The sequence below is a fragment of the Xyrauchen texanus genome, chromosome 15 (genome assembly GCF_025860055.1).
Source record: "Xyrauchen texanus isolate HMW12.3.18 chromosome 15, RBS_HiC_50CHRs, whole genome shotgun sequence".
NCBI lineage: Eukaryota > Metazoa > Chordata > Actinopteri > Cypriniformes > Catostomidae > Xyrauchen > Xyrauchen texanus.
Window position 1 is genome coordinate 14,368,623 of NC_068290.1, and position 139,169 is coordinate 14,507,791.

Here is a 139,169-nt window from a genome sequence, read left to right on the forward strand (position 1 = left end):
TTATTTTTGCGTGCTTTCCTGGTGAAATAAACACTAGAGGCGCTACAAAAACAAAGACTTTCTAAACATTTTCACTAAAGTGCATGACTTAAACTGACATTTTAAATGTTTTTTTTAACATAATCAACAACATTTACATGCTTATTCGTGTGTGTTAAGTTGTGTGGAAAGTCAATAGATGGAGCATCACACTTGTAATGCAAAGGACCGGGGTACAAGTTGCCATGTGAGAACACAGAATTGCCACAAAATTACGTGGTTGCTTCAATAATTCCATTTCACTTTTGCTATTGACACTCGTGAGGTTTAGGTTTAGGGCAAAGAGGTAGGTTTTGTTTATTTAAAACATGATAGAGCATTAAATACAAAAATGTTATCTGTTTGGGAGAACATTTAACTCTTTTAGCACCGCACAGAACTGCACCCCAAAGTCACATAATTTTCATGAGATCAGGCTGAATTAAGCAGAATCACTTGAGCTTTTACAACAGTTCTATAATTAAGAAGGTATTATCGAGTAACTTAAATTTTAGATGCAATATGGCAGTTGTTTTGTCTATATTTGTTCTGCTTATGAAAATATTTTCAAACAAAGCCAAAGCATGATCAAACATTACATGTCACGAAGCAATACATGAACTGACAGTCTGTCTGGAATGCCACAAACAAGCAAATTAATACAAACAGTGAAGCGTCCTAATGCTTCAAAATAAATATCAGCTCTATATACACAAGCGTAACGAATAGGAAGGAAGTTCAGGAGCTGGATATAGGTGCAGCAAAAGAGTTTAATGAACAGAAATAAATAAGTACAAAAATACGGGTAAACACAGGAACAAATAAAACGTCCACGATGGGGAAACATAAACAGGAGAAAACATCCACGAAGGGCAAAACACATTCAGGTACAACAACTGACAAAGAACAAGCAACCAACAGGGCATATATACAAAAAGACTAATGAGTAAATGAAACACAGGTGAGGACAATAGAAGACAGCTGGCAGTGATGAGGGCAGGGAATTATGGGAAGTGTAGTCCGTGGGGAACAGATGACAGAGGCAAAACACAGGGCAGACAACATTGAATCGTTACAATAAGTGTGACCAAACAGGACGGTTCAACATTACACAAATACCTGCAGCTGACTGAAAAATGTTGGGATTGCTTAGGTGAACATCTGATCTTCTTTGTGTTTAAAATTGTATTATACACATCATGGAATCAAGAACTACACTAATCTTTGTTTTTACCTTGTGTACAGCACTTCATGAAGATATAAAGGTGTTGTAAGGATTTTTAGATATTTTTAAAGGAAAGCCGTACAAAAAAATATTATCAAGAATATGAGTTTGGCCCTAATAAGGTCTTACTAGAAAAAAATATATTATGATCTAATATGAATTTTCAAAAATTCTGCAGGAAGGTAGCTCTCCAGGAGCAGTGTTGGTCACCCCTGCTCTAGAAGAATCTAGTCAACAGTTATATATTACAACAGTTATATTTTACAGTTATAACAGTTATATCTTTAGGCAGCTATTTTCAATAGCTGCCTAAAGATATGTGTATATCTCCAGTGTTGTGTATAATCCAATTACAAAGTAATTAGTAACTGTAATCTAATTACTCTTTGGTCAAAAAGAAGTGTAATGTATTATTTTTTTTATTCTTGTAATCAGATTACAGTTGCTGGCTTTTAATTAATGTAATTACTTTTAAGTAAATTATAGGGTTATGTTTATTTCGAATATATTATTTATCTAGAAAACATGAATTATGGCCCCAAACGAGTCATTGTGAAGGAGGTGCTGAGTGTATGACTTTTGTGTAACAGTGAACAAGGTAGAAATATAGACATCATTTTGAATTTGTTAAGTGGAAAATGTTATAGGAAGTAACTTAAAATTAAAGTAATCAGTCATGTGATTACCTTTCAATAAATTACTTAGTAAAGTAGTCTGATTACAATTTATGATAAATTATTAGTAATCTGTAGTGGATTACTTTTTTTAGTAATTTAAATGTTTATCTCCAAGAACTCAGTCAGGGACTCAATTTGTACTAATCAAGCCACTTAGTCAACAAAAGTGAAGCACATTGAGATGAGACATCTGGGACTGCATTCATGATTACACAAGATTGCACAATTTGCATGAAGCAGGATTGATAGAGAGATGTAATAAATCAAAACCATAAAAGCATAATATGTGCCATAATAAAAGCCATGTGTTTTTTTATATCATGATCCTCATTTGTCTGAAGCTCAGCCAGTTTCTCTGCTGGATTTTTTTGGCCTTGACAGATTATGGCAACTTTTCTCCCACTCCTGTATTTGCGGGTTGGGGATAGCCTCTAATGCTCCAAACTGACCCAAATGACCTGCGAGCAACTCATAAGGTCAGCATCAAGTGCTGCTCGTGCAACAGCCAACTGGATTCAGAGTGCCACTATTTCTGCCATCTGGACATCATCTGGGTGAACACACCAAGATGAGTGTTCACCCATGCATGTGTGAACCTATAAAAAACATGTGTAAGGAAACCACAACACAGAAGACTCTGTACCTGTGCTGAAGACTCTTTACACTTAGATGCTCAGAAAAGAGGCAGAACTTGTTTTGGACTCTTTAAGTCAAGGCAAGGCAAGTTTATTTATATAGCACATTTCATACACAATGGCAATTCAAAGTGATTTACATAGAAGAGATTAAAATAAGAATTTAAAAAAATAAGAATATTATTCTTAACAAATAGACTATTTTGGGAAAGATATGCCCACATATGTATTGTAGCATCTGGACCAATCAGACACACATTTATTCATTATTTAATGAATAAGCAAACAGATTTCTCAAGACTTTAGCAAGTAGAGGCCCACGCAGGCTCCAGTTATGTCTGATCCCCCACTGATCGTTATCAGCAAAGGAATGCAGAAAGCGTGATTCGCTCCTTTCCCCCATAGGAAATGGACACAAAGCCCAGAACAACAGACCTTTCTTCATTAAATTATAGACAAACTGTCTATAATTTCACATGTATATCCCCAGGACATTGTGTATAGGATCATTACTGTCTTGTAAAGTGTTTTTGAAATATATACTGTTTTATGCATGACTTATGACAGGACTACCAGCTAATGTAAAATTATTTAGTATCATGTTTCCTACCAAATGAATCCTTGTGTGACATCCTGCACAATTGTATAAATATATATATAATTCTGACAACATGCATTGTATGCTTGCTATATTAATCAGAGCATAAAGGGGATTAAACTAACCCCAATCATGCAAATGAGTCAGCTTCCAAACAAAGGAACATTTCCCTCTTGAAAATTGCACCTTTCTCATTGGTCAAGCCAGACTAAAGAGGAGGGACCTCCAGCAGAAGTTAAAAGACACATCCCGCCTCTTACTCTCTCTCTCTTCAGGCCTCAACACCTCAAGCCATGTGCAACTACCTTGACCACAGAGTCAATGAACGCCACCGTTCATCATAATTTCTTCATTCAACGTGGAAGTAATTGGTTGCAACTTCAACACCATCGACCCAAGAAACCATCAAGCCTTTCTCCTGCAACTGCATCCGGGCACTCTCTCAACTACCAATGCAATTGCAAGTATCGTACCAGTAACTATCTGAACATAAATTAGTATAAGATGAAAACCCCTTTGTAACAAAGGTGCTTTTAAATTAAAAGCTCGATGGTTCTCTCAGATGGTCAAAATGACTCTTTTCATAACTGCGTTTCCCCTATTCTGTTCCGGATTAATTTTATTTTCACTTTTCCCTTTCCCCTGTATGAGTGTTTTGTGTGTATGTTTTTGTTTAAATTAGTTATGTGTTCGTATTTTAGTTAAATAAACTTTTGTGATTCTGATTGAGTTGATTCTGGTCTGCTTGTAAATCAATGTAAATTTAACGATTCGATCTCAGCTACAGGCTAAGAAAGAGTTATTTTTGTGTGGCCACAAATCCTTCCTGAGAATTGATAGACAATCAATACTGAGTGTTCGCTGGACGAACAGATACATTGATTGTAATATTAATTCAGCTACCTCAAGTTGATTCTATTAACCGATCCAAATGTTCATAATTAATCATAACGAGTTATGACTGATTATTCATGTTTCCTTTTTAAAGATATTTTTGACTGTGTATATTTGAATAATAATCTCATCCCTGTTTCTAAAAGATTCATCTTCAAATCTATACCCATATGTGTAATATTATTGTCAATAAGCCATGAGAATAATATTACTCCATTAAGAGAATTAATCATAATTCTGTTATTAAAGCTAATTCCCAACAGTAGAAATTGTGAGCTGATACGAGACGTTGTATTACGATTTTAATGGTGGAGAATTTATTCAGAAAAATAATCTATTTATTTGTCATTTATCTAAATTATAATGGTTGTCAAACGTGACTGATTCCATTATACATTTCCTGACATAGTAATGTGGAAATAAGACTGTTTAATTTCATTCCTAGCGCATACTGTTTCCCTTACAAACAATGGTAATGTACACGACACTTTAACCCATACAGTGTACATTTATCACACCAAATTCACTACATATATTGGTGTGAGAATCTGGGCAATTTAACTGATTACTGTTTTTTTGTGCATTGTGAAACGTGTTGACGTTCATATGCATCAATGAAACTGTTTTCATTAGTGTTGACCCAGATCACAAATCACTGGTGTTGGTTGCTATCGCGATGAAAGTTCATGGGAAGTCCTAAAGAGACTCTTCTGGGGGAATCTACCATAAATGCGCAACATGCCGAAGCCATATTGTAAACACAGTACAGCTAAGCGAATAGCATAACACAACCCGCCAAACTAACCAATTAATGAACTTTCATTGAAACCCCTAAATACGCTACAGTATCTTGTGATTATCATGGAAACATCATGGTAAGAGTACTATGTGTGAAAAAAACAGCCCACTTATCAGTATCATTAAACTATTAATTAAACTTGGGGAAACACAAAAGTCATCATTCTTTTCTTATTTCTTCTTCTTTTAACCTACAAGAAATGTTTTGCTTCACATTCTCCTTTTGTGTTCCATGGGAGAAACAACATGATGACATGACTATCCTTTATTTAAGTTAGAGTGCTTTTACATCACTTGAGTTTAGAAAGATTCACTATTGAGTAATTGTATACATTTATTGCTTTTTATCAAAAAATACTCTTGGGACTGGATAGAATCCTGATGCTGAAAGCTGAAACAGTACAAAGTTCCATTGTGTTCTCTTTCTGAGAAACCGTTTCTGTTAAATAAGTTAAATAATGACTGGCTACTCTCTGGATGTCTTTTCCACAGTTAGACATGGTTTATGGATTGGGCATTTGTTTGGCTTGCCGCCGAAGGTCTACAGGTCGCTGTTGCCAACCCTGCAGATCAAACATGCAACATCTTCTGCCACTACAGGTGAGCCTCATAAATCACTTTTGCAAGCATGGAGCAAGAGTGTGTAATTACAATTCATCTACTACTATAAAATGCTATTTTTAGTACATTAAGTAGCACTGTTCATGCAATGGGTGGGCTTGATTAGGGTGTGCTCCTTGGGAGTTATCATGAGGGTGTAATGTGATACCAGTCAAACACAGACAGAGAAGTCAGACCAGTGAAATTACTAAGAGAATGTTTCATGATTCAGAGTTTTTAGCTATTTTGGTTAAGGCCAATATAGATCCAAAGTGAACCCCATTTGATCCAGGAAGAAAAAAAGTTTGTCATGACAGGTTGCTTGGTCACTCAACCAGTCATATTGGTTATATTTTAACTGATACTGTATGTATTTATAAACAGTGTTGGGAGGGTTATTTTTTAAATGTATTCCACTACAGATTACAGAATACATGCTGTAAAATGTAATTTGTAACATATTCCGTTAGATATCTCAAGGTCAGTAACGTATTCTAAAAACTTTGGATTACTTCTTCAGCACTGGTAGATTTTTTCACTTGTTTTGACTATAAAAACTCTGCCAGTACAGTAAGACAAAATACATGTTAAAAATACATTCTCTGAAAAAACTAAATATCTTGTGCAATGTTGTATCTAAAACAAGATCAATCCAATTAATCTTGTTTTAAGGATTTTTAGATAATTTTACAGGTATACAAAAATTATTATCTAATATCAAAGGTCTTACTAGAAAAAAAAGAAATAATAATCTAACATGAATTTTCTTGTTAAAAAAAATATGATCGTGCCTGGTAACGTGCATGTAAAATGGCTAGAAATAGCATCATCATTGGTAGCGATAGAGAGCCACCCTGGTGATTTATGTTGCTACCGCTAACATATTGTCTGACCAAAATTGAACGTGATGATTCACTATGTCAGAATGGAAAGCTTTCACAGCTAAGATTTAGCTGTGGAAACTCCATTTCCAAGCAGTTGATGTGCTTTTTCAGCCTCCAGTATGTGTTGAGCAGCCATACGAGGTACGTGCGCTTTTCAAGCAATGTAAGGATGCAATAAAAACTGACTCATTCCCGGTGAGAATAGTGGGGAAATGCAAGTCTATGCCTGAAGATGGCAGCCCCTCCAATCTGGGCGAGCGCCGAGTAGGGAATACGCCAGGTCTCAGTAAGCTCCATGTGAACCTCAGGGAAGAACGATACTGCTTTCCGAACCACAGTCTTTTGACAGCTGAATGTGTGCAGGAATCATTAATTCAGACAAGTATTTTCCGGCTTGACAGGAGGTGGCCACTCAAGGCCTAGCTCCTCGACTGCCCGTAACTAGAATCAGTGGCAAGTGCACGCTCCTCACCCTCACTGCAGGGAGAGGCTGCAACATCTTCAGGGAATCCCATCCACTGATGTGTGTCTGTCATGGCCAAGAGAGGGCTGATCCATATGCATAGTCAAAACGAGACATGCATTTGAACTTCGGTTTTTGTAATTAATGAACGTGAACTAAGGCTGTCAAAGTTAAGGTCAACCCATTTTTGTTAGTTGAATCGCATTTGCTGTTTTTTTTCTCGCATCATGTGTGTTGCATTTTTAAGACTGAGTAAAATTAAAAATGGTTTAAATTTTTAAAAATGCAAATCGAGACCCCTGCATTCAATTCCATTTTGTTTTGATCCGTCATTCTGTTGGACGCAAGAATGCATATTGTGTGAACAGCCACAGTTACAGCAGGTTTTGGGAATTATGAGGTGTGATGACGTTAGGCCATTCAACTTGTAATTAGACCAGCACTGTCCATTAAGTAACATTAGCATTGATTAAATATTTATCTTTCAGTGTTTACTTGATTCTGGCCCTGCTCTTGAATAATGCACAACTCCTCCTGTCTGTCAATATTTATCCTTGTTACCATATTTGCTGAATTACTTCAGTGCTTTACGATCTTTAATTATCATGTCATGCTCTAGTTTCCCTATTCTTACCATGCGCCAATAAAAATAATGTGTTTTCTTTATGAAGTAATAATAATAATACAAAGGCAGCTAATTTAAAATACAGATAGGCTAGATACAGTAAATAGCAGCAAAAGCATCTTCTTTGCACTAAGTGTAAATAGTGTTAGATATTATTTGCACTCCCAATTAAATTCTAACGTAAAGTATAGGGGCATCTTTGCAGCGTGTTTATTGTGTTTATCTTAATCGCAACTTAACCTTACAAAAAATAACCATGGTTTTACTGCAGTAACAATATATTGCCATGGTATTTTGTAGAAAAGTAACCACAAAATTAAACATGGTTACAATAATATCACTGTAGTAACACCATGTTTAAATGCATGAAAACTACAGCTTCTATACAAAAAAACATGGTTACTACCATATATTATTAGAAAATCATGGTTAATTTTACCTGGATCATACCATCCTCTGAACTCGCTGACCTTCACCGTGACCAAATCCCTGCGAGACAATCAACATTTATGTTTTTTATTTATTATTATAAGTAGTATTTAAAGGAATTATAAAGAGTAGAGACAGTAAACATGATGGGGAAAATTGGGAAATCCAACCCGGGACTTCTGCTTCAATAAACATTATTTTGAACATTATAATTTTTTGATATCTCTAAAGAATAGTTGTAAAGCTGGCAAGACCTCTCCTCTTTTGTAAAAAAAAAATTATAATAAATAAAAAATAAAAAATTATATATATATATATGTATATTCTTTGTATTGAAGATTTAAGATGTATAACTGACTGTATTTGATGGATAAGTGCCGACATGTAAAATTTGTGGTATAAGGCTGTTAAAGTACATTATGTTAATGTTTTCCCTTGTGTTGTTTTTTTTTTACACGGCAAAATAAATAAATCTGCTTCAAAACAACAAATATTCACTGTCTTAACACACACTTCGCCATTAAGACGACATTTGGGGGCGCAATTTGTCTTCAATATCTGTTTCTATCAGACTATATGTGTGTAAATAGCGCCGCTGTGTGGCAGCTGCTATTTATCCCTAGTGCAAATAGTTACTCCGCAAAATAAATAATAATAGTAACAATTATAATAATTAGTATTATTAAAATGACACTAACAGTGGTTAGTGTACAATTTGGTATGTACCCAAAATGTTACATTATAGTCTGGCATTTTATGTTGTTTCATTCAATGCTATATGAATGTTTTTATTTTTCCAAATGTGGGAGGGCATATCTGCAGCACAACATGCTTTTGTTTTGGGAATTCTATTTATTACTTAATCAGAAATCCCACAATATCACTTGACTAATTAATGCAACATTAACCATGAAATGTAATTTTTATTTATTTTTTTATTACATTTCTGTACAAACCTTTTAGGCACTTGTGAAAAATGTTGCATAGTGAGGATGTCTTAAAAAAAAAGTAATAAAGTTTTCATTTATCACTTAATTTCATACAAAGTCCATTAAACATAAAAAAGCTAAATCAATATTCAGTGTGATCACCGTTGCTTTTAAAACAGCACCAATACTCCTAGGTACACCTGGACACAGTTTTTCTTGGTTGATGTTGATAGGATGTTCCAAGCTTCTTGGAGAATCCACCACAGTTCTTCTATCTATTTAAGCTGTCTCAATTGCTTCTGTCTCTTTATGTAATCCCAGATTGACATGTTCAGTGTGGGGCTTTGTGGGGGCCATGACATCTGTTGCAGGGCTCCCTGTTCTTCTATTCTAATCTTTGCAGTAATTTGGAAAGTAAAAAATTTATTTGCAAAAGTAATATTTGTGCGTCTATATTTCCTATTGACACACTAAAGCTTAAGATATATATCTAGATACAAAATTATTTTGTGAAACATCTTGTGTGTCTAAGATTTGCACAGTACTGTACATAGCTCATTTTTTGTAAAGATCCATTCGGAAAGATTCATTTTAGACATTAAATAGTTTTTTTTTTTATATGCCACATTGTGTTTATATATTTTTGTTTGAATGCACTCCTTTATCCCTGCACAAATATAGGGATTCTAATGTTGAAGGGCCTCCCCTTTCTCCATTCAGAGATGGATAAAAAAATAATTTGATGATTAATTTAATGATATAACATCCATATTTTCAAAATCAAATGTCAGTCAAGTCTTGCATGAATGTTAGACATTCCAATGGGGAAACATCTTACATGATATTACTGATGTAACAAACAGCCAAATTCAACTAATTTCTCTTTCTTTGTGTGTTCATTGATGCTAGGCTAACGCTCCTACAGCAAGTTAGCTATAATCATATTAAGACGATCCATTTTGATCTATATGGTAATATAGATTTGGTAAATCCATATAAAATACAACAAATAAGTTAATGATCAATTTGAATGAAGATATCCCCATCCACATTCTTACTAGTTCCTTTTGTTGTTGGAGATATCTCCAAATTTCAGATACTAGTATTTATTCTGTTTTTGATATCAACTGTTCACTTCTGACTGAATTATGTGTATTCCGATTGTTACTAGTGCTTTATTAAACAAATATTTATTACTAGTATCTAATGATTAAGCACTAGTATCTAATGTAATAGTTACTAGTAACATAAAAATAGATACTAGTAAGTTTTAAGGTATAAATGTCAAAACAGCTAGCATATGCTTTTCGTACATCTTAATTTTGGACTGGACTGCTCTGCATTTTTTGATAAACACTTGTAAAACAAGCACACACTGAGAAAAACTGCAAGGTGACAACAGTTACAGATGCAGATGCACCCTCTACTTCCCATTGATCTGCGCCTAGGTAAGGATACGTTCATTTAATTTTTGCTGGGATAGGGCTGTCCCGTTTTCCACAATCTGTTCACCCTGGCCAGAACTCATACGGCCATTTATACACACACAGGGTTGGGAGAGTTACTTTTGAAATGTATTCCACTACAGATTACAGAATACATGCTGTGAAATGTAATTTGTAACATATTCCATTAGATTACTCAAGCTCAGTAACGTATTCTAAATACTTTGGATTACTTCTTCAGCACTGGTAGATTTTTTCACTTGTTTTGACTGTAAAAACTCTGCCAGTACAGTGAGACAAAATACACTTTAAAAATACATTCTCTGAAAAAACCTAAATATTTTAGGCAGTGTTGTATCTAAAACAAGATAAATCAAATTGATCTTGTTTGAAAGATTTTTAGATATTTTTACAGGAAAACAATAAAAAAATTATTATCAAGAATATGATGTTTGCCCTAATATCAAAGGTCTTACTAGAAAAAAAGAAATTAAGATCCAATGTGAATTTTTTTTCTCTCTCTCCTTTTCTCCCCAATTTGGAATTCCCAATACACTAAGTCCTCGTGGTGATGTAGTGACTTGCTTTAATCCAGGTGGCAGAAGACAAATCTCAGTTGCCTCCACATCTGATACAGTCAATCCGCGCATCTTATCACGTGGCTTGTTGAGCGCGGTACCGCAGAGACATATCGCTTGTGGAGGCTTCATGCTATTCTCCATGGCATCCATGTGCAACACACCACACACCCCACCAAGAGCAAGAACCACAGTATGGTGACCACGAGGAGGTTACCCCATGTGACTCTACCTTCTCTAGCAACCAGGTCAATTTGGTTGCTTAGGAGACCTGGCTGGAGTCACTCAGCACGCCCTGGATTCAAACTTGTGACTCCAGGGGTGGTATAGCATCTTTACTGGTTGAGCTACACTGGCCCCTCAACGTGAATTTTCTTGATAACATATATGATCGTGTCTGGTAACATGTGCATGTAAAATGGCTAGAAATAGTATTTAACTTAGCATAAAGCTGACAATTTACACAAGGTTTATTTCTATTTCTTCTGCTCCAAACTTAATTCAGTCTTACTTCTCTGTTTGTTTTCCATCTGAAAGGAATAAATATTAAATGAAACAAATGACAATAAAATGCAAAGTAATCTCTTCAGTAATCAAAATACTTTTTGAATGTAACTGATCTAATTACCAATTATTTAAATTGTAACTGTAGTGGAATACAGTTACTTATATTTAGTATTTTAAATATGTAATCCTATTAAATGTATTCCATTACTCCCCAAACCTGTGTGTGTTTGTGTGTGTATATATACACTCACCTAAAGGATTATTAGGAACACCATACTAATACGGTGTTTGACCCACTTTCGCCTTCAGAACTGCCTTAATTCTATGTGGCATTGATTCAACAAGGTGCTGAAAGCATTCTTTAGAAATGTTGGCCCATATTGATAGGATAGCATCTTGCAGTTGATGGAGATTTGTGGGATGCACATCCAGGGCACCAAGCTCCCGTTCCACCACATCCCAAAGATGCTCTATTGGGTTGAGATCTGGTGACTGTGGGGGCCATTTTAGTACAGTGAACTCTTTGTCATGTTCAAGAAACCAATTTGAAATGATTCGAGCTTTGTGACATGGTGCATTATCCTGCTGGAAGTAGCCATCAGAGGATGGGTACATGGTGGCCAAAAAGGGATGGACATGGTCAGAAACAATGCTCAGGTAGGCCGTGGCATTTAAACGATGCCCAATTGGCACTAAGGGGCCTAAAGTGTGCCAAGAATACATCCCCCACACCATTACACCACCACCAGCCTACACAGTGGTAACAAGGCATGATGGATCCATGTTCTCATTCTGTTTACGCCAAATTCTGACTCTACCATCCGAATGTCTCAACAGAAATCAAGACTCATCAGACCAGGCAACATTTTTCCAGTCTTCAACTGTCCAATTTTGGTGAGCTCTTGCAAATTGTAGCCTCTTTTTCCTATTTGTAGTGGAGATGAGTGGTACCCAGTGGGGTCTTCTGCTGTTGTAGCCCATCCGCCTCAAGGTTGTGCGTGTTGTGGCTTCACAAATGCTTTGCTGCATACCTTGGTTGTAACGAGTGGTTATTTCAGGCAAAGTTGCTCTTCTATCAGCTTGAATCAGTCGGCCCATTCTCCTCTGACATCTAGCATCAACAAGGCATTTTCGCCCACAGGACTGCCGCATACTGGATGTTTTTCCCTTTTCACACCATTCTTTGTAAACCCTAGAAATGGTTGTGCGTGAAAATCCCAGTAATTGAGCAGATTGTGAAATACTCAGACCGGCCCGTCTGGCACCAACAACCATGCCACGCTCAAAATTGCTTAAATCACCTTTCTTTCCCATTCTGACATTCAGTTTGTAGTTCAGGAGATTGTCTTGACCAGGACCACACCCCTAAATGCATTGAAGCAACTGCCATGTGATTGGTTGATTAGATAATTGCATTTATGAGAAATTGAACAGGTGTTCCTAATAATCCTTTAGGTGAGTGTATATTGGGAAGAACATGCAGTGTAAAAAGGGCACCACATATGGCATAATGTGAAAACATCACATCAAGGTGTGCTATTTTTATGTTCAATGCAAAGGTTTGAAGGCTAAACATCTTGAGGAGTTTTAAAAGCCAATTGATTGCCTCTCTATTATATTTGCATAGACTCACTAAATGATATACTATCAGGAATAAAGTGGATCCTACAAAGTAACAAGTCCACAATGTTGTAATTATTTTGGCAAGGCATTTAGTTTATTACACAATTTGTGACTGAACAGACAAAAATGAGAATTCTCACCCCAAGGCATCTTTAGTGTTGTTAAAATGCAATAAACAAACTATGTCACACTTTTTCAAAAATGCATATTTTTTTGGTTTCATGATGCATACAAAATAGTACATATTAAACTAATTAAGTATTTATTGTCTAATTTGAATATTAAAATTTTTGGGGCAACTTGTAATTAAAAAAAGAACATTGTAATAATATTCACAGTAATAACTGGGCACAATTTCATTGAAATACAATATATTTTGTAGCCTACTCTATTGACCTGTAGTGTCTGCCCTTAAAGCTTTTGATAAATGTACCCATATTTTAATTTGCCCATTAAAAGATTTTTGCTTTGAGTAAGCTAATTTCGATCTCTTTATAGCTAAAATTCCATAACTACTGCAAGCATCGCGAAAACAAACTTAAAGAAAAGATAATAATGCCTGTATTATAAACAAGAAAATGCTCTATTACAACTTCCTGCTATTTCAAGCATTATTTTTAATCGCTTACTGTTTACGATATAATACTAAATGTGAGTAAATGCATCTCGCTCTAGAGCGAGTTGCAGACTGGTTCGTTTAGGCCTACCCTGTAACGCCTCATAGTTAATGAAGTCAGTTACGTTGAGGCAGATAATGGAAGAGAATGGTTGTTCTTGATACTGGAAACTACAAGTACCATGCTGTTTGCTCTACAACTTCCGGTATCTTTGGAAAAATGTTTCGGGGGGAGAGGGGTTGGAAAAAGAGTAGCGGAAAACTATCCGTGTTGTTGTCTGCGTGAAGTGAAACTAGTTGGGGGAAGAGGAGGGCCAGTGCCTTACACGTAATAGGGGAAGGTAAGAAATGTTACTTATTAAGCTGATGATGCACGCGCACGTGAATCAGCTACTACGCAACGCAGAGGAAATAAACAACCTCTGGACTGTTGAAGCAACGCAAATCTCAGCTTTCTGCTGTGATTTCAAAATAATGTTCACTAGTGCTGCTGCGCATACAACAATTAGTTTTTCATATTATATATTCTCCCTGAATGCAGCCAATGTGTGTTTTATTATTCAGTCTGCTAAAAACACACTCTGCGTGAATACTTAGATGTGATCAAAGTTTTAATTTGTATCGGCGCTGACACTCCCCAACACCTCCGCAAGTTTGCTTTCCGTTTTTCTTTTATTTGCATGCATTCATTGTGCCATTACAACTCTGAACGGTGCATTTCCTCTCTAGTCTGTCATATGAATTACCAAAGAGAGCGAGAGCGTTTGTCTTGTTTAACAAATCTGAAAATGTGTGCAGGGAGAATGATCAGCTGACTTGCAGAAACGCACGAGATTAGCGGTTTTACAAATACATTGCTCACATTGGAATACTGATATTTGTTTATGCAATATTTGGTTTCCATGATGTTATGGGGAGGTTTAGTTTTGATTATTTTTTTTTTTTAAAAACCTATAAAGAATATTGTTTGATTTGAACCAAAAACTACCTTAGGCTAGTTTGCCATCCTCGATCCTTTTGACAATGCGCGAGTCAAGTGATGAGCTGCAAAACGCGCGCTGTTGAAACCCGCGTCTACTCGCACTGCCTTCTCATCTATCTAGTATTTCACATCTACCACCTGTGAAATCTAACGTAGCCGTTCTTATCACATGCAACGACGTATCTCTTCGCCACAAAGTAGGTTGAGGAAGATCTCATAATGATGATTCATTTCCGTAGAGCATGTGCGATTATTTTTCTTTATTGTGCACGGGTTGTTTTTCTCGATCAGCTAGTCTCGTACACGCCGTGAGAAGATCGCAGGTCCATCATAAACCATCACTCACTGATCGGGTGGATTTCTAGTTGCTTGAGCGCAGTCGTGAAGGTTTTAGATGGATTGATCGTTTCAAGGTAAGATGAAGACATCAATTTACTAATTTAATACTATTCACAAATATTGTCCTTTATTGAGACCGACTTATTTTACTCCCAACTATATCTTTCCTGTAAAACCCCTATCTCAAGGACACATAGAAGTGTTGGATAAGGGGTTTTGTTGTCATCTTCTAATTGACCATATTATATATTGTAGTTATTTCTTCTTTAATAGTAATTTATCCTATGCCGTTTGCATGTGTCAATTTGAAAGCTGTCTGTTTAGCCTCTTTGGTGTCAAAACTAAAGGCTCTCACGTAGCTTCTCGTTGTAAATCTAAATGGTTTCTTCTGAAAGCTGTGAAAATGTAAAAGAAAGAAAGAAAAAGATGTGCTGATAGGTTGGGGGATTGGCAGACTGGACTATTAAATATTTAGCACTGTTTTTTTTTTATTTCTTAAGATTTGTGTTAGTTCAAGTACAATGGCAATATATCACACAATTTAATATGTTGTAAATAACATAAACATAAAATTGCTAAAACATTTTTTATATAAATTCTTATTTAGCACTATATTTACTTAATTTCAATAATAAATAATCAATAAAGAATCTAAAAATATATATATAGTATTTTAAATGGTAGATGGCAATCAAATTTGAGTTATTTATTTGCACATCAAGAAATTGTTAATATATTAGGAAAAAGGACGTAACAGTACATGGATGGCATGGCATGGCATGTCAACGTTAACAGTGGTATTTTCTAAAAAACAAATACAGAATCAAACAATTGTACAAAAAGTGCATAGTGAATGCACTTGTAGTATATGTGAATCACTTTTAGTTTGAAGTTGCACTCACATGCTAGCAGCAAACTTCTGACAGTTTAAATAGCCTGGATTGCCAACTTGGTCTGCTCGATGTCGGTTTAAATTTGGTATCTTTGGAGTGCAGGGTTTTGGAAAGAGAGATTATGGCTAATCCAACAGCTCAGTGCAAGCGAATCATACATACGGACATGTCCGAGCCTGAACCATTATTTCCGTCACCAAAGCGGTTGAAGTCCACTGTCTGGGATTACTTTGGGTATGATAAAGACCCACGAGGCATCATCAATGTTGATGGTTACCCAGTCTGTAAAGATTGTCACAAAAAATTGATCGGCTCTTGAACACTTTTAAACCTTAAGCACCATCTCTGTGAGAACCATCCCACGGAAATTGTGGAGACGAATGTAAGTAGAAATACAGTATACAGAATAGTAAATTATAGCCCATTTTTCATGTAAAAAATACATTGAATCTGGTGTTTTTTTTTTAATCATTTGTAATGATTAGGTAGGCTAAAGTTATGTTTATGCTTTGTCACATTCACAAATGCAGCAAACAGATTTAAGCACTCGTTCAACATTATTATGTGCCAGTGCAAACGGTTTGTTAATTTGCAGCACAACTGTAGGCCAACAATGTGTTTGATAATTCAAATAATATGTTTTATTTGTAAAAAAAAATAGTACTAAATGGGTTTTACAGAGTGCATGTCTTTTGGTGTGCAAGAAATTGACATGGAAACTGTGGCAGAAAATGGACAGTATTGGACAAAATGCAGATAAATAAACTGCAAATTAATAATATATTTAAGTAGGTATTGTTTAGATTTAAACCAAATCACAAATGCAACAAATTACTGAATGCATACAAATGCATATCTGAAGTGTTAAAGGTGCATTCAGTCATTCTAATCTAATACACATTTTGTCAAATTTTTGCAAATATCTCCTCACAATCTGCTTGCTGTCTGTTCTGTGGGTGGGCTGAAAAAAAATCTAGTATTTGTATTTGGCGCTGGATCTGTAAATGGGACAAAAACAAAGTGGATCAGACTGATCCACACAACACTACACCAGCCAATCAGCTAGAGGGAAATTCATTAGAAGAGTGACGGCAAATCTTACTGATGCAAACTTTCTAAACTCCAAGGAGAACAAATGTCTGAGAAACAGACCAAGAGTAAAAGGGCATACGAATATAAACTAAAAAAGAAGGATTACGATAAATCGAGGGCTAGGAGCTGTGTGTGCATGAATTTGGAGGGCGGAGCTTCCAAAGGAAAACAAAAGGGAGGGGTGTGTTTGTTTTGGCAATTTAGCTCAAATATCAACAGTGTTCCTCAGAAATCGCTGAGTGCACCTTTAACATGGGAAATAATCATTACAAATTATTACAATTCAATTTCATAAGTCATAAAATAACAAAATTATTTTTAGTTTGAATCATCTGACTTCTGTGCATTTTGCAAACATTTTTGGTTTTATTGTTTTACCAGATTGTGATTTGTTTTAAACCGTGCTGGATTAAGAGAGCGTCCTAATGTTCAAGATCAGGATTATAGTTGAAGAAATCCAAAATAAAGTTCAATAATTGGTTATAACTGAAATATTTCTGTTTATCAGACTTATTTCATAACCAAATATTAAACTGCTAATAATATTATCTATGCACCTCAATACTATGATACTGTAATACTGTGGTCATTTTTGTGGCTGTTAATGCACTGTGAAAATGTCATACAGTTACACCCCTAATTGGGGGTTCCTGGGTTTGCTGAGGGTCTGGGTATAGGGTCCCTGGGTCTAAAAAGTTTGAAAACACTTGTCTAAGAACTTGAATGTGAACATGACTTAGCCAAGGTTGTCTGTGCTGTTATTGTGCCAGATGATGGAGAAGGTGGAATGTGGGGTGGGCTGAAGATTGGTTCGGACTGGCATTTTGGGCTCTTTGGTAAGTGGGCCACAGGTCCCAAGGTGAGCGGAGCTTTTCTGGGGCAGGCGTGGCAATGACGTACAGGCGGTCCAGAATAGGAGCGAACAGCACTGTCAAGTCATTCTGAAGGGGGCCAGGAATATGATCTGGTGATAGGAAATAGAGGAGACTACAGGTTTTACTTTATGGTTCCCACAACATAGTGGCTCTGATCTGGTTGAGGTCTCCGCCAGAGAGGTAGGCCAACATCTAGAACAATTTTTGTGCTTGCGGTAATATTGTGTAGGGTAAATTGGGTTTTGGAATGGAACTTCAATGTAGATGTTATCTTCCTCTACAATTGGCAGTAGTTGAAGATATTGAATATCTGGTGCATGTACGTAATGTTTTTTCTCCAAGCTACTGGCTGCTGTCTCTGTCCAAACATAAACGAGCAAACGAGTCTCAACGTGGAGAGGTGGGATTCTATTTAAAGATCACACAAGCAAACCAGCTGCTCCCATTTCCAGTCAATGTAATTGAATCACCATATCTAGTGGAATAACTTGGATTTGAAAGTTCTGTTTATAGAAAAGGACCTTTTGTCTTCCTTTTTTTATTTTCTCTTTCTGTGTCGATTGTGTTTGGAGTATGAAGCTGTGTGGTACTCCAGGCTGCTTGATGTAGGACACCCACTTTTATGTGTGTTAAGTTATTCTTAGGCAATGAAGTTGTAGGCCTAGTTTTATACATAAGAGGGTGGTAGTAGCAAGGTCTGGGGATGTTTTTGAGCATACCATCTGTTTTAGGTATAATTTCAATCATTGTATCATCATTGTTTCAAACATTTAGTGACATCAAAGATTTGGACCAAATGGAGAGCTAGTTTCAGGCTCAAGAGTATTTAAATTCACAGTGTTAGAGTGTGGAATGGCCTTGGCATTCATGTATTGGGAAGTTCTGAAAGAGGATGGAGAATCAGAGACACACAATAGTTGTAATAATAGAGTGCACATTTGTTACATTTCTCTTCCAGAAATGTCCCCTTGCCAGGGGACAAAATTTTGCAATCTTGTTAACATTTTTACCATCAATGTGTGAAAAGAAGTGATCAAAAGGAAAAGACCATATACGGTCATGCTGCTCAATGATAGTGCTTCAATAGCTTCCTATGCACTTCCAACTGATTTGCCTTTTTCTATTTTTGATTTATAATTTCTTAAAATGTGTTATTCTGTTTATTACTTCTTTTGAATAATTGGATAAAAAGCCCATTTTTATTTTCCATATTTTATTGATGACACATTATTCCATATCCTGCCCAATTTTCTCCTCCAAACAAGGTGCAAAAAAGGCTATAAAACAAATCTAAATGTATAAATGTAGACTTTGTGATATATTATGTGCAAAACATATAAATTATACCGTATAAAATCAAAAAATAATACCACAGTTTGAAAGCAGCCGGACAGTTTTGATCAGTTCATGATAAATGATAATAGTGTTTTTGAGGCTGCAGCCACAGACCTGGATGAGCTCACAGATAATGTTACATCATATATCAGTTTCTGTGAGGATATGTGCATTCCTACTAGAACTTATTTAAAGTTCAACAACGACAAACCGTGGTTTACAGCAGAGCTCAGGCAGCTTCGTCTGGCCAAAGAGGATGCTTACAGGGGTGGGGATAAAGTCTTGTGCAATCAGGCCAAGAACACACTTAATAAGGAAACGCTAAAAGAGTGTAAATGCTTTAGAGTGGCTAAAAGAAGATACTCTGAGAACCTGGAAAACAAGTTTTCAGCTAACGACCCTGCAACAGTGTGGAGTGGCATGAAACAACTCACAAATTACAGGACTCCTACCCCCAACCCTGTGTTGGACCAACAACTGGCGGACGACCTGAATGTGTTCTACTGCAGATTTGAAAGGCCCAATCTCACACCTCACACCCACTCTGACCTTCACTTCCAACAAACACCAACACTTCCTGCAACCCCCCTCCTGCTACTCAATCTGCACTTAAGATCTATGTAGATGATGTGAGCCGGGTCTTTCGGAAACAAAAGACGAGGAAAGCTTCAGGCCCAGATGGTGTCTCACCAGTGTGTCTTCAATCCTGTGCTAACCAGCTGGCCCCCATCTTCACACAATAGATAGATCACTGGAGCAGTGTGAAGTCCCATGCTGCTTCAAATGCTAAATCATTATTCCTGTACCAGAGAAGCCAAAAATCACAGGAATTAATGACTAAAGACCTGTCGCCCTGATGTCTGTGGTCATGAAATAATTTTAGAGACTGGTGTTGGCCCACCTGAAGAACATCACTGGACCCTTTCAAGATCCCCTTCAATTTGCTTATCGAGCAAACAGGTTTGTAGATGATGCAGTCAACATGGGATTGCATCATATCCTGCAAAATCTGGACCGACCAGGGACATATGCAAGGATCCTTTTTGTGGACTTCAGTTCGGCTTTCAACACCATCATCCCAGCTATACTCCAAAGTAAATTACAGCAACTCTCTGTTTTCATGTCTATCTGTCAGTGGATTACCAGCTTTCTGATGGACAGGCAGCAGCGTATGACACGGGAAACTCACTTCCAGCACCTGTGAAATCAGCACTGGTGCCCTCAGGGATTTGTGCTCTCCCCACTTCTCTTCTACCTGTATACCAATGACTGCATCACCACGGCCCCCTCTGTCAAGCTCCTGAAGCTTGTAGACCACTGTCATCGGCCTCATCTGAGATGACGATGAGTCTGTATACAGAAGGGAGGTTGAACAGCTGGCTGTTCAAACAACCTTGAGCTGAACATACTCAAAAAGGTGGAGATGATTGTGGACTTTAGGAGGAACACCCTCAGCACTGTGGCCGCAGTTGAGTCATTCAGGTTCCTGGGCACAACCATCTCACACGACCTGAAGTGGGTGACACACATTGACTCCATTGTGAAAAGGACCAGCAGAGGTTGTACTTCCTTCAGATTCAGTTCTACTCAGCAGTCATTGAGTCTGTCCTCTGCACTTAATAACTCTCTGGTTTGGTTCAGCTACGGAATCAGACATTAGAAGACTACAAAGGACAGTTCGGACTGCTGAGAGGATTGGCTGGAAAAATCACTTTAGACAACACTCACCCTGCATATTACCTTTTTGAACTGTTGCCTTCTGGCTGATGCTTCAGAGCTTTGAGCACCAGAACCGTCAGGCACAGGAACAGTTTTTTCCCTCAGGCTAGCCATCTCACCAACAGTTAAAACTGCCCCATTGAGCAATAACTATGTGCAATACATAGTTCAGTGTTTTTTATATTTATCCAACACATCCAACCTCTTCTGCCATTTCATTCCTCTGGGAGGAAAAAAAAATTGCACTGTACATAACAGATTTGTATTTTGCACTGTACATAACCGGTGTGCTTGTGTTTGTAGTGGGAAAATGTCTGTGCTCTAGCTTTCAGATTTGATGTTCTCTCAATGTTAATTTCAAAGCAGCCCCAAATATTCGCAGCATGATTGCCAAAAGCCCCTACAAACTGATCTGGCATGCTGCTTTGCAAGCAATGTCTCTTTGGCCAGTGCACCAAATGGCTGAGGTGTGTAAACATTGCACCTATGGTGTCTCTGTCTTTTGATCTATGCAGAAGTGGTGTACAATGTGCAATGTTCTGGATTGGCAGGTTCAGCCTTGGGTGCATCAGAGTTAAGAGGAGCATCTGAAAAGGCAAATGTTTTCAGCCTGTCTGTGGTAGGCAGGGAAGAAGCTGCATCAGCACACCCATCACAACAGCAAAACATGGAAGCCAAGTGTAGTATTTGACCTTCACATCATCATCTTTCAAGAAAAGCTAATATTTTCTTTTGGGAGCGCTCTTCCTTCAGTATTCTATTCTCCTCCAAAGAACTATGTTAGCTGTGTAGTAACAATCGCTGTGTTTGCATTACTAGCGGTATCCACATAACAGTTAAATGTGTTTTGAATTATAACTTTCTTGTGTGAAAATGCCTTGAACACACAAACATGAGTCGGGAAATGTTGCTGAAGTTGATGTTTTTTCGTCTTACAGCTGGTACCCATGCCTTGCAATGCCTCTTTGTAAACTTGGCGACCTGAGTTCCATTGTTTGCTTCCAAGCTGGAAAACTGAAAAATCGCACTCCATTTGTGATATGCTTTACATGCCAGTCATGAGAACGGTTATGGCAGTTGATAATACATCAAGCATTCACAAATTCATTATTCATTATTTCATTATTAAAATGAAAAGGTCATATAGCAATTCATGCTCAATGAAGTGTTTATATTAATAGCTTCCAATGCATTTTCAACTGAATCGACCTTTTCAATGTTTTGAAATTTCAGATTTTTTGTTTTGTTTTGTTTTATATCATTAATGAGGCAGCACTAAGACAGCTTGGTTCAATGTAAAATCTAATTAGTTGACCTTAGATTTTAAGGCAATCAGTTTGCATGCTTTTTCTAATGAAACATTATTTGGATCAAGTAAAGTTAAATTAATTATTTAAGTAGTGTTAACTACAGACGTGACTGTATTTTAAGTCTAGGCCTTCAGTGCGATGCATACCATTTAAGGAAACACAGTTTCAGAATGAATAAGACACCATGTGCAATCATACATTACGTGACAGTCAACTAATAATACCAATTGACATTTTGAAAACATGCCCATGCACCAAAGCCAGAACCAAGAAGGTCTAATATGAAGAAAATTCTCTATTAATATTTACGATTTAAATTTTGCTTGCAATAAATTTTTTACTCGGGGTACACGGTTACTTTTCAAACTTGATCCGACACTGAATGCTCAAGCATCCTAATTTACACATAGTAATCTCCTGATGTTGCAAAAAACTCTTACCAATTTGCTTGCAGTGAAAATCTGTCTTCCTTTCCTGTTTAATTAATCAATCGCACTATCATGCAGAACGTCTCAGGTTTTTAAATACATTAGGATCTCTTTCTCAATGGCGATAGCGGCAGTGATGACAGCCGACTCGTCAGCAAGAGTTCTCAAGAGTTTTCAAGAGTTCTCCGCTCTTTGCTTTCGAATTACGTACATCACTTAAAGCGTGATTTTGTCACTGAAGGCTAGCTAGAAGGCCTGGACTGGGATATATCCTAAAGACCACACCCACCAAGAACATATAAATCAATCTGATTGGCTGATGAATCTGATAATCTGACTTTAGATGTCCATTCATTTGCAGTGTTGAGGGATTCTGCAGAAATTCTGAAGGCCTGACGGGGTGGAGCTCAGACTCACGCACTGCTCCGACAAAGGAGAATGGCTTCGGGCATGCGATTTGTGAAACAGTTGTCACACTGCTTGTTAAGCATCAAGGAATAAATTCTGATTGGATAAACCTTTTGTTTTTTGCTATTCGTTTGTAGATGTCTTAGGAGTGGAAAGTGATTGAAAATACATGGGCAAAAAGGTCAATGAGAATGAAAGGATGAAAAAATATTTATTTATTAGGCATGTTAAGCCAGCAGAGAAGGCTTTGCTGGCCCTGAGAAATCGCCACTGGTTAAACAGTTACTAGTAAACTAAAGTCATCTGTGATAAAAGTATTGCTGTTTTTTATTTAATTATTTAAATTGAGTTATAGCACGTCTTATACAGTATAAGGGAAATTACGACTGGACTCTAAATTAGCCATATGGAACATTGGCTACTCTGTTGTTCTTAGTGCATATTAATCTGCAATTTTGTACAGTACAATTGAGTAGAGAAGAATTACTTAAATTTAACAGGCTCAAAGTTCACCAGAGGTGACACTAATCACCCTATATGATGACTTCACACAAATCACAACTATCAACCAGCTACAACAAAACAACAACTATAGTCATAAGAATTAAAATCATATACATTTATTTAATAACAAATATTGTATTTCTCAAACTTATGTTTCCTTGTCTTGAACAAACATACATAGCTTATACTTAATAATTTTCAGTTAGTAGATCTAGAAGCCAAAGTTTAAAGAACGTATATGAGGTATGATTCCAAAATGTGACATTTCAAGTAGTTTCATTTGGACCACTTGATTGTTTTCATTAATTGCAACTTTAGGGTTTAGAGAGGAATGGTAACTTACAAAAAACAAAGCTTAAGTTCAAGTCAAGTGGTTTTTATTGTCATTCAACCATATAAAGTTAGTACAGTACACAGTGAAACGAGACAACGTTCCTCCAGGACCATGGTGCTACATAAAACAACATAGGACAAACACAGAACTACATGAGACTACACAAATAACATAAAACAACATAACAAGTGCACGTGCAAACGTGTGCAAAAAGTACGGGACAGTACAATAAATTACTAAAAACTGACAGGACAATGGGCACAGTGAGAGACAGTGCAGCACCGACCACTACACAGTAGTGCAAAAAGATGACAGTTTCTTAAAATGCCAAATGTAAACATAACATACTATGAGATGGTGTTCTATGCACATAGCAGTTATTGAGGTAGCAGCCAGGTATAAAGTGACAATAAATAAAGTGCAACTCAGGACACATGTGTGTCAATCCAGTCTCTGAGTATTGAGGAGTTTGGGGGAAGAAGCTGTTACACAGTCTGGCTGTGAGGGCCCGAATGCTTCAGTACCTTTTGCCAGATGGCAGGAGGGTGAAGAGTTTGTGTGAGGGATGTGTGGGGTCATCCACAATGCTGGTTGCTTTGCGGATGCAGTGTTTTTGTAAATGTCTTTGATGGAGGGAAGAAAGACCCTGATGATCTTCTTAGCTGTCATCACTATCCTCTGCAGGGCTTTGCGGTCCGAAACAGTGCAAGTTCCAAACCAGGCAGTGATGCAGCTGCTCAGGATGCTCTTATAGTCCCTTTATAGAATGTAGTGAGGATGGGGGGTGGGAGATGTGCTTTCCTCAGCCTTCGAAGAAAGTAGAGATGCTGCTGGGCTTTCTTGGTAATAGAGCTGGTGTTGAGGGACCAGGCGAGGTTCTCCGCCAGGTGAACACCAAGGAATTTTGTGCTCTTGACGATCTCCACAGAGGAGCCATCAATGTTCAGCATAAAGCAGTCACTCTGTGCTCTCCTGAAGTCAACAACCATCTCTTTTGTTTTGTCCACATTCAGAGACGGGTTGTTGGCTCTACACCAGTCCGTTAGCTGCTGCACCTCCTCTCTGTATGCTGACTCGTTGTTCTTGCTGATGAGACCCACCACTGTGGTGTCATCGGCGAACTTAAAGATGTGGTTTGAGCGGTGCATTGCTGCACAATCGTGAGTCAGCAGAGTGAACAGCAATGGACTGAGCACACAGCCCTGGGGGTCCCAGTGCTCAGTGTGGTGGTGGTGGAGATGCTGAGAGGTCTCCCAGTCAGGAAGTCCAGGATCCAGTTGCAGAGGGAGGTGTCCAGGTGCTGAGGAATTATTGTGTTGAATACTGAAGTCTATGAACAGCATTCAAACGTATGAGTCCTTTTTATATAGGTGGGTGAGGGCCAGATGGAGGGTGGTGGCGATGGTGTCGTCTGTTGAACGGTTTGGACGATACGTGAACTTCAGTTGGTCTAGTGAGGGGGCAGCTGGGTCTTAATGTGCCTCATGACGAGCCTCTCGAAGCACTTCATGATGATGGGCGTGAGTGCGACAGGACGGTAGTCGTTGAGGCAGGACACTGAAGACTTCTTTGGCATGGGAATGATGGTGGTGGCCTTGAAGCACGTTGGAACGATGGTGCTGCTCAGAGAGATGTTGAAGATGTCGGTAAGAACATCTGCCAGCTGGTCTGCACATCCTCTGAGCACTCCAGCAGCCTTCTGTGGGTTGACTCTACGTAGAGTTTTCCTCACATCAGCCGTGGTAAGACCGAGCACCTGGTCGTTGGGAGGAGGGGTGGTCTTCCTCGCCACCACGTCGTTCTGTGCTTCAAACCTAGAAGGGAGGCGTCTTTGTCACAGGCAACTGATGTTGTCCTGTAGTTGGTGATGGCCTGGATGCCCAGCCACATGCGTCGTGTGTCGCCGCTGTCCATATTTTAACAGTGTCTGGCGATTATAGACATGAACACCGCTTGCTCCAATGTCCATATGCCGTAAAAGTCTGGTTAAGTGACAAAAATAGCACCATTTTGGATCCGGAGTGGCCGCTGCGTGCTACCGTTCCGCCATCTTGGATCAGCACTATCAGTTACTATATATACATCAGTATATAGTTGAGTCAACTATACATTTTTTATTCGATATTACCATTAGTATTTATAGTCTTCCATGCTATTTTATCTGTCTTTCTGCATTCTGTCATTTACAGTATGTAGTATATCAGTCCCCTGAAGGTGTCCTTTTTAAAACAGCATTTTAAATGATACATGACAGAGTCTGAGGTGTTAAGCACTCAAAGACAAAATAGGCCAGTTACATCCTTTTTTTCATACTTCATATCCTGAGGGAGGCTGTGATGTGTGTGTGTGTGTGTGTGTGTGTGTGTGTGTGTGTGTGTGTGTGTGGGTCGGGGTCCATATTAGCATGTGTTAGAGGTGGCAGAGTTGTGAGGCAACACTCTCTTTGCATCTGCAACATGCTTACCCTGTGTTCCCTTGATAATATTATAGTTACGTAGATGTTCAGTTTATGTCTCGTAAACCACACTACATGTATGAATGTAGCATAAAGCGACACATGTATACATTTGCTCTTACCTTTTAAGGAAGTACCATGCACATTGTTTCAGTTACAGTGTGACTCACCACTGTTGATGCTTTTGGTCCAGGGATGTGTGAGTGGATTTATCTGAGACAGATATCTGATCCCTTTTAGGACACTTGATTCCAATTAATTCTCTCAGCTCTTTTTTCCATCCAACATGTTTCTCAGCCATCCCTATCAGTTTAAATTGGATTTATCAACACTAATAGCATTTTTGCTACTGAAGATTAAATCAGAGATGGGATTAATACATCTGTCTTAAAGACTTACATTTGCATTTTGCAAGACAATGGATCGTTAAACTAGGATAGGCCTAATACATGGTCTTTAGGAAACTAAAAAGTGCATTCAAATCATTGCTTCATCTCATGAAATTGCTTAATTTCACTTTGGCAGCAAAGTTGTTCTAAATATTTTGTGTATATTCGATATATCACCCAACCCTACTGTACAGTAATGTTCTGTATACTGCTGATTATTATATTAAAATGTACCACTTTTTGAAATAGAACACAATATGCAATAAAGTGTTCCATACATTGATATTATCGTCACATAACCTCATTAAGCAGCATTCATATAGCATCGGAATAAAAAAACCTGTAATTTTGCATTTTATCAAGTTTTGTGTAAAATGACTTTTGCAAGTCTGATGAAATAATGAGCATCAAGAAAGCAACCAAAATTGCATTTGATGTTCACGTTGACGTTCCCAGTTCCGTTAATATTTCACTCTCGAAATGGAAGGTTGTGGGCATTGAGTTATGTGATATAGCCTAGTGTCTCATCTGATGTGCTCTTGTTGTAGACAACACATTTTGGCAAATGTTGTAGATATTGTGAGTATTCCATACAGAAAATATGCATACTACAAAAATATTACATGTAGGCTATTTTGAACAGACCAAATGTCTAGCCTCCAAGACTGCGTGCTACCAGGTCAAAAAAATATTTGAGTGAGGGGCCCTCATTCATAAAACATTTGCAGAACAATTTCTGTGTAAATTGTTAGGAAAGCTATTCTTGCATAAATTGTCACATTTATGTAAATTTAGCTATTTTTGTAAGAATTATTATATTGCAGTCCCTATTTAACAGAAATGTGTTCTTGTGTTTCATGAATTGAGGGTGTGTATACTGCTCTTGTGGTATAGAAGTAGTTTGATCAGAACGTCTTTTTCAAGATCTCCCCTTTGAGACTTATCTATACCATTGCTGTTGCAGTGTGGGCACCACAGTTACAACAGGCAAACCACTTTGCCCAAACAAGAATCTAAGCCTTAATTGACCAACCAACAACTAACTCTCCAAGAATTCCCGTACAATCAAAAATCAAGCTATTTTCAGATTCTTATTCTGATGTGCTCCTAGTCGGCACACATTGAACAAATGAAAACCCCAAGAACAACTGATCACGATTATGATGATACATTTTTATATTGTTAAAATTCTGTGTGATTCTTCTCACACATGAATGAGTAAGAAAACTGTAGCATATTGGACAGTATTCTGGCTGCCTGGTCACTGCATCACCATAATGGTATACCCAGTTGTTCTCAATGAGATTTGCATAAGGGGCAGCATTGGCTTTTTAGAGAAAGAGTACACAGATAAGTACCATTACACCTTTCTAAGGGTTTAATGGAATATATTGACTATATTTATTTTGTTCTTCCAAGAACAGCCTGAAAAGAGAACATTAGTGAGTCTAGCTTTATTTTCAAAGTACCAGCAGGGGTAAATTAATATAGTTTTGCTCTTTTATATCTACATTGTACATATAAACTGCCATGTTTGTTTTCAAATTCAAGCTTTTTACCATAAACCACTTACCAAACATGTCATTACTTTTTGAAGACTTACATAAGACATAAGAGTACCGTTTTCATATTACACAGATTTTGTAGTTTGAGTCATGTTTTGGGAAGATCATTTGGTTCTTGAGGAACTCCCAAACACAAATGACCACAGTTTAGGAGTATTTTGGTTTCTGAAACCCCAAAAATGTGAGGATGCAGGGATCATGGCTGAAATTATTATAACCTCAGACTGCTTAACTGGCCTGGCTTATGCTCACTGCATTCCTGCATGCTTAATGGCTGCGTTTTCTATAGACCTCAGCTGACTGGCATGTTTCCTGTAGAAGCTGGGCTTACAATGAGTAAAAACCTACAAATACCCATTTAAGGCTGTATTTTAATGTGACACAAGTTACCTTTTTTTATTAAAAAAAGCATGTTTTGTTGAATTGATGGTTAGGGCTGTTGATTAGGATAATTGTTGCAATAATCAGCCAAAAACAGTCAATTAATCGTTCTAATAATCATTCGATAAGTAGTCTATTATAAAACTAATCATTAGTTGTAGCCCATATTTTTAAGAGACTTTGCTCTGTGAATGGAACTTTTGTCACTGACGTTATTTTTACATAACTATGTTGCTGTATCAAGTGCAATTTTTGCACACAATATATAGCAAGCACTACATAGACTTCATTATCTTATTGTTAAAGGAAATCTTTTGGCAAAATGTAAAATCCAGTTAATTGAATATATAATCAACAGATTAATCGATTATCAAAGCAGATGTTTGTTGTAGCACTACCTAAATTATTAATACAAAAATAATCAACAGCTCCAACCACATATGCAGTTACACACATTATCTTCCTTTTCTGCTTAGAGAATTAAAAATAAGGAACTGTCTAATGCAATATAAACAATCATGATATAACACACAAAACATACTTCATGTTCCTCTGCATGATCTTCCTTTTTCCTGAAAAAGAACACAGTTAATGCACACTCACTGTGTGTTCCTAAATTTGTCTGTTGCTGTGAATGTAAAAATTACACTTATGCCATTCATGTGGTTGTGTTTATTGTGTTTAAATCAGCTTTTTTTTTTTTTTTTAAGGAATGGCAAAGATTACCATACACTTGAACGTAAATAACCATAATAAATAACGTAATAAGGAGAATACTTCTTTAAGAGGGTACTTGAGGGTGCTTCTGTGAGGCTGTGATCACTGCCAGAATGGATTTGAAATGTTTAGCCTCAGCTGACCTCTGATCAAGTGAGTTATAGATGAGCTTTCTGTGTTACAGGCAACCAATGGAGATGAGCGAATGTATCCTGTCTGCTGGTCCAAACTCTTTGACATAGACAAACAGAGGCACCACTGAGGACCACCCTCTTACAAGGCCAATGACCTTCAATATTGTATGTTTCCTTCATTCTGAACACAGCGGATGCTATTTTGAAGCACCCATTGGTGATTCAGCAGGGTGTGCATATACAGTGCATCTGGAAAGTATTCACAGCGCTTCACTTTTTCCACATTTTGTTATGTTACAGCCTTATTCCAAAATTGATTAAATTCATTATTTTCCTAAAAATTCTACAAACAATACCCCCATAATGACAACATGAAAGAAGTTTGTTTGAAATCTTTGCAAATTTATTAAAAATAAAAAAACGATACTTTCCGGATGCACTGTAATAATTTTTTATTTTGCTACTTTGGAATGAATGGAATTTTAGTTGGCAATAAACATTCATTCACCATCAAATATCTGTATAAATGATTGAATGTCCTGTTATCTGTCTTAAATAGTTGATCAATTATTTGTTCTCATAATGAATGGGCTTTTTAAGTAATTTCCTTTTTTGTTTTGTTTTAATTACAGGATCCATTTACTGTTGTGTCTCATATTCTGTAATGGAAAATCGAGGTGAGTATTTATCGCCACTTTTTGTCTTGACAATGATGCAACTGAACAACTGAGAATAAATTGTGGTTGTTGCTCATGGATGTTTATTAAGGTCGGGTGATCTTAATTTAAAATGACACACGACTTGATCTGTTTACATTGTACAGTGTCAACAAAACCAAATACTACATTACTACAATAGACATTAGTCAGTGACCAGGATAGATTAAATTGAATGTAAATTTGTTTTTGTATTCACTGGAAATGTATTGAAGGAAGTACTTTCCATGTTTTGTTGGTGAATATTCAGTACCAATGGTACTCAACAGTTTAAACTCTGTTCTTTACGGCCATTGAGATTTTCTTCAAATTAAATTCTGAATACAGCATCCACCCTAAGTAAGGTCCTTTAGTAGAAGTGGAGTCATTTTGCTGTCTTTGTTGAAACCAATCATTGGTTATTTTGAAGCAGTTTAATTAGGAGTGACTGTTTGCCTATAGGCTATTTGTTAACTCTTTAATGGTTAAAATTGGATTCTTGGGGAAGTAATTGTGTTCAGGTTCCTGCTGGTTAACAAATTAGTTAATACACCTGCTTTAAAAAAGCTCTCTGTTGCCCCTTAAGGAAGCTCATGATGTTAGTTACTTGTGTGGATCCTACCCTAGTGGAGCTTGTATTCCAGGTCATAGCAGTGACAGGTAGGGCCTAGACAGAACCAATGTGCTCTCTCTTTCTCTCTCACTGTTCTCTGTCTTTAGAATGGTGCCCAGTGGAGGTGCTGTTACTGGACTGAGAGAATCAGGGCTACAGCTCTTTTCCTCTGAGTCATTGTGTTCCAACGTACATGCACATGTATGGTTACAGTTGTACTGAGCTAAGAATGGTTGCAAAGGTATCAGATATTGGAATTACTGTAGTGCTGGAAGTAATGGTTCCTAATTGTGATGTTTCTAACATATATGTGTAACATTTATGTATGTTACAGGGTTGTCACAATTCCAAAATTTCAGTGGTCATTGCCAGTACTAGTGGTCTTCCGATATATCGTTGAGGCAAAATAAATCGGCCTTTATTCTGAATTCTTTACATTTTACATTTATTTACATTTATGCATTTGGCAGACGCTTTTATCCAAAGCAACTTACAGTGCAGTTATTACAGGGACAATCCCCCTGGAGCAACCTGGAGTTAGTTTCCTTGCTCAAGGATTGAACTAGCAACCTTCTTATTACCAGTTATGTGCTTTAGCCCACTATGCCACCACCACTCACACCACTTATTAATTACCAGCATTGGCCAATACATTTTCCTCTTTGGCCAATTTGTTTCTTGAGGGCACTGAGAATATCCTGCTTGCATTTGAAACAACTGAGACAGGTAAATGACCAGTTACAGTTTGTTTTGTTGTTACGTGCCATCGTGTTACTACAATAATAGACCAGTGTGCAACATAATGTAATTTAAAAGGTCCGCATATCAGAGATGTGGCAGATGCGTTTGAGCTTATAATGTTAAAGTGCTCACCTGTTTTATTCTCTTATTTCTCCTCAACAGTTCCCTGTAACCTTTAACTGTTTTGTCTAATGATAAAAAGGCAAATATCAATAAAACTAATATCATATATTTTCTGCAAATATGTGCATATCTCGTTTAAACAGATGTAATAAACCAGTGTTTCCCAACCTTGTATCTGCCACGGCACACTTTTTACGATGAAAAAATTCTACGGAACACCACTATCCCACATAGGCTAACCATCGTCAATATTTTTCCTTTTCAAGAACTTGTCCATGTTTTCTGTCCGTCTTAATAGCATGTTTACTTGTAATGTTTGAAATTCAGCTATGCAAAAAAAGAAAAAAAGAAATAAATAAAAAAGTCACATACAGTGCTTGCGTTAGACATTCTCATCGTCCGTCATTTTGACAGACAGGGTTGTAAAAATTCTGTCTTAACCTATTATTACCTGTCATTTTAAGGATAAAAAGACATTTAATATCTTATATAGGGGTGCCCTGGGCTTACAGCTGAGCAATATATTCATTCTATAAAATGACATGAAATGACAAAAGCTGTGTGTGTATTCATCTGTAATCAATTTGTCAGTTAAAGAGCTGATTTCATAGATAAGTGCAAGGAGCTGGTTCATTGCTGATCAGAAAGAAAGTTTGTTCCATGACAGGTGAGCATCATATAAAGTGGATATATGCACCAATGAAATCTAAAATTCTGGGGATTTGGATATGGTCTCTCTGTTATATAAGCCTAAAATGGAATGAAAGTGGTCTCTGGCTTTTGGAAATGGGATTATGTGGACTGTTTCAGTCAAATTACATAGCTAAACACTTCCACTTTCCTTTTCTCTGCTAATGTACTTTGTTGGATAAAATTGCATTTCTGGAATTCCTGTGGATGAAGATTTGCTATTACGCTCTGCTCCCTGAAGAGGGTCTGGGTTTTTATCAGTTTATTGTTGTGCATATGCCAGTGGATTTAATCTTAAAGTTAATGAGAGGGGACATAAATGTTATGTTTGGACTGTAAATGTATACTTGCATATTTTATCTAGAGCACAAATCTCAAAACTAGTTTAGTCAAACTAAATTAGTTACGTAATGTGTTCTTTTTAATGTCAGAGAGGCTTCACAAATGAAATCATAGAAGAAATTTGCACCTTGATGTTTTGACTCTTGATGATCAGTCAGGTTTCAGTTGAGTTCCTCTTCCCCTTGAATTGTCCATAGCCACAAAGTCAAATGTCTGCCCAGTTGATACCATCTCTTCCTAGGCAGAACTTCTCTTTAATTTTTCCTTTTTTATTTGCCTTTCATTAGAACACAAGCACGCACAAACTTTGATCTTTGACCCTTGTTTTAAGGAATGATAGGCATCCATCTGCGTCAGCACTGATCTGTTTGAAAACTCATTTATGAACTGGAGGGAGAGAAAGTGAGATGGAGGGGAGGGTCCTGTGTGGGAGAGAGAGAGGGGGTGGAGAGTTGCAGAAGGTTGGAGGACGCTTGAGATCCACTCAAGGAAGAAACAGAGAAGTGAAGAACATTGGGTTGATTGATGCTGGGTGTCAAGAAAGGGGGCCTTTTAAGCTGAAAGCAAGACCAGAAAAGGCTTAAATTGAGGAAGCTGAGCACCTGGACAGAGCTGCATACTTTGAGGCCCTTAGAGGGCTGGAGCATGGGACAGACCTTTCCTCTAAACACTTCACCACAAAACGCCTGCGCACATTTGGGTGAGTGAACGCACAAGCTTAGCAAGCATTACCTCGGCTTGACTTCAACACAGCAGGAACTGGTTATGACTCAGTGGGTTTTAACTGTGAGTGGAAGGAAACCAGACATTGAGGTGGGTGTCTGGAATAAATATCTATGCTACATCTGCATTCTACATCTTTGTTTGTCCTTATATTTAGGAATACTACAGGTAGAGGATGATAATTCTAAAGTATCCTCTTGTCCCTGAGGTAGTGGAGGTGGTTCCACTCTAATCATGAAAAAATAAAGAGCCATTCCATATATCTAGTTGTTCATGCAGTGGATGGTGAAAGATACTGTAGATATGTATTGCTTAGAAAAAATGTGTCCATCGGTCTTCAGTACTAAAACTATTAATGCTTGGGTATCTGGGTTTCTTGGCCTACAGTTTGAGCAGTATGTAAGCGATCTTTATCAAGTCTCCATCAAGGTGTGATGAAATAAACCAGGCTATACTTTTCATCCATTATGTACCATTAACCAACAGGACAAAAGCAGGAGCATGAATAGGGTGGTCTCCCAACCTAAGGACATATCCTCCTCACACAAAGATTTTAAGATATTGGAGTGTTTTAGTTTTGACATGACGCCATGCGAGGAGCGGACGTGTAGGCGACGAGCTCTGTGTACTTTGCTAGTTTTTAGTTCTTTTTGTTTTATAATCCGGTGAGATTTGATACACCCTCCTACATATGTGACCGATCACGGAAAGTAGGGACACAAGTCGGTTTTGGGGCATTTTGAGTTATTCACAGATTCTGAAAGTGTAGTCTCCAAGCTTTCCAACGATTTGTAACACATGGAAATCTGACAATATTTGGAGAAGTTGTGGCCATTTGAAGGTAGGCACTCAAAAAAGCTAAAAGGGGAGAAAACGGCCTCAAAAGATTGTGCAGTTCTCACCTCTCTCTGCTGCTGGGAGTGACAATAGGGCTCATTTACATCTCATTTAGATAAGCCATACCCCTGTAAAGCTCCCCCTGTAAACATGGACTAAACATGAGATAACGTGTACGTGTTCTTAGAATGAACAAAAAGCGACAAACTTTGATGTTTATGGAAACTCACCCCATAAGAAACAGAAAAGTATTCTTGCAGATCTCGTTGCCTCCAATGAAATAAGTCGTTCGGGCACACTTTCTCTTTGTCGGGGTCTTCTTTGTGGATGTAACCATCTCCGAAGTTTGCACTGTGCGTCTGTTTGCCTCTAAATGTCCAATAATTCGCATGACGCCAGTCCGATACATTCTTCCTCGTCTTCATCTTCGCTCAGTTGTAGATTAGGGATATTATTCAGTCTTATCATGCCACTTTCATCGTCGCTCAGATCGTCTTCAGAATCAGTGAACGCTTGTTCATAAGCATCCGGCTTGTCGAAGAAGTACTTCAAAACATTTTCGTTGTAACGGCCACGGTTCAGCTCGTCTCGCGACATTCTTTGCGGCGTCCATCTTCATTGAATTTTGATATCAGATAGAGCCGGCTAGAGCGCTGCATAATAAGTAGCCACGCTGTTAGGGGCGGGGGCAAAAGCCGGCGGCTATTCAGTACGGAAATACACACAGACAATGACACGCCCCTACTGCATGCTAGAATCTCCGAAAAACAAGCCGATTTCAACCTCAAAATGTACGCTTTTAAATATACCAATACTGTTATCTCAAACATGGAGAGGCTTCTTCATGATCTCAACTAACAGATTCTGCAAAAAAGCGGAAATCACCAATTTTGGAAAAAAACACTTGTTTCTCATTTTGCTCACAAGTTGTGCTGCCGACTTGTGTCACTGGTTTCCGTGACGGGTCACATATTTGCTCTTTGAAGTTGCTGTACTTGCACTTGGCTGTCTGAGGAATCTGGGTGCCATTTTTGTTTGTTTTTGTGTTGGTTTCACCTAGCGCCTGGAGTTTGTTTTGTGGAGTGACGCTCCTTCAAGAAACTTTGCATTGACAGTAGATCGCTTTTACACTGAGGTTCCCGGCCAGCGATAAGTATGACCGCAAATTATCTAAATGCCTTCAACAGCGATGTCTTTTATAGAGTTGATGGACTGCGGAAATCATGGTGTGTTTCTTATGTGGCCTCTGAGTCAACTTGACTCGTTAAATATACACTTGACCATCCGAGGAACTGGGACGCCTGTTTTGTTTCTTTTTGTGCTGGTTCTACCTAGTGGCTGGAGTTTGTTTTGTGAGGAACACACCTTCGGAACAGCTGTGGATGAATCTGCTTGTTCTTTGTGCTTATGCCTTCTATTGGCTGGAGTTTGTTTTACAAAGTATTTGCCTCAACTAAAATTTGTATAGAAGCACCGGGCTTGAGCAATCCGACAGCAAAGCTGGTGCGGATACTCAAGTTGACATGCATGGACTCATTGAGTTTAGAGGGATCGATGGCGGTTAGCACTGTCGTGCACGTGGTTAATGCGCACGTTTTTCTTTTTTTTTTCACGTTTTGTTCGAGGGGAAATTTAGGGTTTTATTGTTGCACCAAATGTGGTCTTTATCATTTCGTTTTTGACACTCAGTTTATTTTTTCTATTATATCAAAATGTCAAATGTTAATATGAGTGGATTGTCTCTCACCACATTGAATGTGAATGGGTTGGGGCACCCCATAAAAAAGAAGGAAGGATATTTATTTTCTTAAACATAAGAAATATGATATAGTGTTTCTACAAGAAATGCATCTTTCCCCACAGGAAGCTGAAGAATTTGGGAAGATATGGGGTGGACATGTTTTCTTCATAGCTGGCTCAAGTAAGAGCAGGGGAGTCATTATATAAATAAATAAACATTCAAATTTTTCAAACAGATTGATAAATTAGGAAGAGTCATTAATTGTTTTAGCGGAAATTCAGGGGCAAAGGTTGAATTTGGCTAATATTTATGCACCTAATGCTGATGATCAGGGCTTTTTTATAGATCTTGAAGGGATGTTGCAAACCGTTGGCACCTCTCATGATATAATATTGGGAGGAGACTTTAATCTATTGATGAACTCAGTCCTTGATCATAGTGAAGCAAAAGTGTGTAAGCCCCCTAGAGCAACATTGATGTGTAAAAAATCTTGGTCTTGCAGATATTTGGAGACATTTGAACCCATCTGGTAGGGACTATAATTTTTTTTCATCAGTCCATAAGATTTATTCTAGAATAGATTTTTTTTTTATATATATATATATATATATAAGTCCCTCATTGCATCTGTTGTGGATTGCTCAATTGGAAACATCTTAGTCTTGGATCACACCCTGGTGAGTTTAGAGATATTGCCACATACGTAGAAAAAAAAATTATATAGTTGCCGCTTTAATGTATCCCTTTTGCAAAATCCTGATTTCCAACAAATGTTAAAGACTGAAAACAGTGTTTATATGAAGACCAACTGGTCCTCAGTATCTTTTGTGGGCATGGCTTGGGAGGCACTTAAGGTGGTTCTTAGGGGTCGGATCATACAGTATGCCTCATTCACCAAAAAATCCAAAGCACGAGAACTCGTGGATTTGGAAGGGAATATTGTGCAGAGGCAGAGTTGAAGCGCCAAATGCCATCTGATGGCCTCAGAGTATTGACCTGTTTGAAATACAGATATAATACTATTTTGTCGCAGAAAGTGGAGTTTTGGTTATTCAGGGTAAGACAGTCATACTTTGAGTTGGGGGAAAAAGCGGGAAAACTTCTGGCCTAGATATATAAAACAGAGAGAGTCTTTTTCTACCATTCCCTCAGTGAAATCTGCTTGTGGTGAAATTTAGAATTTGGCAATTGAAATTACTAATGCCTATAAAGAGTTCTATCTTGATCTTTATAGTTCAAGTCTTCGTCTACTGATGAAGATATTAGAAACTTTGTGGAACCATTAGAACTCCCTAAATTGACGACTGAGCAAAATAATTCTCTTGACTCTGAGATTGGAGGAGCTTGATGAGGTAATTAGGGCCCTGCCTAGTGGCAAGGCTCTGGGGCCAGTTGGCTGTCACGATTCCCTTGTTGTCTGCCCCGTGTTTCACTAGTCTTTGTCATAAAACTACACTTCCCATAATTCCCTGCCCTCATCATTGCAGTCATTCATTGTTCTCACCTGTGTCTCGTTTAATCATCACTATCCCTGTATACTTCAGCCCCATTGTTTGTTCAGTCTCTGTCGGTCGTTGTTTGTGCATGTCTTTATTGTCTGAGTGTTCATATCCTGCCCGTACTCTCCGTTTATGGTTTTTCATGTTTATGTTCTGTTTTCCCCTCGTGGTTGTTTTGTTTGTTCCTGGTTTTGTTTTATTTTAGTTATCCTGTTCACCCTTTTGCTCATCTCATTAAAAGAACTGCACATAGATCCTCACTCCTCGTCTGCCTCCTCCTGACGAACGTAACAGAACGACCGACCACAAATGGATCTAGCGGTTCTACAAGCAAGCTGCCGTCTGCTCAGCCTGATGCAGGGAAACCGTCCGGTGGAAGACCACATCCGGAATTTTCTGGCGATTGCGAGTGCCACCGACTTCCCTGACTCCTCCCTGGTGGTGTTTTTCCAGGCTAACCTGAACAGTGCACTCAAGGAGCGGTTGCCACCAGCGATTTTGTGGAGGAGACCCTTCTGGCATGCGGCTCGCCGTTCACTGTGGGTGATGTTGAGGAGGATCCTGCCTCTCCTCCCACAGTGGTGACCATCCAGTCGTACATGGCTCGTCCTGTTTCGCCTGCCCCACCTGCCAGCAACCCAACCCCCATGCCTGCCTTGATCAACGAGCCAGCGCTGCCAACTTCGTCCGCCCGGAGGAGGAGGAGAAGAAAGTCTTCCACTCCCCAGCTCCCGCCTGCCACGGTCTGCGAGCCAGAGCCCACGCCTGCCACGGTCTGCGAGCCAGAGCCCACGCCTGCCACGGTCTGCGAGCCAGAGCCCACGCCTGTCACGGTCTGCGAGCCAGAGCCCACGCCTGCCACGGTCTGCGAGCCAGAGCCCACGCCTGCCACGGTCTGCGAGCCAGCGCCCATGCCTGCCACGGTCAGTGAGCCAGCACCCACGCCTGCCACGGTCAGCGAGCCAGCGCCTACACCTGCCACGGTCAGCGAGCCAGCGCCTGCAGCCCCGGGCGTCCCAGAGCCAGCGCCTGCAGCCTCGGCCGTCCCTGAGCCAGCGCCTGTAGCCTCGGCCGTCCCTGAGCCAGCGCCTGTAGCCTCGGCCGTCCCTGAGCCAGCGCCTGTAGCCTCGACCGTCCCTGAGCCAGCGCCTGTAGCCATGACCGTCCAAGAGCCAGCGCATCCCGAGCCTCCCAGGGCTCCACCTCTCGAGCCTCCCAGGGCTCCGCCTTTCGAGCCTCTCGAGCCTCCCAGGGCTCCGCCTCTCGAGCCTCCCAGGGCTCCGCCACCCGAGCCTCCCAGGGCTGTGCCTCTCGAACCTCCCAGGGCTCCGCTTCCTGAGCCTTCCAGGGCTCCGTCTCTCCAGCCTTCCAGGGCTCCGCCTCTCGAGCCACCCGAGCCTCCCAGGGCTCCGCCTCCCGATCCTCCTACGACTCCGCCTTCAGAGCCTTCCAGGGCTCCGCCTCCCGAGCCTCCTACAGCTCTGCCCCAGAGACTCCAGAGCCTCCTAGGGCTCCGCCTCTAGAGCATCCTACGGCGCCACCTCCCTCGGCTCCACCTCCAGAGCCCTCCAGGCCTCTGCCTCTGGAACCTCCTACGGTGCCACCTCCCTCGGCTCCACCTCCAGAGCCTTCCAGGCCATCGCCTCTAGAGCCGCCTATGGCGCCACCTCCCTCGGCTCCGCCTCCAGAGCCTTCCAGGTCTCCGCCTCTAGAGCCTCCTATGGCACCACCTCCCTCGGCTCCGCCTTCAGAGCCTTCCTCAGCTCAGCCTCCTGAGCCTCCCTCAGCTCCACCTCCTGAGCCTCCCACGGCTCCGCCCCCTGAACCTCCAGAGCTTTCCATGGTTCCGCCTCCCTTGGCTCCGCCCCTGAGACTCCCTCAGCTCCGCCCCCTGAGCCTCCCATGCCTTCCTCGGCTCCGCCCCTGAGCCTTCCTCGGTTCCGCCTTCCTTGGCTCCGCCTCCTGAGCCTCCCTCAGCTCCACCTCCTGAGCCTCCCACGGCTCCGCCCCCTGAACCTCCAGTGCTTTCCATGGCTCCGCCTCCCGGGCCTTCCTCGGCTCCGCCTCCCGAGCCTTCCTCGGCTCCACCTCCTGAGCCTTCCTCGGCTCCGCCTCCCGAGCCTTCCTCGGCTACGCCTCCTGAGCCTCCCACAGCTCCGTCTCCTGAGCCTTCCTCGGCTCCGCCTCCTGAGCCTCCCTCAGCTCCGCCTCCTTAGCCTTCCTCGGCTCAGCCCTCGCAGTTCCCCATGGCTGTCCTGTGGCCACCTCCCGGGCCTCTTGAACCTGTCATTGCCCTGTGGCCAGCTCCCAGGCCACCTGACCCAGTCCCCATCTTGTGCTCCCCGTGGACTGCCCGTCTGCTCCCTGTACCCCCTTGGACTCCCTGTTTGCCCCGTGTGCCCCCTTGGACTGCCTTCTTGCCCTCTGTGCCCCCTTGGACTTTCTGTCTGCCCCCTGTGGCCCCTTGGACTTCCTGTTTGCCCTCTGTGCCCCCTTGGACTTCCTGTTTGCCCCGTGTGCCCCCTTGGACTGCCTTCTTGCCCTCTGTGCCCCCTTGGACTTTCTGTCTGCCCCCTGTGGCCCCTTGGACTGCCTTCTTGCCCTCTGTGCCCCCCCAGACTGCCTGTCTGCCCCTTGTGCCCCCTTGGACTGTCTGTTTGCCCCTTGTGCCCTCTTTGGTCTGCCTGCCTCCCCTCACTCCTTGCACGATTTTAGTTTTTTGGCTATTTTGTATTTTTTTTAAGAGCGTCTGGAAGCCGCTCCTTTGAGGGGGGGGTTATTTCATGATTCCCTTGTTGTCTGCCCCGTGTTTTACTAGTCTTTGTCATAAAACTACACTTCTCATAATTCCCTGCCCTCATCATTGCAGTCATTCATTGTTCTCACCTGTGTCTCGTTTAATCATCACTATCCCTGTGTACTTAAGCCCCATTGTTTGTTCAGTCTCTGTCGGTCGTTGTTTGTGCATGTCTTTATTGTATGAGTGTTCATATCCTGCCCGTACTCTCCGTTTATGGTTTTTCATGTTTATGTTGTGTTTTCCCCTCGTGGTTGTTTTGTTTGTTCCTGGTTTTGTTTTATTTTAGTTCACCCTTTTGCTCATCTCATTAAAGGAACTGCACATAGATCCTCACTCCTCGTCTGCCTCCTTCTGACGAACGTAACATTGGCATTGCCGTGGAATTTTTTAGATCTTAAGCTACAGAACTGGCTCCACTTTTGTTAGAAGTTTATACGGAATCATTAAAGAATGGAAAGCTTCCTCCAATAGGGGTTTAATTTATATAACTGATTCTGTATTTAATGTTGTGTTTATTGTTTTTTTTGTGGATGGAATCAATACAAATGTTTATAATAAAAAAATGTTATTGGAGTATTTCTTTATTAGTTATTACATGGTGAAATATAGTGTTACTGTTTGGTTTCATTGTCCTTGAAATAACTACACCATCAAAACATCATTTATTAATGAAGAAACTGCTCAAGTCTGAATCACCATGCTGTAAGCACTGTTTACCCCAAATACAGTTGACGTTCAATTACTGCACAATCAAGGAAGCAATCAAGTCTGTACAGCTCCTCACCCAAATGGCATGGCTAAATTTCATGTCACAAAACAGGCTTCTTTGTCCCCTTAATGGGCTCTGCTCACTGCTCTATTCATTTACTTTCCTTGACTAATTTGCTGGAAGCATTGGAAACTTATTATCTCTTCAACAATGCACCCAATTTGAACTTAACTTCAAACGGCTGCCATTCTAACGTTTAATTTTCATCCGGTTGTTTCGTATTAGGCTTTTTTTGTTGGATTTTTCAACTCTGTTGAAAAAAGTGCAACTCTGGATTAAAGAGGCCTGCCAAACAAGGCCGTCTCGGATGAGAGCCTGTATTTATTTGTAACTATCAAGCAATATATGAGGGGGTGCTGTGTAGTGGCAGAGCTGTGATTGTGGAGCCTAAGGTTTCTCTCAGTGGAGACGGACTGTTACATAATGAAACAAGCTGCTCCAGGCTGCAACCTGCCTTATTTCCTATAACACAACTGGCTAGCAGATTCTGTGGTAGCATATGCTGTACATGCATCCATATTCAGTACATGCGTTCACTCTTGCATAAGCAAAAGATTCATGCACACTTGCACAGTCCTCAGTTCATATAGGTCAATACATTTCATATGTGGTTCTACATGTGCCATAGGTGGGATCTTTCATGTACACATCTTTAAAGTGATGTGACCCATTAAGATGGTATTATAAACCGCCTCCATCTGTTTAACAGATGATGACTTTCTCCTTTGCTGTGTGTGGTATAAATGCTTTGGTGGTTACCTGTCCCACAAATAAAATTGTTGACTTTGTCTCTCTTTGGTAGACAATTGGATTCTTTTTAGCTGTATGTTAAGTGGTTGGGCTTTATATAATTGGTTTGAGTTCTCTGCATTCTGATTAAGTACTTGATATTAGGTAATGTGGCAGAGAGGGCCCTTAAAATCATTGCTCAATAGAGGGTAAGCCAAGCTCATTATAAAGGAGTAAGTAGTCATTGTCACATCCTTTCAGGAACAGTTGAGCTGCTTTTGAAAGCATTGGGTTCTTTCTTTGGAAAGAATTGGTGTAGCCTTAGCTTTATTTGGTCTGTTAGCATCCGGATCTGCATCCATCTATTAGTTCAAATAAAAACACACCTGTTTAAACAGACTCAGATCAGACTTATCAGTCTTCCGTTGTCCAGTTTCCCCTTCACACCGAGTATGTTTACATGCACATTAAAAGTTCCTTTTCAGTTGTACTAAAGCAACAATTTGTCTTTTAAAATGTCATGTTAACGCTTTAGTCTGACTGAAATCGTACCGCATATTTGAAGGCAGAATAACGGACCTAGATAATGTGATTGTAGTTCGACTTCATACAGCATGTATTCACGTTAATCGGAACACAATTGGCCTGGTGTGTGCGTGCTCTGGAAGATAAAATTGACATGCAACATGTATTTAACACTTCCTCAGCTGACGTCCTTCCTTCAACTACTCAATTATGCATTGTGTCATGTATACTTGGACAGGCAGAAGACTGTAGCTTAACTACTGCGCATGTAAACTTACTGACTGCAGTGGACAATGGGAGGGGGTTCTCTCTGTTCTCTTAACCTCTTACTCCCTTCCCCTCATCCCTGTTTCAGGATCAGGGTGGAGTGCCGTTTCCTCCCTCTGTTTATCAGGCCTTACCCCCCTCTGTTTTCTGAAGCAATCCGATTCTCTCCCTGCCATTAACGGTACAGCCTTAGCACAGATTGCTCTTCAAACACAACTCACTCCCTGCACTCTAAGTGACCTCTTTAGATCCACACCGTATCATTGGGATTTCTTCCAGATCAGTTTTCTTCTACTTCAGTTATCTCTGAGCTGTTAGTGATGCCTAATCCATTAAGGGCTAATGACATGACTCAGGTTGCTTGTGCTAAATTTAAATGCAGCTGGACAATATCTGTGCAATACCTTGTTTGTGTCAGTGCACGTGTCAATGCATACAAATTTGTGAATTCTCTACAGCCGTACTTTCAGCTCTTTTCTTGATGGAAGTGTTCCCATTGTGAGGCTCGCAATTTGTCACTAGGAAACTTGTCTGGCTTTTACACTTTCCATGTGCTCAAGGAACTTTGAGTCTTCACAGATTTGAGTTGTGATACTGCCTGTTTCTCAGACTCAAGGTTCGACTGTCAGATATATGTTTGGGTGTTCAGTTTTTCTGCATTGTAGGAATAGTGCTTTTGTTTTCTGTTCGATTTCACTTATTCTCTCCATGACTGGGAACATCAAGCAAGAAAGCAAGTGAACACTTCTATGGATTTTTGCTTCCACACAAGTTGCCATGGTAGCTGGAGTCCAGGTAGACTAATCTGTCCATACAGTGGACCTTTTGTTTCTTTCATCGGCTCATCTTTGCCAAGGTTCTTTTTCTGGTTTGTTTTCCCCCCTCTGCTGAGTGCGTGAGTGTTCTGCCCCCATCATACATGGGTTGCAGGTTTTGCCCGTTTGCTTGCCCATATTTTATTTGTTGTCATTTGCCACCCAGCACAGGTCTCACAGGACATCCTATGTTTAATGGGCTAGATGTTACATGCCTACCACTTTTAACATTAATGAGCAATATTAGGTAGTTTATAGCGAACCTGGCATATATTAGTTTGTCACTAAGCGCAAGACAGAACTGCACTAAAGCTTTTTATAAATGAGTCACTGTTTAAGGACTAAATTTGTTATTCTGAAGAGAGCCATTTGCTGTACATGCATCTCTAGGGACCTACCATCATCTGGCAAGGTCATCTTAAATTGTGTTGTAGACATGTTTGAAAGCTACTTATTTGGGCATTTGTTTTGTTGTGAGCACAGACTTTTTACCCATATACAGTACACATTATGGTTTGGGGTCATAACTACCAGTTAACCAAAATGGGTTTTTCAGTGGTCAGTGCAAAATCTTAAGAGAAACTGGCCAATTGCTAATATAATGATCATGTGGGCCACACAATGAATTGAAAAAATAATCGAGATTACAATTGCATTTGCCACAATTATCTAATCTTGAAAATTGTCAATTATGCATTCTTTGTAGGTCTACTTGCATTGCATCAAAATTTCTATTTACAATGTGATCTTTTGTAGCAATTGTGTATTATAACTAATCACAGGTTTCAGTGCATAATTTATTCAGAATATAAAGAACAGTTTGGTTTTTCATGCTGCTAAAAGGACCAATATGAAGTTGACCATTTAAGTGTCTTGATTTACCAATGTATTAAACAGCAAGAAAGTAATTCAGGAACACAGTTCTCTGCTTGATTTGGATGAGTAAAATCAAGAATATTTCTTAATATCATTAAGAATATTTAATGTAGAGACCCCCACATAAGAATTATTTGACTATAAATTAATCAATTCATCGCAACTACAATATCAAGTGGAATCATTTACAAATATGATATTTTTCATAATCAAGCAGCCCTATGTTATGTGTATATGCAATAATGTAATTTGCTATCATTAATTTGTATATATCCTTAATTTTAATTAATTAAATCTGTAAACAAATAAAAAATAACATTTAATTTTCGACGTGTGGAGTAGTGGAGGTGTAGTGGGCTAAAGCACATAACTGTTAATCAGAAGGTCGCTGGTTCGATCCCCACCGCCACCACCATTGGGTCCTTGAGCAAGGCACTTAACTCCGGGTTGCTCCGGGGGGGGGGGGATTGTCCCTGTAATAAATGCACTGTAAGTCGCTTTGGATAAAAGCGTCTGCCAAATGCATAAATGTAAATGCAAATGTAAAAATATTAAATTGTAGTTATTTTGATCAAATTAAGTGCTGCAGAGCAACACAGATGTTATATATTGCTTAAATATTATATAATTACTTTTGATTTATTATTATTACTAGTAGTAGTGAATATTAAATAACCTAATTCAATAGTGATATATTGCTGTCATATTTATTAATTTTTTCCATTTAAGTGGAGCTCTTATTTTGGAGGAAAGATTTTATTTCGGATTGAAGCCCTTTCCTTTTCTGTTCGTTTTTGATGATAGCTTCTCACCTCCAAAACAGAAGGATGTTGCATGACCCAGTGTGATTATTAAACCACAAAAGGCTGCTGTTTCATTAAATATGTAGTCTGTATGTGCTACACACTACATAGTGAATTAGCTTTGTGGTTTGATAATCACTAGGACATAATGTGATATTAATCTGTGTGCTGAATGTTTCTGCTAGGACATTTGTATGTCAGATGGTATCGGTTTTTGGAATCGGAGTATTTTCTACAATTTAATGATAGAAAACATAGGAAAACAATTGAAAAACAGTGTAGACAGATGCATTGGGTTTGAACAGCCCCTAAAACGCTCAAATTGAAAGCCGCTTTAATACAAAGAACCAAAAGACAGAATGACCAATATTTTTGAGCAACACCTTTCTGCCAACCATAGCCACAATAGTTTATAATGATAAAGTCTTCAAAGTTAATAGGGCAGCTGAATGGAACACACCCCAGTAACGTTTTCTTAGAATGAATCACAACATGTCAAGTGTGTTAATTTAATGATGAATCAAAATATAAGGCTTAATAATCCATTTTAAAACTCTATAAAATTATTTTATATTCATAATATAGAAATGGTGGAATAATTTACTGGAAAACTGACAAAAACAAAAAACACGAGTTTAGGTCACATTCACTGGTTCAAAAATGTAATTTTAGATAAGAAAAAATGTGCATGTGTTGAACAGAGGAATGCACAAACTAAGATTCAAAATCTTTTCTGAACAATCTTTGTATTTATGTAGTACAGGGAGGTTTGGCTCATAATTAAAATTAAAAATAATACTGTTTTTAAGTTAATTATTGATCCAATATGAATAAAGGATAATATAATGTCTGACTTTATGCAAACTAACACATACAGACAGTAAGTAGTCGATTATGCGTAATAGATTTGCATATCATCACAGGAACATTTACTGAACCAGTAACTGAAATATTAATGAAATCTCTTTCTATTCAGGCAGAATAGTCTGATCTTTAAACCAAGCAGTCTCACAGAGTTTTAAAATGTATTGCTGTGTAGCATGTTAAGGACAAATAATGATTGCGAGTAAAGGCACTGTACAGTATCTCCTACATTTCCAAGTGTATTCTCCAAATATTCCACAATATGCATAATGTATAGTAATTGGGGAAGAAAAGAACAAATATGAAGTTATTTTTATTTTATAGGCATGCACAATTATGAGCAATGAAGTGATAATATGTCATATTGCGAGCTGCGAGGCGATTGTCTGTGTTTATTAAAATGTGTATGATTAAAATTTGTAGGCTATGGTCACTTTACTATTTTGGCCAAACCATCTTGCGATCGACTGACAAGGATAATGTAATCAACTGGTAGATCGCAATTGACCGGTTGGGAACCACCGTATTAATCTATTACTAAACATGATCCTTTATTGTGGAATCAATACCCATCAATTCAGGTTCATTGCTTTCCATTTGCTAATTGTACCAAATAGGAGACACAGCTTCTTCATCAGAATACAAAAGAGTACATTGAGGCCCAGTCTCAAACACTAGAAAGTTCAAAGCCACATTCAGCACCCACTTGAATTGGCCAAAGATGTGAGATTGTGAGTCTCTTGGAAGTGCTGGACCTCAGAGGAATGTGAGTGTGTAACATGGGACAGCATTGGCCACTGGTCCACTCAGCATGCCGAGATCTGATTGAGATCCATTCTGGGGATCCGCTGGTCTTCTCACGAGAGTGCCAGAAAACAATCAGTGTTGGGGTTTAAAACAACACTCACTCTTATAAGTCTCAGCAGTTTAGTATGTTTTGATATTGAGGTTGGAGAAGGGTTGTGGTGTCAAGTATTTTGCGCATGATGGCGTCTATGGATCAATGCCAGTGCACATGTCAGGACACAGCTTCTCTTTTGAAGTATTGTTTGTAGTATTTTGCATATTTCGTTAACATATGGTGGCACAATATTATAATGCTCCCTGATCTGATACATTTTATATAATATGCTTATGTAAACTCTTTGCACAGCACATACAGTTTGAATTATGGAAACCAGTGGTTCTCAGCTGGTTTTGCTTTAGGACTGAGATTTTACATTGGACATCAAGAGGTGATCCAACAGAGTACTGAAATTGTACAGAAGTCAAATGTTCTTAAAGTCAAACATTAAAATGTATTAACTACACAAAGCACATTTTGCATATGTCAGACAAGCCCACGCTTATGCTTGCTGCAAATGAACCTATATTAAATGAAGTCTGGGTCACAATTTCTTTTAGCTTGCATAGTTTTGTTCTTTGATTTTTGAGGATGAAGACATGTCACGCAATCTGACCATGTCGGCATCTGCCAAATTTAGCTAGCTTCTACCAAATGACAGATGAATTAGTTGCAAAATGCTGCAGTGATGGTTGGACACAAGTTCTTTGACTTCAAGATATGGGAAGCGTATACTACTCCCTTTAAATTTTAAGTCTATTTATTTTGCTATATGCATGCTTATAATGTTAGGTGCATTTTATTATTTGCATTAAGCATCTGTCTTTCCCCGCTGTTCGTGACCCTATCAGAACTGACTTGGGTCGCAACCCACCACTTGAGAGCTACTGACGTAAACCATCTGACCCATGGTCTCTCTGAGACATTAATCTGCTCTGCTCTATGTCTTGTGATTGGCTGGTCAGCCAGATATCACATTTTCTGTCTCTCCTCCAGATGATGAAGGTGACCATCAGCATAGCACCACAGGAAGCGAAGGGGGAGTGGCAGGAGACTGCACCCCTCCCTCCAAATGTAAGGGCAAATTCTCCACTCTGGGGAACATCTTCAAACCCTGGAAGTGGAGGAAGAAGAAAAGCAGCGAGAAGTTTATGGAAACTTCAGAAGGTCCCTTGTTCTATTCTCTTGTGTGAAGGAAAATATTAGTCTTGTTGCAGCCTTTCCTTCACTTTTTTTGTTGTCTTTCCTTTGCTTATATGAAATTTGTTTTTGGGTTTCTTGGACTTTTTTAGCGGTACATTACTAATAACCAGAGAATAATATCTATTAGCCTAAATCTTTAAACTCTGAAGGCATTAATCATCAAAGACCTTTGCAGTAGATGTGTTAAAGGGATAGTTAACACAAAAATTTAAGTTACGTTGTTATTTACGCACCCTTGTGTTGTTACAAACCCATCTGCTGACATTTCTTCTGTGAAACACAAAAGGGAGAAATTTTGAAGGATAACAACTTACATTTTTGTCTGTTCCTCACACAAAGCTATTGACTTAAGAAGACTTGAAATATATCTTTCTATATCTGTTTGGAGCTTGGCACATGTGGTCACTACGAACTGTCATTGTGTTGAAAAGTGAATCCAAAATTAAAATAACAGCATACAGATTTGAAACAACATAAGGGTGAGTAAACAAGGACAGAATTTTCATTTTGGGGCGAACTAATGCTTTAAAGCTGAAGTAAGGAATTTCTTAGCACCACCAAATGGTATTGCAAATATAAACAATGTTTTCAAAAGAGATTTTTTCTGCTGATCAAACTAACAGATCGAGATAGGTCTAACTGCAGAACCGCAGTACCATACGTCATAGCAGTGTGAGGACGACAGCGCCAGCCTAACCGTCTGATGCCGGAAGTGGGCGCGGCAAGTCATTGCGCTACTTCCGCGATTTGGAACGTTTTAAAGTTTAAAACAACGTTATTATAAATACTTTTTTAAACGATTTAATTGAAAAGATATATATATATATATATATATATATATATATATATATATATATATATATATATATATATCTCAATTCTCAAATAGTATAAAAGATAAGAATTATGTTTTGTCCAACAAAAGACAATATACTACTATTAACAAATGTTAATAGTTTTTTAAAAGTTAAAATTATACTTTATCCATTTGTTTTGTTGAGTCAAATGATTAACAATATAAATTTAACAAAGCTTAAAACAAAAAAATACAATGAAAACAAAGCTTGAGCGTTTGAACATTTGATTTAATTGAAAATAATTTTTAATACTCAACCAACAATTTTTTCATAGAACACAACAATTATATGATGGACTGAAAAAACAAAAATGATTAATTTAAATAAAATTAGTTTTTCCTCAAATCATCTTTTGAAATATCAAAAGAATCACACACTATCTGTACCTGCTCCAAATAAATAAATAATAGTAATTAAATAAAAATACAAAATTGAACTAAATAATAAATAAATTATATAAAACTAAATTAAACCAAAGAATATAAATCTTATAAAAGTTATGCAGGCACACATTTAACAATAATTCTCAAGAGAAAAATAATTAAAATAAATCAAAACTCCATACAAATGCAGTTAATCCTGAGACGCCTTTCATCATGACACTTGCTAAGAAAAAGTTCCATGTCTTCCTTAAACTGGAACTGAAACATGAAAGGCTCTTTGGCCAGTTTCAGATCATCTTTCTTTTCTGCCTGATCAAGTTTAAGAAGGGCCTTTTCCTGGTCTTCCTTATTTAGGTTAAGATACCACGGCTCTTCCACAAAACCTCTGAGCAGTGGCAGTTTTCCGGAGCCATGCAACTGCGGTCCTGAGGTCTTTGACTATCTGTGGTTCCTTCATGAGAGAGGAGTACAAAAAAGGAATGAAATATTTAATTCATTTAAAATAAATTATTCTCACAAGAGAAAAGATGGTTTGCACCACATTTAGCTGCTAGCTAATTTCCATCTGTTGTCCCTGGGGAGATTGGAAGTGTCCTCAACAATACATTGTATTTTAATCAGGATGCATGTAAATTATTGTTTTGAAATTATGGTCTTTCATGTGCCCGTTTGAGACGATAAAAACATACCTTGTCGCCGATTTCAGTTTCTTGTGCTTTAGGTGGCACCTGCACATCAACGGCAGCATGTTTCCTGTGACAAACACATTTTTAAGTTAATTTATAGACAGAGAAAAACTTGAGAGAGCGAGAGAGTTACCTTTCAATGGCAAAGTTCTCCATCAGAATAAGGCACCACCATTTTCGAATAAGAGGAAATCAGACTTGCATAAGGGGAAAAAAGTGTTAATAGATCAATTTAATAGATTATATTATTTAGTTAAAATATATATTTTTAACAAAGACTTACAGCTGTGAAATCAAAGGGTGCCTCAAAGACCATCACAAAAAGGGCAGTGAAAATTTCTGCAGCATGTTGTAAATTGCTCCAAAGGTTGTAGCGCTGAACCTCTCTGAATCGTTATGTGGTTCTATAGGTGAAATAAAATACAATTAATGCAATTCTCATGGTCAGAAAATTTAACAAATGCCGTAAAATACAACGCCAACAACAAATTAAATCACAAACCATGAATATGTTACCTAACAAAGTGATGCAATCCAACTGTAAAATAACAATACGTGATCAAGTGCCTTCGTCACAATTCTCACTTAGTCACATTTATTATATAGCACTTTTTACAATACAGATTGTTTCAAAGCAGCTTTACAGGGATAATAGGAAAATTATGCAACAAAGTTTGTCTCTGTAGATCTAGAACAAAATAGTGTCATAATCCAGCTTATGTAAGTTCAGTGTTGATTAATTTCTGTTGTAAAAAGTTATTAATTCTGTTAATTAATCTATATAGCCATTCTGGAGAAAATGTCCAGAATCAGTTCTCATATAATGTCGTCAATGACAGATCAATAGTATTGTTGAATATTAACTTACAAAATACTTTGAGCCGTTTTGCATAAGCATATAACGTTAAGTATGTTGCATCCATCAAAGATATAACTTCTTTTTACCTTCTTCTCTTCTTCTTTTCCTTGTTCTACCGTGTGCTCCGCCATAGTTAAACATGAACTCCGTCCACTTCCGGCATCAGACTGCTACCCCGCCCACTTCCGGCCTCAGACGGTTAGGCTGGCGCTGTCGTCCTCACACTGCTATGACGTATGGTTCTGCGGTTCTGCAGTTGGTTATTATTGAACAGATCCCATCCCACAGCTCATTCCATTGGTCGAGTCAATGTTATTGTCTCTCTTAAGACGGGTCTCTCAAAACAAACAGTGACATTTTCATAGCCCAGAGAGACAGTGTTTACCGTTTTCAAGAAAATTAACCTACGCATGGCTTACGTCTTTGCATGTTAAGCTGGGATTTTAACACTGAAAAAGTTACATACTTTAGCTTTAACGATGTGGTTTAAAATCCGTATGTTGTAGGTACCAGTGTGTAATCTTGAGTTTCTTTTTATAAACTGTGTTTTTGTTTCTATCACAGTTTTGGATAAAAGATGTCATTGAGAAGGCCCAGGCAGGAACTGGTTGAGCAGGGAGTTCTCAAGGATCTTCCTGAGAATGGTAGGAAATAAACTTTGTGTGTGTGTGCGTGCGTGCGCTCATTTCTGAGAAGAACATATGTACGAGTAAATATGTGTCAGGCAGGGATCTGCTCCTCTAATTACAGAGTGGTACCACAGGGCTAGTCGATATATTGAGTAAACAATATATTATATTACCAGTGAATTTCTGGCAATATAAAATTACGCAACATTTTAAATAAAATTATTTGAATAATCATTTCATTTAAGTTCTTTAAGCATTACACTGATTTTGTGATCCTTCCTTGTAGGACTTCACAATCAAAATGGAAACAAAATAGTAAAATGGCCTTGTATGATTGTTAAATCTGAAGCATTTAATTTCAATAGCACCACCAAATGGAATTGCATTTGCAATTGGTCAAACAAAGAGATAGTTCCGCCCCCAACTCACTCCATTGGATGAGTAACGTTATTGGGCATGGTCTACGCATGTCTCTCAAAACAAACAGCAATTTTCATAGTGCTACAAAAACACAGTTCTTACAGTTTTCGAGGAAGTTAACCTATGACTGGCTTTTGCATATTAAACTGGGATAGGAGAAAGTATTTTACTATATATTTAATGTAGTCAATAGGCTGAAACATGTCTAAATATATTTTAGCCGTATCGCCTTTCACTATTCCTACTGTATTCATTACATTCCTCTCATTGTGGTCAAGGGTACTGTATATGCCAACATAGAAAATTCGTAAGGCGTCCATTACTGCTGAATCACAACTGTTCTGCACCTGCTATTTTGATACATGTGCTATACATTGATTTAAGCAGTGCATTAGATCTCATGCAGAGAAAGATAGACACCTCATTGTGGTTATATTTTATCTCAGCCCCGTTTAATGTGACAGCAGTCTGGGGTGATGAGACAAATTTAGCAATTTTTGAAGCAGACAAGGAGTGGAAATTTCAATTTGATGCCTTCTTTGACTTTTTTTTGGAGGGAAATGACATGCAGTTTTTCTTGAGGCAAGGAAAGTGGAGCAAATTGTAGCCTGCGGCAAAAAGCTTTGAAAGTCATGTAGTCCTATTTATTTGGGAGCTGCTCCTTTTAAGCTCTGAGAGGTGACAGTAGAGATAACCTGTGCTTAATCAGACCTACCTGTTCATGTGGAACTTAAGAACTAATCCATGTTTCTCTCTGTGACCTGATTTAGAAGGATTTTGTAAACCACATCTCTGTTAGTAATGAAAATGCTAATCATTTTGAATTTTGCGAGGCTTTGTAGAATAGATTATGTACTAAAAGGTGAAGTGTGCAATTTCCTCAAACACCAAACAGAATTTAAAATATAATGTTTTCAAAATACTAATCTAACCATACTAATTCTATTGGTTTAACCAGTGTTGCTATATCGTGCTTCTCAAACAAACAGAGCAATGTTTTGAATGTGCCAGTGTTTATACTTCTCATGGAAATCAACCTAAAAATAGATAACTTCTAGTTGTCTTTTATTAATTTATAAAATCTTTTTTCAGAAGCTGGTGAGGCCCATGGTCATAAGACACATTATGTGAAGAATGGTCATACACTACCTGTAGGAGGCAGCGGAGTTGGTCTGGGGCTGGAAAAGGTTCACTCACCTTCCGAATCAGAATTCAGGGTAAACCCAGTCTGGCTTCCACAGCCAGACGACCGCAGAGGTCGTGTCCCATCCGACGGGGATCATCGCGGGGGACTGGGCTCCTGGGCCCCCAGCCAGGATGAAAGCAGGGAAGGCAGGAGAAGTGGATGGGCTCCTGGGACAGAGGACTGGCAAGGAGATGATGGCCGACGTGGAGGAAGAACACATGCTGATGTGGACAGGAGGCCTGGGCTCACCAAAGCACCATCCGAGGATGGGCGTAGGACTCGCCCTGAGCCAGACTGGAAGCCTACACTCCCCCGCCACTTGTCTGTCGAGGAGGGAATGGGAAGACGAGGTGTGTAATTGGGTTGGATTAATACCAAAAATATTACCTTTGGGATGGTGGCAGCCTCTAGTAGATAAAGCAACAATTAAACCTTGGGCAACTGAAGTGCTACTATATGCAGCACAGCGAAAAGAACAAATGTAGATTTCCCAAGACACATTTTTAAAAGTTGAAGTTCTATTCAACTTGGCACGGTATTCCTGCACGAGATGCTGACGAAACAACAAGATACAACGCAGTGGTCAAAGACGTCCGTCTAGCGCATGTTTACATTAAAATATCAGAAAAACAGCACAGACCAATAAAAAAAGAACATGTTGGGTGTGAATGTCCCCCATGTGAAATATGCTATATACTGTATAAGGCAGTACCGCTCACACAAGTTCTATAATTTTCAAACTGGATACAAATTTCAAGCATTAAAGGAATATTCCAGGTTCAATACAAGTTAAATTCAATCGATAGATTTTGTGGCGTAATGTTGTTTACCACAAAAATGTATTTTGACTTCAGTGATGCACTTGCAATTGAAGTGAATGGGGACAATGTGTAAACATTAAAATTCTTACTGTTTCAAAAATATTGCCACAAGACTTAAACAATATGCATGTTAACATGATTTTAGTGTGATAAAATTCCTTACTAACCTTTTCTGTGTAAAGTTTTATCTATTTTACAACATTGGTGGCAAATACAGCTCAAATAATTCACTAGTTTTAACAGAAAAAATTATGTAAGTGCTTTTATAAAATTATAAGCTTCACATTTCTTCCTTTTTAATACCATCCAAAAATTGGCTCCATTCACTTCCATTGTAAGTGCCTCCCTCACTCAACCTCGATTTTGTTATTTTTTTTAAAGAAAAGGAGGGACGAATTGAAATAATTTTTCTATGGTAATCGACATTATGCCACAAATACTGTCAACTGAGCTTAACTTGTACTAAACCCAGAATTTATATAACAACTCTCTTCACACTTTCATATGTAACTGATCTTTTTGCTATCAGATGATTAATGTTTGTTTAACAATAAAAAACAAAGCTTCAATGATAAATAATTTCAACTATACAAACAGTGCAAATGACTACTTTTTTAATTATACTATATGGATTTGATTTATAGATACATCAAAGAATCAAACTGTTATAATGTCAAATTTGAAAAATGCAAATACGCTTTAAACCATTAAATTGACTTCATGTCACACTGCCTTACCTGAACTCAGAAATGTGCTGAATAGCAGCACATTCTTGTCCGGGACAGATACTGACATTTGTAATATGTTGAAATCGTACAGCAGTTACTTGCAACCCTAATATCTAGGCTCAGTTCTCTTGCATTTCTCTTGTTCCCTTTCTTACTTCCTCTCCTCTGTTACTTCCACCACCTCTTCCTCCTCTTATGTTGGGCCAGCTGGTGAGATGAGTGTCTGTGTTCCCTTGGGTCCTGCTCTAGCTAAGATTCTTATTTAGGAACTGAGCACAGCTAAACTGAATTCTCCTGTTCTCTCCTAATTATCAAACCACTGTCACCTCAATCCTCCTCAAAGTGAATATTATCACTTAGTCCCAAAACCTTCATTTGGAGACAGATCTGTCCCTCCTTCAGGACTGTTAAGCAAGGTTTAATTTAGATGATTCGGTCGCTATTTAATTTTTTCCTGCAATGTTCAAAGTTGATGGAAAGCCGACATGAATTTGGAAACTGTCTGTCACACTCAGACCCTCTTGTCTATCTCACACTATAACCTTGATCTCTTTTTTTACCTGAAACTAAGAAGCAATAAATATACTATAAATAAATAACTCTGATTTGAAACATCAGCTTTGAGGAATCGAGTGGAATGAAAGCAATGGTGGCAGGGAGGCAAAGTAATTATGGCATCGGTGTCACTGTGTTTATCTCAGCCTAGCTGAAGAGCAGATAAACAAAAGCCTGCAGATGTGTGAGACTAAGACGGTGGCTATAAACCACCCAATGCCAGATCCAGCATACTCTCATAGTTATTTGAATTAAATAAAAAACATCCCTATAGACCCCTTCATAGCAAGTGCGTATATTGTTTTTCGTCATATTGGTGAATATTTTCCATTCAGTTAAAAAAAATAAAAATGAGATATAAGCTTTGGAGTCATGTTTCTTTAACTGACATTCCAGATATATGTTGAATTGTTAAAATAGTTGTGATATTAGTACAAGGAACAAAAAAGTCATACAAATTATATGGTGAGCAATTACTGACACAATTGGAATTTATTATAATCACTAACCACGTTCACATACACTTAAGGAAACTGTTTACTCCAGGGCTTTTGCACAAAGCAGCATTATGAAACTTCACGCAAATGAGAGCGCTGTTTTTCTTTTGCCGTTTATCAATCATGAGTAAGGAGATTAAGAGAAAGCAATTTAACACACTAAGGTTTCTCCCGAAGAACACGTTTTATGTGGTCATATAAATGCATAAGCGCCGTTTTTACAGGTTTTTGAAGAGTGTGCATGTGTGCGGAACATACCAAATAACCAGTGCTGGGTAATATCAGATTACATGTTATCTGGATTATGTAATCGGATTACAAAAATGAAGTACTTGTAATTAGATAAAATTATTTTAAAGTACTTCGTAATCAGATTCAAGTTACTGTATTTTGGATTACATGATTACAAATTAATCGGGAAATGCAGTAAATTGTTTATTATTTATTGTTCCCTTTCATATATATTTTTTTGCCTGCAGTTTAAATACTTTTGGTAAATCTTGAATTCTGGATTGAATTGCAATCCACACATTAATGCTATTCCAACTGTAATAGTGCAGTAAATTTAGTTTTATTTTAACAAATTGATTTTGTACTTTGCTTAAAAAATTTACATGAATGCTCTTAATTTTTTTGTGATGTTAATTCACAAATATAACTGATCTTGTCTGTTAACACATGAATGGCATTTATAATGTCAAAATTGCTGGAGAAAGAGTTCCTTTTTTATATTTTACTCAGAAAAAGACAATACATACATAAGTTCTCTTACGAGAGGTTCTCTCGTATTGCGTAAGCTAGCTTACGCTACGGGAAAGATTCATCTTTTCTGAGATATTGAAGCCAAAAAATTATCCTTAATTTTTGTATCCATTGTCAACGCAGTGCGGCAGCTGCAGACCTTGAGCGGGCTAGCTAGCGAGCTCATAGGTTGCTCTGTGGCAACTGCTGCAGCCTATAGACGAGCTTGGGCGAATTCGCATCCAATGAGAGGCGTCCGCGCGCTCACTGCATCAAAGCCCGCCAAAATGGGCGTGACTAGAGTGCATATAAGCGTAGTTCGTAGGCTGGAACCCTGATTTTCATCTCTTCAGCGAAGCTCTCCGCGTCGCTGACCTGGAAGCCGCGTCGCCGTTCGAGGGGCATCTAGCAAGCGTGGACAGTGCTAGAAGAAGCCGGCCGTCTCAGCCACCTTCAGCCATCCTGCGAGCTACGCCATCCGACGACGTATCCTTTTATTCAGCAAGCTAGTTCTCACGAACTATTCACAAAAGAGTACGAGCGTCTTTTTCAAGATGCCTCGCTCCACTTGCGCCTCATGTCGCGCCCTTCTCAGCACAGGAGACCGCCACATCATCTGTGCTCTCTGTCTGGGACTGGGGCACGCAGAGCTCGCCCTCACTGAGGGCGGATGCGATTTCTGCGAGGAGCTACCGATGTCGACCCTGCGGGCTCGACTCGAAGCGGTCAAAGCAGAAACCGCCGCGCCGCCTTACCCTCAGCCGCGCAGGAAGAAGCGCCGCTCACAAAGGCTGCCGGAAACTGTGGTTGAAGCGACTGCCTCGCCGGAGCCTCTCCCTCGAGCATCGCTTTCACCCTCCCCGCCCCCCCGGGACGCGCAGTTGCTGCCGAGCGGCCGCACTGCTGCCATCTCGGATGACAAGGCGGAGGATAAGGGCCGCTGTTCCATCATGGCTTCGGACAGCGAGGAGTGGACAGGCTCCCAAGCCGCCTCCTCGGCCCAGGAATCCAGCAGGACCCGCGTCGGAGTCGAAGGGGAGTTAACACGCCTCCTCACACAGGCCGTCGACCGCCTCGGGCTCGAGTGGTCACCGCCCCCTGAGCAGGCACCCAACAGACTCGACGGCTGCTTTCTTCAAAGCCATTGCCGCTCTACACCCGCGGCCCGGGCCGCTCCCTTCCTGCCGGAATTACATACGGAGCTTGCAAAGTCGTGGAACGCTCCTTTTTCAGCCAGGACCCGTTCCCACGTCTCCACCTCTCTCGCGTCGGTGGACGGCGCCACTGAGAGAGGCTACTCCTCCATCCCCCCGGTCGATGACTCGGTAGCAGCACACCTTTGTCCGCCCTCCGCGAGATGGCGTTCCAAGCCTGTGCTCCCGTCTAAGGCCTGCAGAGCGACTTCCGCCTATGTTGGCCGCGCTATTCCGCCGCCGGCCAAGCCGCATCTGCTCTGCACTCAATGGCCGTTTTACAGATCCTACAAGCAGACCTTCTTCGGGAGTGGGATGAGAAAGGCAGGCACCCAGAGGCTGTTACTGATCTACTGGCGCGACAGACCTCGCCCTTCAGCGCTACCAAAGCTGCAGCCCAAGCTCTAGGGAAGTGCATGGCCTCGCTGACTGTGACCGAGAGACACTTATGGCTAACACTAGCCGACATGGGAGAAGCAGAGCGCTCCACGTTCCTCAACGCACCGCTCTCTCCGACCGGTCTCTTCGGCTCTGCGGTGAGTGGCATTGTTGACCGCTTCTCAGAAGTCCAGAAAGCCACCCAAGCCATGAACCTCTTCCTGCCGCGTCGCTAGCTCCTCTGCAGGCCGCTCACGTGATCAGCCTCCTGCACGAGCCTCTTCACAGTGCCCAGTTCAACAAACTCAGACTTCTCAGCGTCGACAGGGCGGCCGCCTCGATCAGGCTCAGACAGCCGCCGCAGACCACCGCCTCCGCGGGCCTCGATTTAAGGTAACGCTGAAACCAGAGCAACCGAAGTCTTCCTAACTTTGTTGAACAAACGACGGCTCAGTCCCGCCGCGGCCGGACCACCGTCAAAGCTTTGCCCCTGTCAGTCCCCTTCTCTCAGGCTACTACAGTGGTGAATTTAGCAGCCAACAAGCCGGTGACACTGCCCGCTTGCTCAGCACTCAAACGCCGCTTTCACGGCGACCCAAATAAATCTTGTAAAGAGCAAACATGTCTTATGTGTAGAAAAAGTGCCCACAACCCAGTGTTCGCCTCTACACACAAGCATAACACATCCCGTGCTCCCTATCAGAGCACGCTCTCATAAAGCGGTTACGAACCGCTCGAAGCGCCAGAGTCAATGAAGGCGCTCACAAATGCGTGCGCGCGCCCATTCTCTGCCCGCTCTTTCACACCGACCAGCCCTATGTGTAGAAAATGTGCCCACAATCCAGTGTTCACTTCTGCACACAAGCACTGCATGTCTCGTGTCCCCACCAGAGCACGCTCACATAAAGCGGTTACTGAACCGCTCGAGCGCTAGAGTCAATAAATGCGCCCACAAATGCGTCGCGCACGCCCATTCTCTGCCCGCTCTGTTACACGGCCAGCAACCATTCCTCTGTGTGTAAGTCCCGTGCCCATGACTATGCTTGCGCATCACGTAACAGATGTGACTCTTTCCCCATTCATTCCAATCGGAAGTCACTCACAAAACAGCCTGTTCATGCTGTCTGCGAGCAATCATGCATGAACACACTAAACGCGCTCACACATTTTGTTCAGCGCTCTGTGTGCGGCAATCAGAGCGAATTGGCCATTCATCCTCTAGCGCTACGCTTCAAAGCGTGGGAAGCTATTCCAGGGATATCCAAGTGGGTGTTAAGCACAATACAACAGGGCTATTTGCTACAGTTCGATCGCCGCCCCTCGCTTCAGAGCCGGCTCGAAACCACTGTGAACACGGAAGCAGCGTGCATGCTTCGTTCAGAAATAGCAAGCCTTCTGTGCAAAAGGGCCATAGAAAAAGTGCCACCCTCTCTGAGCGAGTCAGGGCTTTAAAGCCGTTATTTTCTTGTTCCCAAGAAATACGGCGGCCTCAGACCCATATTAGATCTCAGGGTTTTGAACAAGGTGCTTGCAAAAAGACCGCTCAAAATGCTTACAATCAGGAAACTCCTCGCGCATGTGCGCCAGGGGGACTGGTTTATTTCTCTCGATCTGAAAGATGCCTACTTTCAGATTCAGATAAATCCCCGTCACAGGCCATTCTTGAGATTCGCCTTCGACGGCCAGGTTTATCAATACACCGTCCTTCCGTTCGGCCTGTCCTTAGCACCCCGTACTTTCAGGAAGTGCATGGATGCGGCGCTCGCACCCCTGCGGAGTCAGGGTTTGCGAATTCTGAACTATTTGGACGACTGGCTGATTATGGCTCAGTCACATATGGAGCTTCTGTCTCACAGAGCAGTTCTCCTCAGCCATCTGAACAGTTTGGGTCTTGCAGTCAATTGGACCAAGAGCTCACTACAGCCCAGTCAGACCATTTCCTTCCTGGGAATAGAACTAGACTCCGTGGCAATGACGGCTCGCTTATCTACACAGCGCGCACGCCGTGTTCAGCTGACTAGCCGCATCTTTTCAGATGAACAGCCTCACGCCTCTGAAGAAATTCCAGAGAGTGCTAGGTTACGTGGCCTCAGCCGCAGCAGTACTTCAGCTGGGTTTACTGCACATGCGCCCGCTTCAGCATTGGCGAAACACCCGCTGCCTCGCCGGGCTTGGGCCACAGGCCGCCAGCCCATCAAGGTGACTCAGACCTGCATATCAGCTCTGCAGCCCTGGACAGTGGCCGAATGGTATCAGCGGGGAGTGACAATGGGAGCTGTATCTCGCCGAAAAGTCATCTCGACAGACGCGTCCAACACGGGTTGGGGCGCGGTCTGCGAGGGCTCTCCGTTTTCAGCCTATGGTCAGTTCAGGAAAAGCTCCTTCACATAAATTGTCTGGAAATGATAGCGGTCGAGTACGCCGCGTGCGCTTTCTCCCGGTCATTCAGGGTCACCACGTCCTGGTCCGTTCGGACAACAGATCTGTGGTATCCTACCTAAACTGTCAGGGCGGTGTCAGATCCAGGAACCTCTTCCATCTGACAAAACGCATACTGAGTTGGTCCCAGTGCCACCTGCGCTCGCTGAGGGCGACGCGACGTGCCAGGCCACCTGAACGACGGCCGGACAGACTGTCCAGAGACAATATTCCCCAGGGAATGGTCCCTGCACGCTCAAACAGTCCAGACGTTATGGCACCTATTCGGCAGAGCAGAGATAGACCTCTTTAGCGTCCAAAGAGAACTCTCACTGCCCAATATTTTTCTCGAAGCGAGGACGCGCTGGCCCAGGACTGGCCCAGACGCCCGCTTACGCCTTCCCTCCCGTCTCGCTATTGCCACAGGTAATGCAGAGGATCAGGGAACGCGGCACTCGGTGCTCCTCATAGCCCCGCGTTGGGAGAATCAGACATGGTTCCCGGAGCTTACGCAGCTGTCACTGACAGCGCCGTGGCCCATCCCAGTGAGAGCAGATCTCCTCTCTCAAGCTCGCGACACAATCTGGCATCCCCACCCAGAGCGCTGGGCGCTGCATGCGTGGGTGATCAACGACTACCCGTCGCTCTGCCAGAAGGAGTAATAAACACCATCATACACGCTAGAGCCCCTTCCACGAGAAGACTCTATGCGTCAAAATGGTCTGTGTTCTCAAAATGGTGCACCGACAGAGACCTGGACCCGCGGACATGTGGGGTGTCGTCGCTGCTCGTATTTCTACAAGAGCTGCTGGATAAGGGCAGATCCCCATCCACGCTCAAAGTGTATGTGGCGGCCGTTGAGGCGTTCGCTGAACCCCTGCACGGCCAGTCATGGGGTAAAAACGAGCTGGTCATCCGCTTCCTCAGGGGAGCTAGAAGGATGAACCCCCCGCGCCCCCCATCGGTTCCTATCTGGGATCTTTCTATAGTTCTCGAAACTATGAAAGCCCCCCCTTTCAAACCACTTCAATCCGTCAAACCACTTCAAACCACTTCAATCACAAATACCTTTCAATCAAAACCGTTTTTCTGACTGCCCTGTCATCAGTCAAACGTGAGGGAGACCTTCACGCGCTGTCTGTCAGCGCTGCGTGTCTTGAGTTTGGACCAAGTGACTCCAAGGTCATTTTAAAGCCTAGACACGGCTATGTTCCCAAGGTGATCGGTACTCCTTTCAGAGCACAGGTCATTTCCCTATCGGCGCTGCCAGCACTGGATAGCGACGCGACGCCAATCTCCTTTGCCCGGTCAGAGCACTGAGATTGTATACTGCGCGCTCCGCTGCTTTCAGACGCTCCGAGCAGCTTTTCGTTTCGTTCGAGGGCGCACCAAAGGTCTCGCCGCCTCGAAACAGACACTATCTAGATGGATAGTGGACGCTATTGCTGCTGCATACGGCGTCAAAAGACCTGCCATGCCCGTTGGGCATTAGGGCTCACTCCACTAGAGGCATGGCATCCTCGTGGGCATGGTCCAGCGGGATTTCCATTCACGACATATGTGTGGCAGCGGGATGGACTTCCCCTCCACCTTTGTCAGATTTTACAATATGGAAGTGCCCGCTCTGCAGGCAAAACTACTAGCGGTTTAATACGCTACAGCTCCCCTGGTGAGCTGCACTGATGAGACACATTCCACACAGACCGGCACCGCTGCTCTGTCGTTCCCTTCCCACTATGTGCTTATGTATTACACAATCAATGACCCGCATTCTTGCCGGCCAAATATTATTTCCCCACTCATAAGGGCTCCCCGGGTCCCCCTTAATTCCCTGGGGCTCATACAGTGGATGCTTGAGCGCACGGCGTTGACAATGGGTTCCGTAGCGTAAGCTAGCTTACGCAATATGAGAGAACCTCTCGTGAAGAGAACGTATCGGTTACCTAACATAACCTCGGTTCTCTCTAGATGAGGGAACGAGTATTGCGTAGCCGGCCGTGCTTCGCGCCACGGCGACTTTTCGCTTCAGTCAATGAAAACCAGGGTTCCAGGCTACGAACTACGCTTATATGCACTCTAGTCACGCCCATTTTGGCGGGCTTTGATGCAGTGAGCTGGGACACCTCTCATTGGATGCGAGTTCAGCCCAAGCTCGTCTATAGGCTGCAGCAGTTGCCACAGAGCAACCTATGAGCTCGCTAGCTAGCCCGCTCAAGGTCTGCAGCTGCCGCATTGCGTTGACAATGGATACAAAAATTAAGGATAATTTTTTGGCTTCAATATCTCAGAAAAGATGAATCTTTCCCGTAGCGTAAGCTAGCTTACGCAATACTCGTTCCCTCATCTAGAGAGAACCGAGGTTACGTTAGGTAACGATACGTTTTCAATTGTACAAGCTTATCTAACTCAAATGTATTTGACATCAAATGAACAAGAATTAAGACAGAAGCCATCAAAATGTAATCAGATTAGATTACTTTAAATATGTTATCAAGAGATTACTTTACTGGCTAAATTTTGTCCTGCAATTTGTAATTGGTACCAAATTACAATTCAGTAGTTATCTAGACAGCACTGCAGATAACTAACGTCATAGGATGGAGCCCAAAATCATATCAACAAGTCAACACAGCAAAAGGAATTCAACATTTCTGGGAGTACAGTGAGAAAAGGAAAAGCACATACACTATAAAATATACTCATTTAAACACACCAATTTAAAAATATCGTCTACTGTCCCTCACATCCACATATATGCAGGTAAGTACATTGGAGGAATCCCAGAGTTTTACATAAGAGGAAACCTCACTGATGCAGCACAATTCTGCTGAAAGTCACAGTGGAAACAAACACAGCAACAACTCTGGAATATCTGGGAATAAAGCAAGCAACAGAGAATAAACTAGCAAATCTTAGTTGGCTCCAACGTTTGTTATTTACACAAGCGTCATGGGGAAATTACATTGCTGTGGAGAAAGCTGCTTTCTGAGTGAGCCGAATATATACTGGAGTAAAGAGAAAGCCGATAACACGCATATAAATGCATGTGTCGATTTTCGATTCTTAAGCAGTTTTCTCGCAATAAACGCCTTTCTGTGTCCATGTAAACGAGATTAATATATCGTCCATTGTTTCATTTAAAGGGATAGTTCACATAAAAATTAAATGTACAATTGTTGTTCCGAACTTGTATGACTTTCTTGACTCTGTGGAACACAAAAGGAGATGTTAGAAAGTATAGTATGTTAGCCTCAGTCACCATTCACTGTAATTACATCTTTTTCCAAACAAGGAATGTGAATGGTGACTGAAAATGAACATTCTGCCTAACATCTCCTTTAGTGTTCAACAGAATTAAGAAAGTTATACAGGTTTGGAACAATGTGAAGTTGAGTGCATGATGGAAGACTTTTTATTTTTGGGGTAAACTTTCCCTGTAAGGAGTATGTCAACATGTGAAGCACAAATAAAATGGACACTTGAATATATTTTTCAGTTAACTGAATGTGTTTTTCCTCTCCTAACAGAGTTTGACAGCAGTCAATACATTCCCAACTCAGAGGTTTTGAGGGACACACTTCGAGAGCCTCTGCCTCCCAAGCACTCAGTCATGCCCCCAAAATGGTTGATGACCTCCACCCCGGAACATGGTGCAGACAACTCGGCCCGTACCCCTGTACATAAACCCACAGCTGCTTTCTCCTCTTCATCTGCTTCTTCCAACTCCTCCTCAGCTGTCAGCATGGCTGGAAAAACACTACGAAATGTCTCATCAGCTGGCACTAACACACAGGCCTCCAGTGGAGGTCCCCTCACCACTTCCTCAGGACCATCCTCCATGGGGACTGGCCCAACCAAACAGCCCCCCCTCCCTCCGCCCAAGCCAATCAACCGTAGCAGTAACCCTGCCATGTTGGGTGAGTGTTCACAAACATGTCATAAATTATGCGATATGACCTCTATTAAAGTCACTGGAATTAATAGAAGCAATTTATCCTCTTTCACTTGTAAGTTTCAAGATGGAGTCCTCATGATTAATAACTTTTCTTTAAAGGTCTTTCACACTAGCATCTCAAATATGGGTCATTGACTTGAAATATTTTTGGAAAGATGTCCAGCAGTTGTAATATGCCACACTCCATATAAATGTATTTTAATCAGCAGTTTGCTCATTATTTTATAGTTATTATCAAGGCTGTGAAATTGAACACAATAATTTTTGTGAGTAATAGTTGGCGCTATTAAACGCGAGTAAATGTTTTTTTTTCCCCACCTCCTGAGGCAAAAATTGGCATATCATAATTTACATTAGCAGTGCATGCTTATTCATTACGCACAATGCATGTCTAGGGCATAATAAACATGGGAGCAGATTTACTTTAAGGAGAATGGAAACTTAACCTGCAAGTGGTAAACCAGGTGTGGGAGATATACAGCAAACTGCAGTATTTCTTCGCATCACCCGAAAATGCTCTCTGACTGTCATCCTATCCAGTGTCAAATGTGAAACCACGTGATAGAGACTGAATGGTAGCCAGAAAAAAAATTTAAGCAAATTACATTTTAGCATTCAATCTGTATACTCTAACTGAGCACTGTATCAGGAACACCTGTACAACTACTTATTTATGCAATTATCTTATCTGCCAATTGTGTGACAGTATTGCAATGCGTAAAATAATGCAGATACAGGTCAGGAGCTTTAGTTAATGTTGAAATCAACGATCAGAATGGGGAAAATGTGATCTCAGTGATTTGGACCGTGGCATGATATTTGGTGCCATACGGGCTGGTGTGAGTATTTCTGTAACTGCTGATCTCCAGGGATTTTCATGCACAGCAGATTCTAGAGTTTACTCAGAGTGGTGACAAAAACAAAAAACATCCAGTGAGCTGCAGTGCAGATGGAAATGCCTTGTTGATGAGAGAGGTCAACGGAGAATGTTCGGACTTGTTTGAGCTGACAGAAAGGCTATGGTAACTTGAATAACCACTCTGTACAATTATAGTGAGCAGAATAGCATCTCAGAATGCACTACATGTCGACCTTGAGGCTAATGGGGGCTACAACAACAGAAGACCATATCGGGAACTTTATTAGGCTCATATTGTTCCTAATACATTTCTCAGTGAGTGTATATAGTATCTAATAATGCATTGGCCATGTATACTTATGTTTATATTGCCAATAAAGCTGATAAGAATTTAATCTGCACAATTGATAATATTATAAAAAAAATTCCACCCAAAAATGTTAGAAGATCTTGCTCAACTAATTTTATTAACCACAAAAAACTGTGCGATTAATTATAGTCATTAGTAGATTCACAGCATTAGTTATTATGCATGCATTATACATTTTATGACCTCATTAATTGAGAGACAACATGGAGTGTAGTTTTGTAATTTGTAAATTGTCATTTGTGCATTTAAAAATGCATTTTTCACTTTGCGGAACTATTTAAAATGAATTGGTAAAGGCAAAAAGTTCTGTAAAATGGTAAAAAGGAAATGGGGCATCACCTATAATTTGGACTTTCCCATGTATATTCATTTAAATTGAAACCTAAAATCTTGGTGTTTACTAAAAAGCTCATTGACGTGTTAACTCCCCTTTTACAAACCATATTGTCTGTGTGTTTTGTTTTATTATTTTTTTTAAACAAATGCATTCTTCCCTGCATCCCTACATTTTTGAGGAGTTTAAACTGACACTTCAGACTAATGACTGCTTGTTACTGTTGTGGTTATTGTTGTTCAGGATGTTTCTTTAATGCTTATGCATTTCCATGTTTGTTTCCTTTGATATATATATATATGTTTGACATACATATTTTTCAATACAATGAAAGCGAATGGTCAGTGTCTGAGGCTAGCATTGCACTTAACATCTACTTTTGTGTTCTACAAAAGAAAAGTCATACAGGGTTGGAACAATGCTCTTTTATTTTATTTTAGGGAATTTGTCCCCTGCACGCATTGTAATGAAATCGTTTTTTGAGGAGAGCTCCATCTCACCTAAATCATTATTCGAAATGAACAGATTATTTTATCTGTGCTTGAACTGAGGTATGGAATCTTGTGACCCGTTTAAGGAAAACGAGATGTTGAATGAAACCTATGCATTCAATATTGCTTTATTATAGTTTATGCTACATTATGTAACATCTCAACATTGTGTCTTAAATAACTGCATTTATCCAGTCACTGAGGCAAACAATGATTCTCTTCACTGCCTCCTGCTGTTCATTTATAAAGCAGACAGTGTCAGTCACTGCTTCTGAAAGGCAGAGCTGTGCATCTTGTGTGTTGTATTGGATGTTGGACCTTTGTTAAACATTACACTGGGTCACAATACACTAAAAATGTCCAGATCTTGAGAAGCTACCAAGTCGTAGCTCTGTTGCATAATAGGAGCTGATATTGTACAAAGGTATTTCTTGCAGACTCAATTCAAAATGGTATTTACAAACTACAGCACAGTCTTCTTTACTGTGACATTCACAGATTAATATTCTAAGCCCATTTACCAATTTAAAACAACTTAATTAAAGGGATATATTACCCCAAAAGTAATGAAATGAAAGTCATTTACTCACTTTCATGTTGTTTATTGCAAAGAATGCAATAAATGCCTTTGCTTTTGTAGATTGCTGGTCTGCTACAGGAAGTGGAAATTATCTGCTTTTTTGACTCTTACCCTGACTGCAGCCACCTACTCTTGTCTACATTCAAGGCAAGGCATTTGGCCTCAAACAAGCCTTATGGTTTTTGCTGCTGCTTTAATATATCACATCCATTTATGAATCCATTATTTGTGCACAGTGCATACCTATAAGACATTTGCAGTTGTGTAGAACAGTAAGTCATACCTGCTTTTGTAAAGGTATTGGTGTTGTGTTGTTTCACTCCCGGGGACTGTGTGTTTCTGTCCCCCGCCAGCCTCCACCCTGTACGGGGGTGACGGCAGCAATTTCCCTCTCTACTGGTCCTGCTGGAAGCGTGAAGGTGACTATGACGTCTACCTGTCCCTGCCTGTCTACCTCTGCAGGCGGGCAGGAGGCATGCGCACAGGTAAACGTTGAGGCCAGGCCTGTCTCCAAAGCTGCCCCAGTCTTTTGCATCCTTCGTCTGCTGCTGTGTGTGCTAGCCTCATCTTCCTCATCCCTAGCACAGCATGAGAGTGGGATTAACATGCAGCAGCCTGACTGCCCCCCTTGCTTTGCTTCTTAACTCTCTTTCTTTCAGGTGTGCTTTTGGTAAACTACATGTTTCTGGCATTGAAGTTGCCTTGAGTGTGCAGCACATTGACATACTTGGTATAGTTCACCTAAAACTGAAAATTCGGTTATTTACTCATTCTAAACCTGTTTACTTGACATACTTTATGACTTTGTATGAAAAGAAAAGGTGTAAATTGTTCAGAAAAAAGTATATCTACTGGGTGGAATATATTAGACTTTTTTTATTACTACAGTGGCAGTTGTACTTAAAGTTTCTAAATGTGTTTAGGCTACTATTTTTCATAAATATTATTCATAAATAATTTCTGAAAGGCTAGTTGTAATATTCTGACAGTTCCCTTGAGTAGAACACTACTGAGTTGGGACTGTGTTTGTGAAAATATTTGTTTCCTACTCCATAATAGATTAATGTTTTTATTTTTTTATCAGGCTCTTAATAATTGAAAGAATCTTTAGGAATATTTGAAGGCAAAAATGGCAGTTTATATCCTAATATCAAAAAATTATTTGAACAGTATATTAGACATCATGAAATTGTCTAATATACATTCTGCATACTAAGTCTTGAAGTTCCAGACTTTACAGCCCTGTATGTACTTGCCCTTATATTTTCAGTGCACTGCTATATAAGCACATCCAAGTAAGACCATGGATGGCTCCTCGTTACTGTAGTTAGGTAAATGTAGCTTGTCTTTCTAAAAAAATTTATTATGAAATAAGGTGCTAATTAAATTAAGTATAGTTTAATTTCACATACAGTGGCACCATAAAGTAGAAAAGTCTGTGATGAATTTAAAATGTTAAAAATAACTCTAATGTAATAAATCCAATGGAATATCCAATGTAAACATCAAACATAATTAAGTTATTATGTTATATATTAATTCAATGCTATTAAGTTATTAACCTACTTCGAGCATTTGGAAGACGGTATACATCAGTCACCACCAAATACCATTTTTGACCCAGGAAAAACCCTGTTCTTGTGTCAAAAAGGCCAAACTTGAATTCGTTATTTACTGATAATCTTTGGGTCTTGATGATGCTGCTTTTGTATCTTTTTTTTTTTATTTTTTATTTTATTTTTTATTTTTTTTAAAAGCTCTTGTTATCTTGTTAAGGATACATTTTGAAGGTTTGGATCAACATGAGGTAATGATGACGGGAATTTCCATTTTTGGAATTCCACTCCATAAATTCCATTATCTCTGTGTTTTGATTCTTTTGCATAAATACTTACACTATGTTTATGGCTGTTCAATGTGAAATTATTCATTTGAAGTCATGAAGACATGGGCTAATGACTGCATTGATTAAGCTGTCACGTGGCTTTTTGTCAATAAACATGTCACTTCATGCTTGCTTAGAGTGTGTATGGTTCTATAAGAATTTGTTGTTCTCGGTTGACCAGTGAGATTCATGATATTTATGAAGCAACAGAAGAGGCTTTTGATTTTAGTATTGTCACTTCAGAAATATGAACTTTGTGATCAAACTGTGAAATTTCTTCAAAAACTGTTATTTAGTTTATAGTATTATATCAGATTATATCATTTTTGTATTATGTTCTACAGCTGAACTCACACAAGGAGGAAACCTAGGACCAGCCAAGCCCTCGCCGCCCATGCCCCCGAAGAGGACCACGCCCATCACCAAACGCAACACAGACTCCCCCCTAACCATTTCCTCCCTCCCCTCCATTCTGTCTGAGGACATGAGGGCCAACATCCCTGGGGGCTACCAGCTGCCCCTGCCTCCCCCGTCCCCACCTCTCCCCATACATATCCTCCCATCCCGTCCACAGGCCCACACCCATCATCTCCTTCACCAACACTCCTACCCCTACCCCCTGCCCCAGCCGCTACCTGTTCACTTTGACCCTCCCAGCCCGCCGGAGGAACCACCTGCACGTCAAGCACCTGTTCCCTTACACATCATGATCCAGAGAGCTCTGAGTAGCCCAGGACCCACCCTCCCACACCCAGACAGCTCCCAGCACGCCCACTCACTGCTGTTTGAGACCCCGCCAGAGTACCAAGGTGGTCGCCCTCTGCCAGTCACTATCCAGCCTCTCAAACTGTGAGTGTAATTACTTATTTAAGATGAACTCTGTAATTTTTCCTGATTAAAAGGTTGTACACACAAAGAAGTGAAGAGTACTTTTGAAAAATATATTAAAAATATGTAATTTCACATAAGAATCCAGTCATATGTGTAGCATAAAAAAGTTGTTTTATTTTACATGGAGCTGGGCTGCCTCATGGGGGCCGCCATATTGAGAGCACATGACCAGCAGAATACAACACACTTTATCTCAGTAACCCCCTGTTATTGGACACCTTCACTCGCAAAATACTTAAATTATGGCTGATATCAATAAAAAGTGAGAAAACTAGCATAGTTGTTTATTGTGGTTTGTGGTGTTATATATATATCATAGGCAAGCCTCATATATTCATATGAACCTTTTAAATAAAAAATCTAATTTTTCTTCTTTACGTAATTTTTTTTCTCCCTGCCTTTATCTGTTCAGGGATGAGGATGACTACTCGGATGAAGAAGACGAAGAGGAGGATGACTATGAAGAAAACCCCCCTTCTGATAACCTCCCATCCCCCCAGTCCCAGCCAGAGCTTGAGCCTCGTAGCCGCAGGTGTTTGGTGGGGGATCTGAGCGTCAGTGTCATACCTGAAGGAAACAACAGCAGTGAAGAAGAGGAGGATGAAGAGGATCAACAGCCAGAGGATAGTGACTCGGATGGACCTGTGCTCTACAAATATAATGAATCGGATGAAGAGGAGGAAGATGACAGTCCACCAAGTATGTTAATTGCCATTACAGAGCACTAAACAGCCCCCTGTTTAGAGCATGGTTTTATACCATGTGTTATATATATGAATAAATATAACAATAAGCAACAAGCAATTAAAGCTATCTCTGCCATGTTCATCTGAGTTTTGTCATAAGCGGCCACACTCACAAAGAGCTACAGGACATTTAACGGCCACATGGTTTCGGTTTCTTTGGTTTCTTTCGCATTGCTCTGGGAAGCTTGATTCGTCAAGATGTTAGGTTGATTCACCACGGCTTGTTAGGACACCATCACACACAGTTGAGTGTTCTTGGCTTTCAAAGTAGACACTACACTCTAGTTAAAAAGTTTAACTGTTTTAACTGTGAACAGCTGAAGAGTAAACGTAAGGTTTAATGTAAAACTCAACTTAAAACAACATAAGACAAATAGACACACACAGCGTGGCCGCATACATTGCTCTCTTTCTCCCAAACCGGCGTCTCTGGCCGCCTCTTATCGCTCTCTCCTGCTGATCAGCTGATTCAGCCCTCCTCGTTACACTCCTTGCCTGATTCAGGTGGTCCATCCCACTTCCTGCGAACCTGGAGGAGAGATAAGGGGAAGTGTGCGGAGAGGAAAAGGGTGAGCAGAGACACAGAGAGAGAAGAACTTGCTCTATCGGCCAGTCCTCAACTGCTCCTCCGCCCTCTGGCGGACATTAGTTAACTCCTCCCCCGGCGGATGGCAGCGACCCTTCCGTCCCCAGGCAGATGGCCGCGGCTGCACCCCTGGTGGATGGCAGCAGCGAGGACTCAGCAGCTGCGCATCCCTCCTCCCTACCGGGTTTCGGCACCACTGTAGCAGTTCAAGGATGGGCAAGGAGGCGGCGGCAACCGGCTGAACAGTAAATGTGATGAGGAGGGTGGAGGCAGGCCGTGAGTTTTGTGTCTTTTTGCTTAAGTTTTCTTAAAAATATTACATATTTCAGCCGGTTCCCGCCGCCTCCTTGCCCATTTTAACCCTGTTGCATTGGTGCCGAAACTCGGGAAGGAGGAGGGATGCACTGTGGTGGAGTCCTCACCACTGCCATCTGCCCAAAGGAGCAGTCGCGGCTGTCCACCAGGGTATGGAGTCGCCGCTGTTGGCCGCCTGAACGCGGAGGAACAGCCACCGCCCGCGAGGGGAGGAGGGACTCGCTGCCGGCCACCTGGAGTGGTGGAGCCGCTGTCAGTGGTGGAGGGGCGTTCCATTCACCAGGGGTCGGAGGACTCGCTCCACCCTGCGAGGAGTGGCTGGCGTCCTCTAAAGTGTGGAAGAGTGTTTGAGGACCAGGCGATGGCATTTCGGGGAACCAGTGAGAAATTTTTTTCTCTGCTCTCTCTCCCTCTCTCACTGTCACTCCACCTCGCTCTTTTCCTCTCCTCTTTTCCCTCCCGTTGTCTCCCCATCAGGTCTCGAATGGGGGGGAAAGCCTGCCAGCAGGCATGGCCAGATGGGCAAGGCCCCCCCACCTCGGAAAGGAGGGGGGAGACGTACGTTTGCCGGGGGTTCCCTGGCCTGAGGCAAAGGAGGGAAGAGTGTGACTAGGAGGAGGGCAGGTCAGGCCATGAGTCTGCACAGCCGGCCCCCAATTGGGCTAATCATCCAAGGAGAGGGATAAGGCAGAGAACATGGCAGTTTGAGAGAGAGAGAACTAAATGCAGCTGCTGTGTGTGTGTTTGTGTATTGTGTCTTTTTGTTTAAGTTTTTATTAAAACTTTGATTAGCTGGTTCCCGCCTCCTCCTTGCCCATTTTAACCCTGTTACAGTAAGGTAAAATTCAACTTAAAAACAACATAAAACATAAGACAAACAAGACACACAACGCTCCATCACCCTCCTCATCAGTGTTTTTTCCTGTTTCAGTGGCCTTACCAGTTTCAGTGGTATAAACAAATTTAAGGCTTATGACACGATAAAAAAGTTGGGTCAAGTGTTTTGTATTATTTTAAAGAAAACTTAAAAAAAAATTATGTTATGGATTATGATAAATTCTGAGACTCTCAGCCTAAGAAACTTGAAAACACAAACATTTTAATAAAACATTTACGTTTTAATTTTTCAGATTTTACATGTATATCAGGGTGTAAATAAGCTAGATTTAAAAAAACTGCTATTGTTTTGTTCCCAATCATGTCACCTGTTACTGAGTACATTGTGTTGATACAACCAAGCAATCAAATGTTATAGCACTACATAAATGATTTATCCTAGTGTCCAAAAAGTCTCCAAGCATCCAAAAACCTCTCCTAACAAATACAAAATTATAATTGTACATAAGAACTAATTACACATGCAAACACAACAATGAAAAAAGGAACAATGAGTTTCATTCTGTGTCATTTGAGTCATCATTAAGGCTGTGTCATATACTTGTACCATCTCCTGGTGGCCATATGTAATTAGAATGATTGATCACATGACTCTCTACCTAAATATGGAGGACTATCACCACTGGTTGGAGCAATCTAATCCAAATCCGACTGGTTTAGCGTTCAATGACACTACAGTATTTCTGATGACGTCATCTGATCCAGGAAAGCTAACATGATTATAGCCAGATGCTGTGTGCACATTGTGCTTCGTGTGGGTTATCTAATGATTTATGCATCTGATTACTTTGTGTGTGGGCTTGTTTTATAGATAATTGTCTGGTATGTGATGTTTTATGTTCTGTTTACTTTTTGTGAAGTTAAAAGTAAAAAAGTGGCATATGAGCAACACCTATATGTATGTCAAAGACATTAACTTGGCTATTAATCATTATATTTCTGTCTGTGAAAACAAATTGGCTGGTTGCATTCTACTCTTTGAGAGCTTTCCAACAACATGTATGGCTATTTGATGAGTTTGTTGTTTTTACAGATTACAATAATATGTAGAGTGCTATTTTCTTTTTTTATATATTATCAAAATGGAACACTTCTGATTTTTCTGCACATTTCTAAACAATTGTTCAGTTTTGGATATAATGCCTATTTGCATTGTAATGTTAAAACTCCAGCAGAGTGATAAAGATTGTTTCTAGCACAACCCGTATGGCAAATTATTTGTTTGAAGAGCAGAGAACAGCATGGCATTTCTGTAGAATCCTTCCTAGTGATGTGGTTGTGAATAATATGGGAAAACACAGCTTTAACATGACTATTTTCCCCAAATGTGTAAAAGCTTAATGAACACTCAGTTTTCATAATCATGTGAGTTGTAAAACCTTCTCTTGATTGGTCAACTGCAGGTAGATCGCCAAACTGCACACACCTCAAGAATTCAAGCCAACAGCTTTCAAATTTTTTAGACCATTTTAAAAATAATCGTGAGGTTTTTGGCTGCTCGAAAGCTGCTCGTAATTCCTCTCACACGATGCGAGCCATGACCAAACGAGCAACAACAATTTCCACGCGATCTCTTGCGACTGTAAAAAATATCGACAGCCGTAAATCACACCGTGTAAACTTCCTTAGGCTTTAAAACTTATTTTGTGTTTGTCAAGACTTTAGTTATTGACATTTTGATAATTTTCTATTTTTTCTCACTGACTCATCCATGAATAAACTTCACCCAGCTCAAAATGCTGCATTCATTGCACAAGGCTTTTAAAAAAAATTACAAGACTGGTTTCAATGTCCAAAAACGTCTGTTTAGCCAAGTTTAAATAAGAAAGCTATTTTTAAAACAGAACAGGAGTCATCCTATGTGAATGGCCCCTTAAACCTTTATTAACAGGCTTAATTAGCCTAATATATTTATTTGTAAATTAATTGTTTTGTTGCACATTACATTTGTGTACAGTATACTGTACGTTAAGAATGGGCCTTCTGCGGCCCTGTTAATTTCCCTCTTAATTTCATCAAATTTTTGTAGGATTGTACATCCAGACATCTGTCCATGTAATAGAGAGCCATAGTTTCTGAGTTCATGTGTGTATGTGCTCGATGCAGGTGCTCTGGCCAGCAGGGTGAAGAGGAAGGACACATTGGCGCTGAAGCTGAGCAGTCGGCCCTCTGCCCCAGACAGGCAGGCTCCTGAGAGGCAAGCCAAAGTTGAGCACACAAGTCTGTCATGGCAGAGCAAGGAGCAGTGGGAGGCCATCCGCACACAGATTGGTACCGCACTCACACGGTAATGGCCCTCAAACACACTCAATCCCATATAGATAAATGTTTTTGTTACACAGAAAAACAAAATTTGAGTTGTATGCTTGTTTACATCAGTGTATATTATATTTTGCAAAATATAGTGAATAAAAGATTATTATACCTAACCTCTGAATTTAAGCTGTTAAATAAAAAACATTTAGAATTTAAGTTTGATATTTACTAGGGCTGTCAATCGATTAAGAATTGTATTAAAATGTATCATAGCTAATTGCATATAACAGTTTAATTCAGAAGTTTAAATACACTTAGGTTATTAAATACATATTATTTACATATACATAAGTTATTAAAACAATTTTTTTTTTTTTTTTATCACGCCACAGATCTAATAATAGCAAATTATCGTTTTGGCAAGTAATTTAGGACATCTACTTTGTGCATGACATGAGTAATTTTTCCAGCAATTGTTTACAGACAGATAGTTTCAATTTTAATTGACTGTGCCTTTAAGCAGCTTCGACAATTCCAGAAAATTATGTCAAGCCTTTAGACAATTAGACAATTATCTTCTGTTTGGAGGTGTACTGAATTGGAGGTGTACCTGTGGATGTATTTTAAGGCCTACCTTCAAACTCAGTGCCTCTTTGCTTGACATCATAAAATCAAAAGAAATCAGCCAAGACCTCATAAAAAAACAATGTTGACCTCCACAAGTCTTGTTCATCCTTGGTAGCAATTTTCAAATGCCTGAAGGTACCACGTTCATCTGTACAAACAATAGTATACAAGTATAAACTCTCAGCCATAAACATGGACCACTCAGCCATCATACAGCTCAGGAAGTAGATGCATTCTGTCTCCTAGAGATGAACATATTTTGGTATGAATAGTGCAAATCAATCCCAGAATGACAGCAAAGAACCTTGTGAAGATGCTGGAGGAAACGGGTAGACAAGTATCTATATCCACAGTAAATTGAGTCCTATATCAACATAACCTGAAAGGCTTCTCAGCAAGGAAGAAGCCACTACTCCAGAACAACCATAAAAAAGCCAGACTCCAATTTGCAAGTGCACATGGGGACAAATATCTTTTTGGAGAAATGTCCTCTGGTACAATTAAACTAAAATGTATCTGTTTGGTCATAATGACCATTGTTATGTTTTGAGGCTTGGAAAACGAAGAACACCATCCCAACCATGAAGCATGGGGGTGGCAACATCATGTTGTTTGGTTATATATGTATATAGTATATTTATATCTAATCGCATGTATGGCTTAAACTAAATATAATAAAGTTAGAGATGGGTAAAAATATCGTTTTTTCCAATTAATTGTGATGTTCATTTGTACAGTCCTTTTTCAAATCTTTTTACTCTATGCAAAGTTTGGCACAGAGATATTTTCACTGCGTGTTGAGAGTAAAATTTTGTTTTGACTCATCCCATGTAATGTGTCCAAAGATGAGATCCATTCACACAATCCATTCGTTATTGGATAATGTCTCTTTTAATACCCTTTCTGTTCTTAACAGTTTATTGATCAAAACAAAAAAGAATTAACAATTATAATGAAACATGCAGGGAAGAAAGGAAGCAGTTAAAGAAATTGTGCATATTCTCGTTAATATGCACTCACTGGCTGAACTACCACAACACCATTTTAGCTCTTGTTCTACCTATCACTGTAAATGCTATAAATTATGCGTGTAAAAATAAAACATATGTATGCGATATAATTAATGCAATTCCAAGACACATTTATTGATGGAATACATGGAATTTGTACATTTTTAAAAAGAAAAAATGTGGCTAAAATTATGAAAAACTAATAATAAATGTAAATAATTTTGGTTTTTTTTTTAAGTTAGAAGGTCACCTGTATAATTAACAGCATTCCCTATAAGACAATTTCTTTCCTATGTCAGCAAAATGAACATTATAACTCAAATATACCTGAAAAATTATTATAAATCTAGTATATATATATATTTGTATATTATCATTGATATAGTTTGATATATTACACATCTTTGGTTTTATGTAGATTAAGGGGTACTTCAGCCTTACTGATGGAGCTGTAGGGGTACAATGTTGACAAAAACTGGATAAGCCTATATAAAAAGTGGTTTTAGAAGGCAAAATATTGTTTATTTCCATTTTACAATTGAATTCATCAGTCTGTCCAAGGTAGACTTATAATAGCTTTTCTAAAGATGTGCACTATGTACACATGTGTCAGACGGATGCTTTTGGAGTTTCTCATTTTGGTTGCGTCACAGATAAATGTATTTTAAAACTTTAGAAAAACATGCTCAAGACCCCTGCATTCACAGTTGCACATTGCTTAAGCTGTCTATGTGCAAGAACACATCCGTCCTCATCTTGTGCTGTCTGCTGTCAGTAAGTAAGTGTGGTTTGTTGCCTGTACAGCTGTGCGTTGTGCTTACTGCCTCCTACTGACTGGTACTGAATGGTAGAAATATTCTTTATATTGGTACAATGGAATGATTACTTTTTAAACACATAATTTTTTTATATAAATAATCATACTAAACATGTTAAATTGACAGCCCTATTATTTACATTAGTGTATTTTATATATTGTGCAAAATATAGAAAATAAGACAGTAGTACACTGGGAAAAACTCTAAATGTACTGTAAGCTTATATTAAACATGAATATGTTTTATACGTTGTGCAAAATATAAAGAATAAGCTGATATTTCATTTATTTTTTGTCTGTAGACGATTGAGCCAGAGACCTACTGCTGAGGAATTGGAACAGAGAAACATACTCCAGCGTAAATAGCCTTTTTTTTTTATATATATACTTTTTATAGTCCGGTTATTTCATTGGGATTTGTTTTCCCTGCCTCCATTCTGTTCTTCTCGTTTCATTAGTTACTTATTCATTTAATTTGATTTCCCTGATTCCATTCCATCTTGATCTCCCATTTTCTATCTTTTCATTAGTTACTTATTCATTCTTTTTTTATTTATTCATTCTCAGAGTGTTTATTTTATGGTTGAAATATGCTCTCTTGACTTTTGTTTTATGTTCTATTAATCACACGATTTAACTATTTTCTTTTCGCTCTTTAAAAAGCAAGGCTTAGCTTGTTGTACTCTAACTGCACTAATTACACTGCGCTTCCTGTATACACAGTAAATCAACTGGAAGAAGATCAAAATATTTTTGTAGACCCTTTTTTTTTGTTTGTTTTTTTTGCACTTTATCAGTATACTTGTATTTTATATTGTTGCCTTTGATTTAATGTATTGTAATGTGATTTATGCAATGTTGTCATTATTGCCCTGTTAATTTGCATGTGAATAAACCACATGGAATGCAATTTATAGTTGTGCTGTTGTGCTGATAGTGTCTTATTTCCCCCCAGCCAAAAATGAAGCAGACAGACAAGCAGAGGTCAGGGAGATCAAGCGCAGACTCACCAGAAAGGTTTGCTTCTGTATGCTTACATTATGGTGAACCCGCAGTATATTATTAACATTATTTTAAAAACAAATTATAATTAAATATAAACCATCTTATATTTATTCTAAATTGGATTTAAATCTAATGTGTTATGTTATGTTATGTTATGAAAAAGCTTTGCAGAGAAAAAAAAATTATTTTTTTACACTCTTCAGTTGAGTCAACGCCCTACAGTGGCTGAACTACAGGCCAGAAAAATATTACGTTTCCACGAATATGTAGAAGTCACAAGCGCCCAGGACTATGACCGCCGTGCTGACAAGCCATGGACCAAACTCACTCCTGCAGACAAGGTAACAGCTTTTTCTCACATGCATCTCATTAACATCTGCATAACTTAAAAGAACAGAAATATACATGCCACCTGATAAATATGATAAAGCAACAAGACACACATTTCTCTGTTTATTATTAATAGTTTTTCAAGGCACTACTCATTGCATTGCATTTATATATATATTTTACTAGTCTCTTTCTGCTTTACATTTCATTTGTTATCTCCTTAAACATCTATATGTTTGTTTAGGCTGCTATTCGTAAAGAGCTCAACGAGTTTAAGAGCTCTGAGATGGAAGTGCATGAGGAGAGCCGAATTTACACAAGGTAAATTTTTTTACATTCATAAAAGATTATTATTTTTATTTATTTTTTATTTTTTTTTGCAAAGCATCTAACCATTGATATGTGTTTTTATGTGGTCTTGTCCCTTATTGTTCCTAGATTCCATCGTCCTTAACATCATCTTTTAACTGGAAAATTAAGCACTTAAAGGCTGGTGGATATGAAGCAATTTTTCTGGTGAGGAGGCTCATGGTGTCAGAGTTTCCTTACAAACTGCTTTTAATATTTCTGAATGTACTACTTTAAATGCACAGGGACACCTAACACATTACAATTGAGAAACAGACAAAAATATGGACTGTTCCTCAGTCCTCCGCCTGCTGACCAGTGAACAGTCAGTATGGGAGGGGTGACCTCTGGGGGACTGATGCAGTATTTCTCCTGGACTTTAGGGGAACCATGTGCCAAAAAGGAGAGGTGACGAAGGACTTATTATAGAGGATGAGTGGAGTGTTACGTGTGCCAATGGCAAGCATAGTGAATGGCCTTTTTTTCTGCTTTTACTCCATATGACAAACTTAATTTCCTTTCAGGGAAGTGTAACAAAGTAAAAAAAAAAAAACAATAATAGTAATAATAATGTGACAATAATAAATACAGTAATAATACAGTAAGTGTTAGTTACTGAGCATAGCAGGGCAGAGGTGTGAACTGAAGAACTGCAAGATAATGCCTGAACCTGGAATTTAATTGTGTTTTTGTGTATGTTTGTATAGGCTGCTGTTATTTTCTCTTAGTCTGACTCTTTGGAATGTTGTACATTTTAGAAACTGTTAGGCAATACTTTTTTACTATTATTATTTAGTTATTTTGGCCCTCTTTAATTCAAAACTTTGTTTCGGATTCTTCCCGACTTATTGGTCCTCACTGTTTTAGCACTAATTTACCATAGAAAAGAAGATAGTATTAATTGTATTTCTTAATAGGTGATATTCCTTATCACAAAATGTATCTACATCAAAACCAAATTTTCTGATTGTTTACGCTATTTTTAAATCAAGGTATTTGTACTCTCTAAAGTAAAGGTGAGGTCAACCAATTTCAGTTTGAAAATGTGTTCAAATCTAGTTTACAAAATATATTATTTCTTAATGAAAAAATATTTTCTGGTTATTTATTATCCATTTTCAAGAAGAATGAATATAGTCAGGGCTCGCACTGATACAGCTCTAAAGTGTTGTATCAAATGAAGTGTTCTTGACAGGGAGATTATTGCAGCAGGAACTCTTCTTTGATTTTGCATTTATTTTATCAAGCGTTGTTTTTGGCCAGTAGAATAATAGCAATTGCTCTGTTGTACAGATCTATTCTGTAGATGAACTTGACTGTTTGTGTATATCCTGTCTTCCTTTTATTTGGAAAACTATTTTAAATATATTGAAACTCATAGGTTACTATTTTTTTAAGCACAAAATTAAAAGTGTATTATTCCACACTACAAGAATGGGAGCATGATGTACCTGTTCCATTTGAATGTGGTGTTTGAAATTCTTGCTATTTAATTATATGTGAACTTTTAGAAACTGACATTTTCTGTTTAGATGTAAACATTTAAATCTAAATTAAAATGCTTACCAATAATGTCTGTCTTGTCTCACTTGCATGTTTTTTACATTATCAACAGGCGCATAATGATCATAGCCTATAAGTACCTAAAGCTACCGATTTACATTTATGACCTAATATTAAATTCATATACTTTGTGATTAAATCTATTGCACGATTTGTATGAGTTAACGAATTTAAGGAATAAAGGTGTTAGCAGGTATGATTTGTCTACTTTTCTAAAGAGCAAAATACTGACAACAGGTCAACAGAAATACATAATAATTATCTTCATAAAAGATTAAGATTTAAAAATAAAATAAAATAAAACCCACCACATAATGGGACACTAATGGCAAAAATATGCTAATAAAAAAGCGCTTACATTGATTCAACTTTTAAATCTTGTGTATTTGTACTGTAAATTGTTTTTACAATTATTTCGGGGTTTAGGGTAACAAGGTTACGTCGTCATGGCAACGAACTAAAACTTTAAAAGAAAAGGGTTGTACGCATATTTGACACACATTTTGTTTACGTATTGTGGCTATACTTTTGAAACTGTGAGTATTTTAATGTTTACGGAAAAGCCCTTTACACAGATTTTACCTTTTTTTTCTTTTTTTTTTACATTATGCCACAAATAATGTCGTTTGAGCTTCACTTTTATTGAGGCTGAAATATTCCTTTAAAAAAAATATATTTAGAATATAATACAACTTGGCTTAATTATGAAGATGATGATCTTATTGATTAAAATTAACGGTTAAGCGAGGCGATTGATACGTCAGTATACTCAACTGATATCTGCTGTTCTCCAGAAATCATACGGTAAAATCAATGCTTTAACCTTCTTCGATGAAGATGCCTTTACAAAAGAAAATCAGTTGATCTAGCCTCGAATAACAACAAAACACAATCGCTTCCAAAAACGGCACATTTCCATTATCTAGCAGTCCGGGGAAAATGCAGATTCTACAAATGCGAAATGCGATGAAACAGACAATTAATTTGTTGTTAAGTAAAAATAATCGACATTTACTTTACCCGCCAATCCAATAGGTGACGCCATGCCCTTATTTACTTGTATCCAGTGAAACATTAAATACAGCAGCAGTGGTGAAACACGCCTGCGTTACACGTCCTCCAGGAGAACTTACTGATGTTTACAAACCTGTTAGAGCAAGTAAAAGCTTTGCAATATTCAAGGTTTGTTATCATCTCAGCTGTTTAGTGACGGTATGTATTTGGCATTGCAAATAGAGAGATGTTTGCTGCTATCGCTGACCAGGCGGTTTCATTCAAATGTTTGCTTTAATATCTCATTACAATTCTTGATAATCAAATGCTACCCGATTTCCTTTGGGTTTTAAAATAATTAGTCATAAAGGCAAATGTTACGGTGTTAAACCATGTAGTATTTGTCCCTGTGGCGTCATTGCGGAAGGTTATCTGTTTAAACTTTTAGCGGTTCTTCCTTTGCCTTTACACTTGGAGTCGGATATTTGCCGCCGTGCTTCTATCCATTCCGCTCATTTAAAAGATGTCCAAGAGTGAAAAGTACACTTGTTCATTTTAATCCCATATTTGGTCTATGCCATTAAAACATTTGCTGCTGTCAGTCAAAAATACAGGGGCTGGATGTCAAAGACGAGTGAGTGGCCTTTAGCATTTTGGGCATCACAGGCGCTTTCAAACCACATGATGTCTAAATATGCTGTCTTGTAGTCTGCTCTCTGGGTTTTAAAACACGGCATATCTGCCATGATTCAGCTATCCAAAGCATACTCCAATCGTCCTTCGTTTTACAAATGTGTAAATGCAGTGGAAAGTGTTTTTTTTTTTTTCTTGATCCGCTGGGCATAACGAGTGTTGTTTCAGGCTAGTTTTATGACATCAATAAAAGTAAAAAAAAAATATATATATATATATAAGTTCACAACATTTATGGTAGTTCTGGCCTGATTGTCCTTGTAAGTGTATTTTGTTAATATAAATCTGATTAATGTTCAAGTTACTTTGCTAACAAAGCATTCATCCATCTCTGCTTTAGGTTTTGTCAAGAATTTAGAGTCACTATGCTGGCGAAAAAATCTGTAAAGAGACAAAGAGTTACAGCAACTGTGGACTTGGTGGTAGTGAAAAAACTCAAAGGTAAGCTATTGTGGTGTGACACTTGTTTGTGCTCATGTTTATTATCTTTATACCAGATAATCTAGCATGCAACCTTCTTAAGAATTTTGTCTTTGATCTTCCAGTCTATTTTATTCTATATAGATTACTGTGGTGTTGATGTCAATGTGTAATTAGCTACCGTATTTACAGGTTATATAGTTGTCAATTTATCATGAGAACTTTAGTGTTTAGGGGATGTAATAATAACTGGAAGCAGTGCAGGGAGATTTTAAAACAACAGTAATTCATAATTCAATGCACAATAGGTATGTGTTTGAGTAAAATTAAAAAAAAAATTTTTATTTAAAGTACTGACAACATTTCTCCCAAATAAAAATATTGTCATTTAGATAATTTATTTACAGAAAATGACAACAGGTCAAAATAACAAAAAAGATGCAGTGTTTTCAGACCTTGAATAATGCAAAGAAAACAAGATCATAAATATTTAAACAATACTAATATGTCAACTTAGGAAGAGTTCAGAAATCAATATTTGGTGGAATAACCCTGATTTTCAAATCACAGCTTTCATGCATCTTAGCATGCTCTCTACTAGACTTTCACATTGCTGTTGGGTGATTTTATGCCACTCCTGGCGCACAAATTCAAGCAGCTCGATTTTGTTTGATTGCTTGTGGTAATCCATCTCTCTCTTGATCACATTCCAGAGGTTTCAATGGGGTTCTGGAGATAGGGCTGGCCATGATATGGTCTTGATCTGGTGGTCCTCCATCCACACCTTGATTTACCTGGCCAAGTCAATCAAGGTGTGGCTGGAGGACCACCAGATCAAGACCCTGTCATGGCCAGCCCTATCTCCAACAAAACCGCCACTGAAAACACCATCTTTTTTGTTATTTTGACCATTTGCCATTTTCTGCAAATAAATGTATCTAAATGACTATTTATATTTGAGAGAAATGTTGTCGTTACTTTATATAATAAAACAAAATTATACAATTTTACTCAAACACATACCTATAAATGGTAAATTCAGAGAAACTGGTAATTTTGCAGTGCTCTCCATTTTTTCCAGAGCTGTATATATAAAAGTGTACATTTTATTTTATATTGTATTTAGAACTATTTTAATCACATTTAAGTCTCTAAAAATGTGTAGTGACAAATACATTTTAAAAACTAAATTTCATTTATGTAATTAACTTAAAATAATACAGCTGTCCTGTTTGAAATTTCATGTCAACTACACATTTTAAACTAAATTATTAATGAGTTGAAACCTAAAGTTAAGCAGAATTACATGTATAACAATGAAATGCTTGTATCTCGAAAAAGTGCTGTCTGAATGTGATCTGCCAGGTCCAGTTTACTCAGTTTACTTACAGTTCGGTGGTGTCAGAAAACGAACATTATCAGTGACTGTGACATTTTCACGTAGTAAAAGGTTATTGTAGACTCACCATACCCTCTGTGCTCCCACACGTAATCCATTTTGATCGACTCTTCACAGTAGCTTCAATACAAACAGGAAGTTGAATGACAAAATTCGGAAGAACAGAGCGCTGAAAAGGGGTTGGGCTGAATAAGGTAATATAACATTTATTTTTAGCTTATTGAATGTTTCTGGGATTGTAGCCATTATAGTGAGCATTAGAGAAATTTACACACCTCAATGTTGTTCCAAATTTGTATCTTTCTTCCATGGAACAGATTATCAAATTATGATTGTCTCAGTCACCATTTACTTCCATGCATCTTTTTTTTTTTTTTGACGAAAGTGAATGGTGACTTGGGCTAATGTTCTGTCTAAAATGTCCTTTTGTGTTTATATATCTCCTACATGTTTGGAACAACATGAGGATAAATAAATGACAGAATTGTATTTTTATGTGAAGGATCTCTTTAAACATGGGAGTACAATTCATGGGTAGACTTCTGGAAACAAATTAGAACTTGTGAAACGAGTAGAACTTTTTTGTTTTTGCAAATAAAAACCACTTGACTTGAAAAATTCGGTTTTATGTATATCTGTGAACCTATTTATGCGTTGTGGATGTGGTTGTTGTTTAGTTTCCCACAGTAGTCATGGCCAGGAAAAGGGCCTGGTGCTTGTTCTCGGGCAGGGTGACGTTGGACAGCTTGGCCTGGGAGAGGATGTGCTTGAAAGGAAAAAACCGGCCCTGTTGACTCTTCCTGAGGGTATCGTGCAGGCCATTGCTGGGGGCATGCACACAGTCTGCCTCAGTGACACTGGAAATGTAAGTTTAGTACAAACAAAACCCTTGCATAGTCATCAACACCCATCATCTGTGTAATACCATCTTTCTAAATGGGGATGGGTAAAAATATAGATTTCACTATGCATCTGCATTCCAACAATCCCAATATCGCTTCTTAAATCTTAAGTTTTATTTGAGTTAAGCACACACATATGCAACCAAATTTCTAATATGTGATGTATATCGTGCAGCAGAATCTGGCATTAAACATTTACATTTATGCATTTGGCAGACGCTTTTATCCAAAGCGACTTACAGTGCACTTATTACAGGGACAATCCCCCTGGAGCAACCTGGAGATAAGTGTCTTGCTCAAGGACACAATGGTGGTGGTTGTGGGATTCGAACCAGTGTCCTTCTGATTACCAGTTACATGCTTAGACCACTACACCACCACCACTCCATACACTAGTACAGAAAAAATTAAACACATTTGCGCAGTGCAGTTGAAGCCTGGTTTTCAAGCGAGTGAAGCTCTCGCAACTGATGTGCTCTGCTCTGTACTAGTGTATTTCTGGAGTTCACGCTTCAACTGGGATTCCCTCACTATCAGCGGGACAGTGCAGAGCTTATCATTTGATATCACCATGGCTTCCCTTGATGATCATAAGGCAAAGCAGACCTCAAAGACTCATTTGAATTCTGAAAATTATTAGTTTAAAGCTCTATCGAGGCTGTTAAGCCTCTCAAAAAGCTGGACAGCCCCCTACATTCTATTCAGAACTGATGAGGAAAAAAAGACATATGCATATGTGTTTTGAATGTACAATATAACTGATTTAGCAGCAAGGTTCTCTCTGGATTTTATCTGTTAACATTTTCAGTGCATTTTGTCAATATTAAACAGCCATTTTTAATGCAGCTGGTGAGAATTGACTTGTACTTTCAAAGAGATGGTTTACCCAAAAATGAAAATTGGATCACACTTTACAAAAAAGTTCCATTTGTTAATGTTAGTTAAGTATATCAGTTAACGTGAACTAACAATAAACGGCACTTTAATATAATTTGTTAATGTTAATTATTAATTAATTCCAACACACAGTATATTAATATATTTTCATACATTAAAATAAAAAAGTTGTATATGTTAACATTAGTTCATGTACTGTGTTCTTTTTCAGTAACTATCAATACTAAGATTGATAAATGCTGTGAAATGTTCATGATAGCTAATGCATTATCTAATGTTAATGTACCTTATTGTAAAGTGTTACCAAAAATTATGACATCATTAAAACTGTCTAACTTTCTATATTATGTGGAACACAAAAGATGATGTAAGTTTCAGTCTCAATCCACTTTTATTTTATGGAGAGAGAAAAAAGATGCAGTGAATATTGACTGAGACTAACATTCTGCCAAAAATCTAATTCTGTGTTCTTCAGCAGAGAGAAATTCATACAGGCTTGAGGATTAGTACTGATTTACTGTGTTGTTAATCCCTATCAGGTGTTAATGATGACTATGGAGGCATTTCTTTTTTTCTTATGTCCTTTCTTTTGTTTTTGTCTCCGGACAATTTACTTTTTTACTCAGACAAGTGAATGACCAATTTATTTGTCCGAAGGACAAGCACATGACGATGCTTAATGTTGAGTCCTGTAATAGGTGTTTTCCCGACGACTGCATAATTCCAGCCAGAAAGTTTGGAAGAAGCAGTCCAAATGGACTTGGTTTCAAAGCTGCATTCTACAGCTCCGGTGTGAGAACATTTTAGCATTAATCCGAATGAGAGACGAGTCCATTAACGTGAACAAGCCGGTATGCTAACTTTGCTTAAAATCAGTGGCAATACAACCTAAAAGCTCATCTAAAACATAACTATCCCATCCAGTTTCAGAGCTGGGAACAAAAACCGCCATTGTAGATGGAGAAGGGCCTTCCCAATTAAATTTTTTTTGGACATTACGATTCCAATATCTGAATATTCTAAAGAATTAAAAGTTCATTGCTCTTTGCAAGGGTGTACTTGTATTATTATGCTATTATCATTTATATCAGTGGCTTAAAATGGTCTTAAAATGACAATATAATTTATTTGCAATTATTTCTGGGACAGTATATCATCCAACAAAGTTAGTTATTTTGACAGGCCTATTTGTGTTGCTTTATCCTCATGTGACCCAGAGGCACAATTATCAGAACTGTTCCATGTCTGCTCGGACTTTGCTGATGACAAAATGGAGGCTCACTGGGGGAAATGCATACTTGTTTTGCCGGCCATACGTGGGTCAGCACGTCCTGGTAATTTATATACGCCACTACTGTTGTGTTGTCCGAATGAATCGGAATGTGATTCACAATATTGGAATGAAAAATCTCTCAAAGCTAGAAAGACAACCAGTAGCTAGGTGGATAACATGCCACGCCTGTTTCGCACCTATCCAAGTGTCGAAAGTCGGCATCAATATCACACCACGCCCCAACCTATGTTGGATGCGTCTGTGGTTCAGATTCTAATTCTGAAAATTAGACCCAGCATAGCACCCTGTTGGTAGAAGGCTGGTGCTGCCCATGGTGCTAGAGCACCATGATGCACATGTGCCCGAGGCTCCAGGTGGAACATTGCTTGTGTCAGTACTGGAGAGGTATCATGTGTAACAGACCTTACGGTATGATGATGCTGACATAAAACCCAGCAATCTCTGAAATTACTTCTATGTTAGTGTTTTTCCAGTTTGAACCAAGTACTCGCTTAGTCATGAGGTGCGAATGCATGCTCAAGGAGTCGAGATGAACTGCTTTTCACCCATTTGACGTTAGATGAGATTTTTCATATGGCAAAGCAGAAAGTCTTTGTGTTCACTCAGTAGTGCCTCTGATTGGCTAGTAATAACCAATCGCTAAGGTAATTCAAAACACACACCATTAATTTTCAATGGGATGAGTGCCACATCGATAAATTTTTGTGAATGTGCGGGGAGCTGGCTCATACTGTGGTCGGACCACAGGTTGCAAAGCGCCGGTGAAGTAAGGTGGGCAGCATACAAACTGAATCATACGACCTTGCTTGATCATTTTAAAAACCTAGTTCTGACTCGCCCGTCAGGACTTGCCACGCATTCGTGCAACGGGACAGCAGGCTTATTAATTTATATGAAACCACCTCTATCTTGTTCTTATTTGAGAAGATTGTTTATTTTGGCTCGTAACACCGGTGTGTCTTCGGACAGAACCGTGGATGACAACACCGTTGAAACAGGGCGGCCGATGTGCAGATTGGATTGTATTGACATGGAAATACCAGTAAGGGCTCGCCCCGCATCCGCGTAACTGGACAGGGCAATTTGGTTTGTTCATTGTATGAAATAATGCACTGCTTACCATTGGGAAGCGGTTGTGCATAATGTGTGTGCTTTGAAGTGGGAAACCTCTTTACTGAAAAAGTGTGAGCGTCTCGTGCATGTGCAACGATCACATTTTAATTTATTTTTTGCATTATTTATTGCATGTGATTAAATGTGAGACAGATGACATTTTGAACAACCGTTCATTTCCCGACAAACTGCACTGGGAAAGATGGGAACAGCATTGTGTGTCAGGAATGCTTTTCCTGTGTGGGGGATTTAATTTTTTTCCCTTTGGTGCAGGGTTTGCGCTGAGGCAGCTGCCTTCGTTTGGGCCACAGCTTGCGTTGTTTTGCTGGTGGTGGAACTGAGGCAGCAGGTGTGGGGTTTTTAGCCGGGTGCTGGCCTGAGACAGAGCGAGCCGGTTGTGATGAAGTACTACTCCGTTTTGGCTGGAGACACCGGAGCATCAAATAAATCGGCAACCACCATTTGTTTTATTAAGTGATTTTTTATATATATATATATATATATATATATATATATATATATATATACATACATACATACATGCAATACAATATGGGCACATTTCATATATTTGATTTAGACATCATATTGATGAAATACAAGGAATTTATGCATTATTTCAAATATTTCATTAAAAAAAATTTGTGAAGTGATTAGCTTCTTAATGCACAAGTTGGAATGTCCCCTGTATAACTTACCCTTAGCAGAGAGTGATCATTTCTTTTCATATGTCATCAAAATGGACATTGTAACTGAAGTATGAACCATTTTTATTTTTATTTAATTCTGAATGGAGAGCTTGTGAATCTGAATAAAATTAAATTGGGAAAGCTGTATCAATACCCAGCCCTATTTAAAAAAAATCTCTCGATGTTATATTGTCATATCCATATTTAGCTAAACATCAGAGGACTGAAATTACCTATTGTCCAGTGCAGCGTTTGCAAACTTTTACTTTGTTTTCCCCCATAGACACATCATTGGTCTAGTGTAACAGGTGCTAATTATTTTTCATTTCTGTGCAGGTTTATACATTTGGCTGTAATGATGAGGGTGCATTGGGTCGCGACACATCAGAGGAGGGCACCGAGATGGTTCCGGCCAAGGTGGATCTTGGAGAGACTGTTGTACAGGTTTCTGCAGGGGACAGCCACACTGCTGCCCTCACAGAGGAAGGAGTTGTCTATGTCTGGGGCTCTTTTAGAGTGAGTGTTTTAACCTTGAAGGATCTGTGTTGCTTGTAGCTGAGCAGAAATGTTGTGGTAGATTGATTTAACTTCTCTGATTTGTTACAGGATAATAATGGTGTCATTGGACTCCTGGAGCCCATGAAAAAGTGCATGTTGCCTGTCAAAGTTCCTTTTGACAAGCCCGTGGTTAAAATAGTCTCAGGTGGGTCAAAGGAATTCACACTGTGCATGTGGTTTTGGAAGTCATTATATAATTTCTCTTATAAGAATTTTCTGGATTCAATCTAAAGGAAATGATCACTTGGTGATGCTGACTGCGAATGGAGAGCTGTACACATCAGGATGTGGAGAACAAGGCCAGCTAGGAAGGGTGGCGGAGCACTTCGCTAACCGTGGAGGCAGGAAAGGATTGAGTATGTATTTTTGTTTTTTGAATTGTCACTTTGAGCTTTAGAGAATAAATGTACCATGAATCACTGTGAATCTGAGCCTATCCTTTTCCAGAGTTATGATGGAAGTTCTTAGTGTTCATGTAATTTTTCATATACATTTTGCCCAGTGAGGCTCCTGGAGCCGCAGATGGTTACCATGAAACCACGGGGCAAGTTCGTCTTCACTGATGTCTTTTGTGGAGCATACTTAACTTTTGCTGTGTCTAAAGAGGGTCATGTTTATGGCTTTGGCCTTTCCAATTACCACCAGCTTGGTAAGCTTGTTGGTTCACTCATTCTTGAATATTGAAGGAATTGTTAATTTATATAAGTTCCAAATCCGTATGACTGAATTATGTGCAATGCATGTAGAAAATGTCATGTTTTTAAGTGAGTTAATGTTGGCATACTAAGAATGTTACAATGTATTGAATTTCAAAATATTGTGAACCAAAATAAATGATGAACCATATTGAGGCAAAATTCACTTTTTTTTTTTTTTGGTCCATGTGATCATAAATTAAATGACTCCTCAAACAATAAGATATGGATTTTTTCTCTTCACTGTTTGCAGGATTCGCACAAGATCCTTGAAGTGCTTGGATTTAGCTTTATGAAATTTAAGTACTGGAATACCTGAGAAATCCCCTTGCTTTTTTAAAAGTGCTTGAAATTAAAATGGAAAATTTCTTCCGTGTAATGTGTGTCCATCAAAGATGTGATCCACGCACTAAACTTTAATTTGAATAATGCTTTTTTAATTTTTTTCATTTTTGAGGGGTGGGTAAAAATGAAGATTTTCGGATACATCTTCATTTGAATGATCTCTATTTCAATTCTTAAATCCCAAGATCAATATTTTACTCTGTGCAGCCCTCTACAGTTAGAGGAAATGACTCGCATAAGCAAACTAAATATGCAATGTCCAAAAAAGGCTGGTAAATGTTCAGATTTCACTCACCAGTGATTGTAGTAGTAGTATTCAGCAGTGAGATCATCACTTTGTATTGAGAGGAAAATTTGTTCTGTGTAATGTGTACAAAGACGAGATCAACACAACCCATTTGTCATTGAATATTGTCTCTTTTAATACCTTTTCTGTTCTTTACAGTTAGTTGTTAAAAATTAAACATTTAATTCTAATCGCGCATAGCACAGATGAGATCAGTTACAGGAGTCTCCTTAGCATGCGCTCATTTACATACATACAGAAATGACTTCTTCAATTCTTAAAGAAACAGCCCTGGTTTTAAAGCGTGCAATTAACCAATAAACATGTAAAAAAAATTGGGCTGTCAATTGATTATAATTTTTCATTCAATTAATCACATACAACATTATTTGCTGAGAAAGGTTGCCAAATAAATTATTCATATGAATAATGTATAATAATTCAAACATTTATAAATATATTTTATTGTGGCAGATAAATAAAGCATTGTTTAGACAATACAAAAAGTGGCTTAAGAACTCCATATATTGTTCGTTTTTTTTTCTCATATCATAGAACAAGCCTACAGTTGACGTAATCTGTTTTGCATTGAATTTCTCTCACGGTACGTGTTGCACTCCGTCTGCACTATTTTTAATTGTCGCTCTATTTAGATGTGCGTGCCTCAGATGGGAGCTTCTCAATGGTAATCAATGTCATAAACGCTGCATTTTTAGGATGCTGTGTCAAGTTAAAAGTAGTAGAAACTGAAAATCACGTCTCAAGATTCCTGTATTCTGTTGTTTTGCCCACCTCTTGTGCTTCCTCAATGAGCGGTTCTCATTCTTTGGCTTCCCTGCTTTTGAGGTTTGAAGCACGCTACAATCTTTTCATGCAGCTTGTAAAAACAGCTGTAATTCAAGCTTGAAAAAGTCAGTGATTTCGCTTGCTTGCATCACCTCTTCAACCATCTCACTTAGGTAATTTAAATTTGCAGATCTCTTCGCCCACTTGCAGCCCATATTGTAGGAAAATCCATAATTTTATTACGGAATTTACATACACGTCAGGAGGCATGATTGCATTCAACACTTTATTTGTTATGCAATGTATCGCACTAAAATTAACACGTTAAATCGGCAGCCCTAAAAATAATAATATATCATATTTATTTTTCAGGACATGTTCTGTTCAGTTAAATATTTTGTTTTGCACCTGATCTGCCTGAATGTAGCAACCTATTTTTGAAGGTTTAGTTTGTTTGTTATCTTTTCTTTTAGAGAAAGGTATATGAGAAACTCTTATTTATCAACTTTGAGCATTTTATATTGTGTATTAGAGAATTTTATTCTGATGAGAAATTATAATGTGCATTTTTCTAAGAAATAAAAACAATTTCCTGTCATACTTTGTCATTGAAGTGATCGGATCAAGATTATATTGATTCATGAACCTCATGTGAGAGAACAATATTATTCCACCCCTAGTGTTTACATTTTTGGCTGAACTATTCCTTGAAATGTTCCCCCTCTTGCCATCATTTTCATAGCGTGTTCTTGCTCTTTATTACAGGTACCCAAAACACAAACACCTGCTTTGTTCCAGTCAAGCTCACCTCTTTCAAGAACTCCACCACCTCCTGGGTGGGTCTCTCTGGAGGACAGCACCACACTCTGTGTCTGAATTCTGAAGGTAATGAATTCATGAGAAACGCAATCTAGACTATATGAAGTCACCTGAGGAGTTTCAGTAGTAAATATATTGCTCTTGTAAAACTTGCTCAAGCCATAGTGTTGTTCAATGTGTCAGTGAATCGTTCTTTCGATTCTGTTCAATGAAGTACTCAACGGTTCACAAATCTGTCTAAATGAATCACGGTCCAATTGATCTGAATCCAAAAATATAATAATTTAAAAATATGTAACTAGTAATTACAAATGCCTGGGAAATTCATTGGTCATAAAGGGTGGGAACCTTGTTGAGATTTTGAAAAGCCTCCTTTTCCTGATTTTGCATGGCTGGGGACACTGGACATTGTTACCCAAGTTCAGAGATGTCAAAATTAGATCTTAATCTATCCACAGGACAAGTGTACAGTCTTGGTCGGGCCGAGTATGGCCGATTGGGCCTTGGGAAGGATGCAGGAGAGAAGAGTGAGCCCACATCAGTCTCTGGTGTCAGTAACGCTCAAGTGGTCGCCTGTGGTGCCTCAGTAAGCTACGCTGTCACCAAACAAGGTAAAAAAAGAATATACAACCTGTCCACATTCTAGAACAGGAGTCATCAGTGCTTGTTTTTTAATACCTAAACTTGGAAAGCTTTCTGGGATGTCAAATATGTATATCTTCAAATATTCTGAATTCTGAGTTTAATATGAAGAATTTATATTATAATAAAAGTCTAGTGGTCTTCCACAACAACAACAGTGTGAATGGAAAGTGGCTAGAGGACTAATCTAAACTAAAGTGGACCGAAAAGAGATCAGTGTCCATTTTCAAGGCATTGTTGGTTCTGGCATTATATATCAGGCTTATAGCCATTTTCCTCCAATATTTTAATATTAGGTTTCATATGATATTAATGGGGATTTGAGTCCATGTATCAAGGCCAGTGACCATGTGAATAAAAAGAGAATTAGTTTATTTTCCACATTGGACCAGAACACAACATAAGGGTTAAGACTGACAGGTGAAAAATGGTGGCAGGCAGGTGTGGCGTGCTGGTAGCTTTTTTTTTTTTTTTATGTATTTATATTAGCATTAGTTGTCAAGTCCCCATGAATGCTTAAAGACTTGTGTTCTGGAGAATGCAAAGATGATAAAAATAATTGGAATGGAAAGGACGATTCAGCTATCCAGTTTGGCATACATCACAAAGGTGGTAAATACCACCTTGACCAAACATCTGGAACTGAGCAGGGAATCAGACCTGGAGGTAACAAGGTGATTGGAGAAATATGTGATCGATGTGACCACAGACAAGACATTCAGCAGGAATGAGGTTTATTAATGCGGAGCTGTTGACATGTGGGGTAAAACTACAAACCGAAATATAACAACGGAGGTATATTTCACTTTTCTAAACAGTTAACCATGCTGAAGTAATCTGGAACTCTCAATCAAAACCTAAAGGCTTAGTAGGGGGATACTTAAATATAAGAAGTATCGCCTCAAAGATGGATCAAGTGGAGGAACCCCTCAAGGACGAACTTTTTTTTTCTCTTATTTTTAAATATTTTTTTTTTACACATCTTCATAGGCTTTTGTAATCCCAGGTTACAGCATATTTGGGCAAAACAGAGGGTTGCTTCTCTGTAAAAGACCACTAAAATTGACCTTACCTGTTTGTGGGATATCCCGGACGGATCCCCCAAACTGTTAGGAATAAACTTGGATCTCATTGTCATCTAGAATACAACACTTATGCCATCAAGAATTCCTCGGTCACTTTCAGTGCATGCCCGGCTGAATTCAGTCAGGAGTCTGTGTTTCTGAAGACTTCGCGAAGGAAATAGAAGGAACAACAACACACAGTGTCTATATTCAATCTACTCAAAGTTTATTACAGCAAGCATAATATGTATACCTTTCATAGAACAAGGAACAACCAACAGCCAATAGTATAGTGACAGCAAGACAGCCAAGGACAAGAAATTGTTGACCGGAATAGTACAGGAACGGTAATCATATGAGGTCAAGCAGTCCTAGATATTTGTTACGTCTAACTGAGGATTTGGTTGTTGTTTTATGCGTGGTGTTGTATCTGTTTTTCAAAGTGTAAGGTTTTGATTTACTACAAAAATTTCAGAGATATTTTTTTATCTCTGAAACCTGCGCAACATTGGTGGCATCTGCTCATGGACTGCAGATGAAAATGAGCTTTAGCTATATCGTATACAATGTACTTATTGTGCATTGCCCCTTCCAAATAAACAATAATTAAATAATTTTACACTCTGTTCCATTTTTTTTTTCAAGAGATCTGAGTTTGGTTCTTTTTAAAGAGTGTGTTTATGGTTTCTGATACTATGAATTGGCTTGTATGACTAATTGTCGCTGTGGTTTAAAATGGGATGTGCGATGAGATCTGAAATTAGATGGCCTTGTTTTTTATTAAAATAGTTTCTTCTTTCCAATCTTAATATGCAGACACAATGAAAAGTAATTTGTTTGCTGATTTGTTCCCCCAAATTGTGAGCTCTGACACTTTTTAAAAAAAAAAACAGTTTGAGCATCCCAGTCAGCCAGACACCATGATGGTGGCTCAACTAATAGCATGAGTTTGGGACAGGACCATCTGTTTACTGACCATGGCAGATGTTGTTATTTTTTTTTATTTTATAAAAGAGCATTTTAGAAACCAGTTTGAAAACCAAACCTTTTGGAGAAGAGCAGCCTGGAAATTCTGCTAACACTAGTGATGCAGAAATTACAAACTTCTAACTTCTAGCCCATTCTAACATTGGTATCTTTCTGTCAGGCTCTGTGTTTGCCTGGGGCATGGGCACCAACCTGCAGCTGGGCACAGGAGAGGAGGATGATGAATGGAGCCCTGTGGAGATGACAGGCAAGCAGCTAGAGAATCGTGTCGTTTTTTCAGTGTCCAGTGGAGGGCAACACACAGTCCTGCTGGTTAAAGACAAGCAGGAGAGCTGATCTTGATCTCCTTGACTGAAGAGAGCTGAGCCAAACTACTGTATCAGTGGTATCTGTAACCTATAGCTTGATCAAGATCAAGACGTCCGAGGTTGGTAATACTTCCTATGCTGAGCTAAGCCAGCAATTGAGGGAAGATGAGGGGTTTTGAAGAGGGTAGGATGAGTATCATCTAATTCAACTTTTTATCCCACTTTATGGGAAACGCAAACATTCACTGGATATGGTCCGGTAGATGATAAAGATAATTGTTTTGTTTTATGGACATTTTTTCCTTTGCTTTATTTTCTTAATTCTTTTTAACAACAATCTGTAGTACACTTTCTTGGAGACTGCCTGTTGTAAGTGATTGTATTCATGTATGAACTGAAAGCAATTTAATGAGTCTTTTAGAAAATTCCCAGATAGTGTTCTCTTTAAATTATTTTTAATTCCACATTTTCATCTTGGCAATAAAATGTTACAAAGCAGGTATAATCACAAAAATGGGTATTTCTGTATTTTGCAGTGTTAAATGGTTTCCCTAAAATTGTAATATAATTTAATGATTGTATTCATGCGTTGCTGTCCCTGTGGACAATTAATAAAAAATTTAAATCTTTACAGAAATTCATATGGTTAAAAAGTTATTTTTGCTGTTTATTATATTGATATGGCTTTCTGTAGTGGTTTATAAATGCATGGTTTTTCCTTTTGCCTTTCTTTGAATGCAAGGTTTTATTTGTAAAGTTCATCCATTGGGTGGCAGTGCTTTGCTCTAAAAATGCTTACTATCCAGACTGAAGGAATGGTTTACACAAAAGGTTTGATCAAATCCTGTATGATTTGTATTTTTCCTTTCAACATAGACGTGTAGCAGAATGAATTACAATGCCTTTTTTGCATTTTATTGTTTTTTATAAAATGGTCATGGATAAGCTTCCATGGTGCTAATACACAAACATGCTTTTCTATAAAGCAAAGGTGAAGCTGTGAAGCAATTGTAAGGACAATGTACCATAAACTTAATATTCTGCACAAGTTATAAGCAATTCAAGACTTCTAAACCCATATGGTAGCTTTGTGTGAGGAGCAGACCAAAATGTAATCATCAAATTTATCACCATTATTAGCTTGTTAAAGATGCACAACAGTTCTTATCAAATTTATTCCTGCATGTATTTAGAATATGCCCGATTTTAATGGGCAGGAGGTGAAATTTGTTGTGAATAATGGCTTAAATTTGAGTGTTTCTCGTCGACTACTTTGTAGTAAATTGTAAAAAGTCCAGGTCATTGTTTGATTTTGATAGAAAAGCCTTTTGCCTTACAAAATACAAGTAACTAATAAAAGGCAACAGTTCCAAAAAATATTGAAAATTGTTGAAAAACTAGAATAACAGGGTTTGAAAAGTGATCATACCCCTGGATGATTTAATAATTCATAGAACTACCTTTTGCTCATGACAGCCATCTGTCTCTTTGGAAATGCCTCTACTAGCGTTGTGCACTTGGATTGGGGAATATTTGTGTAAATTTGTCTCATCTGACCATTTTCCACATAGCATCAGAATCCTATTGTGTTGAGCTTGGGAGATTGTCACATGCACAGACCAATCAATATCAGCCATAAGGCCTTATAAATCCTTCAACGTTGCCTTTGACCTCATGATGGCTTCCCTGATCAATAGCATCCTGGCACGGTCCTAATGTTAGGAGGGATAGCCCGATCAAGACAAGGTTTTGGTGGTGCCATGCATTTTCCACTTAATAATGCTTTGAACGGTGAGGGATGGAAAACTTTTGAAATCTTTTTGTACCCTTCTAACCTGTGCCATTCCACAATTTTATCCCAGAGCCCTTTTGAAAGCACCTTTCCAACCATATAAAATCACTTTCAACTGCTTTTATTTTCAGCAATCTTAACATGTGTAAGTATTTGTATGAACATAAAAACATTTAACTAAGATGTAAACTGAACAAGTTTCACAGACATGTGATTAACATAAATTGAATAATGTGTCCCTGAACATAATGTGTATTGTCAGTATCTGGTTTGGCCACCAGCTGCATTAAGTACTGCAGTGCATCATCTCCTCTTGGACACCAGATTTGCCAGTTCTTGCTGTGAGATGTCATCCCACTCTTCTTTTTCAGAGTCAGTAAATGTCTCTTTAGTGACCCAAGTTTTTATAACTGTGACCTTAATTGCCTACCATCTGTAAGCTGTTAGTGTCTTAACCATTCCACAGGTATATGTTAATTAATTATGGTTCATTGAACAAGCATGGAAAACATTGTTTAAACCCTTTACTAAAGATCTGTAAAGTTATTTAGATTTTTACAAAATTACCTTTAAAATACTGTGTCCTGAAAAAGGGAAATTCTTTTTTGCTGAGTTTAGTTTATTCTTGAATACATTACCGTGCACTACTAGTAATGGAATCCTCATGGAACAGCTTTTTTATTCTGAAGTAATCAAAACAACTGCAGTTTATGTCAGTTGGGGGCCTATTAGCCAGGTATGTGATCCGAAAGGTTATTGGTTGCACCTGAGCAAGTTTATAATGGTTATATTTAGGTGGCTGATCGCTTATCCAAACCAGGTATTTTACTAAATGTATCATTGTGTAGATTTTTTTTAACTTGCTGTTTACACTTTGATGTTAAAGGTTATAATGTGTAAATACTGCTGTAAAAGGTTTGAGTGAATTTCTATATATTTCCTGGGTGCGTAATGTGATAAATGATAAGGATTTTGACAAGGCACGATGACCCTCTATAGGCACTGTATTGATACATTTACCAGCTTGTGGTAAGTGGTTCCCTGCTATCATTAGCATAAATTTATTCCAAAAGATATACATTTATGAAATGTCACAATTCAATGTTATATAAGCAGTATATCGTATGTCCTCCTGAATTGTGAAAGTAGGCCTACTTGAGGCGTGAAATGGTTTGGTCGCTATTGATCAGATTTGCAGATCAAAGCACCACTTCAGAACCCATGTAGAGGTGTTGTGCTCTTGGTCTGTTCTTCATGCTACAGCCCACAATGAATCATGCTGAGAGACTGCTGAAAAGCCCTTCAAGGCTAATTTTTTTTCTAGAAGCTTTGAAATGCTAACATCCTCTTGTACAAGCACTTAATTGAACACCATCATTTAGTGCTCTTATCGATGTTTTTCGATGCCCGGTGGGAGACAGCATGAGGTAGCTGCACCGGGAAGTGTGCACTTGCTTTACATGAGACCTTTAAATGTTATTATTAACGCTAGTAAACTGAAAGCGATGAAGCATCTGTATTCATATGATTGTAAATATGTCTTGATCAGCTGAAACGGATTTCTCTCTGCATTTCCAAAAGGTCAAGAAAATATTTAAAATGTTTCCCTGCAGGCTGTGCATAAATTTCAGATAAGCATACAGTTCTTACAGCATGTTGAGATTAGCAAAACACATTATCTGAAAATCCAACCCTGCTGGGGTGGGGAAAAAAAAAAAAAAAAAAACATAACACCGCCTTAGCTGGTCAGTTTGAGAGACTTTCTGGTCAACAGATAAACCTGAGCAGCACCCTGGCCAGACTGGAAAACCAGTTATAACCAGCTTATACTACTATCATTTATGCAAGAAAAGCACTGCTGTTGTTATTTTTTATTCTTTTAGGTGAGTATATTTGTATAATGTGCATCAAATGTTTATATTATTAGTATGTCATCTTAAATAGTTAGACCAGACTTTGTTGTGTAGCATCTTGTTTCATAATCAACCATGTGTTACCATGGAAACTGAACAGGGCGTAGATTTGTCTCATTGGTATGGGTATGTTTTTTAAAATACTTCCAGATGTCAGCCATTAGGTCTTGGCAAATGTTCATACATGGGTGTGTAGAGGGAGCTCTGTAGCACCCCCTTGAAGATTGGCATGTTCAGGGGGTTCTGTAGCACATCCCTTTGGAGTTACTGTCACCAAACTTTGTACACACAGATCTCATCCAGCTGGACAACTTTCACATTGATAGTCATTAGCTTTGCCCTACAGGAAATCAACTATTTTGGATTGTTTGAAAAATGCATGCTCTGGAATTTTTAATTCTCCTAGGGATTTCATGTTGCAGGTCATGCCAAAACATTGACGATACTACATTGCTAATGGATTTTTGATGTATCGAATGTCATTGCCATGGCGACGTGATACTTCCTTTTTCCCATTTTTTGTCTCAAATCTTCTGCGTGCTTCGTGCTATTTACATCAAAATTGAGCCAAATGTTTGCCCTTGTGGGCTGATCACATTGATGTTGCTATTGTGGGTCATGGTCATAGCGCCACCAACTGGTGGAAGGAAGTTTGGCACGTATAACAGACTTTGAAATATCCCTCTTTATGAAAGACGTTGCTTGCTGTGGGCATGTTACTATTTTGTGGCCATCCTTTAGTCTCTGTTCTCAATTTGGCCGGAAACATCAGTGCAAAAGCGATCTTCCGTTGATGTGAGAGATTCTTGCATTCCTTGTGTATCAATCACAATTCTCTCTTTTCAAATTTGCGAACAGATCTCCGAACCGGGTCCCTGTTAGCTCGCTCGATTTCCAGCTTATGGCCTGTTATCTCGAGCAGACTCGGAAAGAGCTCATCTAGGAATATTACCACATCTTGACCTACCTCATGTTCGAGAATTTCAACAATTCAGATGTTTTTTCATCGATAACTATTCTCCAAATCCTCCAGTTTTTCCCAAACATGCTCTAAGTCTGTCTTGGTCGCTAGCAGATTAGCAGCTAATTCCCTCTCCAATGCAACCAGATAATCAATCCGTTTTTTGACGTCCGACAATCTTGTAACCACCTCGAATTTTGACGTATTACAGCCAGATCCTCCAAGTTTGTGATGACATTTGCCAGCATTGCAGACATGCTCGCCAGTTGCCACTGAATTTCTCACGCCGCACCATCCAAACAGAGTCCCTGGCCTGCTGCACCGTCTGGGGTATCAGCTTGAGCACGTAAGTGCCTTTTAATATCTCCACCATTTTTAATCATTTGACATATTGTCTTCATAAGACAGTTAAGAATCAGGGTGTATTGAGTCTCACCAGTTTAAGACATAAAAAGTATTAGAAACTAGCAAAGTACACAGAGCTTGCCGTTCACACGTCCTATCCTCATATGGCATCATGTGACTCAGTAATTTTTCAAATTATTAAGTCGTGTCTAGAAGGTATCCCTCTTTCGTACATTATGTATGTTCTAAGTATTTGTAACTACGTTTATCAGTTATTTTATCAAAAGAACAACATTTAAAGTTAAAGCTCAGTTTAAGATGGCTAGCAAAATAACAACAACATGCTCAATAACTGCTTATAATTAAAGAAAATGTAAGTGTTAATTATACAGTATTAAGAAGATAGCAACGTATGTGCCGCAGTGATGTAGCCTACTTGAGGAATTGATAATGTGTGGCAAGTGCTCCTCATTGCTGCGAATTCTGCACTTACAGTCGAATCCCACAGAAAAATTAAAAAAAGTGTCCCCACACAAGATATACATCCACTGAGGTGCGGATGCAATCTTTGTTAATTAAAATATATAGTTTAATATGGACAGATTAGGACTTTAAAGGGGACCTATTATGCGAAATTTACTTTTACATGGTATTTGAACATAAATGTGTGTTGGCAGTGTGTGTACACAACCACCCTATAATAATAACATCCACCCAATCCTTTTTTTATAATCCCCATTAATCATAAACAGTGTCTCAGAACAAGCTGTTCGCAGATTCTGTTCAAAGTGACGTCACTTTGTACAGGCCCTGCCCACGACTGTTGACAGACACTGCCGACGGACATGATTGATTGTGTGTTTTGTTTAGTTATAGCGCATAGCGAACATTGTAACAGCATTTGTGTGTGTGTTGCTCATCCATCGTTGCAAAACTGCTGAAAAAACCCTACAACAAATAAATAAATTTATCAAATAACCATTCGGAAACTTCCTGGTTCATTCTCAAAGTTGTTACTTCTGACAAAGTCTCTCCCTCATCAGTGTCTGACTTCGGTTCAAACATAGGGCTGAAAACCACTATTTTCACTGTCAGTCATATTGCTTATGATGTCTAGCTATCCGAATTAGAGTAGTTTAATGACCAAACTTTCGTCGGGGCAACGTAACTGATTATGTTGTGACAACTGGAAAAGTGAAATTACTGGATTCGTAGCTGCAGTGTAACTTTGGAACTGTGGCAGTCCATCATGACCACTTTGTGGCAACATTTTTTACATTTACATTTATGCATTTGGCAGACGCTTTTATCCAAAGCGACTTACAGTGCACTTATTACAGGGACAATACCCCCGGAGCAACCTGGATTAAGTGTTGTCATTGCAGGCAATCACAACGCTGTGCGTTACAGGAAAGACATCCTCCTCCTTCATGTGGTTTTTCTCCTGCAGGCTCATCCTGACATGATCCTGCAGCATGACAATGCCACCAGCCATACTGCTCGTTCTGTGCATGATTTCCTGCAAGACAGTTCTGCCATGGCCAGCGAAAAGCCAGGATCTCAATCCCATTGAGCATGTCTGGGACCTGTTGGATCAGAGGGTGAGGGCTAGGGCCAATCCCCCAAGAAATGTCTGGGTAAAGTGCCTTGGTGGAAGAGTGGGATCGCAACAGACACTGACAGTTACCCCCTACCCCCTTTGTTCAGGGACACATTATTCCATTTCTGTTAGTCACATGTCTGTGAGACTTGTCTTAGTTGTTGAATCTTTTTATGTTCATACAAATATTTACACATGTTAAGTTTGCTGCAAATAAAAGCAGGACAATTTATAATATATATATATATATATATATATATATATATATATATATATATATATATATATATATATATATATACAGGGTTAGGAGGGTTACTTTTGAAATGTATTCCACTACAGATTACACGATACATGCTGTAATTTGTAATTCCATCAGATTTCTCAAGGTCAGTAATGTATTCTAAATACTTTGGATTACTTATTCAGCAATGGTAGATATTTTCACTTGTTTTGGCTATAAAAACTCTGCCAGTACAGCAAGACAAAATACACATGTTAAAAATACATTCTCTGAAAAACCTAAATATCTTGTGCAGTGTTGTTTTTAAAACAAGAGAATTCAAATTTATATTGTTTTAAGGATTTTTAGACATTTTTACAGGAAAACGATTTTTGCCTTAATATCAAAGGTCTTACTAGAAAAAAAAAATTATGATCCAATGTGAATTTTCTTGATAAAAAAATATGATCATGCCTGGTAATGTGCATGTGAAATGAAATAGAAATAGCATTTTATCTTAGAAATAAACCGTCAATTTTCAGATTTATGCTATTTCTATTTCTTCTGCTCCAAATTTACTTCAAACTTACTTCTGTCTGCTCGTATGAATGTAACATCATAAGAAAGTGTTTCACCACTGTTCAAATGCACTTTGGATCTAATCATTTATATGTATAAATGTTTTCCATCTGAAAGGACTAAATATTAATTGAAAAAATGCAGAGTAATCTCTTCAGTAATCAAAATAATTTTTTAATGTATCTGTATTCTAATTACAATGATTTAAATTGTAACTGTAGTGGAATAGTTACTTATATTTTGTATTTTAAATACGTAATCCTAAAAATAAAAAACATATATTCCGTTACTCCCCAACCCTGTGTGTGTATATATATATAGAGAGAGAGAGAGAGAGAGAAGGAAGCGGGAACAATCCATGTAAGCCTTTAACGCCACACTTTTCAGTGAACATCAAAACATATATGTGCTTTTCAACATAATAAACAAACACATTAAAAAACACACAACAGCCTTGCTTTTCAGCAGTCACTGTGACACACACACAGCTCTGTGTGTCTCTCTCTCCCCATCTGCCACTGTCTTCTCCCCTTAAATACTCCCACTGCTCCTCACTGGAATGCAAGAATTGTGTGGTGCACAGGTGGAACTCATTTACCATTTAACTCTTCCGACTCGTTGGGCCCTGATGCTGCTCGGCCATGTCCTGCTCGACACAGTATAGATAGATAGATGGATAGATGGATTCACATTTATATTATGTAATTTATTTTAACAAATGGCATCAAACATATTTACATACATAAAAGATTATCCTGTATAATATGTTTCCGTTAGAAACATTTGGCATAATATTAGCAAACATTTCAGGTGATTAAAGCTGCCAAATAATCACAGATGCAAAAATCTTAACAGAACTTCAACTAGAAGGTAATAATGTTACTTAACCAATCTGATGTGGTTGTTGCATTTTCATCAGTGGACCCTCATAATGAAATGCATGCTGTTTTTTCTTCAGTCAATTGGATCGGATCATAAGCAGAGATCATGATATATAAATGCTGTCACTCACATGTTGCATGTTTTAAAATGCATTCTTTTAACATTTAAATATGTTTTCACTGTAATGTTCTAAATGTATTTTAGTGCCTCCTTTAAAATGGGTGTCTTAGACGGCTTTTGTAGCACCCCCATTTTCACCTACAGTGACCAACATTTTTACATATATAGTTCTCATCAAGCTGGACATTTTTCATAATTATAGTCATTAGGTCTGCCCAAAAGGAAGTCTGATATTTGGGATTTTTTGAATATTGCATTCTCTGAACTTTTAAATACTCCTCCTAGATGATTCATAGTCAACATTATGCCAATAATGTTATGACATTAAAGATGCTAAATTGCAAACAGATTTTGATAAATCCAATGTGTTGCCATGGTGAGGCATTAAATTAATGGTGAAAAATGGGAAATTGTGTACAATGTGTGATTTAGATAAAAACTGAGATGTACGTTTAGACTTGGGGGGCTAATCACATGGATTTGACTATTTTGTGTCATGGTCATATGGCAGAAAGAAGTGTGGCTCTTAAAACAGACTTTAAAATAGTCCTCTCAAATTGCTTAATTTAAAAAAAAAAAATTTTTTTAGAATAATGCCAAATGCATGTGTCCATCTTGCATTGTTTTCCAAAAGCAACCGGGTGGAAATGGACCAGTTGTGCTTGGGACCGTCATCGCTGCTTGCAGCTATATTTAGGAACTGTTAGTCTTGCAAGACTGGAGCATGACAGGTCTAATTTTAACTTATTTAAAAATGTTTGTCAAACACCAATTCTTTAATGTTATCTCATGGTGTTGTCCTGGTCTTTTAATTGTTGAATCTTTTGTGGCTATGTAACAAATATATATTTCTGTCTTAAATTTGCATAATTTTACAAAAATCAAAGAGACCATTAGTAACTCCAAGAAAATGATATATATTATTATTGTCATTGAATTGATTATTCCATATACAGTGACCCCAAAAGTATTTGGACACTTAAGTGGAGTGTTGAGGGTACTCCAATTACAAAGTAATTAGTTACTGTAATCTAATTACCTTTTAGTCAAACAAATTGCATTGTGTAATGTATTACATTTTAAATTCTTGTAATCAGATACAGACTTTCAATTAATTTTAAGTAAATTATAGGTTTTTGCTTATTTCTAATATATTATTTAAGTAGAATACATGAATTATGGCAACGTTAAGAGTCATTGTGAAGGAGAAATGTGAGGTGCCGTGTGTATGGCTTGTTTGTAACAATGAAGGAAAAGATTTAGACATTATTTTAAATTTGTTGAGTGGGAAAATGTTTTTTAAAGTAACTTTAAAGTAATCAGTAATGTGATTAATTTTAATGAAGTAATTAGTAAAGTATTCACATTACAATTTTAGACAAATAATTAGTAATTTGTAGTGGATTACTATTTTTAAATAACTTAGTAGTAACCCAACACTTTTTAAGTTGTAATTTTTATTTTAAAAGGGCGGTTTTCACAATACACCGCACATTTACTTTAATTTACTTTAAACAGTGCATGCAGAATGTAGCAGAAAAGTCAGCAGATTTGGGACACCCACGAGTCCCACATTTGTGTTTGTTTATTAAATATTCTAGTAAATTTGATAATGCTGTCAGCCACTATTAGGACTCTATTTCTCTCAACTTTTCACATTTTATTATGTTTAAATCATTCCATAGAATTCTGCAGATTTTCAAAGAAAGAAAAAAGAAAAGAACAGAAACTGGCAAAAAGTCAGCATTCCTTCTGGGTCTGTATGAATGACATTATGATAGATGACAAGATATCAAACCAAGTGAAAACTAATTATGCTAGACCTTTTCTCAGAACTAACTGTTCTGATTCATGTTTATAAGCATTGCAAACCAACTGGTCTCAGGGTCATTTAAAACTTAACAAACAGCTTTTTGTAAATTTTTTTAGTTTGAAAAATGTCCTTGTACTATCTTTGTTCAAAATAAATGCGACTTTGTTTAATGTTTTGTCATCTATTGCAGAAACACTCATCATTTTTTTTTAACTGAGGCTTAAGTGTCCAAATACTTAAGGGGGCTACCCAGTTTCCCAGTTATTGATTTGAGCATTGATTGAGCATAGACAGACTGCATCACTTGCAATGTTTTATTTACAAGAAATAGTTTTGTGTACTACCCTTTAAATATCTCATCAATCTGACTAAACCCAAATAATCCACAGCATGTTAATAAGGTGTCTTGAAAGGGTAGTGGAAAATATTGTGCAGGGTTTGATTTTCCTGTTCAAACTAGCTGACATGCTGTGCCTCTTGTCATTATTGTGCCTTGTGATGCCTCTTTCCACCCACTCTGTAAACAGCCATAGAACAGCATTGCTCTCTGGTCCACTGTTTGTCATTATGTAACAGAATATCCAAACCATAGTCACGAGGAACCGGAGGACCACATAAAAGAGATTTGCTGACCATAATGATGGTGTTTGTTGTTCAGGCCATTTACTAGCCAAGTTTGTGTATGTTTGTGTGTGTTGGCAAGTCAAGACTCTGTGTCGCTCTATACCTCATTTCCAGAGTCCATTATCCCCTATTATAGCACAAGGTATTGATTATTTTTGTGGTGCTAATTGTTAGGTTGCTGTGTTTTAAAAAAGAAAATAATATCTGCCAAAAGATAGACTGACTCTGCTATAATGTACATTCTCTCTCTTGAATTTTAGATACAATTCTGGGACCACATTGAAAATATGGAATTCAAAATGTTATTTAAACCTGGAAGTTTTAGAATTTTGAAAAGTTTAAAACAAAAATGTAATTAAATGTATATCTACAAAGCACACAGCATCCCCCTTTCCATTATGCTGCAAAAATGGCACGAGAAAAACATTTACATTTACATTTATGCATTTGGCAGACGCTTTTATCCAAAGCGACTTACAGTGCAATTATTACAGGGACAATCCCCCTGGAACAACCTGGAGTTAAGTGCCTTGCTCAAGGACACAATGGTGGTGGCCGTGGGGTTAGAACCAACGACCATCTGATTAACAGCCCTGCGTTTTAGCCACTACGCCACCACCACTCCTAAATAAGAAAAACCTCTCTTATTTCTAAACATAGATTCTTCTTCTTCTTTCGGCTGCTCCTGTTAGGGGTCACCACATCAGACCATCTGTGATCTGCGTATTTGACTTGGCACAGGTTTTACACCGGATGCCCTTCCTGACACAACCCTCAGTGGCTGGGGGACTCTCACTCACATCTACAGGGCAAATTGGAGTCTCCAATTAACTAAACATGCATGTTTTCGTACTTGTGGGGAAACCCACATGAACAAGGGGAGAAAATGCGAACTGCACACAGATTAATGTTATTAATATTCTTTTCCCCGACCTGATGATTAAATCCATCTACCTTATAGGCAGTTTGTCTCCCTAGCTATGGGGACAAATAAAAGTTGCTTTAAGCAGCACATGGACAAAACAGACCTAAGATGAACATACTGACCAGACATGGTTTGCTTCTAGCAAAAAACATTAAATGGCATGCAAACACCGCATGAAATTGTCATCTTGGCAAAATAAGTAATCAGCAAAAAACACTTTGACTATTATAAGCACACCAGGTGAAATGGCCATTAATTTCACCGTATACCTGCATATGGCTAAAATGAAAAACTTGCCCTGACTTCAAAATGATACCATAGATAATACATCCTATTGCCTGTTCCCTCTTTCACTTCAAAACTGGTTTAACAGTTTGTTTACTTGAGGCAATTATACAACCATTTCCTGTTCTAGACGCGTGCAGTCCAGTTCTTGATTAAAGCACCCTTATCCAGTATGTTTCATAATAGGGGGTCTATAAGTTGTATACTGAATAGAACTTAAAAACAAATAAAAGTGCTCAAGTTGTGAAGCACCTACCAAATTAGACATAGCATAGTAGATTTCCATTTTACCTGTCTTTTTGAGGGCATTTGTGTTATATTTACCTAAACTATTTTGATTGGTCTAGTTAAATATACAACCTGTCACAGAGAGCAAGTGTGAACCTCACTGGTAACACTTTACAATAAGTTTCTATGTTAATGTTAGTTATTGCATTAGGTATCAAGGCAGAACTAACAATGAACAATTTTTTTTTTTTACAGTATTTATTAATATTGGTTAATCATAATTTATCCAAAAACTATTTTGGATTGTTAATGTTCATAATGCATTGATGTCAACATATACAACCCCTTAAAAAAATGTTGGCCTGCTGCCTGCAATTTTTCACTCTCAAATTTAAAAGCTCACCATTCGCTTACCATTTGTACATACTGAGGACTGATTTTTGTAAAAAATTAAATAAAATGTTTTCAAAACAAAATAATGTTTTTCTGATGATTAATTTTAGCATGCTTTTCCTGCTGGATTACATATTTTGTTCTGGACATCTAAAATATAACATTGGATTATTCAGCCAAGCAAGCTCACAGACAAGTAAAAAAATGCCTAATTTTAGAAAACTGCCCAAGGTAGGAGCAGATATAAAGTTTTAAAGATATAAATATAACATATGAATGTACAAGAATATATAACAATGATTGGTATATTAACCCTCTGGGGTCTGAGGGTGTTTTGAGCCCTGGAGAAGTTTTGACATGCCTTTTTCAGTTGCTTAAAAACATATTAATGGCTAAAGTCTGATAACACTGTATTCAGCACAAACAGGGCTACAGTAATATGTGAGCAACATTTGTGAACACGTTTGTATTTTTTAGAAAATAACACTTATGCATGGTTTTTGAAAAAACTATAATTTTAAGTCATTGAAATAAGGCTATATAACACATAATACATATTTGTCCACAAGACTTTTGAGAACTGTATCTTGTAGCCTAGAGTTTTAGCTACAAAATGACGTGAAAACCATCCTGATCATTCATTCATACAAAACAATATAGTAATTGATCTTTTGTAAGACAGTTTTAGTGTTGAAAGGTAATATGCGAGGAGGCGTGAACGATTGTGATTCACACCTGAAGAGACAAAAGACCTATCAATGAGGAATGTGACAGAAATAGAATGAATGTGAGGAGACTTAATGATCAAAATCAAGTTTTAAGTTAAAATAAGTAATCTCACTATACATTTTCTTTACATAAAGACTTTACTTAATTTTAGACCTACACTACCGTTTAAAAGAATTCTCTTCTGCTCACCAAGACTGCATTTATTTGATACAAAATACAGTAAAAACAGCAATGCTGTAAACAGCTTTCTGTTTTAATATATTGTAAAATGCAATTTGTGATCAAAGCTGAATTTTCAGCATCATTACCGCAGTCTTCAGTGTCACATGATACTTCAGAAATCATTATAATATGCTGATTTTCTAATATGGGCATATTAAAGTGCATTTTACTCATTTAACCTGAACACATATTTACAAGCACAAGCTTTGTTGATGACAATGAGGCAACATAAACGCTAGTTAAAATATAACCTAAACATTCATATTATTTTTATATCATATTTATATTATAAAACATTCAAATTAAAATTCCTGCTTTAGCCGAAACAGCATTTAAATGTAACTAAAACTTGCTAATTGAGATATATTTCAAATGTCAATACTCTGAATCCTGGCTGGCAAGTCTGAAAACAGTCCCACTAGTAAAATATGTACATGTTTATATAAAATAGCATGTCAACTAATGAAAACTAAATGACTTACTCGTCCAAAATCGTATCCTCGGCTGGATCAAGTCTCTCCTCAAAATACAAATGTTCATCGGAGTTCCACTCTTCTTCTGAGGAAAATGTTAACTCTTCCTTAATATCCAGGAGTTCCCCTTCTGTCGCTCTCTCCACGTTGTGTCGGAGAAGCGACACTAGGGGTCTCTCTTGAGCGCCGATATTCACCTCTGATCTATTGAAAAGGGCCAATGGGAGTTGGCAGTCAGTATTTGCATACCCTGCCCCCGGACATACGGATATTTAAGCGGGGCAAATACGGGAGTTCATTCAGAAAATTTCTTCGGAGCCGATGGTCTGTCTGCAGTTGCTGCGAGTTTACACACCACTATAAAACATTCCTGTTTCCTCTGACGATCTGCATGCTGTTGGATCTTGACGCCGCACAACAGCGGCTTTCTCCTTCACTTTGCACGTGCATTGTTGCCCTGAGCCGACATCGTGACACACATACACACTGTGTATATTAAAGAGTTATTTTCCTTAAAAGAGTAAATTTCTCTAAAAGAGCAAACACAGCGGCGTTGAACGTCCTTTTCAGGACGCGTCTTTCTGAAGATGCCTTTCCGCCCCTGTGTAGTTTTTGGAGGCGGTGATTTCTCCCCACCTCTGGCGGTCATAAAACCGCCTGGCGTACCTGGGTTGCGAAACACGCAGGCAGCGTTTTTATGAATGGTCTATGTTTTCAGTACAAAAACATAGCCATGACAGTATTGCGGTCTTAGGCTTTCTCTTGTAGTGAGAGAGCAGCTTCAGCCGCCCAGCGCTCGCCTCCTTCCCACGGGATTGAGGCAGGCGCCGTGAGCGATGAAACCGATCTGGGGTCAATGACGGGCTGCGTTTCGCCGGGTGAACCCCCTTGAAACCCCCCACCTCCCCGGCACGCTTGCTGTTTTCCGTCCGGGCTCGGGATGAGCATGCTCTCCAATGGGTTATGTTTTCAGCCTGACAACATAGCTGCAGCAGCGTTGCGATCTCTGCTTTCTTGTGAGGAAGAAAGCCACTTCAGCCGCTCTCCGCTCCTCGCCTCCTTCCTACGGGATTGACGCAGGCGCCGCGAGCAATGAAGATGATCCCGGGATAATGGCGGGCTGCGTTTCGCCAGGTAAAAACCGCTCGAAACCCCCCCCGTACGCTTGCTTGCTCCCCTCATGAGCTCGGGATAAGCGCGGTCCGCCTAACGGCCGGCCGCCCGGTCCCTGGAGCTCCCGGACATTGGATGACGACATCACCGCTGCATCGGAGAGCGTCACAGCGGCATCGGATGCGGATAACTCGCCTGGGCCGCCACCTACGGGTCTGCTTGCCCAGTCTGAGCCTGACGCACGGAGATCCGCTATGCTTCCCTGGGCTTGATGATTCACGGGCTGGTGCGCCGCCCACAGCCGCGCCCTCCCCCCGTTCCTTCCCGGACGTGCACGACGAGCTGAGCGAGCCAAGCTTCCTCGCTCCTCCGCTCTCACTACCCTTGGCGGTCGAACGGTCCCAGACCGCTCCCCCCCCTGCATGCCATGGCCCCTCCCTGCAAGTCCACCGGGCCAAGGCAATTCAAGATTTGCACTTGGGTAGTCCTGTTCTTGACGTGCTGCAGGAACTGCACTCCACCCTCGTGGTCCAGAAACATAACAAATGGACTGGATCTGGTCGTAGTACAGGAGGTAGACAAAGCACACTTTCTCAAAACTCTCCAGTCTCCCAGCTCCATTCGGCGACACCACCTGACGACTCCACCCAGCAGTCCTCAGTGGTGAAGAAACAGACGGAGGCCAGGTCACACGTCCTGCCCCGCCACAAACCTTCCACCAGGGGCCATGCCCTGTCTGCTCACCGAGGGCGTCCTCCTGCGGCTTTCAAGGAAGAAAGGAAGTGGTGCACCGCCTCAACGAACGAGAGCGGGCCTAGCTCTCAGCCCCGCGTTGAGCTCCCCGCAGAAAGAGGACGCCCCCTCGTCTCACGGACCCCCTCGAGGACCCGGAAGGCTCCCAGGCGCTCCTGAGATGACCGACCCAGAGACCGAGACGTTAGCTCCGGAGGTGGTGAGACCTCTCCGTTCCCCGGTGAAGGGCCGGGAGGAGAATCCTTTGTTTTTACATTTTCCACATTCTCAATAATAGAGCTATTTCCTTTGCCTCTGGGTCACCTGGCCCGCAAATGCTGTTCTCACGGCAATCTGCTTTCAGATTACGACAGTCCCGGTACACCGGACGCGGCGATCCCGCCTTCCGCCTGCCCACGACTGTCCCCCGGCCGGCCGGTTCAGACGAGTCCAGAGGACGCCAGCATCAGACCTCCTCCTCAGTCACGAACCCGCCCCTGCCGGGTGCGCGGAGCAAGGTAAGTGCTTTGAGTCTATTCTCAGCACCTCAGCCTCAGGCCGCAACGAAGCCGCCCGACGCTGCATTACCTGTTCTGCTCTGCTGCGAGGCTCCACCGGGTACGTCCAAAATACTCATCCCTTTGGTGCCCCTATCGTAGAGCTGGGAAGCGTGGCTTTCGCTTCCCAACGCATCACGCTGGCTGCACCGGACCATTCGACTCGGTTACGCAATTCAGTTTGCCCGGCTCCCGCCCCCTTCAGGGGCATCCGTGGAAATCACGACCCACTTAGCCAAGGGCGTGGTAGAGCCCGTCCCTCCAACCGAAATGAGGAAGGGTTTCTACAGCCCTTACTTCATTGTACCCAAGAAAGGCGGCGGCTTACGACCAATCCTGGACTTGCGAGTTTTCAATCGGGCCTTGTTAAAACTCCCGTTCAAAATGCTCACGCAGAGAAATATTCTGGCTGCCGTTCAGCATCTAGATTGGTTCGCAGCGGTAGACCTGAAGGACGCGTACTTCCACGTCTCAATTCTGCCACGACACCGACCCTTCTTACGGTTCGCGTTCGACGGCCAGGCATTCCAGTACAAAGTCCTCCCCTTCGGCCTGTCTCTGTCCCCTCGCGTCTTTACAAAAGTTGCAGAGGCGCCCTTGCCCCGCTACGAGTAGCCAACATCCGCATTTCTCAACTACCTCGATGACTGGCTCATCCTAGCACACTCTCGAGAGTTACTATGCGCACACAGAGACCAGGTGCTCAGCCGCTTGGGGCTTCAGGTCAACTGGGAAAAGAGCAAGCTCACTCCGGTTCAGAGCATCTCTTTTCTCGGGTTGGAGTTAGACTCAGTCTCAATAACAGCACGTCTCACGAGCGAGCATGCTCAGTCGGTGCTGGACTGCCTCGCTTCCTTCAAGCCAGGCACAGTGGTCCCTCTAAAACTTTTCCAGAGGCTCCTGGGGCATATGGCGTCCTCCGCGGCGGTCGCACCGCTGGGGTTGATGCATGTGAGACCACTCCAGCACTGGCTCCAGACTTGAGTCCCGAGACAAGCATGGCACCACGGCACGCATCGGGTAAGGATCACCCCCGCCTACCTCAAAACACTCCGACCCTGGACAGACCTCTGCTTTCTACGGGCAGGAGTGCCCCTGCAGCAGGTGTCCCGACGCGTCCTGGTCACAACCGACGCCTCCCGGTCCGGGTGGGGTGCCGTGTGCAGCGGGCACGCAGCAGCGGGCCGTTGGAAAGGGGCCCCGCTGCGTTGGCACATCAATTGCCTGGAGTTGTTGACCGTCCTTCTTTCTCTCAGGAAGTTCCTCCCGTTAGTTCGGGACAAACATGTCCTCGTGAGATCGGACAGCACCACAGTGGGGGCGTACATAAATTGCCAAGGCGGCGTACGCTCCCACCACATGTCACAACTCGCCCGCCGTCTCCTCCTATGGAGCCAGCAGCGACTCAAGTCGCTGCACGCCACTCAAATCCCCGGCAAGCTCAACGTTGTAGAGGATGCACTATCACGACAACGCCTGCCTGGCGGGGAGTGGAGGCTTCACCCCCAGTCGGTCCAGCTGATTTGGGAACGGTTCGGCAAGGCCCAGGTAGACCTGTTTGCCTCCCAGGAAACCTCCCACTGCCCGCTCTGGTACGCCCTAACAGAGGCTCCCCTCAGGACAGACGCGCTGGCACACAGCTGGCCCTCGGGGCTGCGCAAGTACGCATTTCCCCCAGTGAGCCTTCTTGCACCGGTGCTGTGCAAGGTCAGGGAGGACGAGGAGCAAGTCACGTTAGTGGCCCCCTACTGGCCCACTCGGACTTGGTTCTCGGAACTCAGGCTTCTCGCGACAGCTCCTCCCTGGCGAATTCCCCTGAGAAAGGACCTCCTCTCTCAGGGACGGGGCACGCTCTGGCACCCGCGCCCAGACCTCTGGAACCTCCACGTCTGGTCCCTGGACGGGACGCAGAAGAGCTAGCCGGCTTAACGGCGACCGTTGTGAATACAATCAACCAAGCCAGAGCCCCTTCTACCAGGCACCTTCACGCCCTAAAGTGGCGCTTGTTCGCAGATTGGTGTTCTTCCCGAACTGAAGACCCGCAGAGATGCGCTATCAAGTCAGTGCTCCTGTTCCTACAGGAGAGGCTGTCCCCGTCCACCCTCAAGGTGTATGTTGCCGCCATTGCCGCCCACCACGATCCTGTAGACGGAAATTCTTTGGGCAAGCACGACCTGATCCTCAGGTTCCTGAGAGGCGCCCGGAGGTTGAATCCCTCCCAGCCAGGCCTAGTTCCCTCCTGGGATCTCTCGGTAGTCTTGGCAGGACTCCAGAGACCTCCCTTCGAGCCGCTTGAATCAATTGGACTCAGGGCCCTCTCTCTTAAGACGGCCCTGCTGATCGCGCTCGCCTCCATCAAGAGGGTCGGGGAACTGCAAGCGTTCTCTGTCAGCGACACTTGCCTGGAGTTCGGTCCGGCAGATACGTCTGTGATCCTAAGACCGCGACCGGGCTATGTGCCCAAGGTTCCTACCACACCATTCCGAGATCAGGTAGTGAACCTGCAAGCGCTGCCCCGGGAGGAGGCAGTCCCAGCCCTTTCATTGCTGTGTCCAGTGCGCGCCCTGCGCATTTACCTGGACTGCACACAGAGCACCAGACGCTCTGAGCAGCTCTTTGTCTGCTTTGGGGGACGGCAGAAAGGGAATGCCGTCTCCAAACAGAGGCTCGCCCACTGGGTTGTCGACGCCATCACACTGGCTTATCACACCCAGGCCGCGCCCCTACCCTTGCGGGTCCGAGCTCACTCAACAAGGGGTGTTGCGTCCTCGTGGGCACTGGCAAGGGCACCTCCCTAGCAGACATCTGTAGAGCCGCGGGTTGGGCAACACCCAACACCTTCGCGAGGTTTTACAACCTCCGCGTTGAGTCGCTTGCGTCTCGTATTTTCTCAGGTCCGAGCCCGTAGAACTCGGTAACACGTAGACTGACCGGCCGGGTGGATCGCTTGCGCCCAGCGCCCTTTTCCTGACGTCGAGGTAAAGTAGTGCGCCTTCTTCCCAGGGCGTCCCACTCTAAGTCGGGCCCCTGGTCGATTCCTCCCTAGCCCTCTGGGTCCGCGGTTCAGCGGAGGAACTCGCCGACCCAAGCCACTGCGGGTACCCTGATGGCTACCCTGTACTGGTATAGGTGCTCCACAGGTAAGGCCTCCTGCTCGGACTCCCCCTGTGTGTAATTCCACAGTTCTGTCCCCTTACGAGCGGACCCCCGTGTCTCCCTTAGGCAGTTACAGCTGCCCTGGTCGCCGTGCTGTAGCAACTCCCCCCTTTCGAGGCTGGATCTACCACCGCACCATACTTTCCACACGAGCCCTAAGACGGCCGTGTGACGTGTCTACTACTTTTCCTCCCCAAGAAAAAGGGCAGGTGTGGTCTCCGCAGGGTCTGGGTAAGACCCCCTTCCCTATATGCGTGTAAGGGCCCCGGCCATGATTGCTCTATGCGAGAAACATAGAGAGAAAAGAGGCCCAGCCAGGCTGGCCCGTTCCCATGTTGGTAAACATCGCCTTGTTCCCCTCCCAGGGTAACTAGAAGGATTCCGATGTTCTTATGGGGCATTGGGGAAGGGTACGTGCAGCCAGGTACAGATGATGCGCGGCACTGGATGAAATCCCTGCCCGCCCCTGTATCGGCGGTTCACGTACACAGTTCAGCGCATGACAAGATTGGAATGGGTCCCCTAGTGTCGCTTCTCCGACACAACGTGGAGAGCGACAGAAGGAACGTTTGGTTATGTATGTAACCTCCGTTCCCGAGGGAGGAACGACACGTTGTGTCTTTCCTCCGCCATGTCGCTGAACCGAGCCACTGTTGTGGCCGGACCATTTCCGGCTCCTCAGAAAAATCCTGAATGAACTCCGTATTTGCCCCGCTTAAATACCCGTATGTCCGGGGCGGGTATGCAAATACTGACTGCCAACTCCCATTGGCCCTTTTCAATAGATCAGAGGTGAATATCGGCGCTCAAGAGAGACCCCTAGTGTCGCTTCTCCGACACAACGTGTCGTTCCCTCCCTCGGGGAACGGAGGTTACATACGTAACCAAACGTTTCATCGCCTGTGTATCATTACAAACATGCAGAAAAGTTGATTTGTGTTGTGTTTACATTAAACCTCACCGTCGGGTGTGTGCACCATTTGAATTGATCGTCTCAGCACATTAGCGTATGAATGGCGCGCTCTGCTGGTGGGTGTGATCACATTAGCTATAATGAGCTCAGCCAGCTAAAACATGTACATCACTTTGTTTCATACAGATTATATTGCAGCAGAATATTTGTTTTAAATTTGAGTTGTTTTATTTAAAAGTAGACATTTTAAGATTACTTTAGACATATGGTTCACGTTTGTGTGATAAGTATTCGCGGAGTTTCAGTAAATTTTTGTGACGTCTTTCAGAAATATGCTCGTGAACACAGAGACGTCTGATAGCTCACCCGTTTTATTTTCTTTATTTTACAAAAGCACACTGTTTTGTTGTTATTGTGAGTGTACACAAATAAAAGTAGACCCTTTATTTCTAATGATGTCTTACACTTATCTGTATACCCAAATTTTAAGTTGTTTCTGCTGTAATTATTAAAATATCCAGCAGGACACGCCGTCGCGTCCGCCGACCCCAGATGGTTAAAAGAGAAATATGTATTTGATGACTTACAGAAATAAAATTTCTCTCATTATTTTTGTGGTATTCAGGCACTAAAAACTATACTGTCACATTGCCCAGACAGATCTTTCTTTTGATATATGACTTATCCATTGATGTGCTATGTGAAAGACAAAAAAAAGTACATATTTCTACCCCATTATCTCTAGGGGCGTTAATTTGCAAAGCAAATATTTTGAGTCCTCATTTTGGTATTTTATGTAACAAATGCATAAGTGATTATTACCTCATATGCCTGACTTATGTATACATGACTTAAAAATTTTAAGCGTAAACTTTTATCGTGATACAGAACCCATTGGCGGGTCCATAGAGTCTGTAGGGTCTAAGAGGTTTAATGTAAAGAATGTATTAGTATATGCAGAAATTGACATTAGCCAACATTAATACATTCTAAAAAATATTGTTCATTACCACCTAATCAAAGACGAGATGATGAATGTATATCTTAGATATTCGGTCATCTCACTCATTGATTTTTTTTGTTTTTGTTGTTTTTACAGAAATCCATGCAATCTACAGAACCATTTTAATGTTTTTTTTTTTACTTTCACAACATTGACATTGACAGTTCAAATAATTAGTTATAATTGGCTTGCATCCATTAAAAATAGATGAATGAGTAAAAATGCAACAGTTATGCAAAAGTAAATCACACTTTTTCAACTGCAAAGCGAATACTGTCTATAATACATCAACACACAGCCTTGTTTAGAGAAAGTATGTCTAAAAACTCTAGAAATGTTAACAGAAAAGTAGACATTTCAAACAAAACTCTTATAATTTAAAACAATTTGTTAAATGTCACTTAAATTTTATGATTTTAAAAAAGCTCAAAGACTTTTGCCATTTAACTCTGTCAATGAAATGCTAAAATGATTACACTAAAATTCTTCATAACTCAGTGAGAACTCTTAAGACAATATCTAAATCCCTCTGTGATAGATTCACAACAAACAACTGCTTCTAATATTAACACTGTGTACTTTATAGAGTGCATCAAACACATTTACCAATAACAACATTTCACCAATGATACCTCACCATGCACCATTAAAAAGAAATGATGTGTTGAGATTCTGTATTAAAGTTTGTTTTAACAGCATATACAGTATGTGGCAGTGCTCAAACTAACCTGTAAACCTTCTGTAATTCATTCTGAATGCACACTGAAACATACATTCTCTTTTATCCATATTTCCTTATCCTTATGTTTAATTAAATCATTTTGTTATGTAAAGGAAAGAAGCCTCTGTGCACTTTGTTAGGCAGAGACTGTCCTGACTGCATCCGAATTCCCGTACTGTTATAGAGCACTGCATTGATAGATTCTGTAGATATGCAGGTGTGTAGTATAAATACATTCCTGCACATACTACATCTACTACATTGGCATTGTTTGACTTATAACGTGCTAACAACAACTACAATTTAAACATGAAAAATACATTTCTTGGTACCTATAGAACTTACATTTTAAAACAGCAGTCTGGCTTCTAGTTCTTTAACATTTTATTCAAATCCGATGGCTCCTCTGTTCTTGTGCCCTTATAGGGATAGTGTCCACTAGTTTCACACTTCAGAATCTCAGAAAATGTAGTACATCATCCATACTTGGAGTAATCGGACATCCTACTAATTTGATGGACTGGTTTTTTCATACTCAGAAGCTGGGAAATACACATTCTAATGCAGTGTCTCTTTAAATGAAATAATCCATCTTAAAGCTTATTTTGATGTTTTGGGAAATATACCAGACAATTTGTGTAATAAGCAAAAGTAATCTATGATCAATAACCCTTTCAAGTTCCCACAAATCACAAAGGAAATGTATTCGGTTTCATTTAAAAATACGATTACGAGAATCCACATTGATGGCTCATATACCACTAATGAATGTTGATTTCCTATTGACCATTCCAGGCCAAATCTTTGATGTCTTTTTCAGTTAATTGTTAGAAGCTTAATGGCCCAAAATGATCTGCTTTCCACAATTAAGGTAACATTTTGAAGATAATTTTAGAGCCATCCACAGCGTTTCCAACTCAGTTAGGTCAAGAAAGAGAAAAAAGTGGGGGTAAAAAGCATGATGATAATCCAAAAAGAACATTTGCCTTCAGGATGTGGTTGCCATCAAGTTGTATTAACCTCATGTGGTTTCCAGTGGAGCTTAGAACTCAGTGGTGGAGATTTGAGTGACCTCAGACTGCAGGTCTTTCGGAGTCCTTGATTGTATACCAGGAGGTATCTGATCCAGGCCTAGTCATGTTGGCCGCTTCATTGACTCTGTCTTGGCACATACTGAGATGGGCTCTTTGGTGGTGCTACGGGCTCTGGAGAAGCTGCTCTGCTCCATGCGAGAACAAAATGGCCAGCAGAATTCTCGGAAGCACCTCTTGAAGTTTTCATCCAGGAACGCATACAGAACTGGGTTGAGGCTACTGTTCATGTAGCCCAGAGCAATACACAGATGCCAGCAGGCCACCACGAGCAGATTTTTTTGGTCGATCTCAACCATGGTCTTGACAATTATGAAGATATGGATGGGGGTCCAGCAGATGATGAAGGCTGCCACCACCACCAGGACCATGCGAGTGATGCGACGAAGGTTTCTATCCTTTTCTTTAGAGCCAGAGAGCAAGCGCACACTCTTAAGGCGAAGAATCATTAGGCCGTAACAAATGGTGATGACCATAATAGGAACCACAAAGGCGAAAATGAAGACACAGATTTTGGTCACGGTATCCCAGTACCAGTCTGGGTCTGGGAATTTCACCATGCAGACCGTTTTGCCTAAAGAGAACCCCAGAATATTAGAATATAACACAAATATTAAAAAGATTTCCTTGGCCTAATAACATTTCTTGATTGAAAATACTGATTGTTTTAAACTTTCATGACCAATATTTTTGAATGAACACCCATACAAAAATCGACAATTCACATGGTTATTTTCACATGCAAATTAGTTTTGGTGCAAACTTGCTGCAAATTGTCTATAATGGTTTTTCTGCAGGTTCATCACTACCGGAAAAAAGCTGCAAACTTCTGGCAAGCATTTGCAGGGAATCACAAGCTTTTTGCATGTGACAATGTTGAGAGGCAAATTTCCCATGAACTCTCAATTTTTGTAGGCACATTTTGTAAGGCAGATAAGGCAGTGAGATGTTATGACATAGGATATTTTTTTTAAAGTTGTGACAGGAATTTTGTGACTTTTAGTCCATGTGGCTCCTTACACGTATCACGGCAGATATGAGGTGAAATATCAACTATGTGGCACTTAAAGAGAGTTACATTTTCTCCCAAACAGATGAGGTTTTAAAGGTTAATGCTCTATTGAATTTTAACTCAAAACCTACCCCCTACCCTAAATCTTAACTTTAAACCTAAATGTTAGTGCCATAAAAAGCAAAGTGTGACAAGAAAATTGCAATTGCTGTATCATGCACGTTGCATTACAGGTCATGTATTATAGTTAAAGTGTCATAACATTTGTTATGTATGAGAAACAGGGCATTTGAATTTATGAATTTATAGTATGCAGTTTTACTCGTGATTTATGTGAAAGGGGGAAAAAAAGTTGTTGTAGCGCCTCTAGTGTTTATTTCACCAGGAAAGTGATTCTCTGTGAAAAGATTCTATGAGATCAGGTTGGATGTTTGTCCTATCAATTCCTTGCTAGAATGAGTCCCTCCCCCTAATACCACCTGAGACCAACTAGCAAATCATGGTTTATGGTGACTATTTAAAATACGTTGATTGCTAATTGGCTATATACTGTAGCTGTTTAATACTGTTGATATGCCCACCCAAACTTCCTGTTTCAATAGGATATTCTTCAACACAGGAAAGAAAGCTGTGCCTGTCAAGCGATTTTAAATGCCACAAATTCCAAGAACCTCAAATGCTACAGCTTTTCTGACACTTTCAAACAGATGCTTTAGAGAAACACTATGAGTTGAATATCAGTGAAACTTGAAATAAAGATCTGATTGGGTAAAAAAAAAAAAAAACATTTCAAATCAACTACAGAGATAATTTTTTAAATGCCTTAGCCAAACTCATCTTGTTCTCACCTGTATCTGTCACTCTAGTCACAGCCATGGCCATGACTGGGAAGCCGATGGAAGATGACAGAATCCATACACAGATGTTGATGATCTTTGCCTTGACGGGTGTGCGAAAGTCCAGAGCTCTGATTGGGTGGCACACGGCAATGTAACGATCCACACTCATCATTGTCAGTGTGAAAATACTGGTGAACATATTGTAGTAGTCGATAGCAATGACCACTTTGCACAAGAGCTCACCGAAAGGCCAGGTGTTCATTAGATATTTGGCACTCTGAAAGGGTAGAGTGCTGGTGGCTAAAGCATCAGCCAGAGCCAAGTTAAAGATGTAAATGTTGGTAGCTGACTTCATCTTTGTGTACCTGTTAAAGAAAAGAGCATAAATCTCAGCTTGAGAGATTAGTTACACAAGCACTTCATAGTTTTTGCATTCTTTTTTTAATCTTTAGTGTGTCATCTGCACCTGGGTTTGCAATGAAGATATGAGCTTACATAAATTATGAATGCATGTGCAGATGAATGGGATGCACTGATTGCACATGATTTGAAACTCCTCTTTGCTTCACCCTTTTCACTAGGAATATCACATTGGATTAACAATGATCATGATCTACTCCAAAAATGGGGAAAAAATAACCATATGTGCTCATTTAATACACTTCCACCCTTTAATTCCTTTGAAGAAATGTTCCAGTACAAGTTTTCCTCAATTAAAAGAATTTGTGGCATGATGTTGATCACCAAAGAAATGAATTTTGACTCATCCCTCGTTTAAAAAAATAAATAAATAAATAAATTTGGCACCAGACAAATATTATAGATGCTAACATTATTTTAGTGTGATGAAATCTCTGTTCTAAATTATTTTATTTTGAGTAAATCCCTTACATGGATTACTGAGGTTACAGTGTCATAGCAATGAAGGTTTAGTTTTGGGTATAACATCACAGAAATAAGGTTAGTAAGCAATTTTATTACACTAAACTCATGTCAGCATGTATAATATTTACGTCTTTTGGCTATACTTTTGAAACAGAGTGTATTTTCATGTTTATGGACTGGCTCCATTCAATTCCATGATAAGTGTCCTCCTGTAACCAAAATGTTTTATATGTTATATTGACCTTGTATTGAAACTGGGACATTCCTTTAATTTCAGTAATTAAATCTGCAATAATCTGAAATTGTGAAAATTATGACGTGAATTGGTACATTTATACATCTGATTCCACTGATTTGTTAGAAATGTGAAAACGATGGAATGCATTTATATTTTTTGATTTCAGTAGTTTGTTTGGTTACCTTGGTTGCACAGTATTACACAGTAGATTTTTCCCATGCAGTAGTCATTGTTTTCAAAATGCATTGCTTTCAAAACAGTTTTTATTTTTAAAGATGTATGCACCAGTAGTAGCATCAAACAGAATGGCAAAAATATATAATAAATATACATGTATGCCTTTTATGTGTGGAATTCCAAAAAAAACTATTTACAGCAGCTTTTCAAATGAACGTCTTATTTGTAATCTATCCATTCATAACAACATTAAATTACGGTGACTTAAAGTGTCTTTCTGTGATATCATGCAATAATCATATAATCATCTCATAATCAATCAGTATCTGGGAGCCATCTCTGATGAATGATGGGGCATGAAATGATGCAACAACACAACCATGGTGATTAAAGAAAAGACACCAATGCTAAATGTATAAATTATAATTCATTTATTATCCTCTCAAAGCTTTAGAGATTTGTCTGGTGCCTGCACACTGTGATTTCTATTGAGGACTTGGCATTTGAAGTCTCTCAGAGCTTAAGAGAGAAGACAGAGTATCCATTAGTGACACTACAGTTTATTGCTCTCTTTTACAAGGCCATAAGTGTAATAATAAGAAGACATCCATTATGCTGTGTGTATAACATGTTTTGTTGCATATACACGACTCATGTTTGTATTCCTAAATTTACACTAGTCCCGCTTTCAATGGGAAATGCTGGTTTGCTACATGTTGTCGATGTGCACTCTATTTAGTGATTTTTTTTCACACCATTTTGTTTTGTTAGGAATATAAAATAATGTTTGCACCATTAATGAGTGGTCCCTTTTTATTTAGCGCTGAATAGCTTGAGTGGTCATCATTTTTGGATGGGTGTGTGTCATATATCTTGTTATATGTTTATTATTGATAAAGGCAAGGAATATACTGTCTCTACAGTATACTCTCTTTAAAAAGTGTTAACCTTCTCTTGTTAGCTGATATGACCCTTAGAAATTAGTTTTATTGGTGTAACCTAATGTAGTCAGTTTGTTTTAGTCATAATCATATTATTGACTTGAATAAAACTAATTTAGATGTTACCACATGAAGCACTTTTTTAGGTTATTTAAAAAAAAATGGTCTTGTTTCAAGACAAAAATTCAGTCTAATTTTTATACTGTAAGTAAAGCACTTTGCCAACTTTTTGAGGTTCAATTAATAAAAATGTGAGGGGAAATTTGAGTTACAATGTAAAATCTATTCACGTCATATTCTTATTTCTAATCAAAACTTTAGGGAGAATTGTTAATGAGCTTATTTAATATTGAAACATTTCTGCTTGGAGGCTGCAGCGATTGGTGTGCTTCTGCTCCTTTCTTTTTCCTCCTTTACTATTATCTTCATAGCTTAAAATGTACCATTTATTTTTGAAATATCCCTATAATGGGGAAGGCAAATGTGAAAGGCAGACATACCAGACATATGATTAGCCCATTCAGTCTGTTCCTCTTAGGAAACAGCTTTGAACTCTTGAAGATTCACTACATAATATGAAATGCATTGTGAATGGATATGCAAGATGTGATCTAGCTGAATGAATTGTAATGGTTCTGTCCTCTAAACCACTTTTAGGGAGTAGATCAAAGACTCTCAGCTAGTTCAGGGTTGTCTAGTTTGAAAAATTCATAGTTCTCCACATTTTTGTGCATTTGGAGACAGTGTTTCTAATAATGAGTTGATAAGAGGATAGTTTTGGCCTCTTTGGGAAAAGCTTGATTATTTTTAGTTTTGTTTTATATACCAAGTACTGTACGACTTGAAAGCTGTGGACTACATACACTCACTGAGCACTTCATCAGGAACACTACGGTCCTAATAAATCGTCAACATGGTCTACTGCTGTTGCAGCCCATCCGCCTCAAGATTCGATGTGTTGTGCATTCTGAGATGCTATTCTGCTCATTACAATTATACAGAATGGTTATCTGAGTTACCGAAGTCTTTGTCACCTCGAATCAGTCTGGCCATTCTCCGTTGACCTCATACTAATGGTTGATGGGAACATTAAGTGAAGCTCCTGACCCATATCTGAATGATTTTATGCATTGCTCTGCTGACACACGATTGGCTGATTAGATAATAAGTAGGTGTACAAGTGTTCCTAATAAAGTTCTCAGTTAGTGTATTTATACTTCAACAGTTAACATACAATCCTTCACCAAAGTCTTAAATTATGTATAGTCAAACAGAGATAATAGTATGCACATAAGGTCAAATCTGATTATTGCTTGCTTATACAATCTCATGAATCACTCAGCAAAAGATTATTGCATGATTGTCAAGCATGTCAGCCAGCTGTTGAGCAATGAGGCTTTGAGTTGTAAATGCTGTTTTGCAAATCAATATGTTGTTTATCTAAAATAAACTAGGATACACTTGTTTTTTTCTAAGCTAAATCAGTAGGGTGATGCTGTTTGGACTAGTTTTGTTCTCTGTGTCCATGCTGAGTGGTAGGTTGTCATGGGCACCCTCAGGAAAGCACATCTACAGCCTCTCATTTTTCATCCCTTACATATTCCACAAATGTATTATATTTGTATCAAAACTCCATGTCCACCATCTTCTTTGTATATACAGTAAATGCTATGTTCCTTGGGTTATATACAGGGCTGGACTGGGAAGAGAAATCGGCCCAGGATTTTACATGGCAACTGGGGGGTGGGGGGGGGCTTATTGTTGCTTATCGCGGCCCATTCGGCACGTTTCGCGGCTGCTCTGTTCTCCCGATGGTCATTCCGCCCCTGATCGGCCCAAAAGTGCATCGGCCCACCTGAAAATGCCCAGTATGCCAGATTACCAGTCCAGCCCTGGTTATATATGAACAATGTTTAGATTTTTTTGGACTGTCTGTAGAAACTAGTTCTTATGTTACCCTTTAGATGCAGTTCACACCAAACACGTTTATGTGCTTTGTAATAATGCACGTTTAAATAAATAATTTTTTAAATGTTAACATGCGCTAGACAAACGTCTTTTGACGGTTGCGCTGCATCTGTTTTTTCAGCGTATCGTGCAGGTATGCTTTTTTTTTTATAATTGTTAAGGCTCCTTTACACAGCCAAGTTAAAGGGATAGTTCACTCACAAATTCAGTCATTGTTTACTCACCCCTGTGTTCTAATCCATATGATTTTATTTTTCTTAACACAAAGGGGGAAATTTTGTGCTCAGTGATGTCATAGAATAGCAGCTTATGTTCACCACTTCTTCAAGCTTCAAAAGGATGCAAAAGTATAATGTAGATATCTAATAAATTATTGTATGCGACTCATGCCTTATTCTGAAGAAATATGAAATGATTTGGTGAGAAACAAACCAAAATCTAATGTTTTGTTTAGTAAAAATCCTGATTAAACATTGCTGTACTGAGTGCATTCATGAGAGTGCACAAGAGCAACAGAATATACAGCCAACCCTCACAAGATGGGCTGTTCAACAGAAATTAGCTTTGATTATCTATCACCACAGCTATAGTAACAACAGAACACAACACAGCTGCGCACAGATCAGAAATGACAAAACATGTCGAAGTGGAGATTCATTTCTATACCCAGCCTTATTTGTTTGAACCAGAGTACTCTGAAATCAAACACAGAGAAATGGAAGAAGCTGAGGCAGCCACATTCACACCGTATCCTAATCGGTCACCAAAAGACACACAATAAAAGGTATCTTTTGTCCTAACCAGCTGTGAAGAGCGATGAGACATTCTGTCAATCATTTGGTTTCTATTTGCAGTGTCAGGCCAAGCAGCCCCATCCACTATAAACTGGCACCAGCCCAAGATCTTTGTCAGTATTTTGAAGCCAGCATCTCACTAGCCGGTTAAAAATGGCAGAGGGTATCACACCTACAAACTGTTTCCCTGTGGTCTCGCTTTTCTTGAGAAGAAGACAACAAGGAATATGTGACAGAGATGCACATATAAAAATACATTGTCCATGGAATAAGGGGAAAACATGTGGTTCAGGGGGGCACAAGGTGCAAACAGGCAGTTCAAGGGGGCACAAGGGGAGCAGAGGAACAAGGCAAGGTCAGGGAGCAGATCAGGTGGGCGGCCAGGAGACCAAAGAAACCAGAGCAGATCAGGCGGACGGCCAGGAGACCAAGGAGACCAGAGCAGATCAGGCGGGCGGCCAGGAGACCAAGGGGACCAGAACAGATCAGGCAGGTGTCCAGGAGACCAAGGGGACCAGAGCCGATCAGGGGGGCAGCCAGGAGACCAAGGAGACCAGAGCAGATTAGGCGGGTGGCTAGGAAACCAGAGCAGATCCGGGGGACGGCCAGGAGACCATGGGGATGACCTCAAGGTGGGGACTGGGTCAGGAGGCCTGGGAGGTGGCCGCAGGGCTGAGATCGGGTCAGGAGGCCTGGGAGGTGGGCGTAGGACAGGAAATGTGTCAGGCGACCTGGGAGGTGGCCGCAGGGCTGAGAGAGGGTCAGGAGGCCTGGGAGGCAGCTGTAGGACAGGGTCAGGAGGCCTGGGAGGCAGCTGTAGGACAGGGTCAGGAGGCCTGGGAGGCAGCTGTAGGACAAGGGTAGGAGGCCTGGGAGGCAGCTGTAGGACAAGGGCAGGAGGCCTGGGAGGCGGTCGCAGGACAGGGACTGGGTCAGGAGACCTGGGTGGTGGCCGTTGGACAGGGACTTGGTCAGGCAGCCTGGGAGGTGGCTGCAGGGCCGAGGCAGGGTCAGGAGGCCTGCGAGGTGGCCACAGGACAGGGACTTGGTCAGGAGGCCTGGGAGGCGGCCACAGAACAGGGAATGGGTCAGGAGGCCTAGGTAAAGCGGACGGAACCACAGAAGGAGGAGTCTCAGGGGAAGCGTGTGGAGCCGCTGGTAGAATGGTCTCTGGGGGAGCGGGTGGAGACAAGGGAGGATTTGTCTCTGGGGGAGCGCAAATTGGACCGGTTGCTAGGGAGGATAGAGTCAAATGGGGTAACCTCCTCGTGGTCGCTATAATCTGGTTCTCGCTTTCAGTGTTGCGCATGGGGATTTGTGCATGGATGCCGCAGAGAATAGTGTGGGCCTCCACACGCTATGTCTCCGCAGTAACGTGCTCAACAAGCCACATGCTAAAATGTGTGGATTGACGTCTCAGATGCGGAGGCAACCGAGATTCGTCCTCTGCCACCCGGACTGAGGTGAGTAACTACGCCACCACGAGGACCTAGAGCGCATTGGGAATTGGGCATTCCAAATTGGGGAGAAAGGGGGAGGGAAAAAATATATAACCAACAGTATTTTTGACAACAAAATCTAAGCAACAACTATTGTATTACCAACAGGGAAATTCAGTTAACAGTGACATTGAGCAGTGACATATCCAGTTTTGACAGAGCTGCTGATAAAATATTTTTAATGATCAGCATCGGATGATTAGATGAAAAGAGAATTGGAGATCATCCCTAATATTTAAGCTGACTGGATTTCTAAAACTAATAACGATGATTAGTCTGATCTGCTGAGACCCTATCATAAAATGGACAAAAACAGGTACAGAGGATGAGTACAATTTGAATATGAAGACCGTTTTTCTTTGTTTGACTGTTTATAGATGTATTTGTTTGTGGGTGAATAAAAAAAAAAACTCTCTGTTTAATTCATTTTAAGAGGAATCAATTCTGGAAAAACCCAGTAGAACGTGAAAAACATTACCATTTTTATTATTATTATTTATCTTAATCGCTGTTCAAATCGCAAATTGCAATACATTTTTTTAATATTCGCAATATGACTTTTTGTCCAAATCGTGCAGCCCTATTTCAGATGCAGCTTCTGTGCCACATTGGCAGCTGCTTTTTTAAATCAATAAAATTCGGTCTGCATTACCTGCACTTAGCATTGGATCGTGAACCAGTAAAGTGGGTTTTACTTCTCAGCTATTATTCTCCAAGCTATGATAAAATATTGTCAATTAAATAATAAGGTTTTGCCCTCTACGGGAGACTTTGAGAATTTATCGAAAATGTTGTTTAATAAACAAGTTATCTTACCTTACCACACCGTACATTACCAGAACATTTCCAAACAGCCCCACAACGCAAATGACGGAGTACAAGGCGGTAATGCACACAGCTATAACGACTGCCGTGTTGCCTCTCACCGCCTTCTGTTCACTGTCTCCGCTGATGTTAGACAGCAGTTGCGCTGGTTCCTCCGTAAAGGTTGTGTTGTGCCGAAATAACGGATAATCAAAGGAATCGCTAACAGTCACAGTTGGAAGCTCCATTATGCTCCTTCTCTGACAAGACTTTAAGCTTTAATAAGCTGCACAGTGTGAAATACCTTTAAATTAAGTAGACTGGAAAATGTTCTATATATTTGATGTATCAAAATGTGTTTCCTATATGAAGCGGTTGGATGAACCAACTCCACTGGTCCTTTTACGCTGTTGTGATAATCGTTCAGTAAAGAAGAGCTCTGTTCTCCTCTTCTCTGGAGCGCACTCGAGTTCCAACTGCGCGCTCTGTTGTGATGCGCTCACGCTTTCCCCTGGTGTAAAAGCCAACTGCGTGGGGAGACAAGTGGAACACATGGAAACTACTGCGCGCACACAGAAAAAGTGACTCGTGAACCAATGCTTTTTTACTTTTAACATTGCGTTTATTATATTTGTCCATACTGTCCAAATCAATCTATCTATCTATCTATCTATCTATCTATCTATCTATCTATCTATCTATCTATCTATCTATCTATCTATCTATCTATCTATCTATCTATCTATCTATCTATCTTATTCATTTTATGGCTTTTACCTTTTAACACATTTTATTTTCTCCACGTTTTGACTGAAGGAATATTCCATGTTCAATACAAATTAAGCTCAATCTGAAGCATATGTGGCATAATGTTAATTGCCACAATTTATTGTGACTTGCTGCTCCTTTCCTTAAAAAAAAAAAAGTTAAATGTTAAAATATTCACTATTTCAAATGTATTGCCACAAGACGTAAACAAATATGTGTACTACCATGATATTAGTGTGATTAAATCGGTTGCTAACCTTTTCTGTGTAAAGTTATAGCCAATTGCACAAATTTGTTGATGATTCAACTTCAACAAACCATAAAACGACTTTTAAAAATATAATATACATACGTTTTAACAGAAAATTTGATGTAAGTGCTTTTATAAAATTGTAAGCTTCACATGTATGCCTTTCAACTCTCAAGAAATTGTCCTAATTCACTTTTATTGTAAGTGCATCACTGTAAACTTGATTTTTTATTTTTTTATTTTTTTTTTTTTTTTGAAAATGTGTTTTTGGTAATCAACATTATGGCACAAATGCTGCCAATTAAGCCCAACTTTTATGGGACCCAGAATATTCGTTTAAGGTGTTAAAGTTCCTTCTATTAATATTCCAATATAGTATACTGTAATTTGCATATTCATTAATTAAGATGAATGGGAGGTGTTTTATCCAATTATCCTGCTGTCAAAAAACATTGTACTATAGTGTGAATAACAGGTAATGACAGTTATTAGTGGTGCTTTATAAGACAAATGTACACTGCAACAAATCTGATAACCAGTCATAGCAGGATGTTAGTTTTAAAATCATCCTGTCTTATTAACATTCTCCTATAATGTTTGCAGTTTCTTTAATTCTCCAGGTCTTAACACCAATCTGAAAGAGAAAACTGCCAAAACAAAATAAAATGCAAGATTAATGGATATGATCAATGCTTTTCATTTCTGTGTGTTGGGGGATGAATGTTTAGAAATCGTGTTGAACTCACTGATGGTTTAAAAATGAGCCAATGCTTTGAGAAGTGACAGATTTTGTGATATTTTCAAGCCTTGCTCTTGGCTTAATTTCCAAAAAAGTGGACACCATCTGGAGGCTTTGTATTCATATCTTAGGAACAAGATGTTAATACATGTTGTTTTGGTGCCTCTTAACACATTACAAGTGCATACTACAACTTGTGGTACACTCTACATGTAATTCTTCATCTTGTTATATTTTCTTGTGTTTGGCTGACCAGATATCTAGTGGCTCCCCAATGTATCGGAGAAATACGACAATGAGCAGGTAGCTGGAGCTGGTATGTAACCTCATTAATTTGTCTAATAATTTTGAATAATTTTGGCAGCAGGACCGAGACAGGGTTAGGAGGCCAGGGAGGCAGCCACAGGACAGGGACTGTGTCAGGCGGCAGAACCGCTGGAGGAGGAGTCTCTGTGGGCGGAGCAGTGGAAGACTCCGTGTGCAGAGCCGTGGAAGAGTCCGTGGGCGGAGCTGGGAGGGGCTCAACGAAGGCAGGTGGAGCTGGGAGAGGCTCGACGAAGAGAGACAGAGCCATGGAAGGCAGAGCCGTGGGATTAGTTAACTCACAATGGCTCATGTCTATCTACTTATCTATTATATGCACCTTCACTGCTGCATCAGTTACCAAAAGAAGCTGATAGACCTTCCCATGTGGATTCTGATGGTACTTTCTCAGGTTGTTAAATCATTACACACTGACCAGGTACTATACCAAGACTACCCTCTGGAGGCAGCTCACATGTATTCTAAACGTGCTTCTTAGTGTTTCACAGTTTTGGACAAGGCTGTCAGACATAAGATTGACATCTCCTTTGTAAAAGTCTGTGGTTCCGAGCAAGAATATGGGGTGGCCTGAGACATTTGTAGAGGGCTTGGTCCAGTTTCGTTTTGGTTGTCCTTCCTGCATTGCTGGTCATCATGAAGTTTTGCTTCATCTTCCATTACTGACAAAATTTGCTCTTTGGACACTTCATTTTGTTTGTGTTCACTGTTTTCTATGGTATCTCTGCATACTCCTCTTCATTATCAACCTCAACTTCAATCCTTTGGTTTTTGAAAATTACAGGAGTGAGCCTAACCTTTGATTTTGATTTGAGAAAATGGTGTTGTTGATCCGCATTCTTTTTAAGCTCTGTCAAAAATTAAAGCGACTCTTGCTTAACATTGCTGCTAAGTATTGTGGAGGGAATCTTTATTCCAAAACAGTCTTTCGATTCCAGTTGTTTTGAAAGTAAATTTAGCAACATGTCATTTTTAATCAACAGTCTCTCTTTATCCTTCTTTTCATTTTGCAGTTGATCAGCTAGAGTTCGTACTTTTGCTTTCTTTACCTTGATCTCACATTCCAATATGTCCGTCTAACACTTCTGCAGATGCTGTCCAATTTGTTTGACCAAAATCACAGACCATCCATCTAGCTTGGTGTTCATTCTTAGATGCTGTGTCAAAATGTGTGTTAACAAAACTGAAGGGTGTTAGAGCTGTTCAAGGTGCCTATTAATATGTAAATACACAGCTATCTATTTGACTAATCAGACTGACATACACAGTCAAATGCATTTACAAAATACAAACTTATCAAATTCTGTATAAATCTGTCAAGTGTACACTTCATTTCCAACAGTTCAATATGTTATTCTAATTTTATAGCTTTAACCTATGCTTATTGTTCAATTCTAACTCAGCAGTTAAGAAAACAAATAAACCACATGCAGGCTATTGTGCTTTTTTGCACACTTATGAGAAATCACACTTATAAATTCTTTCTGAATCCTAGTTCAGAAGGCTAAATAACTTGTTTTAGACTCTTTCTGTATCTCTCAGCAGAAGGCATGTTAACTTTAAGTTGCACAAACTTTCATCTATGCAGTTTTTTCTAACACTAAAAATGTATTTCCAAACTTCTCATAGATGGATGATAAAAAGCTCAATTTGCAACTTACAATACTGGTATAATGCACAATTTCTGAATTCTCTCACAATAAAGAATGGTACAATTCTCTAACAATTTAATAATATAATTATTTTGCTAATTTACAGCAAAGAATAAATATAGCATGGTAATTTATTCTGTTGAACTTATTAGCGCTGATTGTTTAGCACCTTGTCAGAAATTACAAATTCCTGCAGAAGTTTCAGTCTCAAGCTATTTTTATTTTTATACAGATTCTACAGTCCTTAGATGACCAGACCAAATTGTACTCTTTAACAATTCATAAAGACTCCAAGAGGACTGGACCAAGCCTAACTTAACAGTGTTCAATTAATTAGCTTTTACAATCTCTGTATGACTGTACCAAATTATTTAACAATTCCAACAGACTCCAAAGAAAGTACCAAGCTTACAATTTACAGTGTTACATTCATCAGCTCCTACAAACCCTAGATGACTGAACTAAATGGTTCTCTTTTAACAGTTCTTAAAGATTCCAGAAAAAGGACCAAGCTTAAATCTAACAGTGCTACACTGTATATTGTGACTCCACTACATAAAGTTACAGATCTGCTTACTTAAGTGTGTTCTTTGTTCCTTAAGAGAGCTGTTAAGTTTCACTCACCAAATTAGGATCTTTGTGATAGAGCCCAAATGTTACAAATAAATTGTGTCCACGGACGTAGTTGTGTTCTGTTTTCAACATGAAACAACTGTAGATTCTCCAAGAGTTTTCTGTTCACTTGATGAGTTGCAGTTGATGAGTTGTGTCCTATTGAAGTTGATGTGTTTCTTCTTATCTGTCTCTCCTGGCTGGCTCGCCAAATTATTAGTTTTTCTCGTATTTGGCTGGCCAGATATCAAGAAGCTCGCCAATGTTTCAGAGTTCTTCTAATACATAAAAAAGAGTAAGCAAAACCCTGAAATGCATACTGTAGGGAAAACTTGAGAACTATTGCTGTAAGTTTGAACCTGATATTGAACTGAGTTGTTACCTGAGCTACAGGTGAAACTCGAAAAATTAGAATATCATGCAAAAGTTCATTAATTTCAGTAATTCAACTTAAAAGGTGAAACTAATATATTATATAGACTCATTACAAGCAAAGTAAGATATTTCAAGCCTTTATTTGATATAATTTAGATGATTATGGCTTACAGCTTATGAAAACCCCAAATCAGAATCTCAGAAAATTAGAATATTGTGAAAAGGTTCTGTATTGTAGGCTCAAAGTGTCACACTCTAATCAGCTAAACACCTGCAAAGGGTTCCTGAGCCTTTAAATGGTCTCTCAGTCTGGTTCAGTTGAATTCACAATCATGGGGAAGGGCCGACATTTCTGTATTTAAAATCCTTTTTTTTATTGATTTCATGTAATATTCTAATTTTCTGAGATTCTGAATTTGGGGTTTTCATAAGCTGTAAGCCATAATCATCAAAATTATATCAAATAAAGGCTTGAAATATCTTACTTTGCTTGTAATGAGTCTATATAATATATTAGTTTCACCATTTAAGTTGAATTACTGAAATTAATGAACTTTTGCACGATATTCTAATTTTTAGAGTTTCACCTGTATATCTGAGCTGAGTTAAAAATAACTGTTGTTTCTGAGCACTTTATTAGGAACACTATGGTCCTAATAAAGTTCTCAACATAGTCTTCTACTGTTGTAGCCCATCCGCCTCAAGGTTTGACATGTTGTGCATTCTGAGACGCTATTCTGCTCACTACAATTGTACAGAGTGGTTATCTGAGTTACCACAGCCTTTCTTTCTTCTCGAACCAGTCTGGCCATTCTTTGTTGACCTCTCTCATCAAGACATTTCCATCTGCAGAATTGATGCTCAATTGATGTTTTTTGGCACCATTATGTGTAAACTCTAGAAAATGTTGTGCGTGAAAATACCAGGATATCAGTAGTTACAGAAATACTCAACCAGCCTGTCAGGCACCAACAATAATGCCACAAACAAAAACAAAGAGATTGAATTTTTTCCCCATTCTGATTGATGATGAGCTGATCTGTTGATGTAAACATTAACTGAAGCTCCTTACCTGTATCTCCTTGATTTTATGCATTGCACTGCTGCCACGTGATTCGCTGATTAGATAATTGTATTAATAAGTAGGTGCACAGGTGTTCCTAATAAAGTGTTCAGTGAGTGTAAGTATGATATGCAGGGTTGGGGAATAATGGAATACGTGTAATGGGAATACGTATTTAACATACAAAATATAAGTAACTGTATTCCACTATACAATGCACACAGAAGTTATAAGGAACTTCCTGTTTCACATTTTTGCCCTCAATGTATTGCCTCGTCATGGCAACACCATTAAAAATATAAAAAATCTGTTCATTATTTAGCTTCTTTAGTGTCTTGGCATAATATTGCTGAAGTTTGGTGCCAGTCACATGAATCCCCTAGGAGGAGAACTCAAAAGTTCAGGGCCTGCAATTTTCAAAAAATGCACATGCAATCCAAAACAGCCGACTTCCTGTTGGGTGGAGCTAATGACTGTAATTTTGTAAGTTGTCTGGCTTGATGAGAACTGGGGTAATATGCTCTCTTTTCTTGGTACCCGTTTGGAGTCTAGCTGCTGCATTTTGGACTATTTGCAGACGTGAAAAAGAAGATTGAGACAGACCCACGTAAAAGGCATTGCAGTAGTCCAGCCGGGATGTAATAAGAGCATGAATTACTATTTCCAAGTCCTTCTGTGAGAGAAACTGTTTTAATTTAGCAATGGACCTTAGATGAAAAAAACTTCCTTTAACAATAGCATTTATCTTCTTATCAAAAAATAAGTCAGAATCAAAGATGACACCCAAGTTCTTAACTCTATTGTGCATGGTTAAAGATAAAGTACCCAACTTATTTTCAATATCAGCGATATGTAGCGAAGAGCCAAAAGCAATGACCTCGGTTTTATCCTCATTAAGCATGAGGAAGTTTTCAGATATCCATAATTTAACTTCCTCAAGACAGGAGATGAGATTACTGATAGAACAACAATCGTTAGACCTGACAGGAAGGTAAAATTGTGTGTCATCAGCATAACAATGATAAGCTATACTGTACTTCTGAAAGATGCAGCCTAAAGGAAGCATATAAAGAGAAAAAAGCAGAGGACCCAATATAGAGCCTTGTGGAACGCCACATATGAGCAGAGTTGGGGAAGAGAAGTGATTATCAATATTGATAGAAAAAGTTATTTCCTTAAGATATGATGAAAACCAGTTTAATGCAACTCCCTTGATGCCAACCACCTTCTCAAGACGGTGTAAGAGAATGGAGTGATCGATCGTGTCAAATGATGCACTGAGGTCTAGAAGGATTAAAATGGCCCCGTTTCCAGAATCCAGGGAGACTAAAATGTAATTTGTCACCTTTACTAGTGCAGTCTCAGTTCTATGCAGTGCCCTAAAGCCTGATTGAAATTTGTCGAATATGTTGAAGGTGGTTAGATAAGAATAGATCTGCGAATAAACCACCTTTTCCAAGATTTTGGATAGAAAAGGCAATTTTGATGTAGGCCTATAATTCTTAAAAACTATAGGATCAAGGTTAGGTTTTTTTTAGCAGAGGCTGAACCACAGCATGTTTAAAACTAGAGTGACCAATACCATCCATCCATCCATCTATCCATCCATCCGTCAATCTTCAACTGCTTATCCGAAGTCGGGTCGCAGGGGCAGCAGCTCCAGCAGGGGCCCCAAACTTCCCTATCCTGAGCCACATTAACCTGAAGCCCCCCCCCCCGCCCAAAAAAAAAACAATAATGCTGTCTCACTTTAAGTTCTAGCCATTTTATAATTTCATTAAAAAATGTATTGTCATCAGGGCAATTTTTGTATAGCTTTCGTAACAAAGATGGCTCTAGCGGTATTGACATACACTCACCTAAAGGATTATTAGGAACACCATACTAATATTGTGTTTGACCCCCTTTCGCCTTCAGAACTGCCTTAATTCTACGTGGCATTGATTCAACAAGGTACTGAAAGCATTCTTTAGAAATGTTGGCCCATATTGATAGGATAGCGTCTTGCAGTTGATGGAGATTTGTGGGATGCACATCCAGGGCACGAAGCTCCCGTTCCACCACATCCCAAAAATGCTCTATTGGGTTGAGATCTGGTGACTGTGGGGGCCATTTTAGTACAGTGAACTCATTGTCATGTTCAAGAAACCAATTTGAAATGATTCGAGCTTTGTGGCATGGTGCATTATCCTGCTGGAAGTAGCCATCAGAGGATGGGTACATGGTGGCCATAAAGGGATGGACATGGTCAGAAACAATGCTCAGGTAGGTCGTGGCATTTAAACGATGCCCAATTGGCACTAAGAGGCCTAAAGTGTCCCAAGAAAACATCCCCCACACCATTACACCACCACCACCAGCCTGCACAGTGGTAACACGGCATGATGGATCCATGTTCTCATTCTGTTTACGCCAAATTCTGACTCTACCATCTGAATGTCTCAACAGAAATCGAGACTCATCAGACCAGGCAACATTTTTCCAGTCTTCAACTGTCCAATTTTGGTGAGCTCTTGCTAATTGTAGCCTCTTTTTCCTATTTGTAGTGGAGATGAGTGGTACCCGGTGGGGTCTTCTGCTGTTGTAGCCCATCCGCCTCAAGGTTGTGCGTGTTGTGGCTTCACAAATGCTTTGCTGCATACCTCGGTTGTAACGAGTGGCTATTTCAGGCAAAGTTGCTCTTCTATCAGCTTGAATCAGTCGGCCCATTCTCCTCTGACCTCTAGCATCAACAAGGCATTTTCAGCCCACAGGACTGCCGCATACTGGATGTTTTTCCTTTTCACACCATTCTTTGTAAACCCTAGAAATGGTTGTGTGTGAAAATCCCAGTAACTGAGCAGATTGTGAAATACTCAGACCGGCCCGTCTGGCACCAACAACCATGCCACGCTCAAAATTGCTTAAATCACCTTTCTTTCCCATTCTGACATTCAGTTTGGAGTTCAGGAGATTGTCTTGACCAGGACGACACCCCTAAATGCATTGAAGCAACTGCCATGTGATTGGTTGATCAGATAATTGCATTAATGAGAAATTGAACAGGTGTTCCTAATAATCCTTTAGGTGAGTGTAGGTTTATCATAAATGTATGCAAATTAGAAGGAAATGCTTTATGCAGATACTGTTCTAAACTTGTGAGTATATTTTTAAATGCCACTATATTTATCACTTGTTTAAATGCCAGGTGAATTTAAGTGGCTTTATATTTGGATTTGCACTTGATTTTAAATATCTGACTAATCATTATTTAAATTTATTAAAGCTATCTAGAATGCAGAAAAAAAATCAGGCATTGAATAGTATAAAGCATACAACATTAAATTAATTCATTTAAACTTATTCTTTATTATATTTTGTTTAAATTTATATTTTCATTGAACTGTGGTTAGATAGATTGTGTAACGTTGCAACACATTCAAATAGTGTGTTGGATTGATGTAAAGAAGTTCTGGACTTCCCAAGAATGATGAAATGGCGGGCTGGCTTAGTTACCATTAATGGGAAGGACAGAGCAAGTCACAAATTCATGTACTCAGTCTCTCTGGCTCTCAGTAGAACTGATGAATTTGGGCCGGTGGGAGTCCGTTTCGTAATGATTTTGTTGACTTTATGAGTTGCTTCTTTGTTCTACTTTTTCTATAATGCTGATCACTTTACTACAAAATTGTATCAATTAACAAGTGTTTATTTTGATATTGCTTCATTTAGATTATATTTCTTTGGAAAAGATTGACAGTATAAAAATAATTGATGGTAGAGTTATGGTTTTATTGTGAGAGTTTTTTTGTTTTTTTGTTTTTTGGCTGGTGACTTAGATCATGGATGACTTGTGCATTAAATCACCAGATTGATGAGCTCGGCTGGTGGGGACTGTCTAGCCTTCTGTCCACACATTGGAACAGCTCTTCTGGCAGCCATCAACACTTTGAGACTGTGAAATCTGTCTATCACCTCTCATTAGTATCTAGATCTAACCATACAGTACCTCCCAGTTAGGTACTGCTAAATAAATACTCAGTCATTCTTCCTGTTTTACAAAGGGCTTCTATTAAGAATGGTAAAATAAATGTACAGTGTACATAATAAATGTCTGTTAGTCCAAAAGAAGCTAGCAGTTACCCAATAAACAACCTAAATAAGACTGCACTTCAAAATATGCCAATTTGTTGGTGCACACAAAATTCTATGGCCACTTTTCCCAAGCATTGTTAATAAAATAGACTGAAATAGAACATACAATACAGTTGCAATTTGCTTGAAATTAGTTTTGGGAGTAAAGAGCAGACCTCCGCTTTATTGGCGAATGTCCCTAAAGTGCATATCATTCAAACGTTTCCTAATTTTGCACTCTGCAATAACACGAAATATTAAACGAATGCTTGTAATTAGCAGGATCATACTCAGGGCCTTCACTGTCTTCACTAATCCTGAAAGCTTTTATATAGAGAGGAATTTGTGAAAACTAAATATTATAAATGCACACATGATAAAAAAAAAAATATTTTAAAATTATTATAAAAACAATATGTAAATATGCAGTTAATTAGGTCGAATAGATTTTTAATGACGTTACAATGACGAACAGGACTATACAGTCACATGTCTGCACTGTCACACGGAGAGCGACTCTATCTGTTAAGTAGTATTTAGAGTCACTGTACATAGCATTTAAAGCGCATCCTCGCTGGTTCATGTTAAGTGCAATTTTGGGAAATGCACGTAAAAAAAAAAAATGATGCAGAACAAACGAGTAGTACTACATTAACATTTAGTTACTACTATTAACTCAAATGTGAACACGATTAATTAATCAGTAAATAATAGTGAACTGATGACTGAGGTAGTTCACTGTTAGGTAATCAACAATTTCTGAACTTGATTTGTCTCATTGAGAACTATTAACTAACAATTGATAATTTAAAACAACTACTAATTAATTACTTATCAAAACATTAACATGTGTCAAAAATGTGAATGATTATGTTTTTATTGTGAACAAGATCATGAAATGCGTGTTCAGAGAAACATGTGCCTCAAGGGTGTTCTTTGTGGAAATGTATTTATGAACGTAACAGCTCTCTAAATCAAGGCTACAGTGTCTGGTAGAGTATCACAGTCAGCTTACCTTACAGACATATAGGGATGTATGTGCCCAACCTGTCTATTCCTTGGGATATCTCTTCTGTTCATTACAAATTATTAACTTCGGCATGTTAGATATTGCTGGAGGTCTTTTTCAATAATTTTGGAATAAATATGAAGGAATTATTAATGATCTGGACCATTATTTTAAAGTGAGGGTCATGGTAACGCATTATTAATTAATGACATCTTAGTGTTTCTGTTTCCTTCCTTGGGAGTTAAAGGGTATCTGGACCATTATTATGAAGTGAAAACATATTATAAACCATTAATAATAACTGTTATGTTAATAACATATGTAACTGTTAATAGTAACTGAGGTGTTACTTGTCAGTTAGTAATTAATTCTCTAGTGTTTTCTTCCTAAATTTTTTCCATTTAATCAAACAGATAGTTTAAAAACATTCACAGACTTTCGGGTCTGTATGTAGCTGGTATCGCAGCCTACCACGACGCAGTAGATGGCAAGTCCCTAGGTAAGCGTGACTTGATTATCAGGTTCCTGAAATGCGCCCAGAGACTGAACCCTCCCCGGCCTAGCCTGTTCCCCTCCTAGGATCTCTCAGTGGTCCTCTCAGGCCTTCAAAGACCCCCCTTCAAGCCACTTGATTCAGTTGAGCTCAAGGCCCACTCCCTGAAGATGGCCCTCCTGATCGCTTTAGCCTCCATCAAGAGGGTTGGGGAC

At 39.5% G+C, this 139,169-nt stretch overlaps 3 protein-coding genes and 1 long non-coding RNA gene across 12 annotated transcripts; 3 read left to right on the forward strand and 1 right to left on the reverse strand.

The window, feature by feature from the left end:
- Window positions 1-5,361: 5,361 nt before the first annotated feature.
- Window positions 5,362-47,977, forward strand: LOC127656312 (uncharacterized). Of its 5 annotated transcripts, none has more exons than XR_007972149.1 (4): window positions 5,362-5,445; window positions 29,455-29,569; window positions 30,037-30,081; window positions 47,697-47,977. It is a non-coding gene; the product is annotated as an uncharacterized LOC127656312 (long non-coding RNA). The 5 variants fall into 5 exon arrangements; XR_007972147.1 differs by lacking the exon at window positions 5,362-5,445 and adding an exon at window positions 13,764-13,885 and having other exon boundaries at window positions 47,697-47,970; XR_007972146.1 differs by lacking the exon at window positions 5,362-5,445 and adding an exon at window positions 14,098-14,939 and having other exon boundaries at window positions 47,697-47,972.
- A 3,061-nt stretch (window positions 47,978-51,038) lies between these two features.
- On the forward strand, window positions 51,039-80,121 carry LOC127656304 (phosphatase and actin regulator 4B-like). 3 transcript variants are annotated; one of them, XM_052144562.1, is made up of 12 exons: window positions 51,039-51,332; window positions 52,830-53,273; window positions 63,782-64,171; window positions 67,197-67,328; window positions 69,073-69,577; window positions 70,032-70,318; window positions 74,270-74,450; window positions 77,176-77,231; window positions 77,829-77,890; window positions 78,082-78,219; window positions 78,453-78,529; window positions 78,647-80,121. In XM_052144562.1, the coding sequence occupies exons 1-12, from the start codon at window positions 51,266-51,268 to the stop codon at window positions 78,660-78,662; spliced, it is 2,355 nt and encodes a 784-aa protein (XP_052000522.1). In that variant the 5' UTR covers window positions 51,039-51,265; the 3' UTR covers window positions 78,663-80,121. The 3 variants fall into 3 exon arrangements, with proteins under 3 accessions (XP_052000522.1, XP_052000523.1, XP_052000524.1); XM_052144563.1 differs by having other exon boundaries at window positions 52,833-53,273; XM_052144564.1 differs by lacking the exon at window positions 67,197-67,328 and having other exon boundaries at window positions 51,041-51,332.
- A 1,071-nt stretch (window positions 80,122-81,192) lies between these two features.
- Window positions 81,193-95,646, forward strand: LOC127656307 (regulator of chromosome condensation-like). Of its 3 annotated transcripts, none has more exons than XM_052144575.1 (10): window positions 81,193-81,301; window positions 82,146-82,246; window positions 84,302-84,489; window positions 88,856-89,035; window positions 89,126-89,222; window positions 89,311-89,433; window positions 89,580-89,726; window positions 91,955-92,074; window positions 92,467-92,619; window positions 94,862-95,646. In XM_052144575.1, the coding sequence occupies exons 1-10, from the start codon at window positions 81,255-81,257 to the stop codon at window positions 95,035-95,037; spliced, it is 1,332 nt and encodes a 443-aa protein (XP_052000535.1). In that variant the 5' UTR covers window positions 81,193-81,254; the 3' UTR covers window positions 95,038-95,646. The 3 variants fall into 3 exon arrangements, with proteins under 3 accessions (XP_052000535.1, XP_052000536.1, XP_052000537.1); XM_052144576.1 differs by having other exon boundaries at window positions 81,195-81,331; XM_052144577.1 differs by lacking the exon at window positions 81,193-81,301 and having other exon boundaries at window positions 82,232-82,246; window positions 83,742-84,489.
- A 20,866-nt stretch (window positions 95,647-116,512) lies between these two features.
- Window positions 116,513-128,027, reverse strand: oprd1b (opioid receptor, delta 1b). Its single transcript, XM_052144578.1, has 3 exons — window positions 127,572-128,027; window positions 120,263-120,618; window positions 116,513-118,976 (listed from the first exon to the last, which is right to left on the reverse strand). Exons 1-3 carry the CDS (start codon window positions 127,805-127,807, stop codon window positions 118,447-118,449), a joined length of 1,122 nt encoding a protein of 373 aa, XP_052000538.1. The 5' UTR covers window positions 127,808-128,027; the 3' UTR covers window positions 116,513-118,446.
- Between the last annotated feature and the right edge of the window lie 11,142 nt (window positions 128,028-139,169).

Excerpts from the sequence above, each read along its gene's own strand:
- LOC127656307 (XM_052144575.1), top strand. The coding sequence starts at position 81,255 with ATGTTTACAAACCTGTTAGAGCAAGTAAAAGCTTTGCAATATTCAAG. Across the intron at positions 81,302-82,145 it reads AAAGCTTTGCAATATTCAAG|GTTTTGTCAAGAATTTAGAG; the intron begins GTTTGTTATCAT and ends TCTCTGCTTTAG. Across the intron at positions 89,223-89,310 it reads CGTGGTTAAAATAGTCTCAG|GAAATGATCACTTGGTGATG; the intron begins GTGGGTCAAAGG and ends TTCAATCTAAAG.
- oprd1b (XM_052144578.1), bottom strand. The coding sequence starts at position 127,807 with ATGGAGCTTCCAACTGTGACTGTTAGCGATTCCTTTGATTATCCGTTA. Across the intron at positions 120,619-127,571 it reads GTAATGTACGGTGTGGTAAG|GTACACAAAGATGAAGTCAG; the intron begins GTAAGATAACTT and ends TTTCTTTAACAG. Across the intron at positions 118,977-120,262 it reads GACTAGAGTGACAGATACAG|GCAAAACGGTCTGCATGGTG; the intron begins GTGAGAACAAGA and ends GGTTCTCTTTAG.
- LOC127656304 (XM_052144562.1), top strand. The coding sequence starts at position 51,266 with ATGTCATTGAGAAGGCCCAGGCAGGAACTGGTTGAGCAGGGAGTTCTC. Across the intron at positions 51,333-52,829 it reads CAAGGATCTTCCTGAGAATG|AAGCTGGTGAGGCCCATGGT; the intron begins GTAGGAAATAAA and ends ATCTTTTTTCAG. Across the intron at positions 74,451-77,175 it reads ATTGGTACCGCACTCACACG|ACGATTGAGCCAGAGACCTA; the intron begins GTAATGGCCCTC and ends TTTTGTCTGTAG.